Below are 140,454 nucleotides of genomic sequence, written 5' to 3'. Positions count from 1 at the left end.
CAGCTTCAGAGAAGGGAGGCGTCAGCCTGATCCCAGAGAGAAAGCCCACAGGAGCAGCTGGTGGTAAGGCCAGAGAGCCAGATGCCAGCAGGTGTCTCCGGGCCTGAGGGCTCCAGGTTGCAGCACTGCAAGGCTGACCTCTTCTGGCCAAGAAGACACTGCGCACAGCAGGCAAAGAGCCAGGTGCTGCTTCCTGGAAGTGGTTTCTGATTCCCAAGGTTTCGATGGCTCCTTCCTACAGGCAGGAGGCACAAACTAGGGCAGCTAGAATCTTTATTCTGTTGTTATGGGCAAAGCACCAGCCTGGCCATCTGTCTGGAGGGCCACAGTTCCGTCTGCCCCGAATCCAGTCCATCCAGTCTGAGAATTAAGCTTCCTCCAGCAGGGAGGCCTGCTCCACACTCCAGCCTGGGGAGAGCCTGGGAAGGCAGCCAAGGCTGCCTGAACAACCTCAGGAGAGTGCTGCTGTGGGTCTGCATTTCTCTCCTCTGTGCTTGAAGCTTCGCAGTGGGTTCTGTGTCTTTGCCTTCTGTGGGGGCAAAGTTACCAGTTGACTGTGGGGAGCAGACGTCTGTCTGCACATAACGAGACAGACTCGGAGAAGTGGGTGGTACTGCTACTTGGCAGGCCCTGCAGGCCATGAGCCAAGGACAGGTGCTGCTTCCAGCACCGCAGGCGCCCACCTTCCTCCTCCTGCAGCATGGAGGACGAGGAGGGCGGTGGGGCCAGGACAGCAGGTTCTCCTTTGCTCTGGAAGCTGCTCATGATGGCCAAGGGAAAGCCCCGGCCCCCGCAACTCTGGCCAGCGGCCAGGGGTCTGGGGCCGATTCTCCTTCCTCCCCTCTGAGGACAAGGGGCAAGCACACCAAGCACACCCTGGTGACAAGGAAACCAGATTGGGGAGGGGGGGGGCGCCTGCAGCCATCACCAAGGCCCCAGGGGACATACCTTGGCCTTCTTAGAGGCGAGGGGCTTCTTCCGCTTCTTGTGAGGGTGGACGAGGCCGCGCAGAGCAGGAGGAACTGGAAGAGACGGCGGGCTCAGCGGCTGCCCCCGCCGCCCTGTGTGCCTGCTCCCACCCCCTCTCCCGCCGGCTCCACCTCCAGTGGCTCCCAGCGTGCTCTCCCCTCCTGACCCAGGGCCTGGCACTCCGATCCTCACTGCAATCCTAAGAACACACGACTATCTAGGTTCACACTGCTGTCCCCAGGGATGTCCACTAAAACATGTCTCTACAGTATGTGTCACAGTAAGTATGAAACAACAGAAGGAAAATTAAGAAAGAAAATGCTGCTAAAATAGAAAAGCAGCCTTCATATAATTCCTTCCTCCATGGTCCTTCCTCCCATACCCCTCCTCACCTATCAGGTGCCCCCATCACTGCTCGGGACCTGCTACATGACCCCTGGCCTCTGGCCTCTCACCGACCCAGGGCATAGCTCAGGGTCCCCTCCAGCCAGGCCACACAGGTCCTGACAGGCCTCTGAGCACCACACCACCACACCCTCCCACGTCACCCCAACCCCTGAAGGCCAAAGGTTTGGGGCAATGACTGCTTCTGTGTGACAGAGAGGATGGGATTCCCTTCTAAGGCAGGAGACAGATGGGCCCCAGGTTAAACATTTACAACTAGTTTCCTGTTAACACTTTGAAAATAAAAATAACAACAGGAACAGTGTAACTAGCTGGACTTTGTCTCCTGCGGACACTTCAAGATAATGGGAACAGCAATAACAGAAAGGAGCTAAGCAAGCCCTGCCTAGGTAAAAAATTAAGGAGACCATGTACTCTTCATTCATGGGGTCAAGGAGACCTCCCAGACTATGCCAGCACAAAAAGGTTCCTCAGGGGAGGGGGCACTAGACCATAAGGTCTGCCAGCCTCCGAAAAGCCTGGCACTGGGATTCACCTTGTCTAAAAGACGCGCTTGCACATCCAGGAGGGCCCTGAGTCAGACCTGATATGGACTCGGGGCCACATAATGCAAGGTGACTGGCCAGATGAAAATCTGCCTCCACATAAGTGGTCTAAACCAGCCCGAAAGGGACTTCCCTGGTGGTCCAGTGGTTAAGAGTCCATCTGCCAATACAGGGGACACAGGTTTGATTCCTGGTTCTGAAAGATCCCATGGACCGTGAGGCAACTAAGTCCATGGTGCCCCACAAAAACAGAAGCCGTGGCAACAAGAAGCCCACACACTGAAATGAAGAGTAGCCCGCACTCGCCGCAACTAGAGAAAGCCCAAGAAAACGCAATGAAGACTCAGAGCAACCAAGAATAAATAAATTAAAAAAAAAAAAAAGCTCATGGCTACTTCTCTCGCAGTCCACCCATCCTTTCTCCACATCTCTCTTCTCTCCTAATAAACACTTCACTTGTCTTTTTTGTTGTTGTTTAACTTTTTCCCAAATTCTTTCTTCAAACCAGGCAAGAGCCAGCGCCCTGCTCCCAGCCAGAAGTCTCTGGGTGGTCTAGTATGGTCAGGATACAGCGCCTTCACCGCTGTGGTCTAAGTTCAATTCCCACTCAGGGAACTGGGATCCCACTTCAAGCTGCCACACAGACCACCCAAAAGCCACCCAAGATCACACCCCCTCCTCCCCTCTCCCCCTCCTCAGTCCTCACACCACGACCTTGGTTGGTATCCCTTACAGTTCACTTCCTGGGGAACCTGGCCCCATCTCTCTGGCATTTTCCCATCTCTCCTGGATCTTTCCCATCCACTTGCTTGAGGTTCTCCTTGCCATATCCACCAGCTTACGCTAATCCACAGGGGTACCAGGAAAATGGGCCTGCACTCACCTCTCTGCTTCCTTAATCCACTAAACATCTTCAGCATAAAACTCACACATACCCGTTACCAAAGACACAAGGAGTATCATTACCAGGTGCAAAGCGAGCAAGGCTCCTGAACACATCAGCTGGGTTTTGGCCTCATCTACACCATAGAAACCACTCTTGGGATCCATTCTTTTCTTGGCTGTGCCATGCAGCATAAAGGATGTGGGATCTTAGTTCCCTGGCCAGGGATTAAACATCAAACCCATGTTCCCTGTTCAGAGTCTTAACCACTGAACCACCAGGGAAGTCCCTCTTGGGGTCCATCCTTGACCTCATAACTGTGATCCCAATATCCCTCATCCCCACAAGGCTCAGGCAGGTCTATTCTCTATTTCCCACCCCCGGTGTCCCCGGTCAAACGTTCTGGACTCAGACACCCAAGCCCAGCTTGGCCTGGTCACTAACCCTAAGCCTCCTCCAGCACAAGTAGCACTGTCTCCTACTCGCGACTCCCACACCATACCCAGTCACTCCCTTCTACACACAGGAGGCTGCTTGGCCAGGTACTGGCTCGCTCTTTCACAGGACCAGGTTCTAGGTGTGAGACCCCTGGCCTTGAAGGGGCAGAGTGCTGTCTCCTTGAAGGCAGAGTGCTGGTTTCCTGTCTCCCCCACAGAGAGAGCAACACCTACCCAGGGGGACTGTGCAGAGTTATGTCTGTGTACATGCTCACTGCCCAGATCCCATGGTTGTGTCACCCCAGTGCACAGCAGCCCAGGGATGAATGCGCAGCCCGCCCCCAGCCCTGCTCACCCAGGTAGTCAGGGACGTTGCCCAGGTGAGGCTTTACCACAGCGGGGTGTAAGGGCAGGTCGTGCCGCAGCAACTGGAGGTCCCTGGGATTGTCTTCAAAGTATGTCTGGCAAGGGAGAAAAGCAGGCACTGCATAGTCGGTCCTCCTTTTGTAATTTCATGGGGTTGTTTTTTTTTTTATTACGGGGGAGTTTTTGAACAGGTAGCCTGTGTTCCAATTGTTAAGGCTGAGATTTCCCACTGCCTTGTCACTGGGGCCCCCTCCCAGAGGCAGCTCAGGCATGTGTCCCCGTTCTCACTCCCTATTCGGTGGGGGCAGTTAGGAGCACGCCACCCTCTCCTCACCGGGAATCACTCCATGGCCGTGCACCTTCTAACTGACACATAAACAGCTGCCTCCTCCTTTTCTGTGTAATGCATGCTGCATGAATGCACCTGACTCAGTTTACTGCATCCCCAGGGTGGACTCCCTAGTGTTTCCACCTTGGGAATCATAACGGAACACAGGCACCCATACAGTTGTGACCTTACACAACTCTTACTACTGTGTCAAGAGAATAAACCTCAGAAGCTGTGCTTCTGATGGACACAGCCACTGTCCACCTCAGAAACTCGGCCAGTTCACCTCCCAGCAGGACAGCTGGCGTCCTTACTCACTCTTGGCCTGTTTCCTCCCCATGACCTGCTAAAGGCACGGTCTGCTGCCCAACTCACTGCCTCTCACACTCACAGCTTTGCCGCTGGCCTCCAGGACGGGCGATGCCCTGAAGCCTCCTCTTTGCCCACCCACCCCGACCACAGTCCCTTACTTTGAGCTTCTCTGAGTGCAGGAGCTCCTCTTTGATCTCCTTCAGCCTTGCCTCACGGATGGCTTGTTTAGTCACTGAGCGCATGGCATCCTGGGGGCAGACATCAAAGGTCAACATGGCAGGGCTGCCTGAGCCCGCCCTCCTGCCAGGGTGCTGAGCAACAAGGGCCTGACTGTGGGTCCTAGAGGAGCCCCAAGTACCCACATCCCTACAGGGCCCCACTCACCCTGCAGCGGTAGCGGAAGCCCTCGATCTCCTCCATGTGGAACTGGTAAGGAAGCAGGACAGGGGCCCCACTGTCTGCAGAGAAGACTGCAGTGAGGGTCCTGCAGACTGAAGGCTTGGGCAGGGTCTATGCAGGCCTTCTGCTCAGAACCTCCCAGGTGTGCTCCCTGAGGTGAGGCAGCCGGGGATCTAGCCCACTCTTTCCCACAACGCAGACGTGCAGCAAAAAACCCTGGGTCTCATGGACAGTTCACGACAGGGGATCCACCCTGCTGCAGCCAGGGCAGCTTCCTGTCCCCACGTCCCGGGTCCTGTCATATCTCTCAGCCTTAGGACCTGCCCACTCACCTACTCTCCTACTCTGAGGCCACTCTAGCCACAAAGTATATGCAATGACAGCCACAGAGCACTAAGGAGCACCAGACCTTGAAGTTTAAAGTCTCACGACAGAAGCCTGGCCCTCTCTCAGGTCAGTGAGGGCGGGGCTCTTACCTCCACTGAGAAGCTCCTCGATCTTGCCCAGCTGAGACTGCTCTGTGGGCAGCACGAAGGTCAAGACTATGCCGGGGTTGTTGGCACGTGCCGTCCTGCAAGGAGAGACAACCCAGCCCGTGTCTCTGGCTGTGTGTCCCACAGTGTGCCCACAGTCCAGGTGCCCAGTCCACTACGCCTCAGTTCTCCTACCTTCCAGCCCTGTGTATGTAGGCCTCGGGGGTGGGGGGGAGATCAAAGTTGAGCACAGCACACACGTGGTGGAAGTCTATGCCCCGCGCCACGCCTGCCTCCGGATCAGAAGCCCTGTAAGAAAACATGCCAACCTCAAACTGAGCCCTCCTCTCCTCAGAGGCCATGTTCTCAAACTTATTTAATCAGCATGATCACTCAACAAAGCCTGGTATGGAATTACAAGACACTCCTCTGAGTAAGATTCTTAAACATAACTGGAGCTAGGGTAGTGGGGAAAGCCAAACCCCGGAACTCATTGCCCACAGGGCAACCTGAGAACCACTCCAAGCCAGCCCACCCAAGAGGCAGACAAAGACTGGTGGCTCCCTTTCTCCCGAAGAAAGATCCTTCCTGCAAGTCACAGCTAGTGGAGGCTGAGCCACCTTCCTCACAGGATGACAGCATGCCAACAAGTCAGGCAGTATGGCCGTTCATGCTGCCCATGAAGTACAGGCCTGTGCGCTCTTCACTCCCTGCCCCCACATGCTAGTTTCCCAGTCTTCTGAAAGGTGGCTCTCCCTAGCAAGGGCTGAGAGGAGATAAAAGTGGACTCACTTGTCCCGCTTGGGTCCTTTGCCCCGATGCTTGCCCTTGACTGGAGGCCCCAGGACTTCAGCATCTGTTGCTATGACGCAGTCGTAGAAGCCTTGGTTGAACTGCGAGATGATGTGGCACCTGTGGCCCAAGAGCAGACGAAAGTCAGACCTAAGAGGTCTGACTCCACCCTCCGCCTGGTCATAACGGTCATCTTTCTGACTCTTCCCTCTTCTTCAATCCTTCCCCAACTTAATCTTTGTGCCTCAATCTCGTCAAGTGAAGATGGAATTATAGTTGGTATTGCAGAGTTGTGAGAGATAGTCATTGAGGATCAGTCAAGCCCGGGGCCCTCAATCCACTAAGCACTTAAGAAACAGGAAGAGCGACTGTGTCTCCCCTTTTCCATCTTCACGTTCAACCGAGACATGGGAGTCGGCACACCTGGAGCGTAGTGGAAGCTCTCCATTGAGCACACAGGCGGGGATGCTGAATTGCTCCAGGAATAGGCGCAGCCGGTAACTCCGCTCCAGAGTGTTGACAAAGAGCAGAGACTTTCCCCGAATCAACGACAGCTTGAGCAGGGCATACAGCAACAGAAATTTGTCTTCCTCAGTCTCACAGACCACCTGAAACTGCTGTAACTGGTCTGGCCCTGGTAGCTGGGACTCCTGTAACTTGAGGGTAACCTAGGGGAGGACAGGCCTATGGTCAGGAAAAAAGAGAAGACAGAAATGCTACTGCAAGCCGCTGGCTTGCCAACCACAGCGTTGGTGTGTTAGTGGAGGGTGCCCTGGGTCCCTTCCAACTGTGTACTGTCAGAATTCAAAGTATACTAACTACTGCAGTTTACAAAAGACACAAAACTACACACAATTTGGGGCACAAATCAAAGTGAAACACACTGTAAATGACTAGAGTGAGAAGAAACCCCTACAGTAGCAACCTTTTTGAAGAGTAAAGTTCACATAAGGGGAGAATTTTGATCGTGTCACTCAGAGCACCCTTTCTGCCCTTTGGGGGTCCCTGATCAGGCCTTTAGGCAAAGCATGGTTTGAAACCAGCAGATACCTGGGACTACATAGTGACTTTAGGTTGGAGGATACAGGAGTGCCTAACAACATCAGACTTCTAGTGCCTCAGAACCAGGAATACTAAACGAGGAGTTTCCCACCCCAAATAACAAAGGGTTCCTTTGAGAAGGCAGGAGCGAGTCCTCTGAGTCTCCCGATGGTCCCACGGGGCCCTTACCGGGTTATGTAGTACCAGCTCCTTAAGTGCTTGCACATCCTCATTAAAAGTAGCTGACATCAGAAAAGCCTGGTAAATCCGGGGCAAGTGACTAAAATGAAACAGAGCCCCATCAAACTCCATTCTAAGGCCTCTAACAGGGGCAGCTGAACTGGCCCCCTCGCTCCAGGCCCTACTGTGTATTCACCACCCTTTCTCCTTACCAGAGAAGACTCTTCAGTTCCTCCTCAAAGCCAAAGGAGAAAAGAAGATCAGCCTCATCGACCACCAGCAGCTCCATGGAGTCTCGAAGCTTCAAGTTGTCTTGCTGCAAGTGGTTTAATATGCGGGATGGAGTCCCCACCACCACATCAGGCTTCTCCATCAGCACAGCTCTGTAGATAGGCAACACCTCAGTATTAAGTAGAAGGTAGCAGCTGGGACCTCACCCCAAATCAGATCTCGTTTTTGCTGCACACAAACCCCATCCCACATTCCAGTGCAGATTCATTCCCTCACAGCCCTGGTGTTCTAACCCACCTCTGAGAGGCTGAGTCTTCAGCAGCTGAGACATTGGCCACCCGGATGTCTCGAGCACAATAGGCAGCCAGTTGCTGAATCATGGATTGGGCCTGCCTCGCCAGCTCCTTAGTCGGCACAAGGACAAGGGCTCTCACAGCCTGCTCCACCACAGGGCCTGTCTGCAAGAATTAAAGACTTCAGCCAGTCAGTTATCATCATGGCCACCGGATGCTTTTCTCTACCTCTTCCAGGCAATCTGATCACGTACTATGACTTCAACACAACAATCTAGTTGTGTTTTGATCACCCCTTCACTTACTTCACCCATCTCTGAATGTAGATAACAAGGCCCTTTCCCCAGGCACTGAACTCAAAAAGGATAACTTACTTTATTGTTACAAAGTTACTTAAAACGTGCCAGTTACTGGTGAACCACCAGTTACTTCTCTGGTGGTCCAGTAGCTAAGACTCTGTGCTCCCAATAGGCTCAGGTTCAATCCCTGGTCAGGGAACTAGATCCTGCCCGCCACAACTAAGAGTCCACATGGCACTACTAAGGATTCCCACATGCCCTAAGGAAGAAGGAAGATGCCTCAACTAGGATCTGGAGCAGCCAGACAGGAGACCAAACTAGTCCATCCTAAAGGAAATCAGTCCTGAATGTTCATTGGAAGGACTGATACTGAAGCTGAAACTCCAATACTTCGGCCACCTGATGTGAAGAACTGACTCATTGGAAAAGACCCTGATGCCGGGAAAGACTGAAGGTGGGAGAAGGGGATGACAGAGGATGAAATGGTTGAATGGCATCACCGATTCCATGGACATGAGTTTGAGTAAGCTCCGGGAGTTGGTGATGGATAGGGAAGCTTGGCTTGCTGCAGTCCAGGTGTCGCGGAGTCAGACACGACCGAGAGACTGAACTGAGTACAAAGAATAATGGTCGCAAAGCCTGGACTAGAACCCAAGTAACCTGAATCCCAGTTCAGAGCGTTTACCAGAAAATCATTAGGTTCTCTTAGACCAGCCTTCATGTGTAAGAGATCCAAAGAAAACCCGGCTCTTGGGGAAGACGGGTGCGTGAGGGTGGCCGGCACAGCCTTCAAAGAGGGCACAACGGAACTCAAACGCCTGCATTTCCCTTTCTCGGCCTTTGGGGCCTCTCCCCCGACTCACCGCCTTCCTGTGGAGCAGCAGCTGTAGCATAGGAATGGCATAAGCGGCGGTCTTCCCGGAACCGGTGCGGGCGCGAGCCAGGAGGTCCTTCCCCTCCAGCGCCAGCGGGATGGCCTTCTCCTGGATCAACGTGGGTCGCGACCAGCCCAGATCAGTGACGGCCTAGGAGAGACAAGGGACGGCTCAGGCGGCATGCTGCCCTGCCACCGCTCCCATCCACCGTCGGTTCGGCTCCTCAGCCCTCCCCGGTACCTGTAGGAGCCGGTGGTCCAGGCCCATGTGTTCGAAGCCCAACGATTCTGGATCCTCCATGCTGCTGCTCTGTAGTGACAGCGCGCAGGCGCGACAGGAAGAGCACGACACGACGCGTGAGCCGGTCAAAGCAGCAGCCAATCCGTTTCAAAGGAGTTGGCCATGGCTTCCGGTGTTCCGGCTGGGCTCTGCGGCTGCTGCTGCGCTCTATCTGTGGGGTCTGGGAGAGGCGGCAGGCGGCGGAGAGCCCACGGGTCCTTGCCCGTCCCCTGACACTACCTCTAAATGGCGTTTTGGGTTAGGGTTACCTGCGGCAGAGGCGGGGCTCCGTGGAGGTGGGTGAGGTCCCCTCCGTGCCCGCCTTCGCCCACCGACACCGGCCACACAATCCTCCAGTTTCTCCACCAGGTTGCGTGTTTATGGCTTTACCTTCATCTAGCGCTTGATTTTTAACAGCCTCGCCCTAGCAATTATGCCAGTATTAGTTGTAGTTATATTGGCAAATACATCAATGTTTAGAATGCTCGTCTGTGTACTACCTAAGAAAAGGGATGCCGCGGGTGGTACCTTACCACGTTTGGGAAATACTGGTGAGTCCTGCGCCCTTTCCTGCCATTATGCATCTGGGGGATCTCTATCAGGTTTATGTGCAAGCATTAATTGCTCTGCCACCGACTATGCTTAGGAAAAGTGCACCAGCATATGTATTCCAGGGTTGTTTGCCTGTAGCAGTGGTGGGAACGTGGGAATCAAACGCAATGGCTTTCGGAGTAAAAAGCAAGCGACACTGGGTGTACCAGCATGGTTTAGGGTCACAGGCAGAAAAAGGACAAGCTATAACAATTGAACTGTCCAAGAATGAAGTTTGGAAGAATGAGTAGCATAAGAAAAGAGGAAGGTAGGTTGCTCTGGGGTTCCCAAAGGTAGCAACCTGTGTTGCCTGCACAGCTTGGTTAAAAATAATTCTTCGGCGTTCCCTGCAGGTCTGGTGGTTAGGATTCCAGGCTTTCACTGCTGTGGCCTGGATTCATTTCATTTTGGAGGACTGAGATTCCGCAAGCAGTAAGACTCAGCCAAAAAAAAGGGGCGGATTTTTGGTCCCCACTTGTATCTGTTCGCTATTGCTCCTGTAACAAATCATCATAAATTTGGTGGCTTAACACAGACTTACTATTTTACAGTTCTATAGGTCGTAAGTGTGACAAGGCCTCTCTAAGCTTAAATCAGGAGGTTGGTGGGGCTCCATTCCCTTCTGGAGGTTCTAAAGGAATCTTTTTTTTTTTTTTTTTTACCTTTTACAGCTTCACATGTGGCCCCCCTTGTTCTGTTTTCAAAGCTGTTAATGGAGGGTTGAGTCCTTGTGTCACATCATTACAACCTTCTTTTGCTTCCCTCTTGCATTTTTCAAGAACCTTTGTTATGACATTCGGCCCTCCCAGATAATTCAGGATAATCTCATTTTAAAAGCAGATGACAGCAACCTTAATTTCTCTTTGCCACGTTTGGTAACATATTCACAGGTTTCAGGAATTAGTACATTTAGTTGGACATTATTGGGAAGTTATTAGTCTGCCTACCATGTGTGTTAACGGGGATGCAGGATGTCCATCCTTTTGTGACCACATAGACTGTAGCCCACCAGGCTCCTCTGTCCGTGGAATTCTCCAGGCAAGAATACTGGTATGGGTTGCCATTCCCCTCTCCAGGGGATCTTCCCGACCCAGGGATTGAACCTGGGTCTCCTGCATTGTTGGCCGATTCTTTACCGTCTGAGCCACCAGGGATGCCCATTCTGCCTACCACACCACACCAAACATAAACTTAGTCAGACTGGACGTAAATGTTGCTCAGGAATCTATATGGATGAGTTTCTCAGGTGACCCTATGCATCTATTCTGACATGGGCCCAGCATGAGATCCAGAAGTCAGGCTCTGGGTGTTATTAGGGTGAGAACTGAGAGCACCACAGGTAAAGTGAGGCTGGAACCAAAACATGGAGATGGGGACTGGGCCAGGGATAATGGGGTGAGTAGAGACTCCTGTGCCCCCACAGCCTTTTTGTATAAGGATAGAAGGCTATTTGGTAAGGATGTTTTATAACCTAAGAAAGCAAGAACTTCAGAATGGAATCAGGGTAGTATTGGGGGAAAAGGTCCCCAGAATTCCTTGGATGTAGCTTGAATTATTTTTAAAAAATTTTCCTAGGCTCTATGGTGTCTGTGAATGCCACACACCAATGTGGAAACTCTTTTCCTCACATCTACCACCAATTAGCCTATCCTCTGGCAATCAAGCTTCCAACTGTCCCATCAGTGTAAAGGTGTGATATACTCCCACCTTTGTCTTCACACCATTCCCCTATCAAAAATTCACAAGAGGAGAAACCAAGTACGTATTGACCCATCAGCATAATTGAGATGCACAGATGGACAGACTACTTCCTGTATTCCTACAGCCTAGACGCCAGTGTGCTTTGCTGGGTAGATTCCTAGTAACAGCCACAGAGCAGACATGTGTTCCCTTCCTGACATGTCCCATGCTCCTAAAGAGCCTCAGGCCAGAGGTCTACACATGAACTAGTTTCAAGGCCACCTCATTTTCCATTAATTCTAACATGAAAAATATTATGGTAAATATCCAAATTATTTTGGATGAGTCATTTATGGTGTTTCACCACACTGAACCGTTAACGTGGTCACCCCAAATTGGAATTTCTTAAATATTTACAAAAATATTAAGTGAAAAGGTCTATAAAATTAAATTGCTTATACTTTTGTAAGGAAAAATAGATACACAGGTAGAATAGTATGGAAGATAAAAACAAGAAGGGAAGAATTTAGTTTTGTATGTCAGATAAATAATGTATTTTAAATAAATAAAACCATGAAATAAAATATCAAGAATGGGCACCTAATAGTATTAAGTTTTATATGGCAGAAAGGCATGAAGAAGTATGCTAAGAAGTGTTTACACTTATGATTCCAGGGAGCTAAGAAATAGATACTTAATCTCTTCACAGCATTCCTTGCTGACAGGCCTATGTGGTTGCCCTGTGGTTGCCACCACCCTGTCTGTTCCCGCACCCTAGCCTCACAAGCCCATATGCCGAGGTCCACTCCTGGTCAGCTGCAGAAGTACCCAGACCAAAAGCTTTTCTTCCATCTCCTTTTGTGCCTCCCCTCTGCCCACAGCCTCTTTATTTCATTTCAAACACAGCTACTACAACACGTTTTATTTCACTGGAAAAATCTGTATAAAGAACCAAATCTGGTTCCCGCGAAGAAAACATTTACCACAGCTTAAATAAAAGTTAAGGGAAACGGGAGGGTAAGAGTGTCCTGCCTTGTGTGAGCTGTCACTGCCTCACTCTTGAATTCAGGCCCTGTGTGATGGAAACCACAGGTGTCCTGGAGAATTCCCTGCCTGGCCCTCTGATTAGGCCTTGAGAGCAGCTGTGACATCTGCTCTCTGGCCTGAGAGCTGAAGTCCTGGGAGCTGCCATGGTAGGTAGTTATCAAGGATGTGTGCATAAACAATGCAGAAGGGACTGCACTGGTATCCAGCTAGTCACACAAAGGCAGTAACACTTCAACTAGGAAGGAAAATATATAATTTTATCAAAAAATAGTTCTAATATATAGAAAAACTTCTCAATCCTCTGGGGCCTTTGCCCCTATTTACATTCACAAAGCTGCTGAGTGAACCCAGGACTGACAGCAGAGCAGTGAGGCAGGCCTCCTCGGTGGAGCATTTCGGTCGCCTACTTCGTAAGTAGACGAAAGGTTAAAGAAGTAGGAGGGTTTTTCATTTGCTCATTTTATGAGAAAGAGGGGAATCACTGGAGGCGAAAGAAGCAAGACTTAGTCCTGGGTAAATTTCAACTCTGCACAAACCCCAAGACAGATCTTTGAAAGCCTGGACCAGTGTCCTGTGTCCTTGAAAACCAGTGTTAACAAGTGGCTGATCTGAATGCTTTGTTGCCATGGAACCAATGTGGCTTATATTCTTTTTTCACTTTTTTTTCCCTCAGAATCCAGGTGGATAAGATATTGGGTGGGGAAAGTACCAAATAACTGAGGTGACAGGAAAGGATCACGTGGTGAGGACATTACACCAGCTTCTTGGCCTCAAAGAAGCTCTTGAGGTGACGCATCTGCCAGATGCCAGTGAGGATGAGGATGACGGTCTGAGCGATGGACCACCACAGGACCCTCTGGTTGGTGCTCTCACTGATCAGACGGAAGCGCTCTTCACGATACTGCATAGGACAATGGACCCAGGATTAAATGTGCGGGAAAGACAGTCTCAGCTGTTGTGAGGTCCTTCCCTCCCATGCCACTGCTCAACTATGGGACCAAACACCTTTTGAAATATTGCCTCTGATTCCCCTGGGAGTGCCCCAAGGACGTAACATGCTGCCCCTCCATGAGCTTCTCTGCTAGGACAGAAATCACACTCTTAAACCATTTCAACCAAGATCCCAAAATAAGGAGGCAGGCAATGGCTATTGCTAGAGTGTGAACTGTCCTCTCTACACTTTATTCTACAGAGCTGAAAAATGGCTATCTGCACTGATACCCTCTGTTCCAGTCTTTGAACAGCCTGCTTCCCAAGTAGGGAAAGCCCCAAGAAGCAACTTCCAGGAGGTGTAATGGGTATAAAGGTCAACTGCCATGGCCAAGTACAGTGACATGCCCTTACCCTTTGGTAATCCTGCTCCTTCTGGATCTGCTCCACCTGATCAAGCAGCTGGCGGGCTCGGAGCTGTAGCTCCGTCAGCTTATCCTTGGCAGCAATCTCAGGGTAGTTGTTGGTATGCTCCCCAACCTGGATGTCTAGGTGCACACGCTAGGAGGAAATAAGGTTGAACCTCAAAGTCAGAGCCATTCTGAGGTTATGATGTCTAAGTGATGCAACCTCTGATGGTCTGTTGCAGGCTATGGAACATACTCTTGTCCCTGTGGGACAGAAGGGCAACTCTATTTCTTACTTGTAACTGTGCCACAAAGAGTTATAAATGATGTGCATGCTTGCTAAGTCGCTTCAGTTATGTCTCACTCTTTGTGACCTTGTGGACCACAGCCAGCTACGCTCCTCTGTCCATGGGTTCTCCAGGCAAGAATACTGGAGTGGGTTGCCATGCCCTTCTCCAGAGGATCTTCCTGACTCTTGGTCTCCTGCATCGGCAGGCAGGTTCTTTACTAAATCAAAACTTTGAAACCAAGTGACAGATTCTGAGCTCTGGCCAAAAGAAAACTGTTACCAGTCTGCCGCCAGCAAAGAGAGCCATCCTGGTAGAGTTGGAGTGCAGGCAAATCTGATGGTCACCAGGAGTGTGGGAAGTGAAGGTGAAGCGGCCCTCTGAGCCGTACTGCCGGGAGAGCACCACCTGCAACAGAGTAGTCAGTGAAAGCCCACACCTTTACTCTAACCTCACCAAGTGCAAGCTCGTGTCTTATGAGCTCTGTCCACCCCAAGAGCTCTAGTGAAGATGGCCCTACCTTGCCTTCAGGGTCCTTCACCTCCACGTGCATGCCCAGGCCGGGGGTCGAGGGCAGGAAGACCTCCTTCTGCTTATCCCACATTTGGGTGCGGTAGTTCCCTGCGGAATAGACAGAGCAGTCACAACCCGCCTAGTCCATCCAGCTCCCACACTCCGCGGCTCCCGGGACGCCAGACGGGGGCACTGCTCTCCAGGTCACCGTCCGGCGTCCTCAGAGTGCCGCTGCGAGCGGAGAGCCCGACGGCGTCTTGGGGACAACTCAGGGCCCGATCCACCCTCGCCCCGCCTGACCGATGACCATGGTCTCGTCGGGGATTTCTTCGATGAAGCAGCGCTTTTCGGTCTCGCCGATGTGGAAATAAAGCCCCCGGGCGCTTGCGGCGCACAGCGCAAGGAGCAGCAACGCCGGCAACCCCATTGCCCGCCGACGCCCAGCCCAGACACCTGCCAACGCGCGCCCTCTGCCCAGTGCGCATGCGCGCACCTGCGCCCCGCTCCCTGACGACGCAGAAAGACCAGGCGCAGGACGCGCTTGCGCGGTGACTCCCGCTTTGCGTCCGCTCCGCCCCGCCCCGCCCCGCCCGCGTCTTTTCGACCAAGTTACAGGGCCGAGGGGAGAGTGCGCACACGCAGGACGCCCGGAGACTGGCTGATCCCTCCCGCTCTCTGGAGGCGCAGTGGGCTCCGTCAACTGCCAACAAGCGGCTTCTGCTCAGTGCGCACGCGCGCGCCTGCGCGGTGCTCCCAGCAAGCGCGGCGTGGCAAAGCAAGAGTATGGAAACGTTGACACCTCCTTCGCCCCTGCTGCTTGCCCGTCAGCCTGCGCCGAGGTGTGGGTGCTGTATCCCGAAGATTGGGTCGACGTAGGCTTCCGAACTCGGGGTCCACCGAGGAAAGGAAAGTCGGAATCCAGGGACCGACAGACCGTTCCCAAGACCCCGACTAGGTGGATACCGGTGTGAGAAATCGTGTAGGAGCCTCAGGCGCATTCGGTGCCGCCTGTAGTAGCGGCTCACCGAGGCTTTGGAAGCCATGACCCCGGGGTGGAAGCCTCACCTGGGTGGGGCTCCAACAGACCTACAGGAAACGGTATTCCAAGCCCTGGGGCGCCAACAGGTTTAGGTGTTCCAGATTTTAGGAGTTCATCAGTTTTGTTACTTGAGATGACGGCGTGGCAATGATTATTTTCTGACGCTCCTCTGCTAGGGTTATACACGGGAGTGTTCACAGATAGTCACCCGAGGGTGCTTACCAGGAAGAGAAAGTGGAGATTGGACTAAAGGTGAGAGGTGTGTGGGAGGAGGGACGAATAGAGATGGTTCAGTGGTCACAAGACTGCACCCAAAGGGCGAGGCTTGGCGGCGTCTCCGCCTCTGTTTCCAGCCCTTATTGTTCTCTCTCAACTTGTCCAACTGCTCATTGTCTTCTAGGTGAAGATTTGGAACGTGCAGTCCTTTGGGCTGTGGGTCTGCTCCACTGTTTCACAGTGGTTTAGGGCTCAGAGTGGAGAGAGATGTGAAGCAGAACAAAATCCAGCCAGCCTTGTGGGTCTGATGGGCACGTGACAAGTGCAAGTGGGGGTCCAGAGCTTGTTCTGCTGCTTCCCATCCTTCCTAAACACAAATCCTGTAAAAATCGTTCATATCGTGCTTGGTATTGTGTTGGGTTAGTCACTAAGTCGTGTCCGGCTCTTGTGACCTCACGGACTGTAACTGCCAGGTTCTGTCCGTGGGATTCTCCAGGCAAGAATACTGGAGTGAATTGCCATTTTCTTCTCCAGGGGTCTTCCCCACCCAAGAATCTGCAGTGTTGGATACATTCCTATTTATCTCTTAAAAAGTAGGATTGAACCAAGGCAAATATCCTAGTGGCATTAAAGAAGTTTTACAAGGAAACCTTTCCTGAGCAGCAGCAGTTGTGCGGTGAGGACGGAAAATAAGCTCTCTTTTTTTAGAAGCTGGAAATTTTAAGTATGAAATCTGATTTTTAAATACTAGCATATGACTCAGCTTTAATGAAATGGACAAGTCACAGTCTGGCCACATTCAGCAGTCAGTCATGCGGACAACTTCTGATCTCATCCAAATTCAGTAGGGGACAGTCTACTTGTTTAAGTGACGACCTCTGTGCAGGTTCCTCCCTTTTCTGTGACCTTCACCTTCTTTGAACAAACTGGTGCAACTTGAGAATGAGTATCTGGGCTAAGAAAATTGAGGAAAAGTCTTGAGGAAAACTTAGAATGAGGAGGTCTATGAGGCATGTTTACATCTCCTAATGAGAGCATTCCTCTTGTGGGACAGAGGAAGGCAAAAAAGAAGCTAGAAAGGTCCTTACTGGGTGTGGAATTAGAGCAAAGGAAGGTTGAAAATTTGTCTTAAAATTTTTATTAAGAGAATTTCCAAACACATAGAATAGTTACAATGAGCTTTTATATACTAGCAACCAGTTTCAACAGGAATCAAAATTTTGCCTTATTTATCCATTTCTGCATTTTTTTCCCTGAAGTGTGTTAAAGATTCCCTGGACATCATATAATTTTACCTATAAATATTCCAGTGTATTTCTAGCCAATATGGACTGTTAATAACTATCACACCCAAAACAAAAATAATTCTTTAATAATTCTAGTACTTAGTATATTTTTAGTTCCCCCCACCCCCATCTCAATAAACTTTGGATTGTTAAAGGACTATTTACTACATTCATTGATACATCTTTTAAACCTCTTTTGATACATAGTAGTCACACCTTATCTAAGGGGGATATGGTCCAGGACTTCCAGTGAATGCCTGAAACCACATCTCTCCCTCTCTCCCTCCCGTGTGTTTTATTCTATACATACCCATGGTAATGTTTATAAGTTAGGCACAGTGAGAAATTAACAATAACTAATAGCAAAATAAAACATACTGTCATAAGAGTTATGTGAATATGGTATCAGAATGTTTTGTACAAATTTAATGCCTTTTCCATCTTAACTAAGCAGGAATCATGTTGTGGTTGTAACTTTTGCAGTTTGAGGTTCAACAGCAAAACCAGCAAGAATTTTTCTTTCTTTACAATTTCACAGAAGTTTCACCCTTTAATATAGATCTTAACAACTTTAGCATAAGATTTTTTTTTCTTAGTAAGTTGAGAATTTTCACCTTTTGACTTAAAGGAAGCACTTTGCAGCTTCTCTCTGGCTTACCTGAATTGCCAACCTAACTACTCTTGCACTTTGGGGTCATTGTTGATTAAACCTAAGCACTGTGATAGTGGTACAGCCAGTCTGATAACTAAGAGGGCCGCTATAAACAGGCAGGATATGCCTGGACAAAGAGATGATTCTTGTCCCAGGCAGGACAGAGCAAGATTTACCATACTACTCTGAATAGTGAGCAACTTAAAATTTATGAGTTGTTTCTGTAATTTTCTATTTAATATTTTCAGACTGCTGTGGACCACAGGAAGCCAAATCTGTGGATAAGCAATTCCCCTTCCCTTTCCATTGATGATGGTGATGCCATCTACTTATTGAAGCAACTTGATCATTGAACCCATAGAATTTTCCACATTCTGAATTTGGTTGATTGTTTCTTCATGTGATATTTAACATGTTTCTCTGCACTTGGTATATCCTTCAAACAAATCTAGAGCCAGTGAGGATTTATAGTAAGACAGTGTGTTTCAGTGCATTAAACCCATTACCCTTTATAATGCTCAAATTCTCCAATAAAACATTGTTTTGCTATACCCTTTTGACACAATTGTAGTAGTCTTTAGGGTCTTCCTTGTTTCCATTTTGTACATTTCCTGCCGTAGGCATAAAATCAGCCATTTATCCAAGGAATGCTAAATCACTTTAGCAAAAAATGGTATCTGTATTTTTTTTTCCTTAAAAAGAACCCTGGAATTTGTCCTAATTGATGGGTAATCTTGATATTATTGGGACTTTCCTGTCAGTCCAGTGGTTAAGACTCCGTGCCTCTGCTGTAGGAGGGTTAGAGATCAATCACTAGTCGGGGAACTAAAATCCTGCATGGCACAGCCAAAACAAAAAATTGCATTCCCCACAGGAAGAAACCTGTCTTAGGTAATCTAATTCCCCTGGTCCCAGACCTTTACCCTGCAAAGGTGGGAGGAAGAAATTCCTGCAAGCCTTGACCTAGGCTAGCTAGCCATTCATCAACCAGTATCTGCTGAGTAGACATTTGTACCAGACACTTTTAAACCCTGGGAACACACTGGTGAATGAAACAAAAATCCTTGTCCTTGCAGATTTATTTTAATTATTGTCTATCAATAAGATAAATGAGTAAATATATAGCATGTCAGATGGAGGAAAGTATCAGGGAGGAAAATAAAGGGAGTATGAATGATGGTCCCCCAAAGACGTCAATGTTTGAGTCCCCAGAACCTGTGAATGTCACCTTACTTGGAGAAAGGATCTTGCAAATATAATGAAGGATCTTGATGAGATAATCCTGGATTATCTATGTGGGCCCTAAGTCCAATGACAAGTGTCTTTATGAGAGACACAGATTAGGATGACTACTATTAACAAATAATAACAAGGCTTCCCTGGTGTTTCAGTGGTAAAGAATCTGCCTGCCAATGCAGGAAACACAGGTTTGATCCCTAGTCTGGGAAGATCCCACATGGCACACAGCAACTAAGCCTGTGTGCCACAAACACTGAGCCTGTGTTCTGCAACAAGAGAAGCCATCAAAATGAGAAGCCCGCATACTGCAATGAAGAGTAGCTTCTGCTTGCCACAACTAGAGGAAAGTCCATACAGCAACAAAGACCCAGCATAGCCAAAAATAATTTTTTAAATGTTCATTATTATAATAACAGAAAACAATAGGTGTTGATAAAGTGGAGAAACTGGAACCTTTGTGAACTATTGGTGGAAACATAAAATGGCTCAACCACTATGTAAAGTTGTATTGAGGTTCCTCAAAAAAATAAAAATAAAATTATATGCATGTATCCTCAGTCGCTGCAGTCATGTCCAACTGTTTGCAACCCTATAAACTGTAGCCCACCAGGCTCCTCTGTCTATGGGATTCTACAGGTAAGAATACTGTAGTGGATTACCATTTCCTCCTCCAGGAGATCTTCCCAACCCAGGGATCAAACCCAAGCTTCCCACATTGCAGGCAGATTGTTCACTGCTGAGCCACTGAGGAAGCCCAAAATTACCATATATCCCAGCAATCCCACTTCTGGATAGATCTGTAAAAGAATTCAAAGCGGGATTTTGGAAAGACATTTGCACATCCATATTCATAGCACTATTCACAATACTCAAGAGATAGAAGCAACTCAAATGTTCATCAGTGGGTGGATAAAGGATAAACAAAATGTGATATATACATACTATGGAGTAGTATCCAGCCTTAGAAAGGAAATTCTGCAATATGATAACACTATGGATGAACCTTGAGAATATTATGCTAAGTGAAATAAGCCAGTCACAAAGGACAAATATATATGACTCCATTTATATGAGGTATCTAGAGTAGTAAATTCAGAGACACAGAATGGTGGTTACAAGCAGGGAGGGGGAGAATGGGGAGTTGCCTATTGGGTAGTTCAGTCACTCAGTTGTGTCCGACTCTTTGTGACCCCATGAACCGCAGCAAACCAGGCCTCCCTATCCATCACCAACTGCTGGAGTTAACCTAAACCCATGTCCATTGAGTCGGTGATGCCATCCAACCATCTCATCCTCTGTCGTCCCGTTCTCCTCCTGCCCTTAATCTTTCCCAGCATCAGGTCTTCTCAAATGAGTCAGCTCTTCGCATCAGGTAGCCAAAGTACTGGATCTTAGTTTTATGAATGTTGAGCTTTAAGCCATGTGCAAAAAGGTGATGTTGGATTTCTACTGCACATCATATACAGTTCTTCAACATCAGTCCTTCCAATGAATATTCAGGACTGATTTCCTTAAGGATGGACTGGTTTGATTTCCTTGCAGTTCAAGGGACTCTCAAGAGTCTTCTCCAACACCACAGTTCAAAAGCATCAATTCTTCAGCGTTCAGCTTTCTTTCTTTATGGTCCAACTCCCACATCCATATGTGACTATTGGAAACACCATAGCCTTGACTAGACGGACCTTTGTTGGCAAAGTAATGTCTCTGCTTTTTAATATGCTGTCTATGTTGGTCATAACTTTCCTTCCAAGGAGTAAGCATCTTTTAATTTCATGGCTGCAATCGCCATCTGCAGTGATTTTGGAGCCCAGAAAAATAAAGTCAGCCACTGTTCCCACTGTTTGCCCATCTATTTGCCATGAAGTGATGGGACCAGATGCCATGATCTTTGTTTTCCGAATGTTGAGCTTTAAGCCAACTTTTTCACTCTCCACTTTCACTTTCATCAAGAGGCTTTTTAGTTCCTCTTCACTTTCTGCCATAATGGTGGTGTCATCTGCATATCTGAGGTTACTGATATTTCTTCCAGCAATCTTGATTCCAGCTTCTGCTTCTTCCAGCCCAGCATTTCTCATGATATACTCTGCATTTAAGTTAAATAAGCAGGGTGGCAATATATAGCCTTGATGTACTCCTTTTCTTATTTGGAACCAGTCTGTTGTTCCATGTCCAGTTCTAACTGTTGCTTCCTGACCTGCATACGGATTTCTCAAGAGGCAAGTCAGGTGGTCTGGTATTCCCATCTCCTTCAGAATTTTCCACAGTTTATTGTGATCCACACAAAGGCTTTGGCATAGTCAACAAAGCAGAAATAGATGTTTTCCTGAAACTCTCTTGCTTTTTTGATGATCCAGCAGATGTTGGCAATTTGATCTCTGGTTCCTCTGCCTTTTCTAAAACCAGCTTGAACATCTGGAAGTTCACGGTTCATGTATTGCTGAAGCCTGGCTTGGAGAATTTTGAGGATTCCTTTGCTAGCGTGTGAGATGAGTGCAATTGTGCAGTAGTTTGAGCATTCTTTGGCATTGCCTTTCTTTGGGATTGGAATGAAAACTGAGCTTTTCCAGTCCTGTGGCCACTGCTGAGTTTTCCAAATTTGTTGACATATTGAGTGCAGCACTTTCACAGCATCATCTTTCAGGATTTGAAATAGCTCAACTGGAATTCCATCACCTCCACTAGCTTTGTTCATAGTGATGCTTCCTAAGGCCCACTTGACTTCACATTCCAGGATGTCTGGCTCTAGGTCAGTGATCACACCATCGTGATTATCTGGGTCATGAAGATCTTTTTGTACAGCTCTTCTGTGTATTCTTGCCACCTCTTCTTAATATCTACTGCTTCTGTTAGGTCCACACCATTTCTGTCCTTTATTGTGCCCATCTTTGCATGAAAATTTCCCTTGGTATCTCTAATTTTCTTGAAGAGATCTCTAGTCTTTCCCAGTCTATTGTTTTCCTCTATTTCTTTGCATTGATCACTGAGGAAGGCTTTCTTATCTCTCCTTGCTATTCTTTGGAACTCTGCATTCAAATAGGTATATCTTTCCTTTTCTCCTTTGCTTTTTGCTTTGGGTAAAACTCTATTGGGTAGAGTTTCAGAATTGTAGGAGGAAGTTCTGGAGATCTGTTTCACAACCCTGTAAATGTACTCAATGCCACTCACCTGTACATGTAAAAAAGAGAGAAATACACAGAAAAAGAGGTGCCCATGTGATCACAGAGGCAGGCACTGGAGCAATGCAGCCACAAACTTAAGGAATGCCTGAAGCCACCAGAAATTAGACGATACAAGGAATGAAATCTCTTTCAAAGCCTCTGGAGAGAGCACAACCCAGCTGACACCTTGATTTTGGACTTCTGCAATCTCTAAATGTAATAGAATGAATTTCTGTTTTGTTTTTTTTTTTGGTCATGCCATGCAGCACATGGCATGCCAACCAGGGACTGAACCTTTACTGCATGCAGTGGAAGCACGGACTCTTAACCACTGGACTGCAAAGGGAGGTTCACATTTCTGTTGTTTTCAATGCACTTTATTTGTGGTAATTTGTTATGGCACCCTCAGGAAACTTCACACAGGAGTGAACGTGTGAATGTCTGGTCAGATGTGGGATGGGGTACAATAGAGTGGCCAAGGAAAGTTCACTGAGAAGGTGCCATGTGAGAGAGGCCCTCTAGATGCAAGTTAACATGGATACCCGAGGAAACAGTGAAAGTGCCAAGGATGGTGTGTGTCTTGTGAGTTGAGGAAGGGCAAGGAGGCCAGTATGGCAGGAGGAGAGGCTGTGAGGGGAAAAGTAGGAGGAAATGAGGTCATAGAGGGGAGTGGGAAGACTAGGTAGAGCTTTTAGACCATTTTAAGGACCTTGGCAAATAAATGAAATCCCCTTCAGGGATTCTGAGTAAGGAATGATTGATCTTAGATTTTTAACTGATCCTGTTCAAGCAAAAGATAATCATTGTAAAACATAATCAATGAATAAAAAATATTTTTATAAGTAATGTTTAATTTCAATTAGGTTTTTTACTCATCTTGCGGTTTATGGGAAATTCAGAAGTTAGAAGACATCATGAGGAAATAATAAGGTAAATCTAGAATATGAAACAATTGACTCCAACCTTTCAAAAATTAAAGCCAAACAAAAGGGGGGGGGAGTGGGAGAAATGTACTAATTTAAGAAACTAAAGATGCATAATATTAAATAAGACATGTGAACCATGACTGGGCCTTGATGTGGTAGAATGTTGGCTTCCCAGGTGGCGCTAGTGGTAATGAACCTGCCTGCCAATGTAGGAGAGGTAAGAGACGTGGGTTTGATCCCTGGGTCAGGAAGATCCCCTGGAGGAGGGCATGGCAACCCATTCCAGTATTCTTGACTGGAGAATCCCATGGAGACAGAGGAGCCTGGCAGGTTACAGTTCATAGGTCTCAAAGAGTTGGACACGACTGAAGCAACTAAGCACAACACAGCACAGCATAGCAACAAAGCACAGCACACAACTAAGCATACCAAGTGGTAGAATGTCTACAAAGGCCTTACCCAAACAATCCCTCCGATCCCCATGTCCACATGCTCTTCCCACTGAGGGCTGGCATCTATTTTCTTTCCCCTGGAATCTGGTTCTGGCCCCGTGACTTGCACTGACCCATTCAATACAATGGAAAAAAAGCTGTATGGCTCTGGTACCTGGGCCTTAAAAAGCCTTGTAGCTTCTCTTTTCGCTGTCTGGAATCCAGCTGATAAAAGGTCCAGCCTGAGCCTCCAATTAATAGAATGAGACCATTCAGTTCCAGAAGAACTGCCCCAGCCAATACAACACAGGACAAAGATGAACTATCAAGTAACTGGAAAAAATGAACACAGTCTTTATGGACTGATATATAAACTTTCCAGGAGTCTTTGCTAAAGTTAAAAAAGCAAGGTACAGAAGACAGTACCTAATATGTTATCTTTAGCGTCTGTATTTGCATGAAAAATGCTAGAAGACTATATAAGACTATAAGTGGTTATAGGTAACATGAATATTCAGCAAATATACACCAGCATGGTTGTGCCAATTAAAATATAGAAATACCTCTGTCCTAGTTGGTAAATTGCCACTCTCCAAGCCCCTGAATTCCCTCCACCTCTGCTCTCATCCTGGAATACTTGATTGCTCCGTGATTCAACAAATAGTTACCTCTGGCAGGAATGGGGTTTGAGAGGCCAGCAGACTATGATATGGATGGTAACAGGCATGCAAGGGAGACTCTGCAAACTAGACCTTTTAATATTGTTCTGATTTCTGAACCAAGTGAATATGGTACCTATTTAATAAAATATATTTCAAAAACAAAAGCAATGTAACTGCCATTCCCTATCACAGTACCTTGTTTTACAGATTTCAAATTAATTGCTACCTTGCTGGTTTACCATAAAATGTTAGCATATGACATTTTAGATATTGCCTGTGTTGTGTTCACTTCTATATTCCCAGCACTTAGAACCAACCCAGTAGAAATATTTGTTGAATGAATGCAGAATACATATTTTGGTGAAAAAACATACTGAACAAAAGACATTGACTATAGTGAAGGCAGTGCTCAGAGGAAATTTTATAGTTGTAAAAGTGTGCATTAATCAAGAAGAAAGGGAATTCCCTGGTGGTACAGTAGTTGAGACTCTGTGCTTCCAACGAAGGGGGCATGAGTTTAATTCCTGGTGAAGATCTTACATGCCATGTGGCAAAAACAAATGAACAAATAATAATCAATAACCTAACTTTACACTTTAATGAATTAAAAAAGAGAGGGAAAGAAAAAAGAGCAAACTAAAAGCTAGCAGAAGAAAGGAAATAATATAGATTAGAGGCAATAGGGGAATTCCCTGGTGTGCCCAGTGGTTAGGATTCCATGTTTTCACTGGCAAGAGTATGGGTTCAATCTCTCCCTGGTCAGTCAGTTCAGCCACTCAGTCATGTCTGACTCTTTTAGACTCCATGGACTGCAGCACGCCAGGCCTCCCTGTCCATCACCAACTCCCGAAGTTTACTCAAACTCTCGTCCATTGAGTCAGTGATGCCATCCAACCATCTCATCCTCTGTCATCCCCTTCTCCTCCCGCCATCAATCTTTCCCAGCATCAGGGCCTTTTCCAATGAGTCAGTTCTTCACATCAGGTGGCCAAAGTATTGGCTCTTAGTTTTATGAATGTTGAACTCTAAGCCATGTGCAAAAAGATGATGTTGGATTTCTACTACACATCATATACAGTTCTTCAACATCAATCCTTCCAATGAATAATCAGGACTGATTTCCTTTAGGATGGACTAGTTTGATCTCCTTGTAGTCCAAGGGACTCTCAAGAATCTTCTCCAACACCACAGTTCAAAAACATCAATTCTTCAGCGTTCAGCTTTCTTTCTTTATGGTCCAACTCCCACATCCATACATGACTACTGGAAAAACCATAGCCTTGACTAGACAGACCTTTTTTGGCAAAGTAATGTCTCCGCTTTTTAATATGTTGTCTATGTTCCTTCCAAGGAGTAAGCATCTTTTAATTTCATGGCTGCAATCGCCATCTGCAGTGATTTTGGAGCCCAAAAAAATAAAGTCTGTCACTGTTTCTACTGTTTCCCCATCTATTTTCCATGAAGTGATGGGACCAGATGCCATGATCTTAGTTTTATGAATGTTGAGCTTTAAGCCATGTGCAAAAAGATGATGTTGAATTCCTAATGCACATCATATACAAAAATTAACTCAAAATGCATAGACAACCTAAATAAAAAAGCTAAAACCATAAAATTCTTAGAAGAAGGATAAATCTTCATGATCTCAGATTTAGCAATGGATTCTTGGCTATGACAGATAATGAACTATGCAACAACAAACATGGATAAAAAAATGTACTTCAAAGTTTAAAACTGTTGTTCATTAAATAACGTTATAAATAAAGCAAAAAGACAACCTACAGAATGGGAGAAAATATTTGCAACTCATATACCTGATGAGGGGTTAATATATAAAGAACTCTTCCAACTCAACAATGAGACAAAAACCCCAATTCAAAAAAGGGCAAACGACTTAAACTTTTCTCCAAAGAAGATATACAAATGGCCAATAAACACATAAAAAATTTGATGTAATTAGTCATTAGGGAAATGCAAAACAAGACAACAATGATATCGCTTCACATACTAATATTGCTATAATAAAAAAAGTTTTTTAAGAAATTAAGTACTGAAGGATATGCGGAAGAGTTGAAACCATCATGCACTGCTAGTGTGAATGTAAAATGGTATGGGCCCTGTGGGAAACAGTTTAGCACTTGCTCAGAAAGCTGGAGATAGAATTACCATATGACCAACCACTTATGCTCCTAGGAAATACCCAATAAAATTGTAAACAAGTACTTGACAGACACTTGTAAGCCAATGATCATTGTAGTGAAACCAAGCAGGACCCTGTGGGACTTTCCAGGGACAGACTCCAGTATCCAGTATTTTTTTTTATGATTTTAATTTTATTTAATTTTGGCTGTGCTGGGTCTTCATTGCTGTTCAGGCTTTTCTCTAGTTGTGGTGAGCAGGCTTTTCTATAGTTGTAGTACATGGATTTCTCATTGCAGTGGCTTCTTTTGTTAGGAGCATGAGCTCTAAGGCGTGCAGGCTTCAGTAGTTGTAGCATGCGGGCTCAGTAGTCGTGGCTCACAGGCTCTAGAGCACATGTTCAGTAGTTGTGGCACATGGGTTTAGTTGCTCCCATGTGCCCATAGGCATGTGGGATATTAGTTGCACATAGGCATGTGGGATCTTCCTGGACCAGGAATCTAACCCATGTCTTCTGCACTGGCTGGTGGATTCTTTACCACTGAGCCACCAGGGAAGCCCTACCCTGTCTCTTGTTTGTAGATAAGCTTTAGCCCCTAAGCTTACCCTAAGTTCCAAAGAGCAAATTTAATCAGAGAAGTGAGAAAAAGCAAAAAGAAAGGAAAACAGTCAAGGCAAATTAATAATAATTTAGCCATAAAACAAAGTCAAGGACCTCCTCAAGAGTTGTAGATGGTATTCTGAACCATATCCTTGAGTTGTTTTGCAGATACAAAAACCCCCACTAGGGGGAGGACGTTAACTGCATACTGAACACAAGCTCATAGAGCCCAGGCCAGCTGGAACCAGAAGGCTGATGACTGCTGAAATAGCACCTAGTTACTTCACCAACCAATCAGAAGAATGTCCTCCAGGCACCCTGTGACCCTCTCCCCTAAAGTTGCCTTTCAAAACACTTCCCTGGGAATTCTCTGGCAGCCCAGTGATCAGGACTCTGTACTTTCATTACTGGGGTCATGGGTTCAATCCCTAGTCAGGGAACTAGGATCCTGCAAGCCACATGGTACAGCCAAAAATAAAGAATAAAAATTTAAAAAACAAACAAAACCTTTCTTGAAAGCCATTGAGGAGTTCTGATCTTTTGAGCACAAGCTGCCTTTTTTCCTTGCTTGGCCTTGCAATAAACACTGTATTTTCTTTCACCACAAACTGGTGTCAGTAGATTGGTCTTGCTGCCAGTCACGCAAGTAGACCCAAGTTTAGTTCAGTAACAGTAGCACTATTCACAAAAGCAGAAAGGTAGAAACAAAGCAAATGTCCATCAACTGATGAATGGATAGACAAGGCAGAGTATATCCATAAGACAGAATATTACTCTGCCATGAAAAGGAAAGAAATTTTGATTCATGCTATAGTATGGCTGAACATTGAAAACATGCTAAGTGAAATAAGCAAGACATAAAAGGACAAATACTATCTGTATGAGATATATACAGTACCTCATATGATACTGTATACGAGGTAGATGGAGTTATCAAGTTTATAGAGACAAAGTATAATAGAAGCTACTCAGAAGGAAGAAGGGAGGGGGTGGGAAGTTATTGTTAAACGGTTACAGAATTTCTCCTTTTATTATTATTTTTTTAATTGGAGCATAATTGCTTTACAATGTTGTGTTAGTTTCTGCCATACAATGACATGGATCAGCTGTATGCGTACCTATGTCCTCTCCCTCTTGGACCTCCCCCCACTCCCCACCCAGATCCCACCCATCTAGGCTGTCACAGAGCACCACGCTCAGCTTCCTGTGAATTTCTCTTTGGAATGGTAAAATAGATAGTGGTTATGGTTGCACAACATTGTAAAGTGACTAATGCCACTAAATTGTACTTTAAAAAGACAAATTTTTTCGTATATTTTACCACAATAAAAAGAGAAAGAAAAAAAAATACTGGTTTGTTCCTTGGTTCCTTCACTTTCTCCTAGTCTTCAAATCCTCAGAACACGTATCAGCCTAACTTTGTTCTCGCACGCACTGATGTGTGTGTGTGTGTGTGTGTGTTCAGTCACTCAGTTGTATCCATCTCTTTGCAACCCTCTGGAATGCAGCCCACCAGGCTTCTCTGTCTATGGGATTTTTCAGGCAAGAATACCAGAATGGGTTACCATTTCCTCCTCCAGCGGATCTTCCTGACCCAGGGATAGAACCAGAGGCTCCTGAACTGCAGGAGCAATAAGCTCATTCTTTACTAATGAGCCTCAGGGAAGCCCCTTACTCCCTACTTAAAAAACAAAAGAAAAAAAAAAAAGCCCACCTCTACTTTGCCTTTCTCTTTTAGAAATGTGGGCTTCCCTGGTGGCTCAGCTGGTAAAGAATCAGCGTGCAATGCCGCAGACCTGGGTTTGATCCCTGGGTTGGGAAGATCCCCTGGAGAAGGGAAAGGCTACCCACGCCAGTATTCTGGCCTGGAGAATTCCATGGATTGTATAGTCCATGGGGTCCCAAAGAGTCAGACAGGACTGAGCGACTTTCACTTACTTCACTGAAGAAATTTTGCTACAAGTCTGTATCATACTTGCCAGCAGGTGGCAAAATCTGTCTGAATTTCGGCCCAGATTCAGACACCTGTGTCCTCTATGGAGCTTTCAAGGTCAGATCCCTATGACCAGATGACTGCCCTTTGTCACCCCAGTATCCCCAGCTATGCCACATGACACAGTCCTTGCCTTTAAATTGTGGGGAATAAACACGGAGGAACAATTCAAGACAGTGTGGAACAGCCTTTCCCTCCTGTCAGTCATTTGGATGCCACCTTTCCATACTAGTATCTAGTTACTATAGTTTTAAAATGGACATTTTTATTACAAAAGAAAAATTTTAGCATTACAGTAAATCAGAAAACCTATTACTTGCCGTATATCTCAAAGATAACCTATCACAAATCAGGAAGACCAAGTAACTTCTACGTATATTATTGTCCACCAAAAGTTGTGAGCCTGTTTTATCTTGGTCAGAAAAGGGAAAGAAGAAAAAATGGAATTAAAGACACTTTAGCATTAAATGAGGCTTTTCCCTTGCTAATAAAGACTGAAGAACTGAAAGGACTTTCTCTGTATGTGATTGCTTACAACTTACCATATCTCAACAAAATTGAGATTTTTGTCCTCCACATTTTGAAAATAGTGCTCTATCTACGATTGAGGTGTCCTAGTAAAAGTGTTTTTGTTCTTTCCCTTTCTCAGCAGTAAGTAAAATAACATCTAAAAGCGGATGACCACTTGGTATTCGATGAAATGGCATAATAAACCATCCATGTACCAAGTGAAGACTCCCGCGAGCCCGTTGCCTACTTTGGGAAAACCTAGTGTCAGGGTTAGGACTTCCTGGTTCTCACTCCGTGGGTCACTGCCTGCGGCGCCTCAAGCGCGCACTGCCGACCAAGGTTTGTTTCTGACATCACATACCAGGTCAGTTCTCCATCAAAGGACTCCGGACAGCTTACTGCAGGAGACAGTACTTAGCAACATGCAGACCCCTTTCAGAACTGTCACGCAAGCCGGTCAGGACCCGACGTGCCAAAAGCAAGCTACAACCCCGGAGCTAACACTACCGCCCCAAGGCCGAGCCACCGGAGTTGTGGGCGCGACTCTGTGACGTCAAGACTCCGCTCACGAGGTTGGGGCGGCCCCTCTCGTCTTAGGGCGGGGCGGCGTGCTGACGCCACACGCTGAGGCGGGGCCGAGAGTTTGGTGCCCCGGAGTGGGGTGTCGGCGCCTCATTCGGGTGGAGCTGAGCCGGAGACAGGTAGGCTTGCGCGGCGGCTGGGTCCCGCCGGATTTGGGAGGCTCCGCGCCGGTCAGGCAGGCGGCGAGGGTCTTGGCATGGGGTAAGGCCGCCGCACCCTCGTTGTCGCCGCCGCCCCGGTGACAGGGAGTGGAGCTGGCTGGAGCGGGGCTGACGGGGGGAGGTGGGTGGGACGGAGCCTGACAGACGGACGTGGCAGCCAATGGTGCAGGGGGCGCCTCCTGGCGGGCGGAGATTGGCGGGTGCGGGCGAGCGCAGAGGTCGCGCGGGGCGCGGAGCGGCAAGCCATTGGCTGTGATGGGCAGAGGGGTGGGCTGCGCGGCGGATGTGAGGGAACGGGCGCAGCGGCAGGGGTGACCCCCAAGGTCGAGGAGGCGTCACGTGGGAGTCGTCAGGCTGTGTCCTCTCCCAGCCTGGACGGCTGGAAGGGTGGCGCGCCCTTGAAGAACCAGCTGTGAATTGTGGGCATTCGTTTTTCCCAGAGCGCGAAGACGCTGGTCGGTTTCTGTCCGGACTGACCCTTCGCCCCTGGGACGACCCTTTGAGGAACAGATTACTGTGCAGTACCCCTCTGTCTTGCAGTACTCCTCTGTCGTACTCATCCTTCCTGTGTTCCTTGGGGTGACGCCCTTGAGGAGCGGCTTAGCCCACAGTATCCTGTGTATTCAGTACCCCCATACCCATCCTCCCTGCGCTCTTCGGGGGTGAACCCTGAGTGAATTACCCTCCAGCACTTAGTACCTCCACTATCCTCAGTACCTTTACTGTACTCAGCACTCATCGTTTCTATTCTCTGTGCTCTTCAGGGTGACACTCTTAATGGACAGGTTTCTCTGCTGCATGCGCGCTCAGTGCCCAAATACTCAGGATCCCTCCACGCTTAGTACCCAGAGTACCCATCCTCCCTGTGAACTCTTTGGGGGCAACACCCTTAATGGGCAGACTAGCTTGCAGTACCCTACTGTAGTCAGTACGCTTCTTTCTTCCAGGGATATGGTAGTTCATGTTGAGATGAAGCGCGTTTCCTCGAGGAACACACTAGTGTACCCTTTTCCTTTCGCAAGGCTACCTGAGTCAGTGTGTGTAAGTTGTGTGACGAAGCTTGGTAGAAAACTGGTGGCGAGACACTGAGTATAGACAAGAACTTGCTCTCTCTGCCCTTCACCCATGACAGAGGAGAGGTGACTCAGACCTGAGGTGTGAACTCTCTTTTGTCCTGGGGTTTCTCTGCTTTGTTTTACCTGTACTTTGAAGCAGGAAGTAGAGGCTGACTCCCAGGTTTGGGCTCTGAGCAGCTTTAAAAGGATAAATGGCCTGGATGAAGTCTTGCTTGCACTGTAACAAGAGGTGCAGTAGTCAAACTGCAGTTTTTTTGTGCAAGATCCTCACGGTCTGAAAAATGTATAGTACTTATTCTAGCTTTGCAAATTAGCTGATTTTGAAAGTTGAAGAAAGATTAGAGTATCCTGATAAAATTTTGAAGAGCATTTTCCACATTTCAAGTACCTTTTTTTTCCCTTAAACAGCTTTATTGAGATATAATTCATGTACCATACTGTTCATTCTTTCAAGTATACAATTCACTAGTTTGTAGTGTATTCATAGTAAGCAGCCATCACCAAATTTTAGTTACTTTTAAAGACTAACTTTAATTTCAGAAATACATTAATTTCTGTTGATTTCATTTGAATTTGAACACACAGCTTATTAAAAGTGCAATATTTACCATGCTATATGTGTATCTTGCATATATATCTATGTATATCAGATCTGCTTTTAATTAGCCTTACTCCTTACTGCCCCATTTGAGAAAAGTACTGTACCATCTTCTTTAAAATTTTTATATAGTTTTACTTTGGAATAATTGTACAATTACTGAGAAATTTATTCTAGAATTTTGTAATTTTGAGAAATTGTACATGCAAATCAATTATATGCAATTGTAACAAAAGTGCAGAGAGATCCCACTGTCCCTTTACCCATTTTCTCAAATAACATTTTTACAAAAACTTCAGAACTATATCACAACCAGGTATTGACAGTCAAGATAGAGAACCTTTCCGTCATGCCAAGGGTCCCTCCTGTTATCTTGTTATGGCTGTACCCACTTCCATCCTGCCTGCAGTTCCTCAGCTCCTGGCAACCACTAATCTGTTTTCCATTTCTATAGTTTTGACATGTCAGGAATGTTACATAAGGAGAATCGTACAGTATGTAACCTTTTAGGGTTGGCTTTTTTCGCTAAGCATGATTCTCTGAAAATGCATGCAGGTGGTTGCCTATATCAGTAGTTTTGTTCATTTTTATGCTTTTGATGCTATTGATGTACGAGGCTATTGGTGTACCACAGTTGATTTAAGTCTCCAGTCATTGAAGGACATCTGGGTGGTTTCCATTCTTTGACTGTTAAGCTGTTGTAAACATTTATATACAGGTTTTTGGGGTTTCTTTTTCCTTCGAATTCTTGGTTTAATAAGGACTTTTTTATTTTGAGAAAAAAAGGTCCCAAACATCAGGCTGTTCACAAAAATAACTGACAGTATCAACTTTAGAAAACAAATCTTAATATTACACCAGTTATTTTTCTAGAGAATGCATTTGACATGCCAGCTCTCATTCACAAAAGTACATTATTATGTTTGTGTTGAACAGCCCCACATTGCACTCTTACATAGGATATATATATATATATACAGGTTTTTATGTGAACAGAAGTTTTCATTTCTCTGAGAAAAATTCCCAGGAGTGTAATCACTAGGTCATAGGGTGGTTTCATGTTTAGTTTTTTTAAAAGTAGACAGACTTTTCTGTTACATTCTATTACAGACTTTTCTTGTACATTCCCACCAATAATGTGTTTGTGACCCACTTACTCCATATTCTTGGTAGCATTTAATACCATTAAAAAATTTTTAGCCATTCTAATAGATGCGTAGTGATTGTGGTTTTAATTTGCATTTCCCTGATGGCTAGTGATACTGAATGTGTTTATTTGCCTCTTCCATGAAATACCTATTAATATCTTTTGCCCATTTTGTAATTGGATCATTTGCAGTTTTTAATGTTTCATTTTGAGAATTTCTTAAGCATTCTAGTCCTTTGTTGGATATGTGGTTTGCAGATATTTTCTCCTGTCTGTAGCTTGTCTTCATCTTCTTAATGGGATCTTTTGGAGAGCAAAAACTTTTTTAATTTTGGTCAAGTCCTGTTTATGAACTTTGTTTTTTCTGGGTTGTGCTTTTAGTAGCAAGTTAAAGACCACCTCGCTCTTGTTTCTGTTACATATTTCTCTATAAGTTTTATAGTTCTGTGTTGTACATTTAAATTTATAATCAACTTCAAGTTGATTTCTATATAAGGTGTGAATTCTAGCTTGAGTGATTTCTTTCTTTTCTTTTCCGTTTATTCTTTCTCTCTTTTTCCTTCCACTATAAATATCCAACTAGCAGCATTTGTTGAGAAGACTGTTCTTCCTCCATTGAATTGCTTTTACATTTTTGCCCGATATCACTTGGTTGTGCTTGTGCGGGTCTGTTTTAGAGTCCTCTGTTGTGTTTCATCAGTCTTTTTGTCTGTCTCACCATCAGTACCATACAATATGATTATTGAAGTTACATAATTTTGAAATTAAGTAAATCGGTTCTTCCCACTACTATTGTCTCAGCTAATCTAATTCCTTTGCCTTTGCCTATAAATTTTAGAGTAATCTTACCTCTATCTACAGAAATTCTAACTGAGATTTTGATAGGAATTGTGCTAGAGTTGTGTAACAATTTGGAGATAATCTTCCAGTCCACCAACAAGGTATGTCTCTCATTTATTTAGGTTTTTTTATTTTGTTCATTGGTATTTTGTAGTTTTTAGCATACAAGCCTTGTACACGTTTTGTTAGACTTACAGTTTCCTTTTTAAAAATTCTTTTTCATATGTCCTTTGATAGTTTGTAGAGATACAGTTGGTTTTTATATATTTATCTTGTATCCTATGACCTTGCAAATTCACTTATTCTATAAATGTTTTTGTAGGTTCCTTAAAGTTTTATACATAGATAATCAATTATGTGATCTGCAAATAGTAGTAGTTTTATTTCTTATTTTCTGATCTGTATGCCTTTTAATTCCTTTTTTTGGCTTATTGCACTGGCTACAGTTCTCAGTAGTATATTGAATAGTAGGGATGAAAGTAGACATCCTTACATTGCTCCCAGTTTTAAAAAGATGCAGTCACTCTTTCACAATTAAGTAGTATGTATTAGCTGTAGGCTTTTGTGGAGGCTTACTATCAAGTTCAAGTTCCCTTTTATTCCTAGTTTTCTGAGAGTTTTTATCCTGGTGGTTGAATTTTGTCAAGTGCCTTATCTGCATCTATTGATATGAGCATGCAGTTTTTCTTTTCAAGCCTGTCAGTATGGTAGATTGCATTGTTTTTTGTTTGTTTTGTTTTTGGCATTGCCACATGTGGATCTAAGTTTCCAACCAGGGATTAAACCCATGCCCCCAGCAGTGGAAGTAAAGAGTCCTGACCACTGGAGTGCCAGGAAATTTCCTAGAGTCTGTTTTCTCAGGAGCTTTTAAATTACACATGAAATTTCTTGAGTAGCTATTTCAAACTGGATAAGTTGTTGTAGTTTGTACTTTTGAGTTTCTTGGTTTCCTTGCTGACCTCATATCTAGCTTTTCTGTCTCTTGTTGAAAGAGGAGTTGAAGTTTCCAACTATAATTTAAATTTGTTTTTTTCTCCACTCACTTTTATTAGTTTGATTCACATATTTTGCAGTTATGTTGTTTGGTATGACATAGATTTAAGATTGCTATATTTTAAGATTTAAGATTGCTGTATTTTCTTGGTAGATTAATCTTTTGTCATTAGTATCTCTGGTAATTTTCTTTGCTCTGATGTCTATTTTGTCTGATAATAGTAGTAGTATTAGATGATGAAATAAACTCCTGCTTTCATTTGCTTAATGTTTGTATGATACATAATGTTTCATCCTTACACTTCCAAGCTTCCTGTATTGTTATATTTGAAATTTCTTATATTATCAGATCCTGTTGTTTTATCCATTCTGCCTGTCTCTAACTGGTATATTTAGATCATTTACATTTAGTGTAATAATTGATATGTTAGGAGTTATATCTGCTATTTTATTCTTTATTTTCTTTTTTGTTTTTTGTTCCTCTGCTTTCTTTTTCTTGCCCCCTTGTGGATTACTTGAACACATTTTTCTTTTTTTAACTTGAACACATTTTTAAATTCCACTTTTAATTACATGTAGTATTTTTTTAGTGTATCTGTGTAGCTTTTTTAGTGGATTTTTAGGTATTGCATTGTGTGTACATAATTTATCACAGTCTACTAGTGTCATCATTTTATCATTTTGAGTGAAATATTTAAACCATATCTCTGTTTACATCACTTTATCCTACTCCACTTAAAATTGTCTTAAATAATTCTTCTACAGACACAGCATTAGAACCATATCAGGTGTGTCGTAATTTTTGCTTCATCCATTACACATCATTTACAAGATTCTAGAGGAAGGGAAACCCACTCCAGTGTTCTTGCCTGGAGAATCCCAGGGACGGGGGAGCCTGGTGGGCTGCCATCTATGGGGTCGCAGAGTTGGACACGACTGAAGCGACTTAGCAGCAGCAGCAGAGGAAAGGAAATTATGTTTACCTATATTTTGTTTTTGTTCTTTCTTTCTTCATGATGTTACAAGTTTTCCTTTTATCATTTACTTTCTGTTTACAGGATTTCATTTAGCCATTCATTTAAGATAAATCTTCTGTCCATAAATTGTTTTAGTTTTTCTTCATCTAAGATCTTTATTTCCCCCCTTTTTCCTGAAGGATGTTTTTGCTGGCTATAGGGCTCTGGATTAACAGTTATTTTCTTTCAGCACTTGAAAAGTGTTGTGCCGCTTTCTCTTGGCCTTCATAGTTTCTGGTGAGAAATATACTATTTGAGTTGTTTGTAGTTTTCAAAAGCTCATGATGTATCGTGGAATGTATTTCTTCGGGTTTATTTTGTTTGGGGTTCTCTCAGGTTCTTGAATCTGTAAGTTTATGTCTTCTGCTAAATTTGGAAAGTTTGCAGCCATTATTTTTTTGAATACATTTTCAGCCCCTTCCCCTTTCTGCTCCTCATGAGATTCTGATGACATTTATATGCAGCATTAGGTCTTTTATTATAGTCCCACATGTCCCTGAGGCCCTGGTTTTTTTCCCCCAGTCTATTTTCTCTTGTTCAGAATGGGAAATTCCTTTTGTTCATGTTTATCAGGTTTTTTATGCTAGTTATTGTAATTTTCAGTTCTGAAGTTTCCATTTGGTTCATCTCTATATCTTCTTTTTCTTTACTGAGGCTATTTTCATTTGTTTCAAGCATGTTCATAGTTGCTTGTGGAAGCATATTGATGCTGGCTCTTCTACAGCTTTGCCACGTTATTCTAATGTGTGTCATCTTAGTGTTGGTGAGCGCAACAGAACAGGCTTCTGACACTGCTGGGGGGATAGGAGGTGCTGCCTGGTTATTACTGGGTGGAGGCAGAGGCTCCTCACCTGGCCTCCTTGGTATCTGTGGGTAGGGATTCCTTGTCACTGCTGTGTGGTAATTTCTCAGTTAGACCTTTGTGATTCCAGCCTGCCTTGTGCTGCTGGGCAGTAAAATCCAGGCTCCCTCCTGGCCTGTACTAATGTTGTTGGGGGGAGGGGGTCGTTGTCACTGGTGGGGATGAAAGTCGCTGATCTTCTCTGATACTACCAGGTGGAGTGGGAGCGGGCCACCATTTTTCTGTGGGGTTGGTTGCAGTAGAGTGGTTATTGTCTAAAAATATCCTGTCCTGCTAGACTGCCCCATTCTCAGTCCGCTGGCCTGAGAGGGCAGACTTACGTTGCAGCTTTTTTTGAGTCTACAGTAGTTGGTATTTCTGGGTTGCCAACTTCTTCAGCACCTAGCCTGGAATATATGAGGCAAAAAGAAAATGAGAACTCAATTCTGAGTCCTCTGGGCCCCAAGATCCCTTCCCAGTCTGTCTCCTCTCCACCTTTCAGAATCGTGATTTTTTTTTTTAATGAAACATCTCTTATTATTAGCTGCATGTAGTGGGAAACAGAAGTTCTGTATATACTTTTTAAGTTTTTAATAAATATTGACAACTGCCCTTTCTTTTCATAAAATTTTAATAATTTGTACTTTAACTAACACCTTTAAAAGATGCCAGCTTACCTATACCATGCATCACCACAGTCAGGGCACCTCTGCTAACAGTGTCAGTCTGGGGAAGGACAGCTCAGTCTTCAGGCCTGTGCACTGAAGCTTGTTTAGGGTTCCTGGTTCAGAGGTGGAAGTCCTTCCTTACAGTCTGGTCAGTTACCCGCTCCAAGTTTACTTCTGTTTAGGTTTACCTTGGAAACTTCAGCTTTTTTAAGAGATAGCATTAGCTGCAGGATTGCTTTTCTTGTTTTTTGTTTGTTTGTTTGGCTGGTTGGTTGGTTTTTTGTTTTTCTGGTAAATTGTCCTTTAGTCATAAAAGTATTTTTAAAGTGTGTAAAATTCTTTCATTTTTGTATCATAGTTACAAAAGACATTGAGAAAGCAGGACTGATTGTTCCCTTCACTTTATGTCAGAGGAAACTGACCATAGATCAAGTGGCACATTTAAGGCTCACATAGTGAGGATCATTCTGCTTTGTTTGCCCTGCAGGCTCAGCCACCACTCATCTAATGATGGCAAAATACCTTTGCAGTTTAAGAGTAACCTGCATTACCTCCCTCTCAGTTTATGGTTGATGAGGCATCACAGGTGAAAGATGTTGAATTCTCCTTAGATTCTCAGCCAGTAAAAGAGAATTGGTATTTGTGCTCTCTCTGTACCTAATGTCTTTGTATCACTGCTAAAGCTAGAATATTGGAGTAACAGCCGTGGGTATGTAGCAAGCATTGTTTTCTTGACTTGTTATGAGAATCTTGAGTCTGAAACGCGCCCCCCCCCCCCCCAAAAAAAAACACCGCCTTTCAAGGTAAGTTGTACTTTTAAAATGGTTCTCAGGCAACATACAGTGGTAACAACCATTTAACTATGCATGTGCTTTTCCCTCAAAGACTCATGTCCTGAGAAACTGTCCAAGCTGTTTTTACCTCTGATTACTCCTCTGCCTAGCCAGCATGACGGTCATAGACGTCAGGAGTCAGTTTATCTCCCCATCCTGTGAATGGGGAGGTGACCTTGGGTAAAGTGTGTGCTGCCTAACTGGGGAATGTTTAGGCGCAGATAAAGTTCTGTTTTATTTTCCTAAGGGCAGAGCACTTAACCCTTAAAAACAAATTTTGCTTTAGTTTTTGCTTTTTTTTTTTAATGTTATTTTTCTCAAATGTATAGATTTATATACTTGTGTATTGAAATTAACGGTTACAAAGAGTGTCACTTTGTGTACTTTATTGATATTGACAGATTCGTGTTTCTCCTTAGACTTTTTAAAAAACAACTTTATTGAGAGGTTTCCCTGGTGGTCCAGCAGTTGGGGCTCCACACTTCTATTGCATGGAGGTGGAGAGGGGCACTGGTTCAGTCCCTAGTCGGGGAACTAGGATCTCGCATGCCATTCTGTGTAGCCAAAAAAAGAATCAATGAAGTTTAGGGTTGGGCATATTTGTTGACAAAGATTTAAAAAAAAACTTTATTGAGGTATAATTCATATACCATATAATTCACCCATTTAAACTGTACAGTTTAATGTCTTACAGTATACCATAATGTCGTGAAGCCATCAGCATAATCTAGTTTTAGAATATTTTCATCTCCCCCTTCCCCCAAAAAACCCATACCTGGGCTTTCCTGATGGCTCAGTGGTAAAAAATCCACCTGTCAATGCAGAAAGCCCATACCCATCAGTCCTGTCTGATCCTTACTGCCCCCAACCCTGGGCTTTATGTCTGTATCAATTTGCTTGTTCTGAACATTTCATATACATGAAGTCATACAATATTGTGTTTTTTGTGTGTGAATGACTGTTTTCACTTAATATATTCAAAGGTCATCTGTGTTGCAGGATGTATTGGTATTTCATTCCTTTTTATTGCTTAGTTCTATTACATAGTATGGCTCTATCACATTCTGAATTTTTCCACTTTTTGGCTAGTATGAATAATGCTGCAGTGAACATCTGTGTACAAGGGCTTGTGTGGACATATGTTTTTGTTTTTCTTGGTTGTATACCTAGCAGTGGAGTTGCTGAGCCACATGGTAATTCTATGTTTAACTTTTTGAGAAACTGTTTTCCAAAGTGGCTGCACCAGTTTACACTCCCACTCGGATTGTATGAGGGTTCTAATTCTTCTGTTCTCTCCAACACTTGATTGTATTGATTATATCCAGTCTAGTGGGCCTGAAGTCCTATCTTGTTGTGATTTTGATTTGCAATTTTTTTTTTTTGCCTTATGACTAATGATATTGGGTATGTTTTAACATTCTTACTGATCGTTTGTGTGTCTTCTTTTGAAAAATGTCTATTTGTATCCTTTGGCAGTTTTTTTGATTGGGTTACTTTTCATTATAGAGTTATATTTACATTTTTGAGTCATGAGTTCTTAATATTCTGCATGCATGTGCCTTATTAGCTGTATAATTTGCATATATTCCTTTTTAGACTGCCTTTTTTGATGGTGTCCTTTGAAGCACTAGGCACTTCCCTTCTGGCTCAGCTGGTAGAGAATCCATCTGCAGTGCGGGAGACCTGTGTTTGATCTCTGGGTTGGGAATATCCCCTGGAGAAGGAAAAGGCTACCCACTCCACTATTTTGGCCTGGTCTATGGGGTCACAAAGAGTTGTACACGACTGAGCGACTTTCACTTTGAAACACTGAAGTTTTTATTTTGATGAAGTCCAATTTGTTGTTGTTGTTTGTACTTTTGGTGTCCTAAGGCACATTGTTTGACTCAAGGTTCTGGAGATTTACTCCATTTTGAAAGTTAGAAACCTTCTAAGAGTCTTACAGTGTCAGCTCTTGCATGTAGGTCTTTGATCCATTTTGAGTTAATTTTGTGTACGGTGTAAAACAGGGGTCCAAAATCATTTTTTCACATGTGGATTTCCGGTTCCCCTGGCATCATCTGTTGAAAAGACTGTTCTTTCCCCACTAAGAATATTTGGCACCCTATCAAGTAGAAATATTGTTCTCAACCACAAGTCAGAACACTTGGGCTTTTTTAACAACTCAAAGCTTTCATGAAAGTGTTTGAACGGTTCAGCATTCCTACCAGAAATGCACTATTCTTAATGTTGACTCTGGAATTGGAAGGATGGAATCCGAACCTTCCAGAATCTGAAATGTATACCTGATGTCTGCTCTGTGGGTCTCTCAGATTGCAGATAGGGAACAGCTGTTCCTGGTCATCCTGGAGTGGAGGCAGGGGGATGTTGAGCTGTCTGCTGAAGGCAAAGTTTTCCTATGACTCATATGAGTCATCTTAAGGGAAGTTTGAAGATTGTTAGTAATTATGCTGGGCAGCACTGAGCTGTTTGTCAGATTTTACGACTGTAGATAACTCAGTAACGTGGTTTGTTTACTGTATCATATTGGAAGGACTGCTTTAGGAAGAAGAGATGAACAGTTTCGTACTTGTCAGTGCGATGCCTGTTAATTGGGTATTGCAGCAACTGAATAATGACTGTTAATGGAGGTGATGATACTGCTGTGTTCTAGGAGAATACTTCAACTCAGAGTATTTCAAGCTGCCTAGATAATAGTGATTGGAGAAGGAAATGGCAACCCACTCCCAATCTTGCCTGGAGAATCCCAGGGATGGGGGAGCCTGGTTGGCTTCCATCTATGGGATCGCACAGAGTTGGACACGACTGAAGCAACTTAGCAGCAGCAGCAGCAGATAATAATGACGTTGGAGGAAACAGATGAGTGTCGGCCTGAGTTGTTTTTTTTTTAATTAATGTGAAAAGCAATGGTCATAGTATTTTTGCCATCAGTGTCTTTGATAGCTTTTTGTCAGCCTTAAACTTAATAGCTGAGAAAATTGGAATAGAGTTGGCAGTAGGAAGAAATACTGAAGTTACTTAAGGTTTTTTTTAAAAAAGGAGTTAAGATAGTATCCTAAAGATTGCATTTAATTTTTAAGGGGCAAGTTTTTGTTTGTTGTTTAGCTTTGAAATTCTACTTTTGCTGACCTGTCTTTTTCAAGCAGCCAAACAGGCCAGTGTCCTTTATGCATATCCTGATCATATTTGGGTCAAGAGAAGGGGTTCTTACAAACGATGTAGAGGATAGTTTATGTAACATTTATTTCTGGGTAATTCTCAACCTGTCTCAAAGCTTGGATTTCCTTCAGGCAGGAGTGGAGGTGAGGTGTGATTCCCACTTTACAGTCAGGGCACTTGCTTTAAGGCCAATCGTTTATTAGACCATCAGTCACCACTTCCCAGGGCAGAGGGCTATGGTGAGCCTCACTTCTGCCCAACGGCTCCCCTCCCCTTCCCCAGTCTGTTTTGCTATGACTGGAAGAGACCATTGGGCAGCTGGGATTTTTATGGGAAGAGAAGCAGCACAGTGTCCTTGTCCCCTTCCAGAGGCATCTGAATGCTTACACATGATTGGAAGTGGTTCAAGACCCTCCGCTGCAGCTGCTTAGTCACTTCATTCGTGTCCAACTCTGTGCGATGCTATGGACTGTAGCCCCGCCAGGCTCCTCTGCCCATGGGGATTCTCCAGGAAGAATACTGGAGTGGGTTCCATGCCCTCCTCCAGGGGATCTTCCCAACCCAGACAGTCTAAACTCTTTCATGGTCTAGTGGGTGCATCAGCTGCTTTTGTAAAGTGGATAGTGTAGTTAGAGTTATATATTATATTTAGTAAAATTACAACCATCAAACTCAAGATCCATTCAACCTTGGGGAAAGTGTAAACAAACTCAGAAAGGTGACCTATAAAGCAGAAGAGCTAATGCCCGCCTTGAGGGAGTTGGTGGGTTTGGAAGAGTCCTAACAGGTCAAGCTACTGACTGTAGAGTAGTGCGAGGTAGGTGGACTCTTCTGTGGTCACTGCTGTCCATACCTTTGTCTTTCAGAGCCCCCTGCCTCCCTTGTTGGCCCTCTCCTGGCTCCAGTTTTAGGAAATGTGGCATCCGGACCCTTGGCCATCCAGCTAGTCCATTCCTCCAGCCGGCCAAGACAATTCTTGCTCCTCCCCTGTGTTTTTCAGACTTTTCCATCTGTCTGATCTTTCTTCCTACTGATTCTTATAAATCCTTGCCTTCCCCTCCTCTTCAGAGCGAAGGCCTCCCTATTGTCTGTGCCCTTCCCCAAACTTTCCTGGCTGCTGGAAAGGAGCACTTAGGAGAAGTGGGTTCTCCCAGGGAGTTTTGTTGGTATTTTCTGTGCCTCTCAGGTGCTCAGTGCTTTTGCTGTAATTATTTTTAATATATTTTTTTCTTCTGCTCAAAGATAAATTATTTGAGGGTGAGCAAAATATTTCCCCAGTGTTTCTGTGTTCTCCAGAATACCAAGAGTCCATCAGGGCTCGGTAATCTCCGGATAGATTAGAAAGTATTTCTCCTTTTGCAATTAATACTAACCTAATCCTTAATTCATCCTTGTTGCCTTTTCCTATAGTTGTTTTACACAACATATAAATTTATATGTGCTCAGTCATGTCTTAATTCTTTGCAATCCCCATGGACTGTGGGGATCTACCAGTCTCCTCTGTCCATGGGATTTCCCAGGCAAAAATACTAGAGTGGGTTGCCATTTCCTGCTCCAAGGGATCTTCCTGACTTCCGGGATCGAACGTGCATCTCCTACATTGCAGGCAGGTTCTTTACTGCTGAGCCATCAGGGAAGCACCCCTGTCATGATATATCATAGCCCTCAACCTAGATCAAAACTTGCAAGTGAAGACCATGACCTCTGCAGCTGTGCTCTTGCCTCCCCATATTGAGTGCAGGCCCTGTATGTAGAAGGTTGGTCCACTTGACTACCTCGTGCTCTGCCGTGCTCTCTCAAGCAGAACACACAGCCACACGTGCATTTACAGACTCTTTCTCCTCCAGCCAGAGTCTGAGAGGTTTTCCCCCCAGTAGGCTTGTCTGCTAAAACGCGCTTTCTAACTTCTCTTTCTTTTTTTTGGTGCAGACAGTTGTGAGAGAGACATCAGGACAAGAATGTTTCACTTAAGGACTTGTGCTGCTAAGTTGAGGCCGTTAACGGCTTCCCAGACTGTGAAGACATTTTCACAAAACAGACCAGCAGCAGCTAGGACGTTTGGGCAGATACGGTGCTATACTGCCCCCGTTGCTGCAGAGCCTTTCCTCAGCGGGACTAGTTCGAACTATGTGGAGGAAATGTACTATGCTTGGTTGGAAAACCCCAAAAGTGTACACAAGGTAAGGCTCAAAGGAGCAGGTGTCTTCGTGTTTGGAGTCTTGGCCGGTGGTGGCTGGCCGTCCAGGTAAGTGCATGTGTTCTAAGGACCCTCAAGAAGAAAGTTAGGCAGGCGGCTAGAAGCCCCACCGACTCGAGTTCTTTGCATCAACCCAACTCGACCGTCAGCCCAGGCCCAACAGGAGCCACCTTCTCTGGAGGGGCATTTCCCTCTCTCCATGTGCGGCACGCTCAAGGCCTTGCTCCCTGGAACAGCCAACGTGTTAAACCCCCACGGAGGTGACGAACCACTTGCACCACTCCCAGGACGTCACCAAGGCTACTGCAGGACGGCGGAAGCGCACGGAAGGAAGGACCTTCAGGAAGCTTGTCCATCCCACTGTCCTCGGAACACCTGAAAACCATCTCATGAGATTTCTCTACAAATGACATTTTAGATCAGCATGTTTATGTCCCTCTCCTGTATTTAAAAGTAAATTCTGTGAAGGCTTCCTTCTAATTTCTCTGTGTTGACGTATGAGGCTGTTCCTTAGAACCTCTCCCTTCATGTGGTTACTTGATACAGAGCATGCTTGGTGGCAGAACTTCTTCAGAGCATTTTGGCCAGTGATATTTATGAGTTTTGATAACTGTTTCTTGGCTTTCAGGTCAGGAAGCTGGCCCAGTACAGGTGCTGAAGGGTGGGTCCCCAAGCTGCTTAGCTCCTTGTGGCCCATTTGCAGGGTGTGGGAAGATCTGAGGAGACAGTATATGCGAGGTGTTCAGGGTCTACGCAGAGGAAGTGCCCATCAGAGGCTGGCTGCCATCTCTGTTGATCTGGCCTCTTCCTTCCTTGTGAATTGTAGGGATTTGTCTTCAGAAAGCAGCCTGCTTCTGTCAGGCCTTCGAGTATAATCTTTACCCTTTACCCTAAAGTGTTAGTGACATTTAGGATTGGATATGTTTGTGTGACTGCGGGAGCCCCCAGCCCTGTTTTATCAGGGCTCTTGGTATGATAATGCCACCTCTTGGTCTGAACCTCCTTGCCTGGCAAAGGAGGACATCTAGCCAGGTCTTTTCCTTCCCTGTTTTCATGGCAACCTGGAAGCTGCATTGCTCCATGAGCAAGGTGAAATCTGGTTTCCTATGGGAGGAGATCTGGGGTGTGTCTCCCAAGATGGTAGACAAGTGGACTACCCAGAAAGAAGTGCCCTATAAAACTGGCCCTGCCAGTGACGTCAGATATTAGCAGTTTCTGAGGACAGTTGCTGCAAGGTTCTCTTTCAAATAAACTTAGCCCAGAGGTTTTAGAGTCAGACTTTCGTCTCATGTCCAGGCTGTCCCTCACCTTCCTTTTCTCAGATATAACCTCTTTGTAGAACCAAACAAGTTTTCTTAAGTTCTATTTAGTTTAGGGGGGAATAGCACTGGAATGAGCTCTTAGGAGATAATACGGATCTAGGCTTGGGGGTGTCCGTGTATGGATGCCCTGCGTCACAGGAATGGGTTGCAGAGAAGAAGCACACCACTCTGCGATGCAGAGCTCTGAAAAGTGGAGCAGCAACCATCACAGTGACTGTCACCATTATTAGTATTTGTGTTAATATCATTACTGTTATTATTGCTTAAAAGTTTTTTTTAAGATTTGCTCTTTAGAGGAGTTTTAGGTTTACAGCGAAATTGGGGGGTAGGTACAGAGATACGCCATATACTCACTCCTTGCCCCTATACATGGAACCTCCCACACCATCAACATTCCCCACCAGACTTATGTTTGATATAATTGATGAACCTGCACTGACATGTCATCATCACCGAAAGCCCATAGTCTACACCAGGGTTCACTCTTGGTGGTGTGCATTTGTGGTTTTGAACAAATACATAATGACATGTATTATGTATTACATCACCGTTACAATATATTATACAGAGTATTTTCACCACCCTAAAAATGCTCTTTGCTGCACTAATTCTTTTTTTCCCCCCCCTACCAATTCTTGAAAAGTATTTTTATCACATAGCATCAAGAAAGGTAGCATGTGATGACTGGGAAGCACTTGGGGGCTCTCAGGCTGGGTGGAATAGTCACGGAGTCCATCTGTCCTAGAGTGAGGACAGCACAGTGAGAGGACTACTGACGAAACTGAGGCAGCCTTCTGAGGAAGGGTCTAGAGTGAGGGTTGGTTCCTCGGGCTCCACTGGTCAGAGCAAGCACCTCTTTGAGACTCTCCAGGGGTGTGGGGAAAGGATCTCCAAAAAGGACTTTGTAATTTAATAAGAGAATACATGCAGGTTGGCATCTTTGGGCCGGATTTCATCTGCTGATTTCTGTTGTCAGGTTCTCTGGGGACTCAGCGTATCCTAGAGGGAGAGGGGCAGGATGGTGTAAATCAGTGGACATTCACAGCGGCAGTGCCCCTTCTCAGGCTTCCCAGCAAAGTGGACTTGATCACCTCTCCACATTGAATTAGGCCCAGTAACTGATGTGTGCTTACTTTTTGATGGAGATGTTCCAGAGCTTTGCTCAGATTTTCAGAGGCATCTATGACACACAGAAGATCTTGGAAATTGTTGACTTTGTTAAAAATGCTTTATTTTGGTCTGTGTTAGAAAAAAATAGGGAGATATAAAGAAAATTAGCTTTTAAGATTTGGGTTGATCATCTTTCTGATCTCTCATTTCTGCGTCAGATAGGGGATATCAGACTCCCTGCCTGAGAGCTGGTTCAGTTGCTGTGCTCTTCCCTCCATTTGCAGAGGGCTCACGGGGGAGCTGCTAGGACTGGACTTTTTTCAGCAGAAACAGAACACATTTAGCATCTCTGCCTCTCTGCTCTCCTGTTATTTCTTAAACTTTTTATGACCTGTCAAACATGTAGTAAGAGTGTCAACTGCAAATTCACACTTGCTATCTACCTTTCCAAAGATCAAATTATGAACCTCTGCAGCCGCTAACCTTTAACACCGCTTGAAAGGAGTTCAAGGAGGAGGTCAGAAAGCAGGCGCTCTGGGCTCTGGAAAAAACTGGCAGGACAGGTCTTCAGGTAGTTAGATTATTTTCCAGGGAAGATTTTATGAACCCAGTTCTTTCATCTCCTCATATCTAGAAAAGCACTAAATTCCTTCATAGTGACATCTACTCCTTGTGATTAGCAGTAACCTTCACAAGGTTAGATCAGCCTTCTGCAAAGAATAAGTGCTTGGTTGCATATACTCTCCCTTCACCAAAATTACGAATATCCTGACCACCCCCCAACCTCCTTGGAGCAGTTCCTCAGAGCTATATGAAATGCTGACTCCCTGGCTATAGTCCTCATTTTGCTCCAAATAAAATGTAACTCACAACTCTAACATTGTGCTTTCCCCCCCAGTTGACAGGAGTATAAGGTGAACCTCCACGAGGAGACCCAGTGCCCAGCTTCAGCATCTCTCTACAGTTTGCCAGACCTTAAAAATCTACTCCTTCCCTGCTTATTTCTCTGTTTGTTGGTTTGTTTTGTAAAATACTTCCCACTTGTGTTTATTAAGGCAAATCTCAAACCATTATTATTTCTGTCATAAATGTACCTGAGTGACTCTAACAAGGGAATGGTTTCTTAACCATATCTAACAAACTAGCAAGGTAATTCTCTAATACTGTAGTCTGATTCTCAGTGTGTATTTCATTTTTGACTTTATAATTTACTCTATAGTTTTGTCTTATCCCTCTTTTTAAAGAAGACTTTTGTTTCTAGATGTCTAATTATGAAAGTTATGTTTGTAGTAATCGAGCAGTTCAGGGGTGCAAAGCCCCCGGGCACTCCCTGCACCTCTGCGCCCAGTTACCTGATCGGCCCTGGATCTGCCTTTGTACTCTTGTCTTCCTGTCCTTTGGTGTGGTCCTTTCCTGGACAGCCATCTCTTCCCCATCGTTTTCTACAGTCCAGCCTCTGCACTTCAGTATTAAACACATTGTCAAGTAAATCTAACTACACGAACCTTTTAGGAACCTTCAGCCAGGCTTGGTCTGTCAGCATGCAAAACCCCCACTCATTAGGTCTTGGCCATGTTGGGGATAAGTCAGATTGTGACGTCTTATTTTTAATTACATCTAAAATACAGAATCAAAGCCATATTGTCCTTGTTAGTGTTTTAGACAAACAGGTAACTGAGAGCTGCTGAACCCTCAGAGGACCCCACCCACAGGCATCATGTGGTGTCAGCCCTGCCTGGGAGGACCCAGGCTCAGGCCCTGTGCCTTCTCCTCCCTGTGGTGCCCTCCCTGCCCCTTTTGATTGGGCTGGCACGTTGTCCTTTGTCCATTAGAGCTTGCTTCCCCTGCCTGGCCTTCTGAGTGACCTCTGCCCACTTCCTGAAAGCCTGTCTTCCTCCACTGCTAACTGAGTCCATTTCCTCTCCTGCCTTTTGCCAGCCTGCCGCCAAGAGTAATAACAGCTTTCTTGTCTCGCATGGTCACAACAGGACCTCTTAGGGACTTGAGGTGCGAATTCCAGGCTCTCGGTCCCACCTCTTTGAACTTGGCCACGCCGCCCTTCAGGCCCACGCTGTTCTTCTTTCTTCTCTGCTTATGAAACACAATCCTGTAATTTTCTGTAATTGAACCAGACAAGCAAAGCAGAAACAGATATGTGTCATCCACAGTATGCAGTGACACCATTCCTTTTCATCCTGCCGCTTGAAACTGCCTTGGCTGCACTTTAAAAACAGCCATGGTGCTCTCTAGTTCTCTGCTGGCCTTGGAGAAAAACACGCACATGGTATGCTTAATGGGCTTTCAGTGAACAAGGCTGTTCAATTGCATTTTGAAGTTTCTCCATACTGAGCTTCCTACATCAGGAGGAATCTCAACCCTGGTGACTTTTTGTGTTAAATCAACTAAACCGCTAAGAATATCTTCCCTAACTCCAGTAAAACTCCAGTATGGTGTTTTACTCTTAAAGGATTTGTGTTTATGCGATCAGGGAAATAAAATTTGCACCTTTGAAAAGTGTAGGGGTCATGAAGCAGCGCCTTCACTTTACGTGTGTGGCAGTTTGCAGCTCGTGACAGTGTTTTTTGGAGGACTGAGTTGCTGTCAGGAGGTGTGAGCATTCAGGGCCCTCTAGCTTGCAGGCCTGTAAAAATTCTATAAGCAAAGCACAGTTAGAGCACAGGGTAAACCCCACCGGCTTCTGAAGGGAAGTGCCAGTCATACTGAACTTTGAACGGTAAGGAATAGGCCTGACCAGGGACAGTGTGCCTGTGCCCAGGAAAGGCACTGCAGAGGGACAGAGGGTCGGGGGGCACTCAGTGAGCACTGGAGAGGGTCCTGCGGGGCTCAGTGCCTGGAGCCAAAGGCAGTACGTGAAAACCAAAAGTTTGGGCTGCGACATGTGTTGAGAGGCCCCAGGGGTCAAGCAGAGGAGTGTTTGCTTATTTTGTGAAGCGCTGTGGGGACGTGGACCCCTTGGCAGTTGGAAGAGGGTGAGGGCATCGGGCGCTGACAAAGCTGAGCCTGCAGCGAGAGGAGGGCAGACTTGGAATAAAAGCATGCTGCATCTTTGGGAGCATGACTTTTTAATGATTACCCTTTCATACTGTATGCTAAGCAAAAATAGTGGGTTTTTAAATGTCAGTGATAACTGCAGAGGGATCCAGAGTGACCGCAAGGGGAAGGAGAACATCAGAAGCAAGAAAGGAGCGTCATCCTTGGGGCTGGGTCTGCTCTTGAGAAGGGAGTGGCGAGCTCCACCCCAGCCACTCTCCTGGCACCTCCTTTCTGAGGAAGGAAGGAAGGAAACATTGTCAGAGGGAGGGATCCTTTGGGGCTTTTCCCAGAAAGGAGCTGTGGTGGTTGGTGATCAGCATCAGCTCAGAGCCTCTAGGCCACTGGCTCTTCCTGTTCCATCTGTGCCAGACCCCACTGAGGGTCTGCCAGGCTCTGGGTTCTGCTGTCTGCGAGCAGGTTGTAAGTTTAGGGCCTTCTCTCTAAGTGGTCATGACTCACAGACACACAATTCTCTCTGGGCCCGAGGCTTGGTTTGGCTGGACTGGGTCCTCCAGGTGGGATGCCCAGTAGGCGCACGGGGGATCAGATGTGCGTGTGGTCCCACATGGCTGCCCTTGGAAGTTGTGACGCTGAGTTGACAGAATGCACTGTTGGCTGCAGCCAGCCAGGCAGAGGGCATGGGCTCTCACTTGCTGAGGAATCCCAGGAAGACTGCTCATGAGAGTGGTCACAGATGTCCTGCATATAATATTTTCCTGCAATAAAAATCTAGTTCCTGTGAGTGTTCATGAAATAAATAACCCTAAAAGCTAGCAACTCAAAACACCACCAACGAAGTCTTTCTCCTGGTTCCCAGCTCCCGTGCAGCTGTGGTTCAGCTAGGCTGCAGCCCCACAAAGGACCTCCTCACATCTGGCATTTGGTGCTAACTATTCGCCAGGCCCTGCCGTCATCCAGGGACCAGAGTGACCGCCTCACAGGGCTCAGCGTATTTCTGAGAGGAGAGGGGAGGGGAGAAGAGCCTGCTGGCCTTGGATGCCCCACCCAGAACTTACACACTGCCACTCCTACCCATGGCTGTGATCAAAACAAATCTTGGGTCAGTCCCCAGGGACACGCCTCCAATGAAGGAGCCTCACAACCACTTCAGGGGGCCTTTGTGTGGACCTGGAAGGATGTGTGGCCGCTGAGCAGCTTACCACAGTGCTTTCTATAATGATATGATGGGGCCACCACCCTTAGTCTGGGTCAGAAACTCAGGAAGCATCATTCCCCATCAGCACTTAGGGCTAAGCCAGGACGGCTTTTCTTTGCTAATCCTGTGTGTTTATTGACATATTACCCACACACAGATACAGAGAGAAGATAGAAGAACTTGTCTGGAGATGTTCTCTCGCCTGTACAACACTGGTTTTAAAAACAAAGTGTTGCTCTAATCAAGCACAATTCACTTGACTTCTGTGGTTGAGGAATCCCCAAGCAGAGCCCCTGGTTTTAACTATAGAAATAGTTCTGTGGTGAAGGGTCTGGCAGGCCCAGATCCTGGTTCCTCCTAGACATGGTTGTAGGCAGTGAGCTGGGTCGGGGCATGGCTCTGCCCGTCCTCAGCTGGGGATGGTTTGAACAAGGCCCTGCCTTGGTCGGAGGGGTCTGAAGCCCAGCATTGTGCATGGCTTTTAAGACTGCTTAGCTCTGAAGCACAGACCTTTGGTGGAGGTCCTGTGGCTGTCCACCAAGGGCCTCCTCTTCCCCTCACCCTGGGCAGCGTCTCTTCAGGATGTTAGGACAGTCACACGTGGTGTTTTCAGAAAAGGCATGGAGCCCAGCAGTTAGCACAGATGGCGCACACCAGGAGGGTGGTAGACACTGCCCAGTGCAGAGACATGAATCATTTGGCTCCATACAGTAGTTGGGCTGGTGTGCACAGAAAGCTGGGTGCTTAGGAATTAATGTACACTTTCTAAGCTGGAGAAGCCCTGTGTGGGGTGACTAGGGAGACAGCCTCGGAGAGGTGCCCACACTCTCCAGGGCACTGGGATCCTTGAGCCGTATCTGTTGGCCAGCAAGTCATGGGTGACCATCTGTGGAGCCACTCAGTTCAGTTCAGTCGCTCAGTTGTGTCCCAACTCTGTGACCCCATGGACTGTAGCACGCCAGGCTTCCCTGTCCATCACCAACTTCCAGAGCTTACTCAAACTCATGTCCATCAAGTCAGTGATGCCATCCAACCATCTCCTCCTGTGTCGTCCCCTTCTTCTGCCTTCAGTCTTTCCCAGCATCGGGGTCTTTTCCAGTGAGTCAGGTCTCTGCATCAGGTGGCCAAAGTATCGGAGCCACTGCCTGTCCATTTATTTGACTGAATTAGCCTGAACCTGCCAAACCCTTGTTTGGCCATGCATGAGTTTTCCCTGGTCACTTGTTCCCCTGAATCTCATGTTTGTGGCAGTTAAAACACATCGTCAGCATCAGAACACAGTGAAACGGTTGTTTGTGACAGCGCTGGGGTCTGACGTCCAGACCTGGCCGTCATTCATTTATCAGTTGTGGTGGCCTTTGAGCCTGGGGTTTGGTCCATCCAAGAGGTGGCCAGAAGCTCCCGCACCCACTGCCCGGGGCGGTTTTACGTCAAGGTCCTTGGCAAAGAGCCCAGCATAGGGTGGTGGTGGCTATTAGGTGACATCATGTTCCGTACCAGGGCGCCTAGCGCGGGAGGGTGAGGATTGTTCCGTAGTGAGGGAGGGGGCGGCAGGGTGGCAGCAGGAGTTGCATCAGAAGGGGACTTTGGACAAGAGAAAGCAGTCTGTTCAGTCCAGCATGCAGAGTCACAGGATTGAGCAGCGAGAAGAAGCATCAGTAACACTAGGGTTAAGCTTTGATCATCAGTTTCTTGAACAAATATTAGTATACCCACAGTTTAAGGGTGTAAAATGCTACACAAATACAGGGCTGTCCTAAGTAGTCCATGCTCCATACTTTTATAGGCAAGGAATCAGGCAGACAGCTGAAGGGACTTGCACCCTTGCCCAGCCTGCAGGGGGCAGGACTGGGGCTCCCAGGCCCCCACGAGTGGGCAGGCAGCAGGCAGGCCCCCTCCGGTGGGCTCAACGTGTGTGTGGCCCTGTGAGGTCACACACTTGCGCTGGCCCACATATCTGACACACGTTGGAGGCCTTTGAAGTGGGGGAAAGGGCCCGTGGTAGTGTGTTTGCAAGCCCTCCAAAACCAAACCCTTCGTGAACAAGTCTCTATTGTGACCTTCACCGTCAGGAACTTGGCCCCGAGACTCTTGCAATCTGCTGACAATCAACAGGGTAAAGTCCGCTTGCCTCAGTGAACCGCTGACGCGCGTGTCCCCTGATTAGCACTGCCACCCTCACTGAGGTCAGCACCTTGTCTGAGATGAGGACTCTGGACGCGCCACGTCCTTAGAGCTGATGCCATGGCCACCACCGCACCTGATACCCCACCACGTGCAGCACTTAGCGTTATACCTGACACCATACCTAGTACCTCTCCAGACAGTGTGCCGGGCATCCCACGCAGCTGCATCTGAAACCGCCCCAGCACCACAGCTGACACCCCCAGCACCATTTTTGATAGCCCACTGAGCAGAGCGCCTCGCATCACACCAGCCCTACCAAGATGTGAAGGGGCCTGGTCCTGTCTGACCTTAACTTAGCAGGATGTTGAGCACCTCCTACGTGCCAGCCACCGGACCAACTTCCTTAGATGTTAGAGAAGTGTTTGGAGCTTTGACAAGCTCCCCTAATAGGGGAGAAGAGGACGGGTGACTTCAGGGGAAACCCATGAGGCCTGTGTAAGAAGTCTGGGAGGTTTTATGGAGCAGTATAGGAGTGAGGGCTTTTGAAAACAAAGCTTCATGTACTGCAGTTAAATGCCTTTAGTTATCTAAAAGTAAACATAAGAATTCTGGTTTCATTTCAACCAGAATGTTATCCTTATTTGTACTTGAAATCATGTTTTGGTTTAAGTTGTTTCAGCAACAAGTTGGTGGCTTTAAACCGACCCACGGGAGGTGAGTGGCCAGCCCACAGCTCCTCTGAGGGCCAGGACTGCTCACCTCCATGGTATCAAGGCTGCGAAGGTCTAGGTGCAGGGGGCACGTGAGACCACACAGGCATCCTCTTCTTGAAGCTTTCTCTTCATTTGGGAAGGGCACCCCACTGACCTGTCACTTCAGCCTCGTGGTCACCTGTTTCTTCATTTGGGAAGGGGCCTCGAACTAACCCATCACTTCAGCTTCATGGTCACCTGTCCCTGCAGCAGGTCTGCAGACACTTGGTTCTGGCAGCAGGGAAGCTGCAGAGAGATAAAACTGGCATCAGGTACGCACACAGGTAAATAAAGTATCAAGCTGAGGTGTGTACACATGAGGGCTGCGATTATCCAAAGGGAAATCCTCCAGATAGTGACAAAGCCATGCATCACATCAGGCATCACATCTCGGAGATGAGTGTCCTGGGCGGTGGGGCTGGGGTGGGGTGGGGTGTGCAGATGGCTGAATGAATGTAGAAGCCAGGTCAGGTGTGGGGGAGGTGGGTAGAAGGGGCACCTTGGGGAACAGTGCAGCAGGAAGAGGAAGCGTGGCTCAGAGTCCCAGGGCTGGTGAAACCTGCAAGCCAAAAAATGACTTTCACTGTCAAAGCCTTTTTTTTTTTTTTTTTTTTTTAATTGTAGTATAATTGCTTTACAGTGTTTCACAGCCTTTTTAAGAGGTCTGACTTCATTAAACTTTACCTGCTTTAAGTTGCAGTGAGAAGGTTTTGCAAACTGTGTGAACCAACAATTGTCTGTCACCAAGTGATCAGATCTGGTGAAGGGGGGCTTGCTGGTTGTTGGGGTGGGCTCCTTGGCTTGGCAGTCACCTGAGTGCAGGTGCCCGCCCCTCCTGCCTGGAACTCGTGGGGGAGGGCCTGGCCAAGCTGCAGGGGAGCAGAACTGCGCACCAGCTGCTGTGTGCTGGTGGTGCGGGCGGTGGGGGTGAATTACAGGAAAGGAGGACGCTGCATTCCTGGCATATTCTTTCCCAATGGTTCCCAGCTCTCTGCAATACCGGTATGAACCAGTTTTTTCTGACTGCCTCCAGCTTGAGCAGAATTTCCGTCGTTGTTGTCCTCAGCCAATTGAAAATCACCTGGAGTTTTATCCCAAGCACAAAAGAAGGTCAGAGAGAGGAGGCCCGATAACTGCGATTTCCCCCCCACCTCCCTGGTCCTGGACTGGAAGGTCCTATAGCCTTTGTCTGCCAGGCCTGTGCCCTCCAGGTGTCAGCCCTGGAAATTCTTTGATTTTTTTGTTTGCTGGCTTTGACAAGGGTCAGCCAGCCTGAGAGATAATGTTTATCCTTGGGTTGCCCTGCTCTGACTCACTTAGCCTGATCAGCATCTCTGCCTGGTGGCCGCTCTGTGTCAGTCCTGCCTGCCTGCACCTTTCCCAGGAGGGTGTGGTTGGCACGCCAGGTACTCAGATCATCAGTTTGATAACTTGCCCCCTCACCCAACCCCTGCAGCTGCCACCACTGTTCTTGTTAGTCAAAGCTGATTTTTCTGAAGCAAGATGAACTTGTGGTTTTTGCTGTGCCTTTTGGCTCTGGATCTTTTAGCAGCTGGTGCCCCTCAGGATGAGGGGTTGGCTTGCAGCCAGGGGACCCTCTCTATCCAAGGTCTTGTTGGGCAGTTGCCACTGCATTTCAGAGACGTCTTCATGTATTCTGTGAGGCAGAAGATGGTGTTTAAGGCTTGAAGAAAGTGTGCTGCTCTCCAGAGGCTCCTTGGTTTCAGGGTCATGCCCTGCCCCCCAGGGCACGGCCCCACCCCCACTTAGAGCCCAGGGTGTGTGTCCACAGCAGGACTTAGTGTGGACACAGGTAAGGGTAGGGACTCCAGTGCCAGAACCAGCTGGGGGCAAAGTAGAAACTAGATTGGGTTTTACAAGGCTGTTGGTTCTTGGCGTGCAAGGCTAGTCTGACTGTTGCCCTATTGCCTGCTATGTCAGCAAGGCTCCTTGTAGTCCAGGCCCTCGGTTACTGGAGGCATGGGTGGGAGCCAGAGAGAGCCCTGGGCCAGAGCCACTCCCAGAATGCATGGAGCTTGCATGGCCTGCTGTTCAAGCTCCACAAAGTTGGAAATATTTGGGGGTGTCCAGCATGTCTGCTCCTTAGGCCCTCCGAAGGAACTAGGTGGATGCCAAGCCCGGGGCAGCCTTACCTTGCCCTAGGCTGCTGATCCTGAGACATCCTCTCTTTTTCTCTCACAGGACTAAGTCAGTTGCTTTCTCTTGTGGACATACTGCTTTTACTCCTGTTAGAGAACTCAGAGGGAGAGATTGGTCTTGGGGTTCCATGCCCCAGATGAAGAATGTCCTTGGTTGTCAGGTTGCATGATGTGAGATTCTCTACAGTCAGTGTTAAGGCTGGCGCCACAAGAGAACCCCAGATCTCCCTTCTACCATCAACTGACAAACTAAAAAGTAACCAGAACGGTAAAAACAATAAAACTTTGAATAGTGAGATTTGTTAAAGCATTTTAAATGCTACTGAGATAGAATTCACGTAAAAAATATACAGTTCTGGTTTTTCATATATTTACCATGTTGTATAATCATCTCCCTAATAGTTGGAGTTTTTTTAATTAATTTTTTCTGAATACAAAAGGAATATGTTCTTATTGTAGAATGATATAAATGTTCTGGAGCACTCCCCTCAGAAACACTTTTAGTGAGAGGCCGGGCTGCCCTGTGTGATGTTCCAGGCCTGTGTCCATCCCAAGAGGGTTGTGACTGGTGGTGACACACAGCCGTCTCTTGGACCGTCCAAGTCATCTGTCTACGCGACATAAAGAACCTGCCTGAAAAAGCCAGACCTTCAGGACCAATCTCCAGGTTTCTGCCCAGACACAGACCCATTTGGTACCTGTGCAAGCTCCCAGACAGGCCCATCTGAACAACATCTTGGTCGCACTTACTAGGAAGGTGCACACAAATCTAGTGAAGTTTCTCCTCTCCAGGTTTTTCAAGGAGTCTCACCAGAGTTCACTGACAGAAGAATCTTAGAAACTGGAAAAACGCATGGCAGAGAAGAAAGACTGTTTTCACGTTTCTAAACTGCTTCTTGTTGTTTAGTCGCTAAATCGTGTCTGACTCTCTGTGACCCCATGGACTGCAGCCCACCAGGCTTCTCCATCCATGGGATCTTCCAGGCAGGAATATTGGAGTGGGTTGCCATTTCCTTCTCCAGGGTCTAAACTGCTTGAGTTTTACTATATTTATTTTGGCAATGAAGTTTTATTAAACCTTAGTTTTTCTGACCTCTACATTTTTTTAAAACCTCACATCTTCGTCTGAGATAAACTATTACAGTTCACAGTATCTGTGCAAATTATAAGTTGAATCAGGGAGTTCCCTGGTATTCCAGTAGTTAGGACCCCGAACTTCCACTGCAGGGGGCACAGTTTCAATCCCTGGTCAGGAACTAAGATCCCACAAGCCACACAGCATGGACCAAAAAAAAAAAAAAAAATATGAATCCTACACAAAATAGTCAAAAATAATAGGAAGAGGAGTTAGTTCACATTAGCACAAAGGAAATTGAAGCCAGCAGTATTTTCAGTTACTACCAGTAATATGAACTGCCTACCAGATTGTGTGCTGAATGCTGTTAGTCTTTATTTTAAAAAAAAACTATGAAGAATATAGATTTTATTTTTGTCCTCATCTTACAGATGAAAAAAACTGAGCACATAAATTTAGGTTATTTGCCAAGATCTCAGAGCTCAGAATTAAGGTTCTGCCCCTGACAACACAACCTGAGCTCTTAACTCCCAAGCAGCCTCCTCAATGAAGTACAGAAATGGCTATTTCTCTAGGGGTCAGTGAGGGGCCCTTGCGGCTTCACACATCTGAGCCCTGGACTGCCTCTCACATACAGCCCCTGATTCTGTTCTGTGTTCAGGAAGTGAGCATGAGCAGGTAGGCCTGGGCCCTGAAGGCTGTGCCAAGCCCCTGGGGTCTAGAAAGCCCCTGGCGTCTAAATACCTATTGTCCCCCTCAGGAGGTTCAATGGGGGTTTGAGGATCTGGGGCAGTTGTAGCCCTTCAGGCAGGAGTGCCAAGAGCATTGGTCTGCTAGATTACCAGGAGGGGACAGATGGAGCAGGAAGTCCTCCAGTCACCCCATCCTGGGCTGCCCGTGTAGAAGCATTTGGCACACGCAAGTGGGGCAGAGGTGCCTGGCGTTGGGGGTTTTGATGGGAGGGCATGTGCGTCATGGGGTTGGCGGGTGAGGAGGCCCATCAGGAGGGAATGATGAAAGCAGGGACCCAGCCCCTGAGAAACCCACCCTCAGAGTGTAGAAGCAGGCTGTCCAGAGTATGAAGATGTTGACCCAACCAGCCTACTGGTAGATGGACACAATCAAGACTTAACCTGCCAAAAAAAAAAAGACTTACCTGCCAAGAGAGGTTCTCTTTTTGACTAAAAATGCATCCTATGGGAGCAGTGGAGTGACAAGTGTATTCCTTCTTTGTCTTCAGTCATGGGACATTTTTTTCCGAAACACCAATGCTGGAGCGCCCCCAGGCACCGCCTACCAGAGCCCACTCCCCCTGAGCCCGGGCTCCCTGTCAGCTGTGGCCAGAGCAGGGCCCTTGGTGGAGGCCCAGCCCAACGTGGACAAGCTGGTGGAGGATCACCTGGCGGTGCAGTCGCTCATCAGGGCTTACCAGGTAAGGTGGTGGGCGGCCATCTGTGACAGCACCCTGCCGACCCAGTGAAGGTGGTCATTTAACTTTCACCCCCACCAAACACTAGGCACTTGCTCCCTGCTCTGGGGTGGAGGGAGGCAAAAATGAAATATGACAAGAGAAAAGGAGCCCAGACATGCTCTTGCCATGTGAGCAGATCCCCTGCCACCCATGGTGCCTGTCCATATTTCTTTCCATGAGTTGGCAGGAATGGTTTGTGGGCAGGGAAGCTCATTCCATGCCCGCGTGGCCAGGGAACTGCTGATCCCCAGGAGGGAGCGGTGACCCCGAGGGTATGCTGCTCCCTCAGGCACGGTCCCTTCTCAGTTGCTAACGCCCACATACAAAAAGAGAAGGTGAACCTGTAGGGTTTGGGGACAGAAGCAGAGCCCATGGAAGCAGGGAGAGGCAGCTGATCCTCCAGAGGGGCCATCTCTCCATGAGCATTCCTACTGGAGGAGGGTTGGGCAGAACCAGTGGATCCCATGGCCTTGCTCAGAGCCCAGAAGCCCCTTCCGGGATATCTGCCTGGCGTGGAGAGGAGCCTGGGATTCAGATCTTACCATCTGCTCTGTGAGTAGTTCTCAGGAGGAGAAGAGGAACCGTTGAGCCAAGAGCAGCCCTTCTGAGAGCCCCCAGAATTTGGGCTCCCCTGCTGCCTCTCCTGGCATCGCTGCAACCTGGCAAAGGAGCCCACTGTGGAGTCCTCATCCCTCCACTGTTCTCTTTCCTGGAAACGGCCATATGGACTGTTCTTCTCTGCCCACCTGGTCAGTTGCCACAAGTGTCAAGACAGGCAGCACAGAGTGGATCTGTCCTGCTGGGGGAGCCTGGCAAGTGAGGCTTTGTCCCCAGGGCAAGTGAGAATAGATAGCCATGTGCTCTCAGGTGCTGTTCACAGCAGGCGTTTCTACAGAAAAGGCACAGCTGGTGCGTGCTGACCACTGCTTGACTCATTCAGCCTCAGTCATTTCTGCGGTCTTCTAGTGACTTCATAAAAGCTGTTCCTCTTTGCAAATTGCTAGCAGGAAACTGAATAAAATGTCCAAGAATTAAAGACACAAATTTGGAAGCTGGGAGGGGTTTTCCGTCCTTCTGTTTGCAAACGGTGCCGATCAGACGCTGCAGTCCCTGGTGCCGCTGCCTGCTCTGGTGCTTACTGCCCTGACCCCACAGCGGTGCCAGTGCAGCTTCCTGAGGGACTTCAGGCTGTTCTCAGCTGAGTGGGTTTCACACTCGAGTCAGAGTCCCAAGCATTTCCCATTTCTGTTTATCCAGGAAGACTGTGTCAGGATGCCAGGAAATGGGTCCTTTTAGATTGCCAGGTTTATCATAACCTGAGGAGTTTATCCCTTTTTTATAGAACTGCTTTTATGCCCAATGCCTGTATGCTAAGTCACATCTGACTTTTTGCGACCCTGTGGACTGTGACCCTCCAGGCTGCTCTGTCCATGGGATTCTCCAGGCAAGAATACTGGAGTGGGTTGCTTGCCCTTCTCCAGGAGATCTTCCCAACCCAGGGATCGAACCTGCGTCTCTTATGTCTCCTGCACTGGCAGGCGGGTTGTTTGCCACTAGAGCCACCTGGGAAGCCTTAATGCCCGATAGTGCTTTAAAATAAACTATTCTAAGGCTTACTTTTGGGTTAATTGGTGCTCTCAGGGAAAGGTTAAATGTAACTTTTAACCCCCTCACAGCCCACAGGACCTGCTTAATGACTGCTTGTATTATTGCTTCCAGGTCAGGGGTCACCACATTGCAAAACTTGATCCTCTCGGAATTAGTTGTGTAAATTTTGATGATGCTCCGGTAACTGTTTCTTCAAACGTGGGTGAGAATGAATCTGTAAACACTAATTTTAATGTAATTTTACTTTTTTTTTACCCCTTCCCTCTTTTTTTTCTCCTGTCCTTTTGTGTGTGTCCTTCCCTCTCCATCGCTGGCCCATTCGTAGATACGAGGGCACCATGTAGCACAGCTGGACCCCCTGGGAATTTTGGATGCTGATCTGGACTCCTCCGTGCCCGCTGATATTATCTCATCCACAGACAAACTTGGTGAGGGTCTGAGAGCAGCCAGCACTGCGCTGTTTGGCTCCTCTCTGTGTGTCCCAGCTCGTGGCAGCCAGGACGTCCACAGGCCAAAGGGAAAGACTCTTAAGTTTCCTTCGTTCTGATCACTTGACATTTATAAGTCATATAGCCTTAGTGAGTTTTGGGCAAGTTATTTTTAATCTCAGCTTTCTAGCCAGATCATATGAGCTCAATTGTCTAAGCCTGAAAATTGGAAAGTGAAATTTGGGGGCAGAAAAGGTTAGTGGCACAGAAAGACGTGACCCACCCAGGCAGGCGGGTCCCCAAGATACTCCAGGGACTAGCACATCTGGCTTCAGTTTCCAAATCTCAGGGCAGTACAGCCTGTGCCCAGATGGGGTCTTGCTCAGAATCGTTGTCACACACCCTGAAGCACAGTGCAGCCTGCCTTTGACGGGGCGAATTCCAGAGCAAGGGGTGCAGTTGAGGTGTCTCGATTCTCAAATGCCGGTGATCACACTGAGGAAACTTTGGAAGGCATCCCGCGCGCAGGGAGGCGCATGTGGCACACAGGCGGTTGTAGCCACGACCCCAGCACCCGCTCTGTCGTGAGCACAGGGGCCGGGCAGGGCTCACACCTGTGGTCGCTTTCAGAAGTTAACCTGCTCTAAGTCACCGTGCTGCTAACCTGTACTACAGAAATGATGACGTGACTAATTTTTAAATGGCCAGGTTGTTTAGGAGGAACACTGTGCATGCTAATACAACTGATTATTACCTACCTGCCTAACACTGCTCTGGGAGGGGACACAATTTGCCTCCTCTGAATAATAGTCTCTAACGCCCCCGAGAGGCGGGTCTGGGTTGTGAGTTGAGAGGTCAGGCGCTAGTCAGGTAATACTGGAGTTCAAATAGCATTAACCCCAGGATGGCTGTTAGAGGTTTGTCTCTGCTTTGTCTTCATTTCGGAAACAATCCTAGGGGATACAGGGTTTCCTCTACTTTGTAACTGCACAAAGGTTTTGGAAGAAAGATTAGATCAACTCTTCTGAATATAAAATAGGACCAGTCCAGATTGTTGGCAGGATGTGAGTTGAATACTGCTGCTTTATTGAGTAGTGACAGCTTTGTGCACCCCAGAGGTGGGCTTTTCTCTCCACTGTCCCCCAGGATACTTGGATCCTCTCTCCTCCTCCTTACCACGTAGCCCCCAAAGCACCCAGACCCCACCCAACCGGGACTCACTCGTGCTGAAGCCCATCGGCACCGCGAGTCCCCTCCAGGTGCTTGGGCCAGGGCAGACCTCCCACCCTCACCCCACCTGGGAGGCCTGTGAGCCCCCAAGCACTGGTTGCCTGAAGAATAGCTCAAGGTCCTGTGCCCTGGGGCTGTCTCTCCAGAGAAGGACTCTGACTGTGGGGCCTGGCGGGGCATGGGCCACAGAGGCTGGTGTTCCTATGCACAGTCAAGCGTTTAAACAAGAAAAGCATGGGGTGGGGGTGGGGGTGTCTAACGCTGCATCTCCCCTGTTCTTGTGCCATCCCTGATTGCCAGGTTCTTGATATCTAAACGGACCTTTCCCAGTGGTTCCCAACTCACAGGAACTGCCTGGGGAGCCTAGAGCTCCTGTCTGTCCTGCCTGAGGCTGGTCAGGGTGGGATGCACCATGGCGACAAGCTCTGGCAAGGGTTTCTTGGAAGCCCCCAGGCCATCCCAGCCCAGGAGTCTGAAGCCTGAGAGCCCCCAGCCCTGTTGATGCTGCCCACCTCCTCAGGTCACAGCTGTCATGGGGTAGGCGCAGAGGTAGGGCCTCTGTCGTTCTTTCGGGTCCTTTCTAGGCCATCTTGATCTCCCCTTACAGTCAGCTCTGAAACAGTGCCCCAAGTATCTGTGCTTCCGTTAAGGTGCAGCGTCAACACAGCGAGGGTGAACCAGCAGGAGGATGTTATAAACCAGAGACACACAGAGGTGGCCCCAGAGCTTCCTGAGCTCATCCTCTGGCTGGGAGCCTGTCAGAAACGTTAGGAGAAAGTTGAGGAGCAGCCCCCTCCTTTGCAGGAGGAAAAATGCACTTCATCCTCAGAATTCAAAATAGTGTGATAGAAAAGTCATGGAAATAAGTGTAAATCTAGTATGTATTGATATTTGAATCTGTAGGAAAATAAGTCTTGAATTATCTCACGCTTGATGTATGTAGGTCTTTACAAAAACAACTGGATCAACAGGAGCGCTCTGTTCGGGGACAATGGACAGTCCCTAGAGTGCTTTCCTGTCCATCATCTCATCCGACCCTCAGGCCTGGGCTCAAGCCAGCTTTCTACGTGGAAAGCCGGGCTCTGCCAGGACTAGCTCTGTCTTCTCACCTGTAAGGTTGTTGCAGTATTAAATAAACTCCTTAAAATAGTGCCTGGAGCTTACTAAGTTCCATGAAGGTGTGAGCTACTGTGATTGTTAACAGTCTTTTGAGATAAATAGCTGCTGATGTCTGGAAAAAATGGATATTTAGAAATTGAGCAATGGAGCAAATAACCCATAGTTGGTGCCATAGTTAGTAGTAAGGACTGGGGTGACGCCTGAGTGACAACAAAGCAGGCTAGCTCACGTGGCATGGTGCGCGTGGCCCGTGTGTTGGTCTGGGTGGCTGAGTGACACACAGCACTGTCCTCAAGCTTGCATCCCTCTGACAACACTTCCAGCTGTCTTTCCTCTCTCTGGTAGATGCGGCACAATTTCTCCATTCCCTTGTGGGGAAACCAAGGCCCAGGCGGTAACTACTCCCCGTCCATCTGAGAGCACTTCATAGTGCGACTGGGGCAGCACAGGGGTAGAGGAGTAGCTTCCAGCCCCGGCTGAAGGCAGGAAGCCGTTCCCAAGGGCAGTGCTGGCCAGCACGGATATGCAGGGCGAGCGGGGCTGATGTCCCCTCAGAGTTTTTTAAATAAAGTGGAAAATGTGAAAAGTTTCTACTGAGTTCTTACCCAAATACTCAGAACCCTTGCAGTGACAGGTGGAGAGAAGAGAGAATTAACGGTAGACAGCAGACCCAGCCGCCATGCAGAGCTCCAAGGTGATCCCAGCCTGTCAGGGTTACCATCAGACGTGTGCACACAGACTGTGCTGTGAATGCAGCACAGATACAGTCGAGATGGTGGGGTTAGTGATTATTTATTACAAAAATTTAAAAACATTAGAACAGTTTGGGTTTTTTTAGGTGTGGGTTATGCTCTAGAATTGTGCGGTGACTGCTAGGAGCAGGAGACCTCTGCCAGGATGTGTTATGTTAGGGGCTGGGTTCCAGGTCCCCAGAAGTGCATCTTAACTTAAACCAGGCTGAGTCAACCACACATCCAGTCGAGGAGGGTTGGGAGCTCCAGCTTGAGATGCCTGGTAACATGATCCACATTCCTCCCTAGGGAGGTGCTGGAAGTCTCCAAGCCGGATCAGGTTTCCTAGCAAGGTTGGTTGCTAAGGTTGACCCTAAGGAAGGGTTGACCTGGTTGACCCTAAGGAAGGACCAAGAGTGTGGCTTTTGACAGGGGTCCAAGTTCTTGCCACCTTAAGTAGAAACCAGTCAATTGCAGGCGGCCTGTGCACTCTCACCTCCGGGCCTCCAGTCCTGTGCTGGCATCTGGTACTTGCTTCACTGGGGTGGGGAAGGGGCATCGGGAAGTCTTATCTCTGGGCCAAACGAGACTGCCCTGGGCAGGATGAGGATGTGGAGAAAGTTCTTGTTAACACTCACCCTCAATTTGCTCTCTTCCAAGTACAGCATTTGAGTTAGATTCCAGCTTTAAAATGCCATGAAGTGGTTTCTCTTTGGATTCTATAGTATAACTATTCATAGTGAACAACAACAAAAACAGATTGAAATGTACTTAAATGTCAGATTGAAACATATTTAAAGGAGAACTCAAAACAAATTCTATAAATAAAATTAAAGAAGGCATGAAACTTCTGTTTCCCATTCGTGTTTGCAAATTGTCAATCTTAGGAAATGAACTTGAGTTACATAGTTAAAAGGGCAATTCAGAAGTCCAAATTATGGCAGCATTTTTGCTACTCTAAGTGGATTAGTTCATCCGCAGCACAGCAGGACATGAAGTCTCCCCACCCTTCTGACCTTCCACAGTGCTCTTTCTGGTTGAATGTTGTCCCCTTGATGGCTTGGAAGAATGAGCTAAAAATAGGGTTGAATTTTAATCTACTTGAGTAATTTCAGAGCCGTGGCGAGCAATTTACATAGCATTTATTGGTTGCTGTGTGCAGCCTGTGGTGCCACCAGACCTCCGAGTGAAGAGTTGGAATCAGATCGCCCAAATGACTCAGGTGGGCAGGCCAAGCTAAGGTCATGGTGGGCACATGCACATCCTCCTGCAGGGGTGTCCTTCCTGTATGCCCAGGAGCTGGCAGACCAAGACACACCCGGACCTAGCATCACATCCCTGCTTCTTGCCAACTATGTTTCCCTTGGAAACACCTCGGCCAAATCCCAGCCACTCTGTCTCTCCAGCAGAGTGTCTTGTGCTCATCAAGAAGAAGTTTTTAAAAATGTTTTAAGTGCTCAGGTGCAGGGAATCCCATGTGCTGTCTGTAAATGACAACCAGAATATTTACTGTTAACACTTTCCTTTGGTTTGTGTCTTTTGTTCACATTTTATTTTAAAAATACTCAAGAAGTGCAGATAAAACTACATGCCCAGTACCCAGAGTGAACAGTTATAAACTTTCGATCCTATTGCCTTTAGATTTCTTTAACAGATAAGCATTCACATTTCATTTTGAGGCTGGGGGGAGTCCTGTAGGCAGCACTGATGGCTGCTTGGGATGGTCCTATGTCTTGATTCTGAGGATTAAAAGGAATAAATGAGGAGTCTTCATCCTTGCCTTAAGCAGCGCATCCTTGCTTTTGTGCAGAACCCAGGTGTTCCATTGTCTTAAGAGCCATTGGCTCTGAGGTGTTTGGTGGTCTTCCACTGTCCTCGAGGGCGAGGAGAGCTTTACGCACTCAGAGCTGGCGACCCTGCGTCCTCTCTGAGTCAGAGTTCTTGCCATCAGCATCCAAGGATGCATTGACTGGCCTTCTGCTGCACTGCCAAGGCGGGGAGCAGCCACAGTGCTGGTGACCATGCTCTGACCCCTCGGTCATCAGGCCCATGTACCCAGGAAAGCAGGGTCAGCAAGTGTTTTGCGTGTCCAGATCAACATCTTGAGTTTAACCAGTGTAGGCAAGCCTCCAGGTGTGGGCAGGAGTGTGTGCATCTGTGCAGGCCTGTGGCTCTTAGCCTGCGTTCTCAGCAGCCGAGTTCCTCCATCCTGGTTCAGCCTTCTCGAGAAGGGAGTCCAAGGACCCATCTTCCACCCTATAGAGTCCAGAAGGAGCTTGAGCTTTAGGGTTTAGTCTGCCACCTGATGCTCCAGTTCTGAGGAATGGGCCTTAGAAACTAGGCTTCTCCATTTCTTTTCCCCAGTTGTTTCATCTCGAATCAGCCTAGGCTGGGTGGATTCAGCTTCCCAGGAGAGCTCTGTATCAGCGCTTGTTCAGGGTGGGGACGTGAGGAGGTCCCAGCCACCACCACACAGTGGCTTCTCAGTGTCAGGAAGTGGCCTCTCCCTCCTTCAGATTCACTGATCCCAGCTGCTCATGAACCGTTTCCACATTTACCGAAGTCACTTTCAGACCATAGCCACCCACCCCTCTGTTCTCCTTCAGTGTCTGTGTCTGTGACAGTGTTTGTGCTACCCGTTACTGCAGTGGTGTAGGGTTTGGGTGTTTGGGGGTTTTGTGTTTTTTTTTTCTCTCAAAACTAACTCTCACCTGTCTTTTTCCCTCTGCGCTCACCCATGCTATCCCACTCTGCCTCTCAGATCTTGCAGTTTTCAAGGAACGACTTCGAATGCTAACAGTAGGAGGTATGAAAATAAAGAGCCTTTCACTTTTCTGGAGCTGAGGACTTCATTTGAACAGGACATGCAACTTTCCCCAGCATGCAATTTGGGGAAAGTTGACACAACTCTGTCGAGTGTTTTGAAGTTTGTTCATTATTTTGAGATATGTTTTTCCTATCATTTAGCTGTTACCCAGCAGGTAGAGCTACTTACCGTGTCATTTTTGCTTCTGTCCATTTGTGTTCTGAAGAGCATTTTCACCTCCACATGTGTCTCACCGTTGCTTCGCTGAGCTTCCATCTTTAGCGTAGGCTGTCTCTAGCTCCTGCTGTCGCCAGCGGGGACCTGAGGCCACACTACGTTCTGCATGTGGGCACATCCTTTCCTCCACGTTCTGCGCTGTGCCTTTGACTGGACTCTGGATTCTTTCAGATTCTGCTTCCTGGGCATTTTTGACACAGTTTCTCTTTTGATCTTCCCACGTTTAAAGAGCTGATAAAAAGTTACTTAATGAAGTAAGGAATTCTTAATGACCCCTGGTTCTGGGCAGAGCACCTTTGAAGAATCCAGAGTTGGGTGCCCAGGGGTCCTGCCTGCTGTCACTCACCCCAGTGGCCAGTCTTCCTTCCATGCCAGGCGTCACTCAGAAGTTCTCATTTTCTTCCATTTTACTGATAATATTTGTGAGACTCCAGTTTTAATTAAACTTTTCATTTTGAGATAATCGTAGATTCATATACAGATATGAAAAATAAGAGAGACATTCTCACATGCCCTTCAGCCAGTTCCCCCACTGGTACCATCTTGTTCTCACACCAGGATGCTGACGCTGACAGCAGTCAAGCCACAAATGTCTGCATCAGCTCAGCTGCCCCTTTGCAGCCATACTCACTCTCCTTCCATCCGCTCCCCCCACGTTTGACCCCTGGCAACCACTGTCCTGTTTTCCATTGCTATAGTTTTGTCTTTTTCAATCAGCATGATTTTCTAACACTAGTTTTTTCTTATTTGCTGAGTAACATTCCTTGCCATAGGTGTCCCACAGTTGTTTTAACCAATTTCTCATTGAAGGACCTTTGTGTCGTTTCTGTTCTTTGGCTAATAGGGTCTTTTACAGAGCAAAAGTTTTAAACTCTGAAGTCCAGTGTATCAATGTTTCCTTTTATGGATCATGCTTTTTGTATCAAGTTTAAGAACTCTTTTCTTAGCTCTAGATCCTGAAGATGTTCTCCTTTGTATTTTTCTAAAGGTTTTATAGTTTTGCATTTAGCATTTAAGTCTGTGATCCATTTTGAGTTCATTTCTTGAATGAGATAAGAAGTTTAGATCAAGGTTGGTTTGTTTTTGGCCTGTGAATGTCAACCGCTCCAGCACCATTAACTGAAAAGTTTGTCTTTCTTATCATTGAATTGCTTTCACACTTTTGTCAAAAATCAGTTGGACTTATTTGGTAAGTTTGTTTCTGGGTTCTCTGTTCTTTCCCTTAATAAGTGTCTTTCTCCACGAGTGCCACATCATCTTAATTACTATAGCTGCTGAACTTTATTTTCCTTTTTTCAGAATTGCCTTGGCTGCTCTTAAGGCCTATCTCTTTCCTTGTAAATTTTAGAATAAGCTTGTCTATGTTTATGAAAACTCTTACTCACATTTTAGTAAGAATTGTGTTAAACCTATAGATCAATTTTAGAGAGAATTAGCATCTTTACTATGTTGTGTTCCAATCCATGAACATAGTATGTCTTATTTATTTAGATCATCTTTGATTTCTTTCATCAACTTTTTGTAGTTTTCAGCATACAGGTTCTGTACATGTTTTGTTAGATTTACCTGTCAGTATTTCCTTTTTAAAAGAAAATTTTAAGGTCCACCTGTTTGTTACTAATATATTGAAATGCTATTGATTGTGTTTATGTAGTACCCTATGACCTTGCTAAGCTCACTTATTCTAGGACTTTTATTTTTTTGGTAGATTCTTTAGGATTTTCTGGATAGATGATCATCTCATTTTTATTTCCTTTTCTTGCCTAATGCCCTGGTTGGATCTTCCAGTACTGTGTTGAACAATAGTCATGGGAATGAATATCCTTGCTTTGTTCCTGATCAGTGGTAGATTATATTGATTGTTTTTTCAAATGTTGAACCAAACTCTGCTGGAATAAACCTCAGTTGGTCATAGTATATAATTATCTGCATCTATATTCATAAGGGATATTGGTCTATAATTTTTTTTTTTTTTCTGACTGTCTTTGTTCTTAGTATCAGGGTAATTCTAACTTCATAAAGTAAGTTGAGAAGTTTTCTTCCTACACTCATTTCTGAAAGAAATTGTGTAGAATTGGTATTAATTCTTCTTTAAACGTTCAGTAGAATTCCCCAGCAAAACCATCTGGGTTTAGAGTTTTCTTTTTCAGAAGCTTTTTATATTTATGAATTCAGTTTCTTTAATAATTACAGAGTCATTCAAATTGTCTGTTTCATACTGTTTCATAACAGCAGTTTGTGCTGTTCTAAGAATGACTTGTTTATATCTGAGTTGTCAAATGTGTCTGTTGTTCATAGTATTCCCTTAGTATCTTTTTTTGTATCTGGAGGGTCTATAGTGATACCCTGTTTTATTTCTGATATTGGTAATTTGTGTCTTCTCTCTTTGTTAGTCCTGTTACAAGTTTGTCAGTGTGACTGATCTTTCCAAAGAACCAATCACCAGTTTCATTGATTTTTCTGTTTTGCTCTTTTCAATTTCATTGATTTCTGCTCTTATCTTGATTATTTCTTTACTTCTGCTTTCTTTGTGTTGGTTTTCTTTCTTTTTTCTTCTTTCTCTAAGTCCTTATGGTAAGACCTTATAGATTAAGATTAAGACTTTATAGATTACTGATTAAAGAGAAGTCAGTTTCTTGTAGACAAGCGTATGTTTTTTTAATTCACTCTGTCAATCTTTGTCAGCTAAGTAGTGTATTTAGATCATTTATATTTAACTATTGATACGTTAGGGCTCAAGTCTACCATTTTATCCTTCATTTTGTTTGTCCCTTTACCTTTCTTTGTTTTCTTTTTCCTGACTTCCTCTGGGTTTTTAAACCTATACTTTAAAATTCCATTTTTATTTGTATAAAGTCCTTTTGATTTATCTCTTTGTGTTTTTAGTGTCTTTTAGGCTTTTTAGTGGTTGTGTAGGTATATGATATTTCATATACATAACTTGTCACAATTTAATGATGTCATCATTTTACCAGTTCATGTAAAGTGTACTTGACTCCCTTTATATCCCTTCATTCTCTCCACATATAATATGTAATTGTCTTAAATATTTCCTCTACATGTGTTCAGAACAGCATCAGATAGTATTACAAATTTTGCTTCAATTGTCAAACATAATTAAGAAGACCCAGGAGGAGAAGGAAAGTCTGTTTTGTTTACCTGTACTTTTTAGTTCCACATTCTTTCTTCCTTCCTCCTGTCTCATTCCTTCATTTTTATTTATTTATTTGGCTGTGTTGGGTCTTAGTTGTGACGCTTGGAATCTTTAGTTGCAGCACATGGGATCTAGTTCCCTGACCAGGGATCAAACCCAAGCCCCCTGCACTGGAAGCACAGTCTTAGCCACTGGACCACCAGGGAAGTCCCCTGTCTCATTCCTTCTGATAATCATTTCATTTCTGTTTACAACTTCTTTTAGTCATTCATTTAGGATGACAGATTCTCTTAGTTTTTTTTTCATTTGAAAATATTTTGATTTCGCCTTCATTTCTATAGGATATTATCACTATATATGGGATTCTGGGGAACCAGTTCTTTTTTTCAGCTCTTTATATGTGGTGCCACTTCCTTCTGGCTTCCATGACTTCTGTAGAGAAATCCAGTGTTACTTAAGTTGTTTTGCCCTCTAGGCAAAGTGTCACTATATTCTGGCTGCTTTCAAGATTTTTTCTATCTTTAAATTCAGAGGTTTAATTGTAACATATTTCAACATGGATTTCGTTGGCTTTATTCTGTGAGTTCACTGAGCTTCTTAAGTCTGCGGATTAAAAAGTCTTTTGCCATATTTGAAAAGTTTTCAGCCTCCCTCTTTTTCTTCTCCTTCTGAGATTCATCAACACAACTTTGAAATCTTTTGTCACAGCATCACATGTCCCCAGGAGTTTGTTCCCTTTTTTCTTCCTGGTCTGTTTTCTCTGTATTCTTCAGATTGATTCATTTCTATTGTTCTGCCTTTAAGTTCATTGATCCTCTGTCCCTTGCTAATGCCATACTGAGTTTTCATTTGGTTTATTATATTTTGCAATTTCAGAATTTCCCATTTGGTTCTTCTTTGTATCTTCAATTTTTGAAGAGACTTTCTTCACTGAGACTTAATTTTTATCATGTCTGTCATGTTTTAATTGCTCACTGAAATAATTTGATAATGACTCCTTGAGAAGGAGATAATTCTAATTAGATAATTTTAACATCTGTGTCATTTTGGTGTTAGTGCCTGTTGATTATTTTTTCTCGTTCAATCTGATATATTCCTGGTCCTTGTTATAAGTGATTTTTTAAAATATTGAAACCAGGACATTTTGGGTATTACAAGACTTGGGATCTTGTTTAAATGTTTGTTATATCAGGGCTCCTCCAAACACTGCTGTGGTAGGGAGGGGCCCAGCTAGTTACTCCCCAGTGGGAATGGATGTTTTGGGCCCCAAAGTCTCTGTTGACTTTGGGGTAGGGGAATGGATTAGTGCATTCCCTCCCAGAGAGAATGAAAATGTGGGCTTCCTCTTGGGCCTTCTTTGAAAGCTTTAAGTAGGGTCAGAGGTCAGAGTACATTGTAGCCTGGCATGGGTGTCAATGGAGCTGCAGTGTGTTATGTGTGTTTGGGTGGAATAGAGCAGTTAACAATCTAGAAGTTTTCTGTTCTGCTAGGCTGCCCGTTTCCTGGTTCTTTAAAGAGAGCAGCTTTTGTTGGGGCTTTTTTAAAATCTACACTGGTAGAAGTTTCCATGTTCTTTGCTCCAGGTCTGGGATATGGGAGCCCAAAAGGAAACCCAAGGGACCTCCTTGGCTGGTTGGCCTTTTACTCCACCCTTTGGAATCATCTTACATTTGTTTTGTATGCAATATCTGCAGTTTTTAGTTGCACTTAGTGGGATATGAATAGGATATGTCTATGCTACCTTTCCAGAAGCCGACATCTGTAGATTTAAGTTATCAAATGACTGAGGAACTCAGAAGCAGGGCTAGCAGCTTTGAAGTTCAGTAATGATCCAAGTAACTGAGTCCAAGAATGATCAGTTCAGGGTGGGGGAAGTGAAGCATCACACATACGGTGAGGCTGAGGGCTCTACAACAAGCGCACGTTCTTCTCTGGGACACACAGGTCACCTGGTTAATTCCACAATCTAAGTGTTCCCAACAGAGTACGCTCTCTTTGGATACTCTGGTTCCCTGAGTCCCCACTGCTGAGCGTTTCTACCAGCTAGGAAAAGTGCCCCCACCCAAGTAACTCGGGTTTTCCTCCTAAACGCTGAGAGCAGGGCTATGAATGGCCAGGGCCATGCTTTATCAGACCCATGTGATGGCCCATCCTCATTCTTGATAGAATAACAGCAGGAAACAGGTGCAGAGCATAACCAAGCCCCTCAACCATCACTACCACCACCCCAAGGTGAAAAGGCCAGGTTGTTTTTGTTTTAATTTTTAAAAGGGGGAGGAGCAATTGAAAAACAGAATTTGATTTTGCTTTTAAAATTTAAAAAAAAAATAGGATCCTAGGGCATTAGACTGGAAAAGGCAATGGCACCCTACTCCAGTACTCTTGCCTGGAAAATACCATGGACGGAGGAACCTGGTGGGCTGCAGTCCATGGGGTCGCTAAGAGTCAGACACGACTGAGTGACTTCATTTTCACTTTTCACTTTCCTGCACTGGAAAAGAAAATGGCAACCCACTCCAGTGTTCTTGCCTGGAGAATCCCAGGGACGGGGAAGCCTGGTGAGCTGCCGTCTATGGGGTCGCACAAAGTCAGACATGACTGAAGCGACTTAGCAGCAGAGCAGCAGCAGCAGGGCATTAGATGAATCAAGGTAGTCATTCCCAAGAGCATTAGATGAATAAAGGTTGTCATTCCCAAGCCAGCTTGGGAAAGGGAACTTCATGGCCCACCCATGACCAGTCAAGGTCTGGCGTTAGAGCCTGGAAATGTGCATTTTTACAACTCTCCCAGATTCCCCAGAGATTTGGATGCACAGCTGTGTTTACAAGCAACTGCTTGAGTCCCTTTCTGGGCCTGTGTGTTATTTACACTTAATTAGATCAAGAAATGGGAGAATGTCTGATCTTGAACAGTCAGGTGTTGGAGACAGTGGGTACTCGGTTAGAGTTTCATGTTTCATGAAGTCTGGGATTGTGAACTGCAGCTTCCCTCATTCCAGCCAGTGTCCTGAGGGTAAGGTGCCTAACGTAGTGTCCCCTGACAGTTTTCCTCCATGTCTCTTCCCCTTTGATAATTACTGCAACATGAAACAAGCGTGTGATGCCTAGGAAAAAGCCCGTGCACCACGTGTTTATCAGCTTGAAATATGCTTTCAGATGGAGAGGCACCATGCTCGTGGTGCTCAGCAGATAGCAATGATGATTCGGTGATAGTGATACAGTAAATTCCTTAGCGATTAGTCAGTAGATATGTGTCAGTATTGGACTGGGGAGAGCGGGCATCAGATCTGTGAATGCCAAGTGCTGTTTGGAGGATGGTTCTTTATGTGCAGTTGGGAGTTCTTCCGGGAGAAGGCGCCATCCTTCATCAGATGGCTGTGGGAGCCTCTGCCCTGCTGCCTGGCAGCTCTCCCTGCAGGCCCCTTGGCTGTCCCTCACTTCTCAGTCTCCTAGCTTCCTGTCACTCACCACCAACAAATGTTGCCATTAAGACATAGGTGACCTAGTTCTAATCCAGTTCCTCGTTTTCTACTTGAATTTTCTCCTTAACTATTTTTCATTTGCTTTCTGATTGACTTACCTAATGCCTTTTCAAACCTAAACTGCTTTGTGTCTTTGGGACCTTGAAATACATTTTTTTCTAAATTATGAATAATTGGTGCACTGGACTAATATATGCATAATATTAATTTTATTCTAATTTTCCTATGATGCCAGTAATATACTCAGCTTGGTTTGTTGCTGAAGTTCATGTCTCTGGCTATAAGATAGTATTTATTTTCACATATAACAGAGGTTTTATGATTTTTCTATTCTCTTTTCTCTCCTCTGGGGAGTCCCTTCCCCTTTTCCTAAACTGTGGCCCCCGTGTGGTTGTGCCCCTCTCTCCTCCCCACCGCAGGATTCTACGGTCTGGACGAGTCTGACCTGGACAAGGTCTTCCACCTGCCCACCACCACATTCATTGGAGGGCAGGAGTCGGCTCTTCCTCTGCGGGAAATCATCCGACGCCTGGAGGTGAGAAAACTGGGCTGTTTCCTGAAAGTTCCAGGGAACTTTCGAGAACTTATGGAAGCCTCCAGACTAGGTGGTTTTCTTTCCCTTGATCCTATAAATTTTTTTAATGTAAAGGAAGAAACTTTTGTTTTTTGCTATTTTATTGATGAAAATCCATGTTTTTGTATTTTTACAATCAACCATAAAAAAAAAAAAGGCAGAATTTGCTTCTAAGACTTAAAAAAAAAATGTATCCTAAAGCATTAGGTAAACAAAGACTGCTGTCTGCAAGCCTGCTTGAATAGGAACAGCTGGGGAAAGCCCTTGCCCACCCACAACCAATTGAGTCAGTTCCGATTTTGGAGCCTGGAAATATGCATTTTTACAAATCTCCTGGAGATTGGGATACATAACTGTGTTTGCAGGCGACTGCTTGAGTCCCCATTTGTCCTGATCCCAGCATTTGAAAGGGGCAGAGAGCCCTGCGCGGCTCTTGTTTCAGTCAGTGCCAGAGCCCAGGAGTTGGGCTCTTGTGGGACAGTTGGGCCTGTACTCCAGGGGTCCCAGCCGTAGCGCCCCTGTCCCCAGAGGGCCCCACATCCAGGGCTCTTCCAAGAGAGCCTCCCATTCCAACTTGTCCTAGCATGGAATACCTCATTCTCATGGTTTACAGATACTGTGTAAAGCTGCCTGACTGTGGTGCATTAGGTATGTTTACACGTGATAATGTGCATGCACTAGGCTGCTGTGTGACCTGACAGAACTTAGTGTGCTCTTGGTCCTGTGACATAATAGTCAACTTGTAGCTCTTTGAAAATTTAGAACAAGTGCAATTTCTTGTCTTCTTAACGTAGAGAACCTAAGAGTCAGCACCTAAAACTCCCTGCCCTGCCCTTCTGGGGACTGAGCCAAGACAAGAAAGACAAAACATGATCCAGGAGCCCAGTAACTATGTGTTCCAAGTTAATAGCTGAATTCATGTTGGTAATGTTGGAAACATACTGTTTTTGACCTAATAGTTTCCTTTGAGCTTTTAATTGTTCAGTAATGGAAATATTGCCCCATCAGGCGTTAAGTCAGGCATAAGGAGCCATGGGTGGGGTTCTCCTGCCTGGGTGTGTAAAAATGAGGAGGGAGCCCCCCTTCCCTCTGCCTTGCCCTTCCTTCTCCCTCTTCCCCTCCCCTCCCCTCTTCTTCCACCTCTTCCTTTCCTCTCTACTAGGTTTGCAACTCAAACTTGGGTCCCAAGGAAAACTCATCCATTTTAAGCTCATAGAGGAAGGTTCTAGGTTCATGTTTACAAACTTTGTGTCTGGTCTGTGTTTTCTCAAGTGTGTTTGTGCAGAAATATGCCATCTTCGGCAGCTCAGTAGATCAGGGAGCTGTACAGCTCAGGTGGAAGTGGTGACCCTCCCTGGCTCTGAAGTCAGGGTAGGCAAGCCCTCATACCCCATCCCTTGGCTTCTTGTACATTCAGTTTAGAAGTTCCCAGTTTATCATGTGAAGAATCATCAGGGAAATAGGGTTTGGGGTTAGTGAAAATACCTTAAACATCAAGGTCTTTCCCAACTCCATTTCCTCTTCTTATCTCTTGGCTAGGGTGATAGGGAGAGTGTTGTGGTTGGCCTTTATTTGAGTCCAGGCAAATGTCCCTTTGTTTCATTATCACAGAGCTAATGTGCAGAGGTGCTCACCTCTGCTCTGGAAGGCGGGAGTAAGAGAGCAGGGGCCTGGTGCCAGGTCTGGGCCCACCACTGGGATCCCAGGCTCATCTTTGCCCTACACCGTGCCAGCCAGTTTCCGTGTTAGTTGTGAAAACCAAAGAGGGTCACAGACAGAACCACCAAGTAGAACGCAGCATGCTTGGTTGGCATGGCTGCTGCAAAGGCATGTAAGGGCATTTGTGGGCCCTAAAACTCACTGTTGGGAGTTTCCTGGTGGCTTAGTGGTTAAGCTTCAGCACTGCCACTACCATGGCCACGGTTTGATCCCTGGTTGGAGAACTGAGATACCACAAGCTGTGTGGCATGGCCAAAATATTAATTAAGATTTAGTGGTACATCAGGGCATATCTTCTTTAATTCCAACACTGACTAGGGTTTGCTGTTGGCCCCTCATTCTGACCCCAGGACAGCCAGCAGGTGATAAGGGGAGAGAAGTGCTGATCACTTGGCTGAGGAAGGCTGTGTGGGCCCCTCCAGATGGCTCCCCAGCAGGCAACTCTGATCAGCGTCAGGAGAGATGAGAGGGGGCCCCCAGTTCAGCCCAGTACCCTGCCAGAGACTGCTCAGCACAGTCCCCATGACGGATTCCCAGAGGGCTGCCTCTCTGACTCTCGGTTCTTCCATGCCTTTCCTGTTTTCTCTCACTCTGATTTCCTGGCGTGCATCCTGCTCAGGTCACCCTAGGCTTTCAACAGGACGCACGGCCTCCTTCCCAGCTGTGACATGTGAATGGTGTCACGAAGTGCCTGCTCTGTTCAGGACCCTTCCTTTTGTATATGTGCAGTCATGCTTCTGTAGAACCTGATATCCCCAAGAGGAGTCAATTGTTAAAAGAAGAATGTAGAATTTGAAAGCCCGCTACAGTTAAGTGGCCTTTGAGCTATGATATCCACCAGTGGCACAGGGCCTTTTTTTCTCACAGTGCTAGGCACAGTCTGACCTGGAGGTCAGAGGAGCTGCCTTGCCCAGCAACTTCCTTGTCCCCAGGCTGGTGATTCTATCCTCCCGCCATGAAAGGAGCATACCTTGACCCAGGGGTTCTCACTCTCCCTCCCTGCCCACTAGGCTCCATGCTACGTGGAAGAAGCATTTCATGGCCAAGTTCAGAGTGAGAGGAGGTCGCGGGCCCAGGCCTGGTGCCCCAGGTCACAGCTAGCTCTGCTGCATCTGAAGTGGAGGCCACCTGTTCCTCCCAGCCTTCTGGCTAAGTGGGCAGTCAACATACCTGGGTGAACATCCCCTTTATTGTGTGTTTGTGTGTGTGTGCATTAAATATAGATGGCCTACTGCCAGCACATTGGGGTAGAATTCATGTTCATCAATGACCTGGAGCAGTGCCAGTGGATCCGGCAGAAATTTGAGACACCCGGGGTCATGCAGTTCACCAACGAGGAGAAGCGGACCCTGCTGGCCCGGCTCGTGCGCTCCACCAGGTACAGGGCTGCACTGGCCCCGTCTGTGTGGTACATACAGTCTGTTGACGGGGTTGGGTGGGTTTGGGGCATGGCCACAGCTCTACGAGAGCAAGGTTGTCCCTGCTGACATGCCTCTTCAGGGTGGCTTAGTTTCTGTCCAGGTTTGAGGAGTTCCTGCAGCGGAAGTGGTCATCTGAGAAGCGCTTTGGTCTGGAAGGCTGCGAAGTACTGATTCCTGCCCTCAAGACCATCATTGACAAGTCCAGTGAGAACGGAGTGGACTACGTGATCATGGGAATGCCACACAGGTACCTGGCCACCCTGTGAGCATCCGGAGCACAGAGGCAGGGCACTGGGCAAGCCTGGTATACAGTAACCCTAGTCCCTGCCCCCAGATGACCATCGTCACAGCAGCCCCTCCCTGGGCAGTCACTGTCACACTCGAGGTGGTTGTAGACAGACATTGGCCTCATGACCGTGTTGGGATCCCAGGTGAGGGAGGTTAATCTAGAGGGAAGGTGGCTGGGTACACGAAGCAGAGACCTCAGCTTGAGAAGGCCCAGGAGGCCGAGGATGGAGCGCGCACTGCAGGCTGGCAGCATTCTCCGTTTTCTGCTTTTCTTCCTCCTGCCTCGTCATGGCCTTGGATGCCAGGCAAGCAGAGGCCAAGTGTCCCCCATCAGTTCTGGTCTCAGCTCCTCTTGGGCTGCAGACTGAGGCACTGCCTGTCCCTCAGGGGAGAAAGGGGATAAAACAGCATTGCCTGCTGCCCAGGGCCCAGCTCAGACCCTGCTCACTCCTGTGTGTCCAGGGGGAGACTGAATGTGCTTGCAAACGTCATCAGGAAGGAGCTGGAGCAAATTTTCTGTCAGTTCGACTCAAAGCTGGAGGCAGCTGATGAGGTAAGACATCTTATTTCTTTTAGAAACTAGCATAGCTCCAACCTATGCCAGATCCTGGCTTCATTTATTTCTCCAGAAGGACTTATGGGGTCCAGGATCCTCTATACCACTCACAAAAAAAGAAAGTGGCCAGTGGCTGACCTCCCAGAGAAAAGAGAGACAAGAGGCCTGGCAGCCCCCACAGGGGTTTTCCCCGCCAGGGGTAGGGATGTGGTCCTCTAGTTGAGGGACCTGCTTGTACCGTGGGTGGAGCCATTCTGGAAAAAGCCTTTCCATCCTTCTAGGAATGAGCGTTCTGGGTGTAGAAATAACACAAGACAGGGCTGTCACAGAGAGTAAGTGTCTCCCTGCCTAGGTAAAAGCCTAACTGTTTGTGCCGGCAGGGTTCTGGAGATGTGAAGTACCACCTGGGCATGTATCACCGGCGGATCAACCGTGTGACCGACAGGAATATTACCCTGTCGCTGGTGGCAAACCCTTCCCACCTGGAGGCTGCCGATCCCGTGGTGATGGGCAAGACCAAAGCTGAGCAGTTTTACTGCGGGGACACCGAGGGGAAGAAGGTGAGACCATGTGGACTGGCCAGGGGCAGTCCTGAGGCCAGACAGTCCAGGACAGGCTCACAGCCACAGGCACGCCCCAGACCTTACATTTCCGGAATTGAACAAAATGTTCTGAGTGGACTTCCAAAGAGTAGCAATAGTAAACCAGTCCCAGTTACAGATACGCCTCCTCCCAAGTTGTGACCACCAGGGCTAGGTGGGGAGTAGTTTGCTTTTGTTGTCACCACACCTGTGGAGAAGCTAGTCTTGCAAGATAATCATGATGGTCAAAGAGGTTTCGTCATTGAACAAGAGGACAGGGTCTTAAGGAAGAGGTGTGGGTGAGCCTAAAGGAGGAATTGTGAAGCTGACAGATAGAAGAGATGGCCCAGTCAGTATTAGGGTGGCACCATTTAGAGATGGAGGACAGCTCGAGGTATGGATAGTCCTAGTACAGAGGTGGAGAATAGCTCGAGGTCTGGATGGCCCTAGTACCAGTATTTTCCAGATATGTGATGGTGAATGCTTAATGTTGATTAGCCAGCCTGCTGGTATATATAAATCCTCAATGGGTTGTAACTGTTTGTTCTTGTTTGATCTCAAAGTGTAAGTCTGTCTTTTACAAATTATATAGTTCTTACTAAAGACAACCTCAAAGCCAAGCAATCAGGAAAACCAACTTTTTGTAGTGTCTGTGTGAGCATTCTGGGGCGTGTTTGAAGTCAGCATCTCCGCCGTGCTCTCAAGCGTCTATTCCTCCTAGAAACAGGGTCACGTGTGAGAAAGCAATAGAACATACACATTGAGGCGTAAAGCTGCAGGCTAACTGGTAAAGAGCTTCGGAGGGGTGCGTGGGCATGGAGGGAGTGGGATGAAAGGCAGTCGGGTCTTCTCATTGATAGAGCACATAGTTGTCATATTTAGTTAAACAGCAGGACTTAGGTAGATGGGAAAAAAAGAATGTTCCCTGGAGATTGTGGTGGGTGGGGGGTGGCGGGTAGGAGAGGTGCTACGGGCAGAACAGGGCTGAAGTGGGTGGGAGGCAGCCTGGCCGAAGGATGCCCTGGTGAGCCTCAGACTTTAGAGGTGGAGCCAGTTATTAGTTGACTAGGTTCTTTAAATCAAGACACTGTAACTCTATTCATACTGTATTTGGATTGTTTGAGGGTAATGGGGTCCCAGCCAGAGGTGGCATTTGGAATAGGAAGTGGTTCCTGCATCACAGAGAAAGAGTATAGCTGTGGGGAGGATGTTGGGACATGAGAGTTACTTCCCTGGGCTTGGGAGCCTGGACGGTGCCACAGAAACTCCAGACAGGCACAAAGTGGCTTCCTGCGCAGCCCCCGAGGCCACCAGTGCCACTGTGGCAGGGGAGGGATGGGGAGGAGAGCAATACCAATGACTGGTACCTCCAGCATTTCTGCTCTCTGTGGCTAGGACACTTTGCCAGGCATTTGTGGCCAGGGAGGGGAACAAGATCGCAGAAAACATTATGTGATATTCACATTCATAAATTATAGACACAGCCATGCAGGCATTGCTTGCTCAGAATACTGGAAACACCCTCAAAAGTAATGAAATAACTAGAGAAAAGCGATGGAGCATATCTAACATGCTTCAGATGATAACAGCAATCAATCCTGTGAGGCCAGGAGAGGCTGGTTAGCCCCATATGGTCGCCAGGTGCTTGTCTGAGGGAGTGCCCGGTCCACGGGGGTGCCCTGCCCAGTGTGAATGGCCCGTGCCCACAGGCCCCCAGCCTTACCCCTCTCTCTGAGCCCACGCTTGCCCTGCTCAGTGGACGGGTCAGACCCCACCAGTCTGCCACACTTGCCGTCCTTGCTACTCATCCCAAACCTCTAGGCAATTATCTGATTTCTGTTAAACCCAGAATCCAGGAAGCTGGAGTATTTGTTACATAACCTTCAGTGTTTCAGAAAAAAAATATGTAATTTCTACAAAAAGAATCTAGATTTTGTCTCTGAAGAGCACATGGACCTTCCCTTCCTGGCGTGAGGACCAGGTAGGTGAGAGGAGCTGAGGACACATGGCAAGAGGGCGTCAACGAATAGGTGTGGCAGGGTCATGGGGGTAGCAAGCCAGCAAGTACTGAGGACAGTGGGTATGGTGTCTGACGGTGCAGGAGGTGTTTATAAACGTGGAAGGAGGGAGGCACAGAAAAAGGATCGGAACTGGAGGTGTTGTAGTTATGCAGTGTGTAAACTGAGAAATCTCTGTATGTGAACTTAGTATCCATTTTTTGGCTCTGGGCTGAAAGAGCCTAGAAGTGATGATGTTCTAGTAGTGATGAGCACACAAATTGTCTTAAAGGCGATCTTGCACTGAAGGAACCAGGCTCCTTAGAGAAATGTCCGATTCCAGGGCTGGGCAGGAGGCTGAGAGCTCTTGTGCCGGAAAGCGGGGAGGGCCCCCCGCACCATGAACCCAGGGGCATGTTCCGACGGCATGGGGCTCCCACACCAAGTCTGTCCCAGGACGATGTGAACATCAAAGTTACTATTGATAGTAGTCAGTTAGAGCCCATTGAATACAACAGGAATCCGTGAGCACATATTAATACAAATAAAAGTCGAGAGAACACTGTTACGTAACACGAGTGCATAAAGGTAGGGGTGACACCTGGCAGCATCCAGGAGGTGCCATGGAGGCTGCTGGGTGGGTGGGGGTGTGGTGAGGAGCAGGATGTAAAGGTTCTCCTCACTGTGCTCCTTACCGAGGAGAAATGGTGAGTTTAAAGGGAGAAACCTGGACAACTACCTGTCTGCATTCACATGGGGCAGGCCACCTCGGGTGTCCCAGGTATGGCACGCACCATTCCTGAGTCTGTTCACGAAGGACTGTTGGGGCCCAAGGCCTGTCCAGAATGTGGAGACAGGAGAGACAAGGGGCTGTTCCGGGTCAGAGAAGCCGAAGAGGCGTGGCCCTGAGAGCGCGTCTGCATGGGATCTGGGGAGGATGGGCTCTGGGCCAGCATTGCTTTCCTTTGAAAGGGTCCTGCATGGTGGGTTCAGGGGCAGTGGGCATTGGCTTTGCAGCAGATGGTGGTTGGGTGGCAGGTGTGCGGACGTGGAGCACACCACCTGGAGCACATCACAGGGGAGGGCTGGGAGGGGCCTGGGGGTCTGTGCTTTCCTGCCACTTTCTTTCTAAGTTTGAAATGATCTCAAAATACATCATTTGGGGCTTCCCTTGTGGCTCAGTGGTAAAGAATCCACTTGCAGTGCAGGAGACATGGGTTCAGTCCCTGGGCTGGGAATATCCCACATGCTGCAGAACATTTAAGCCTGCGTGCCAGAACTACTGAGCCTATGCTCTAGAGGCCAGGAGCCGCGACCGCTGAGCCCTTGTGCCATAGAATCCGTGTTTTGCAACAAGAGAAGCCACCGCAGTGAAAAGCCCGTGCACCACAACTAGAAAGTAACTCCCACTCTCTGCAACTGGAGAAAAGCCCACACAGCAGCAACGACCAGCACAGCCAAAAATAAATAAATACTACATTTTTTGAAAAGTGGATCATGACGTACTCTCCCACGTGCCCTGTGGACATGTGGCCAGGACCGCGTCAGATTTGGGTTCTCCTTTGCCTGTCTGTAGGTCATGTCCATCCTTCTGCATGGGGACGCCGCATTTGCTGGCCAGGGCATCGTTTATGAGACCTTCCACCTGAGTGACCTGCCATCTTACACGACTCATGGCACTGTCCACGTGGTCGTCAACAACCAGGTAACGGGTGGCTCTGGGGTCTTTGCAGCAGAGCAGGCTAAGGAGGCCACATCAGCAATTAGACTTTGTCCTGAGGCTTCTTTGCTCACGTCAGTCTTACTTAGAGGGACATGTTCTTATCATTTAGTACATTTGTTGTTTTCTGATTAATAAACTTGGACAAACAGGATACTTTCTTTAAAGTAGAGAGGTTTTAATTATGCTATTTTAAGAGCATGATATTATTTTGGAATATTTTCTACTAGACCCACAAGCATTTAGATGGCTTTTCTTTCTTAAGAAACTGGGGTTCTATATACACAGTTTTACATCCACTTCTTACTTACCACAGTGTTGTCTCATGTCATTATATATTCTTAAAATATTAATTTTGATAACAATATACATTATAGGTTGTTTCATAAAACATATTGCTGTGTTGTTAGACTTTTAACTAAGATTCTTATTTTTCAGTTTCAAATAACACTTGTTGAACATTCTTATAAGTAAATATCTCTGCCCAACTCTAAAACATTTAACATGGTTATATCTGTTATTTACTGTGCCGTGCATCCGAGAGTTCATCCCACCAACATGGGTGAGCTCTCATATAATAGATATTTGAGTTCCTTTAAGTACTGGTGCTGTGTCAGGTAACAAGCAGAGAAAGGGCACACTGCCTGTCATTATAGAGCTTATAGTTCTGGGTGAGGGGGCAGGGGACCTACCAGGCATTGGGTTAGCCTGCAGATGTTTCTCTGAGGATTTGACCTTTAGGTGGAAATGCAGGGTCAAGTAGGCAAATGTTAGGGGGCAGCGGAGCAAGTCAGGGAAGGGTCCCCTCTGTCCAAGGGAGGTGATAAGGCTGTCACATCTAAGGTTTGAGGGGTTTTTTTGAGAGAAAGCAGCCATCAGCTGCTTCTGCATGGCCCCCAAGAAACAGGGTCTTACTCCAGATGTGTTGAGAGACCCTTGGAGGACCGAAACCAGGAAGTGACGAGACAGTTTGATTTATGAAGATGGTTTGTTGATACATGTGGAATGAGTTAGAGGAAGACACACAGTTGCAACTGTCCCAGCAAGAAATAGAGAGGAAGAAGGGAAAATTTAAACATGAAAGTAAATGTAGTCAGTACATAGAGAAGGCCCCAGAACTTAAAATGTACAGTATCAAACACAAGACGAGGAGCATTAGAATGAGTGTAACACACAGTATATAACAGCTACTGCTTATGGAGTGCCTCCTGTGTGCCAGACTAAATTAGTGACTTCACATCCTCCAACTTAAAGCGTGATCCCTGTCTTACCCATGTGGTAGGTGTGATCATTTCCATTTTACACAGGAGAAAATTGAGCAGAGAGTTGAATAGCTTGCTTGAGAGTTGATATTTGAATTGCTTCTTTTAGAAAACAGTATTAGAAAAACACCAAAGAAAGAGAAAGGTCTAAAAAGCAGTGCATCACTGAACTGTGTTTTATACAGATGACCAAGCACAGATAGTCTTTAGTGCTTGTTGGGTAGGAGCTGAGTTGCCAGCAGCATGGTCTTCAGTCTGGAAACAGTACAGCAAAGATCATTCAAAGGGATTGGAAGCCCAAGACACGGGGAGGTTTTTTGTTTTTTTTTTTTTTAAGAGAAAAGTTTTTCTATACGTAGTCTCCAGAGTCAGATGAATTTCATCCCAGGAGATTTTTTTTTTTTTTTTTTTTTTTGAAAATATATTCTGATGGCAGAATCTATTTTGTAATCTCTTATGGATCCTGGCACACAGGAGAGGTGCCAAAGTCTTTTAAAATTTTGTTTAGGGGATTCCCCTGGCAATCCAGTGGTTGAGACCCCATGCTTCCACCCCAGGGGGGCACGAGTTCAGTCCCAGGTTGGGGAACTAAGATCCCGTAAGCCATACAGTTCAGTCACAGTATATATGTGTGTGTGTGTGTGTGTGTGTGTGTGTGTATCACTGCTGCACAATTAATATCTTAATGAAACTGGAAGAAAGATGTAAGTATATAAAGCTGAAATATATAATCATGTGGGGGGGCATTGTGGAGATGTCCCACAGTGCTGCAGCAAGACTGGAAACCAAAACTTGTACCACTGCATCAGTAGGGAGCTGGTAAGTAATTTATGATAGATCTATACATGTGTTACCAAGCTTTAATGAACTAATACATATAAATCATATACATATACAGCCCTGGCACCCCACTCCAGTACTCTTGCCTGGGAACTCCCTTGGACGGAGGAGCCTGGTGGGCTGCAGTCCATGGGGTCGCTAGGAGTCGGACACAACTGAGCAACTTCACTTTCACTTTTCACTTTCATGCATTGGAGAAGGAAATGGCAACTCTACTCCAGTGTTCTTGCCTGAATCCCAGGGACGGCAGAGCCTGGTGGGCTGCTGTCTATGAGGTCGCACAGAGTCGGACACGACTGAAGTGACTTAGCAGCAGCAGCAGCAGAGTGTTTAGAATAGAGCCTGGTGACGCTAGTGGTAATGAACCTGCCTGCCGATGCAGGAGACATAAGAGACCACAGGTTCCATCCTTGGGTCGGGAAGATCCCCTGGAGGAGGGCATGGCAACCCACTCCAGTATTCTTGCCTGGACAATCCCATAGATAGAGGAGCTTGGTGGGCCACAGTCTGTGGGGTCGCAAAGAGTCAGACATGACTGAAGTGACTTAGCACACACGCGTAAATAAGCACTAATGTTAAGTTAACAGCAACCACAGTGTAATAAAGCCATGTGAAAGAATGGATCTATATATACTGTGGAGTACAGCTCTCTATCTGTGAGTGTGTGTGTCAGTGGGTGCACATATACCCACCATATACGCTTAAAGATACAGAAGTCAGTAACAGTGGCAGATATTGGGGAGGGCGTCTGGGGGACTGAGACCTCAAAACTTCAAAGCAGTTCAGTTTCTGTGAGATTCTAGTTGTAACGTGCATGTTATGATTCCTATCTTACCTGGTGCCTACCCACATCTCCCTGTGGGGAGTCCCAGATAGGCCATGGGATTGTGCATGGTCTCTGTAAGTGTTCATCAGAATTCTCGCTGGTACATCATTTTTTAATGTTCTCATCAGTGTCTGACTAGTTCTAATCTTTTCTTTAGTCAATGTGATAAAGGAGTTTATGTAAAAGCAATTCATCATAAATAAAGAACTCTCAGACTTCTGTAAAGACCTACAGTTTTTCTAATGTTTTTTTCAGTCTTTCTGCTGGTTTTGGTACCATCTATCGTGATGTGGGGTCAGTTAAGAAGATCTGTAGCAGGAAAAGAGAGGCCTGCTTGGCTGAGGCTCTCATTTCTAAGAACACACCTAGGATTTCCCCTTCTACATTTTTCTCCTAAGGAAGCCATCAGATGCAAACTATTTTTGTATAAGAATGTTTATCAAAACCAACAAGTCTTTGTATAAATTTTGGCAAAACTGTAGGAGACAGTATTATATAATCATTAAAATATTTAATATCCTGGTGAAACAGTCACAGTATGGTGAGTGAAAATGCAGGGCACCCTTGCTGCTGGGGAAGGGTGCGTGGCCCAGCCACTTTGGAGAGCGCTTGCGGGTATTCGAGTGTAGAGCTCAGACCCTGTGGCTTAGTTTTCCCTTCCTAGGAGGACTCAAGTGTTTGCACATAACTCAAGTGTTTGCTGGAGAAAACCGGTGTAGGACTGTGTACAGTAACAGTGTATTAATCATAAGTTGGAAACAACATCCACAGACAGGAGAATGGATAAATGAACTGTGGTACCATTTAGTACTTAGATTTCACCACTACTGCTAGGAAAGTAGAGGTCCATGTTTCATCCTGGATGAACCATGAATGTAAATTTGAACAGAAAGCAAGTTGAAAAGAATCTGTACAGCATATAGAGTATGCTACCATATGTAAGGTACATAAAAAGTATATCTCTGTAGTTTAAAAGACATGGAAATACTCTTCCAAAATGTTAGTGTTATGAAAACCAAAAAGAGTAAGGAGCCTTCCAGATTAAGGGCGACCACAGAGAGGTGGTAACTAATGCACAGTGAAGTGCTGGATTGAGTACCGGGCTGAGGCAGGAAAGGCTGGATATCATTAGGACTATTGAAATGTGTATACTGAGGAGTCTTGTAACAGTATTCTGTAATGTTAAACTGAGTGAACTGAGAACTGCACTATGGCTGGTAAGGCTTTGTCCATGTTTTAAGGACTAGGGACAGTCTTTTGGTCTACAACTTACCTGAAAATGGTTCAGAAAAAATGTGTGTGTGTCTAACGGAAAGAGTCTGTATAATAAAAGGGGCAAAATAGGAACCGTTGTTGAATCTGAATAAAGAATCTGGGAGTTCTCTGTAGCTCCAACTTTTTCGTGAGCCTGAAATGATACCAGTAAGCCTTTTTAATTTTAATAATCAGGACTTCCCTGGTGGCTCCGACAGTAAAGCGTCTGCCTACAATGCGGGAGACCCAGTTTCAATCCCTGGGTGGGGAAGATCCCCTGGAGAAGGAAATGGCAACCCACTCCAGTATTGTTGCCTGGAAAATCCCATGGACAGAGGAGCCTGGTAACCTGCAGTCCATGGGGTTGCAGAGTCAGACATGACTGAGCGACTTCACTAAGCCTAAGAAGGGGCTTCCCTGGTGACTCAGTGGTAAAGAATCCACCTGCAATGCAGGAGACTCGAGTTACAGTTCTGGGTCAGGAAGATCCCCTGGAGAAGGAAATGGCAATCCACTTCTGTTATTCTTGCCTGGAGAATTCCATGGACAGAGGAGCCTAGTGGGCTACTGTCCTGGGGTTGCAAAGAGTTGGACATGACAGCTATCGATGTACTGTTTATGGACATATGGGATACATATAGCAACATGTGGAAACCGTGTCATCAACTTTCAGGGCCATGTAGTATCATACTTTTTGGATGTTTGAAGTAGTTCATAAAAATAAATTTTAAATGCAAATTATAAAATTACAAATATATGATACAGTTTTAATGTATCTAAGTGATGAGACCTTTAAATTTTCTTTTCAAAGAAAAAATACTCATGTTAGTGAACAGAGTGCAAAATTATAGAAATAGTAGGATCTGAAATTTTATATTTATATTGGCATGTGTGTTCATGCAAAGAAAATCATCTAGAAAGGAAAGCATCAAGATATTTACACTGAAACCGGTAGAATATAGATGATTTTAATTTTTCATACTCTCTTCCAAACTGTTCAACATGTATGAATTTTGTTACCAGAATAGGAAAAAAAAAACTTTTTTTTTAAATAGCCCTTTAGGGACTGTCTCAAGCGTAGGCTACACACAGCCAGGTGACCTCCAGCAGGTGACCTTCAGCTCTGCCCTGCCTGCCATTAGCCCCACCCTCACCCTCAGACATATCCACTCTCACCCCAGCCCTGTCCCCACCATGCCATTGGCCTGGGGGTGGGCTTGCCCTGGCCCACCCTCCTTCTGTCCTGCTAATGCTTAGCAGTGTGCCCAATCCCCCTGGCCAAGCTGCCTGTCCCTTGCAGATCGGCTTCACCACAGACCCGCGCATGGCCCGCTCCTCGCCCTACCCCACTGATGTGGCCCGAGTGGTGAATGCCCCTATCTTCCACGTGAACTCGGATGACCCGGAGGCAGTCATGTATGTGTGCAAAGTTGCAGCCGAGTGGAGGAGCACCTTCCACAAGGATGTGGTGGTGGACCTGGTGAGTGACCTTAGCTTGTGTCCTGGAGAGAGGGGTTAGGGCTCCCTAGGGCCAGGGCACACCTCCCTTCCCCTCCCAAGAGCTCCTGTGTCTTTGGGTGACCCGATCTGGGCAAGAAGGTAACTGGGGTCCTGTCCCAAGATAGTCCCAGGTCACTCTTGTTTCATCTTGGGGGACAGTCAAAGCAATTCTAGTGTGTGAAGGAGCAGGAGATAGGACCATATTTCTAGAGGTCAACTGAGGTGTCAACCAGGAGAAATGGGATAGCTCCTCATAGGTCCTGGGTCCCGACCGACATGGGCCCTGATGCTGGGGTCTCCCGGTGTGCCCAGGTGTGTTACCGGCGCAATGGCCACAACGAGATGGATGAGCCCATGTTCACCCAGCCGCTGATGTACAAGCAGATCCGCAAACAGAAGCCCGTGCTGCAGAAGTACGCAGAGTTGCTGGTGTCGCAGGGCGTGGTCAACCAGCCTGAGTACGAGGTGCGTCCCTGGCCCTGTCCTGGTGGCTCTTTCCGGAGCCAAGGAGGGATGGAAAAGACCCGCCACAGGGCCAGTGCTCACTTCTGCAGAGCACTTAGGGTCCAAGTGAGAACGTGTGAAATACTTACAACTACAGCATTTCAGCACATAACCTGGAAGGTCCAGGCTACTGAGGGGTTAGTTACATGAGGGAGGTGGGACCTGAGAGGACTTCACCGTGGCCTCTGAGGCCCGTGGAACCCAGTGCAGAGGGGTGAGAGGGAGAGAGGGTGGTGAGGGACCCACTTGTGAGCTGGTCTCTCTGGCTGGTCATGAGGGGGAAGGCCCATGCAGGGTGATGGAGAGAGACGAGCGGTGTGGGTCATGAGCATGCAGAGTCAGGGGCCTGTGAATGAGGGTGGTGCTGGGATCAGGGCAGGTGCCGAGATGGCACTCAGGTTCAGTCCTCCTGAGGCTATGCTTGGAGCCCGAGAACTGGACCAGTTCATCAGGAAGACTGGAGGGAGGGTAAGTAGGACCCACAGTCTGCAGTGGAGAAGAAGCCGTTGGGACGGAAACACTGTACTAGGCTTCCCACAGATCTCCCAGAGGTGATGCGTGTTGGGAGGAGAACCCAGGAGCCCGTGGGGTCTGAGGGACTCCGCACTGGGAAAGTGCCAGTGTGTGCTGGCTCGGTGTGTGCTGGCTGGGTGCCCGGCATGCCCTATGCACAGCAGCCCTGACGGCTGCGTTGTGCCCAATCCTCTAGGAGGAGATCTCCAAATATGACAAGATCTGTGAGGAGGCCTTCGCCAGGTCCAAGGACGAAAAGATCTTGCACATCAAGCACTGGCTGGACTCCCCCTGGCCTGGTGAGTGAGGCATGCCACCGGTGAACCTCTTCCGCCCACACCCCATGGGTCCCAGAATTGGACTCCCGACTGCCATTCTCAAGGGAAGAAGATCTCGGCCACCTCTCAGCAGCATTTCACATGTCCACAGTTCCTATGTCAGCCTGCCCTTTCTGTCCCAGGCTTCTTCACCCTGGACGGGCAGCCGAGGAGCATGACCTGCCCCTCCACGGGCCTGACGGAGGACATTCTCACACACATTGGGAACGTGGCCAGCTCCGTGCCTGTGGAGGATTTCACCATTCACGGAGGTGAGGGTGCCCTGCCCCACCTCTGCCACCACCCGGGCCTTCCGAAGTAGTGCCGACTCCCCTCTGGCCTAAGACTGGTCCCCACCTGGCTCAGGTTCCTGCCTCGTTCAAGGCCGAGCAAGGTGGTGGGATGAGAGTAGCCCTGTCACCTCACCCCTGCCCCGGCGCGGTCCTCAGCCAGCAGAGCGGTGGATGAAGGCACAGGATGTCACAGCCTCCCTGGTCCAGACGCCACTCCTCTGGCAACTCTGGACCCCAGAAGCTGGGGCTGTAGGGAGCTCTTGTCCTAAGAGAGTGTTCGGGGCGGCTGGTGAACACCGTCTGCCTCTGCAGGGCTGAGCCGGATCCTGAAGACCCGTGGGGAGCTGGTGAAGAACAGGACTGTGGACTGGGCTCTGGCGGAGTACATGGCTTTTGGCTCCCTACTGAAGGAGGGCATCCATATCCGGCTGAGCGGCCAGGATGTGGAGCGGGGCACTTTTAGGTAATGGCCTTGGTGTTCTTGTGGCCCTTCAGAGTGGAGGAGACACAAAAGAAGGGCTGTGGTGTTTGTCTTCCAGAAGAAAATCACTGCCAGGAAGCAGTCGTTAGATCCCATTGTCTCAGGCCCAGAAGCACCCTATTCCTGCTCTGATCAGATGCTTCTGTTAAGAACCAGGCTCTGTGCCCCCAGCAGCGGCTGTGCATGGAGTCTAGTCTGAGCTGCGTGCAGGGCTGGGTCCTGCCTGCTAATCTATGCTGTTCTGCCGCAGCCATCGCCACCACGTCCTGCATGACCAGAACGTGGACAAGAGAACCTGCATCCCCATGAACCACCTCTGGCCCAACCAGGCCCCCTACACCGTGTGCAACAGCTCACTGTCCGAGTACGGGGTCCTGGGTGAGCACTGGGGCCTGCAAGGCCCACCTCCCTTTCCTCCCCAGCCACCCTCTCCCCACTGCTTCCCCGACCACCCCTTCTTCCCTTTTCACCCCCTCCTCCCCACCTCCCCTTCCCACCCACCAGCTGACTGCTGTCTGGTCTCCTCCCTTTCTCCTACTCTGCAGGCTTCGAGCTGGGTTTTGCAATGGCCAGTCCTAACGCCCTGGTCCTCTGGGAGGCCCAGTTTGGTGACTTCCATAACACGGCCCAGTGCATCATCGACCAGTTCATCTGCCCAGGACAAGCCAAGTGGGTGCGGCAGAACGGCATTGTGCTGCTGCTGCCCCATGGCATGGAGGGCATGGTGAGCCCCCTACCCCTTCCCTGGCAGACCTAGGAAGGGCCTGCCTGGGACCCTGGTCCCGAGACTGGCAGGTGCAGGCTCTGCTGGTGTTTCCCACCTGCCTTGGAGGCAAGAGGCAGGCCCTGCTCTGTTCTGGGTAAGAAGTGGGGGTGTGGCTGGGCCTCTTGGGTTCAGGCAGTCCCTGTGCTCTCCCTCCCTCCTCCCCCAGGCCCTGTGAGGGGTTTTCTTAACACTCCAATTTGGAAGCCATGAGGAGCCAGGAGTACTGGGCCCTGTCCTGATGTGGAAACTTCCCCTCCACTCCATAGGCAGAAGAAGGAATTAAACTATTGGCAGGAAAGAGATAACTTGGTGTTTTTCAGACCAGAAATGAGAAAGTTGGTTAAGGAAGAGAAGTACTGAATGCAGCTGTCAGAATGGGGGAAGCTCCTCATCTGTAACTTGTGTATCTGGTTCCAGGGCCCAGAACATTCCTCCGCCAGGCCAGAGAGGTTCCTGCAGATGTGCAATGATGATCCAGACGTCCTGCCGGTAAGTAGCCACCACCTGGGCGTCTGTGGGCGCCTCTGAAGGTACCAGTGCTCTGTCCCTCTCAGGAGTCACAGGTGGGCCCAAGCCTGCTTGTGTCCTGGAAATGAGAGGCCTCTTCAGAGCATAGAAGATACTACCAGACTGCTTCCTGCAGCAGAAGCTTTTAGGAGTAGTACTGTCTGTGTTTTGATTCAGGCAAGTTATTTATTGCAGCTTTCAGGATCTTAGTTCCCTGGCCTGGGATTGAACCTGTGCGCTCAGGAGTGACAGCTCAGAGTCCTAACCACTAGACCGCCAGGGAGTTCCCTAGGCAAACATTTTAGAGGAAAGAACTCTGGGGTGATTTTAGTGAAACTCCAAGAGCTGAGAGGAAATTACTGGGAGTCAGTTTCTAAGGAAAGTCTGAATTGGTTTTAGCTAGACCCTGTGTCTGTCCTAGGCCAGGCAGTAGTTTTCAGAGACATAGGGATAAATGTGGGACTGAGAATTCCATTCAGAGCTTAGAGCTGGCTGGCTGAGCTCCGTCAGTGTCCCCTTTGTGTGCATCTCATAGGGAGCTGAGGTGCCTGAGGCTGGGACCCGGGGCCTTCTGAAGCTGTCTGCCTCAGTGCCTCCCACAGCAGGGTGCTTAGAGCCACTGGGCCTCTGGCCTTTTCCCTCTTTGCTATAGGACCTTAAGGAAGCCAACTTTGACATAAATCAGCTGTATGATTGCAACTGGGTTGTTGTCAACTGCTCCACCCCTGGCAACTTCTTCCACGTGCTACGTCGCCAGATTCTCCTGCCCTTCCGGAAGCCGGTCAGTTGAGGGTATCCCTGCTCAGAGAGGCCTGGCCTGAGGACTCCAGGGCCCCAGCCCAATGGGAGGATGGACATGTGAGCGGGGGGTTGTAGGTGGTGTGTTGAGCTTGGAGGAGAGGTGAGCCCCCTCGGGGGCCGAAGGAACAGAGGGTCCTCAGGAGGCAAGCTCCTTGGCAGGGTGTTGAAGGGTGAGTGGGAGTGTGTGTGAAGAGTCCAAGGGGAGAATGCCTCCTGCTGCTGCCAGTCACCGTGCAGGGCCAGGCAGGCCCATGGAGCAGGGCAGCCCTGGCCACAGGCAGGGATGCCCAGGAAAGGCTCAGGTGTCCTTCCCAGGTAGAGGGTAGTGGTGCCAAGGGTTCTGAGCAGACTAGGGCGGGCCCTGGAGGAGAGGGTGCCTAGCTGAGCAGAGCCCAGCATCTCAGGGCAGAGGAAGAGAGCCCGGGGGCAAACAGAATCATCCTGTTTGCTCTTTTCACCTCAGACCTGTGCTCCTCCTGATTATAGAGCCAGGAGGGCAGCAGGAGGGCCTGTTCTGAAGACAGGCCTGGGCAGCCCCTTACTGCCCTCCTTCTGGAATACTTAGAACCTGGTCTGTCATGAGCCTGTGCTTCTGTCTTTCAGTTAATCATCTTCACCCCAAAGTCCCTGCTGCGGCATCCCGAAGCCAGGTCCAACTTTGACGAGATGCTTCCAGGTAGGCGTCAGGGGGCTGGGCATTTGGAGGGGGTCTTAACTGCTGCTGTGTAGGGGGCTTGTCAGTCTCACTGTGGTCCTTGCCACATTTTTGGTTATTGGGTAAAGACCAATAACCAGGGTGTTATTGGTCAGACGACCAATACGACAGCCAGGACAGAACACGACAGCCAGGGTGTCAGAGCTTGTGTGCAGATTGGTCCAACAGCGTGACTTCTCTTGTCCCACCAGGGTCCACAGCCTTTGCTGGGTGCATCCCTAGGACTCTCTTAGAGGCAGTGAAATGAGTCCGAGGTTAGAGTGCACCCTGCTGCCCGAGCACTGCTCCTGGGGGCTGACAGCAGCCAGGGACAGAGGAAAGGCACTAGGTGGGTAGGGCCTGCCGCATAACACCCAGCTCAGTGGTGTGAGGTGAGGCCCACAGCATTGCAATTTCTTTCACCTGGACAGCAGACAGAGGCGGCTGGCAGCACGCAGCAGCCCTGCACATCCCCACTTGCTGCCAGCCGTGGAGCCCCCTTTAGTTTTCTTTCATGGTAAATCCTGTCTTTGTTTTTTTTCCCTTTTATTATTATTATGGTGAAATATGCATTATATAAAATTTACCATCTTAGCCACTTTTAAGTGTACAGTTCAGTGGCATTAATAAACACATTCACCGGACTTCCTTGGTAGTCCAGTGGTTAAGATGCAGCACTTCCACTGCACGAGGCACGGGTTTGATCCCTGGTTGAAGAAAGGCAACTCCCCCATCACCCCTTCTCCCCCAGCTGCTGGCGCCCACCATCCTGCCTTCTCTCTCTATAGGTTTGACTCCTCTAGGAACTGCATATAAGTGGAATTGTATAATATTTGTCTTTATGTGACTAGCTTATGATATCCTCAGGGTTCATCCATGTTGTAACATGTGTCAGAATTTCCTTCTTTTTTAAAGCTGACTAGTATTCTGCTGTATGCATATGGTATATACACTTTTTGTTTGTTCATCTGTCAGTGGACACCTGGGTTGCCTCCACATTTTAGCCATTGGGAATGATGCTGCTATGAACATGGGTGTACCAGTCTCTCTTCAAGACCTTGGATGTATACCAAGAGGCAGAATTGCTGGGTCACATGGTGACTCTTTAGTGTAACGTGCTGTTTTCCATAGCGGTTCCCAAGAGCGCACAAGGTTCCAGTTTCTCCACATGGCTTGCCAGCAGTAGTACTGTTTTCTGTTTCTTTGTTTTGCAATAGCCATCCTCATGACCGTGAAGTAATATCTCACTGCAATTTTGATTTTCATTTCCCTAATGATTAGTGATGTTGAGCATCTTTTCATGTGCTTGCTGGCCATCTGTATGTTGTCTTTGGAGAAATGTCATACGTCCTTGCCCATTTTTTAATTGGGTTGCTTATTTTGTTGTTGAGTTGTGTGATTTCTCTCCATTTACTGAATATAGATGCCTTATCAGATATATGACTTGCAACTATTTTCTTCCATCTGTGTTGTCTTCTGATGTACAAATTTTTTTAATTTTCATAAAGTCCACTTTTTCTATTTTTTTCTTATGCTGCCTGTGCCTTTGAAGTCACATCTAAGAAATCCTTGTCAAATTCAGTGTTTATGTTTTGTAATTTCAGCTCTTGGTCTGCCTTTAATCCATTTTGAGTCAGTGTTCTGTGTGGTGTAAGGGCCTACCTTCATTTGCATATGGGTATCCAGTTTTCCCAGCACCATTTGTTGAAGAGACTGTCCTTTCCCCATTGGATGTTACTGCTTCTCTTGGCAAAATCATCTGACCACAGACGTGAAGCTTTATTTCTGATCTCTGTTCTCTTCCACTGGTCTGTATATCTGTCTTTGTGCCAATACCATGCTCTGATATTGTAGCTTTGTAATAAGTTTTGAAATCAGGAAACATGAGTCCTCCAACTTTGTTTTTCTTTTTCAAGATAGTTTTGACTATTTAGAATCCTTTGGGATACCATGAATCTTAGGATGGATTTTATTTCTGCAAAAAAAATGTCCATGTCCTTGGGATTTTGATAAGGATTGTGAATCTGTAGATTGCTTTGGTCGAATTAACATCGTGACAGTGTTAAGTCTCCCAGTCCATGAACACAAATGACTTTACATTTATTGGTATCTTTAATTTCTTTCAGTAATGTTCTATAGTTTTCAGTGTACAAGTTTTTCATTTTCTTGGTTAAGTTTATTTCTAAGTGATTTTACTTATTTGATGCTGTTTCAAATAGGATTTTTTTTTTACTTTCAGATTGTTCATAGAAATAAAACTAAATTCTGAGTGTTAATTTTCTATCCTGTAATTTTGCTGAATTCATTTACTAGTTTTAACAAGTTTGTGTGTGTGTGTGTGTGTAATCTTTAGGGGTTTCTACATATAAAACAAACAGATGATTTTACTTATTCCTTTACAATTTAGATACCTTTTATTTCTTTTCCTTGCCTAATTGCCCTGGCTAGAATTCCAGTGTTATGTTGAAGAGAAGTGGTGAGAACGGACATTCTTGGCTTGTTTTGATCTTAGAGCAAATGCTTTCAATCTTTTGCAGATGGGTATGATGTTCACAGTGGGTGTCTCATGTCTGGCCTTTTTGTGTGTGAAGGTAGTTTCCTTCTAATCCTAGCGTTTGCGTGTGTGGCGTGAATGTGAGCATGTCGTGTGCTGCGTATGTGTCACTCAGTGAACCCCTCATTTTGAATGCAGCTTTCTGAAGTCAGCCTTGTTCCCAGAGGGATGGTTCAGGCCATGAGTATCTGAATATTTGTTCGGAAAGTTTTGGTATTTGCAAACTCAGGAGTCTGAGCAGAGCGGTCGTGGGGTGCTCTACCAGTCCTAGCTGTCCCCCATGTCTGAGGCAGATCGTTCTGAAGAATGAACCGATGTCACTTGCTCTCCAAGGCTGTTAGGCTACCGTGCCTGTTAGGCTCTCTCAGTGTGGATTAATTCAAGGACATCACAGGCTGGTGGGAGGAGCAGTGTCCTAACCCTCAGAAACCGTGTGTTCTGGTGTCAGCCATGGTACAGCCCCACCTCACAGAGGGAAGGCCCTAGACACCCTCCGCCAAGTCCTGAGCAAACCCCCTGGCCATGGGGATTCTCTTGTAGGAACCCACTTCCAGCGGGTGATCCCAGAAGATGGCCCTGCAGCACAGAACCCAGGAAACGTCAAGAGACTTCTCTTCTGTACTGGCAAGGTGTACTATGACCTCACCCGAGAGCGCAAAGCGCGGGACATGGTGGAGCAGGTGGCCATCACCAGGATCGAGCAGGTGAGGGCGTGTGGTTCCCAGACCAGTGCTGGCAGTCCTCCTCCCGGTGATTGGGCCCTCAAGCTTTCCCAGAGTTTCTGGCACGGACGTCTTTTAGGGGTCACTGAGCTCCCTGCTGGGGACACCAGCCTTGCCCATTACTCTGAGCATCTTCTCCTGACAGTAGCTTCTCTCTCTCCCCCCAGCTGTCGCCTTTCCCCTTCGACCTCCTGCTGCAGGAGGTCCAGAAGTACCCCAACGCTGAGCTGGCCTGGTGCCAGGAGGAGCACAAGAACCAAGGCTACTACGACTACGTGAAGCCCAGGCTGCGAACCACCATCAGCCGCGCCAAGCCTGTGTGGTAAGGGCGCGGGCAGTCAGCTGGGGCCGGGGAGGGTAACGAGCCCCGGTCCCCTCAGTGGCCCTCAACGCTCACTGTCACCGCCCTCAGGTATGCTGGCCGGGACCCAGCAGCAGCTCCAGCCACCGGCAACAAGAAGACCCACCTCACGGAGCTGCAGCGCCTCCTGGACACAGCCTTCGACCTGGACGCCTTCAAGAACTTCTCGTAGATGCCGCCTGGGCTGCTTGGGCCGCCCTGCACCTCACGACTGCCCCTCGCTTCCAACTAAAGCATCGTGCCTCCGCACTGCCCGCACCTCTGCCCGTCCATACCGCACGCACCCCGTGCTCACTTAGGAACTAGGCTGTTTGCCCCTCCTGTGCTTGGCTGCCCCCCAAGCCAGATGCCCCCCCGGGCGCTACAGCTTCTGTCCAGCTGAACAGCCTTCATGGAGACAGTGGGGAGCGGGAGGAGGAGAGGGAGCCCCTGCAGGTGTCCTGGGAGGGAAGATCTGCCCCCACCCCGTCCCCCCAGCTCACCCCACAGGACCGGCCTCATGCGGCATCCCCCTGTGCCAGCAGTCCTGGTCACCCAGCAAGGGGTTCCCACACCTGGACAAGGGTGGCCTCCTCTCCCCAAGCTGAGCCCCCAACGCCTCGCAGGAGTCGTCGGTGTCTGAGGGTTTGTGGGGTGGGTGGGCTCCGGCAGGACCCTCACCATGCGGTGGACCAAGGGCACTGCTGCAGGACGGCTGCTGGGAGATGGCCCGAGACTGACCTGGCACAGAGCGGGAGGGTCCACTCTGCAGCGACCACTTCCACCGCTCCAGAGGGTCCCGGCCCTGTGCGGGGCCGTGCACACTCCACCACCTGGGGCTGGGTGTGGCCAGGAAGTGCCGCTCAGGGCCGGGGCGCCGGCTGCTCCTCTGGTCCTTCCCTTCACTTCCAAGCCACCTCCTTTCCTCTTCCCTTCAACGCGATGGAGACTCCGAAGCATTCTTCTCTCTGCTGTGCCAAAGCTGGTCAGAGGGGGAGAGGAGGGGCAGGAGTGAGGGGCAGCACAAGGCCAAGGGGCCAGCTCCCCTGACCCGTCACAGGGACAAATCTGATTTATTTATTTTGGTTAAAAAAAGTAACCGAACAATTTTGCATTGCATTTGGCTTGACCCATAAAATCTGAGTTCTCCCTGAGCCTGTGTATGGTGTCATTCTTTCTGCTTCGCCGTCTCCTCCAAAGAAAAGGCTACCGCAGCATCTCTGCCCTGCCTGGGAAGCGGCTCTCCTCCCTGCCGGGCTCAGGTGGACCTCCCCCCTCCTGACCACCTCCCTCTGGTTGCCAGCAGCACCAGGTGATTGGCCACCATCCTCCTCCTCACCTGGCCTCTCCATCCTTATTGTTGCAGATAGTGTCTGATGCATCCTTATTTCTGAGTGTGCCCTGCTCCTAGTCCCCCAGCAGACTCCACCTAAAAAAAGTACTCAGCCATCTGAGCCAGCGTGCATGGTGGGCTCACCCTAGGACACTGTTAGCACCCTTCAGGAGCCCAAGCCACTCATTGGACCTTGGGAGGGGAGCCATCATTCCAGCTGAGCCTTCACAAGGCCCTGTCCCCTTTTGACAAGAGCCCCGCTGCCTTGAACCCACACCATGCCGGTCTTGGTTCCCTGGAGGGTAGACAGGTCTCAACACTGAAGGAAGGCTCAGGGGAAGGCCTGGGTGTGGACATAAGGGTAACTTCCATCATGGGGCCCCCTGACGTTCACCCAGTCTTCTGGACCACATCAGGGTCCCTTGTCCTTGAAGCCTTTTCAGAATGTCTTCATTTTGTCCAGGGGTTGCCCAAGGGTCCTCCCAACCTGCCATTGTCTCAGACGGGTGGTGGGGAGGGAGTGGGAGATGGGACAGCTGTCCCTGTGGGCTTCAAAACCAGCACCCCATCCATCTGATGTGGTCAGCCAGGCAGGTTAGAGCTAAAAGAGACAAAAACAAATAGCTCAGGAGCCCCTTTCCTGGAGAGACTCCCAGCGCTCTGAGGGGGCAGCTGTCCTGAACTCTGGGGAGTTAGAGTCCAGTCCAGAGCACATAGAGCTAAGACACAAGATGGAAGCTGGGCCCTCACATCTTGCTGCTTCCAGTCTGGTCAGGGGGTGCAGGGGAGCCAAGAGCCCAAGGGGTCTGGTTACTTCCGGTAGGGGGGCTTCTGAGGGAGCCACCACCATGGGCCCTTCTTTCAGGGCTGGGGCCACAGGAATGGGGAAAGGGACTCAGCAGGTCTCTCCCACTCCCATGGTCCTAGGGGGTCTGCAGCCCTGCCCACATCCAGGGAGAGCAGACCTGAGGCTCTGAAAGATGAGGCATAATCAGACCATGCTGGGCCACACGCTGGGCAGAGACTACTCTGGTCAGCTCTGTTCTGCTTCAGTCACCAGTTGCCTCTTTCCTAAAATCAGAGCAATGGTGGAAAGGAAGGAACCTCACAGTCTAGGAGAGCAGCCTGTGACCTTACACAGGATTTTGAGGGGACCTGGACCAGTGTGCAGGTGCATGCACAAGTGTGCATGTCAGTGTGTGCACACGTGTATGTGTCTGACGTGCCTCTATGTGTGTGTGTGTGTGCATAAGCGTGTGTGTGCCTGAGAGTGTGCCTGGGCCACTTGATGCAGATTCCTGGCCTTTCTGGATATAAAGGCCCATCTCCCATCTGCACCTGTGAAAGTATCGGAAGAGGGTCAGCATGCCTGGCAGGAGGGGCTGTCCCTGGGAGGGGCACCCAGGACAGGTGGGCCTGAGCCAAGGAGGAGCCAAGGGGTTCAAGTCCCAGCCATGTGGGTTAGAGTCTCAAGGTGAGGTGAACGGTTTCATTGGGAGGTGCTGATGGACCTTTCAAGAACCAGAGAAGCCGTGCAGGACCATCTGAGTTTCCAGTGACTGTCATAACAAATCACAGTACCACAAACCGGAGGTGGGGGTGGGGGACCATAGGAACTCACGCTGTCAGTCTGGAGGCCAGTCTCTGAAAGTGAGGTGTTGACAGGGCCATGCTCCCTCTGCAGGCTCCAAGGAATCTTCCCATTCCCAGGCTGGTGGCCTCACGACTGCTATCTCAGCTCTGTGGTCACATTTCTGTCTGTGTCTCCATCTCTAAGCTCACCTAGCCTTTCTCTGATGTTTTCAGTGTCCACCTGAAGAATGCAGGATAAACTCATCCTCTCATAACTCACACCCTTTGCCATATGAGGTGATAGATATTCAAGGGACTAGGATGTGGACGTGTTTTGGGGGGGCTTCCATTTTGCCTACCGTATGGAGCTACATCCAAGGACAAGAAGCAGGTACTACTGTCAGCAGATAAGATAGGGGGTCCCCAGAGAAAAATGAACCAGGCATAGGTTTCTTGGCATAAGAGAAGCTATTTTTTTTAAAACCGGTTTTCTTTGGCTACACCGAGTCTTAGTATCAGCACACAGATCTTTTAGTCACAGCATGCTAATTCTTAGTTCTAGCATGTGGGATCTAGTTCCCTGACCAGGGATCAAACCCAGGCCCCCTGTATTGGGAGAGTGGAACGTTTGCCTCTGGACCACCAGAGAAATCCCTAAGAGAAGCCATTTTGTGACGTAAGCTTGGTTACGGTGCTTGCCCTTGAACAACCCACTCCAGTATTCTTGCCTGGAAAATCCCATGGACGGAAGAGCCTGGTAGGCTACAGTCCGTGGGGTCGCAAGGAATCGGACACGACTGAGCGACTTCACTTCACTTCAAGGGGGAAAAAGATCGATGGTTATCAGGCAAGAGAAGTAACAATAGCTAAGATAACAGGTCACTTGTAAAGACTTCCAGTTCTAGTTCTTTGGTAAAGACTGGGAAGCACTTTCCTGAGCTGTTTTGCAGAATTTAAGCCCGCCTCAGGCATTCAACTATCAGATCAACTGGAACCTGCGGTTGATGATAATGATGATAATGTTAACCTTTTCTGACTCCATGTGTGTGTGTTAATTCTTCAGTCCTGTCTGACTCTTTGTGACCTCGTGGACTGTGTAGCCATGGGATTTTCCAGGCAAGAATACTGGAGTGGATTGCCACTCCCTTCTCCAGGGGATCTTTCCACCCAAGGATTGAATGGGCTCTGACCCCCATGCGTTCAACCAACTAAAGCCTGGACTCTGTCCACTGCCCAAGCCCTTTTATGGACATGCATGTTGTTGTTGTTCAGTCGCTTAGTGTCCAACTCTTTGCCACCCCATGGACTGGAGCACGCCAGGCTTCCCTGTCCATCACCAACTCCCAGAGTTTACTCAAACTCATGTCCATCGAGTTGGTGATGCCATCCAACCATCTCATCCTCTGTCATCCCCTTATCTTCCGGCCTTCAATCTTTCCCAGCATTAGTCTTTTCTAAGGAGTCAGCACTTCACATTAGGTGGCCAAAGCATTGGAACTTTAACTTCAGCATCAGTCCTTTCAATGAATATTCAGGACTGATTTCCTTTAGGATTGACTGATTTGATCTCCTTGCAGTCCAAGGGATTCTCAAGAGTCTTCTCTAATACCACAGTTCAAAAGCATCAATTCCTCAGCGCTCAGCTTTCTTTATGGTCCAACTCTCACATCTATACATGACCACTGGAAAAACCATAGCTTTGACTAGATGGATCTTTGTTGGCAAAGTAATGTCTCTGTTTTTTAATATGCTGTCTAGGTTGGTCATAGCTTTTCTTCCAAGGAGCAAGTGTCTTTTAATCTCATGGGTGCAATCACCATTGGCAGTGATTTTGGAGCCCCCCAAAAATAAAGTCTGTCATGGTTTCCATTGTTTCCTCATCTATCTGCCATGAAGTGATGTGACCAGATTCCATGATCTTCATTTTTTGAATGTTGAGTTTAAAAGCAGCTTTTTCACTCCCCTCTTCCACTTTGATCAAGAGGCTCTTTAGCTCTTCTTCGCTTTCTGCCATAAGGTTGATGTCATCTGCATATCTGAGGTTATTGATATTTCTCCCAGCAATCTTGATTCCAGCTTGTGCTTCATCCAGCCCAGCATTTCTTATGATGTACTCTGCATATAAATTAAGTAAGCAGGGTGACAATATACAGCCTTGACGTACTCCTTTCCCAATTTGGAACCAGTCTGTTGTTCCATGTCTGGTTCTAACTGTGGCTTCGTGACCTGCATACAGCTTTCTCAGGAGGCAGTTAAGGTGGTCTAGTATTCCCATCTCTTTAAGAATTTTCCATTTTGTTGTTATCCACACAGTCAAAGGCCTTAGCCTAGTCAATAAAACAGAAGTAGATGTTTTTCTGGAACTCTCTTGCTTTTTCAATGATCCAACAGATGTTGGCAATTTGATCTCTGCTTCCTCTGCCTTCTCTAAATCCAGCTTGAACATTTGGAAGTTCATGGTTCACGTTGAAGCCTGGCTTGGAGAATTTTGAGCATTACTTTTCTCAAGACCAGGAGCTGACTATGGCTCAGATCTTGAACTCCTTATTGCCAAATTCAGACTTACATTGAAGAAAGTAGGGAAAACCACTTCCTGTACAATGTTACAAACCTCCATTGATAGTTCTTCAGGCACTCTGTCTATCAGATCTAATCCCTTGAATTTATTTGTCACTTTCAGTGTATAATCATAAAGGATTTGATTTAGGTCATACATGAATGGTCTAGTGGTTTTCCCCACTTTCTTCAATTTAAGTCTGAATTTGGCAATAAGGAATTCATGATCTGAGCCACAGTTAGCTCCCCATCTTGTTTTTGCTGACTGTATAGAGCTTCTCCATCTTTGGCTGCAAAGAATATAATCAATCTGATTTCAGTATTGACCATCTGGTGATGTCCATGTGTAGAGTCTTCTCTTGTGTTGTTGGAAGAGGGTGTTTGCTATGACCAGTGCATTCTGTTGACAAAACTCTGTTAACCTTTGCCCTGCTTCATTTTGTACTCCAAGGCCAAATTTGCCTGTTATTCCAGGTATCTCTTGACTTACTACTTTTGCATTCCAGTCTGCTATGATGAAGAGGACACCTTTTCTGGGTGTTAGTTCTAGAAGGTCTTGTAGGTCTTCATGGAACTGTTCAGCTTCTTCAGCATTAGTGATTGGGGCATAGACTTCAATTACTGTGATATTGACTGGTTTGCCTTGGAAACGAACAGAGATCATTCTATCCTTTTTGAGATTGCACGCCAAGTACTTCATTTCAAGTGCTTTTGTTGACAATGAGGGCTACTCCATTTCTTCTAAGGGATTCTTGCCCACAGTAATGATCATCTGAACTGAATTTGCCCTTTCCTGTCCATTTTAGTTCACTGAATCCTAAAATGTTGATGTTCACTCTTGGCATCTCCTGTTTGACCTCTTCCAATTTAACTTGATTCGTGGACCTAACATTCCAGGTTCCTATGCAATATTGCTCTTTACAGCATTAGACATTACTTCCATTGCCAGTCACATCCACAACTAGGCATTGTTTTTGCTTTGGCTCTGTCTCTTCACTCTTTCTGGAGTTATTTCTCCACTCTTCTCTGGTAGTATATTGGGCACCTACCAACCTGGGGAGTTCATCTTTCAGTGTCATATCTATTTGCCTTTTTATACTGTTCATGGGGTTCTCAAGGCAAGAATACTGAAGTGACCCTGCAAGAGACTGACCCAGACTTGCCCGTGAGTGTCCAGGAGTCTCTGGTGGAGGCATGGGTCAGCAGTCATCCACTACAGGGTTGGGGGCACTGAGTACGGCAGTGTGTGCACGGGACCTTTGAAGGAGGTCGCCATTATCTTCATTACCTCCACCATAGTTGGGTCTCAGGTCAAACAACAGGGAGGGAACACAGCCCCGCCCATCTACAGAAAAGTTGATTAAAGATTTACTGAGGATGGCCATCAGAACAAGACCCAGTTTCCCCCACAGTCAGTCTCTTCCATCAAGAAACTTCCATAAGCCTCTTATCCTTATCCTTCAGAGGGCAGACAAAATGAAAACCACAGTCACAGAAAACCAGTCAAACTGATCACATGAACCACAGCCTTGTCTAATCAATGAAACTATGAGCCATGCCATGTAGGGCCACCCAAGACGGATGGGTCATGGTGGCAAGTTCTGACAAAACATGGTCCAGTGGAGAAGGGAATGGCAAACCGTTTCAGTATTCTTGCCTGGAGAACCCCATGAACGGTATGAAAAGGCAAAAAGATATAACACTGAAAGATGAACTCCCCAGTTTGGTAAGCTCCCAATATGGAAGTTCCAGTTCAGTTCAGTTCAGTTGCTCAGTCAAGTCTGACTCTTTGTGACCTCATGAACCACAGCATGCCAGGCCTCCCTGTCCATCACCAACTCCTGGAGTTTACCCCAACTCATGTCCATTGAGTCGATGATGCCATCCAACCATCTCATCCTCTGTCGTCCCCTTTTCCTCCTGCCCTTAATCTTTCCCAGCATCAGGGTCTTTTCAAATGAGTCAGCTCTTCGCATCAGGTGGCCAAAGTATTGGAGTTTCAGCTTCAACATCAGTCCGTCCAATGAACACCCAGGACTGATTTCCTTTAGGATGGACTGGTTGGATCTCCTTGCAGTCCAAGGGACTCTCAATAGTCTTCTCCAACACCACAGTTCAAAAGCATCAATTCTTCTTTGCTCAGCTTTCTTTATAGTCCAACTCTCACATCCATACATGACCACTGGAAAAACCATAGCCTTGACTAGATGGCAGCTGTGCTGCACAGGAGCAGCCAAGAGGAGCTACCCCATGTCCAAGGTCAGGACCAGCAGCTATGCTTTGCTGGAGCAGCCGTGAAGAGATACCCCATGTCCAAGGTAAGAGGAACCAAAGTAAAATGGTAGGCACTGAGGGGAGGGCATCAGAGGGCAGACAGACTGAAACCACAATCACAGACAACTAGCCAATCTGATCATATGGACCACAGCCTTGTTTAACTCAATGAAACTAAGCCATGCCATGTGAGGCCACCCAGATGGACAGGTCATGGTGGAGAGGTCTGACAGAATGTGATCCACTGGAGAAGGGAATGGCAAACCACTTCAGTATTCTTTCCTTGAGAACCCCATGAACAGTATGAAAAGGTAAAAAGTTAGGACACTGAAAGATGAACTCCCCAGGTCAGTAGGTGCCCAATATGCTACAGGAGATCAGTGGAGAAATAACTCCAGAAAGAATGAAGAGACGGAGCCAAAGCAAAAACAACACCCAGTTGTGGATGTGACTGGTGATAGAAGCAGGGTCCAATGCTGTAAAGAGCAATATTGCATAGGAACCTGGAATGTTAGGTCCATGAATCAAGGCAAATTGGAAGTGGTCCAACAGGAGATGGCAAGAGTGAACGTCGACATTCTAGGAATCAGTGAACTAAGGACTGGAATTGGTGAATTTAACTCAGATGACCATTATAGATACTACTGTGGGCAGGAATCCCTTAGAAGAAATGGAGTTAGCCATCATGGTCAACAAGATAGTTCAAAATGCAGTACTTGGATGCAATCTCAAAAATGACAGAATGATCTCTGTTCGTTTCCAAGGCAAACCAGTCAATATCACGGTAATCCAAGTCTATGCTCTGACCAGAAATGCTGAAGAACCTGAAGTTGAATGGTTCTATGAAGACCTACAAGACCTTTTAGAACTAACACCCAAAAAAGATGTCCTTTTCATTATAGGGGACTGGAATGCAAAAGTAGGAAGTCAAGAAACACCTGGAGTAGCAGGCAAATTTGGCCTTGGAGTATGGAATGAAGCAGAGCAAAGGCTAATAGAGTTTTGCCAAGAGAATGCACTGGTCATAGCAAACGCCCTCTTCCAACAACACAAGAGAAGATTCTACACACGGACATCACCAGATGGCCAACATCGAAATCAGATTGATTGTATTCTTTGCGGCCAAAGATGGAGAAGCTGTATACAGTCAGCAAAAACAAGATGGGGAGCTAACTGTGGCTCAGATCATGAATTCCTTATTGCCAAATCAGACTTAAATTGACGAAAGTGGGGAAAACCACTACATCATTCAGGTATGACCTAAATCATGGCAGTTCCAAGGCACTGTCAAAAGACCAAGGAGTGGGTGGTGACCCAGTTCCTGGAAATTCCCACCCCTTTCCCAAAATAGTTGGAATAATCCTCCCACTCATTAGCATATGAAATTACCCAGCGCATAAAACTAACCATGCCACATTTTGCAGCAGCACGTGCCCTCTGCAATGGCCCACAAACTCTGTCTGTCTAGTGTGCTTCTCTCTGAATCTGAATAAATCCACTTCTTACCTATCATTTTGTCTCTCACTGGATTCTTTCTGCAATGAGACATCAAGAACCTGAGCTTCATTAGGTCCTGAAATCAGGTTCCATGGGTTTTGGCTGGGTTCTAATTCCATGCAGGGTTTTGGCTGGGTTCAAATACTGGCCACGTGGGTTCGAGCCCCAAATGGGTTTTTGCTGGGTTTGAGTTCCAGCACATAGGTTCAAGTCCCACTCTTGAACCTATGGTTTCAAGGGAACTAGATCCCACATGCTACAACTAAGAGTTCCTATGCTGCAAATAAAGATCCTGCATTTCACAACAAAGATGGAAGACTCCTTGTGCCTCAACTGAGACCCAGCACAGTCAAATAAATACTTTTAAAAAGAAAAGAACTGGGCATGTTTATCTTCCAACAGAAGATTCCAAGGCAAAATTCTCATTTTATACAGTTGTAGATGGAAGACCTTAGGGAGGCAGATGTTTCCCAGTAAATAAGGGAGGGTCTTCTAACAATCTGTATAGTCAAACATGAAAACACTATCCAGAAGGGAACCAGCATCAAACAGCATCTCCTAGGCCTGTTACACTGGGGAGGTAACAGACCTGCCTGCAGAGTTCAAATTCAGGACCCTACTGTGGCCATTTCTGGCCTCTTCCCGGAACTTGCCAGCAACTCCCCCAAACTCACAGCCTCCTGGAGGCAGAAGCAGGTCATATTCCATGGTGCCTGCCTCCCTCATCATGTGGGTCTCTTCTGGGGCCAGCTCTCCAGAGAATCTGCCTCTGCTCTTTAACCTATTTCCCAGCAGTCCCCATCTTCCAGTTTTCTTTTATTTTTCTTCCTAACCCTCACATTGATGGACAGATTGCTACCTGGTGAGTCATTTCTTTCTTTTTGTCCCTTCTAGTGGGAGCAGGGAGGAGAGGAGTTACTATCATGGTCACTGGGGTGTTCAGAGCCCAGTGCCTGGTACAGCAGGCCACCATATTTGTTCAATGAAGTAATGGTTCTCAAAAGATACAGAGTTCAGGTAGCCTTGAGGGAAGAAATTTCAGCATTATTACAAGTTAATTATGAGGCATCCATCAATGGAGGAATGGATAGACAAAAGGTGGTATACACACAAAAATGAAATACTGTTCAGCCTTTAAAAGGAGAGAAATTATGCAAGCTGTAATGTGAATGAACCTTCAAGACATTCAGTTCAGTTCAGCTGAGTCGCTCAGTCGTGTTCAACTCTTTGCGACCCCATGGACTGCAGTACGCCTGGCCTCCCTGTCCATCACCAACTCCCGGATCTTGCTCAAACTCATGTCCATCGAGTCAGTGATGCCATCCAACCATCTCATCCTCTGTCCTCCCCTTCTCCTCCTGCCTTCAATCTTTCCCAGCATCAGGGTCTTTTCCATGAGTCAGTTCTTTGCACCAGGTGGCCAGAGTATTGGAGCTTCAGCTTCAGCATCAGTCCTTCCAATGAATATTCAGGACTGATTTCCTTTAGGATTGACTGGTTTGATCACCTTGCTGTCCAAGGGATAGGCTACCCACTCCAGTATTCTTGGGCTTCCCTTTTGGCCCAGCAGGTACAGAATCCACCTGCAGTATGGGAGACCTGTGTTCGATCCCTGGGTTGGGAAGATCCCCTGGAGAAGGGAAAGGCTACCCACTACAGTATTCTGGCTTAGAGAGTATGGGGTCACAGTTGGACATGACTGAGTGACTTTCAAGACATCAGTCACAAATGGACAAATACTGTATGATTCCACTTCTATCAGGTTCCTAGAGGAGTCAGATTCAGAGACAGAAAGTAGAATGGTGGGTGGGAGGCGGATGGGGAACTATTGTTTGATGAGTACAAAGTGTCACTTTTAGGAGATGAAAAAGCTATGGGTGGTGATGGATATGTGATAGTGGGGAATGTGCTTAACACCACTGTACACTTAAAACTGGTAAGGATGGTAAACTTTGTTGCTGTATTTTACTACAATAAAAAAAAAAAAGTGGGTAATCAGGAGAATGTGGTCTTCCTAAAGGAAAGGTAGATAATAGTCGAGAATAACTTAAAGACTGATAATAGCATATAGAGATGCCAACCCACCAGAGAGGTTGCTTCATCTGGCTAGAAGTCGAGTGACTAACAATGTTTCAACAGGACGCACTCTAGGAAGATGAGAGAACAGTGAGGAGAATGCGTTGTGTGATTCCGCGTGGTTTTTCCTACAAGACACTTCCCAGAAGTGGCCCATTGACAAGGGGTCACCTCCGCAGACCCGGCCTCCGACAAGACTCCGCCCTCTTCCAGGCCCCGCCTCCCACCCGCCCGGTTCCACCCCTCCTCCTGGATCCGCCCTCTTTCAGGCCCCGCCTCCTCTGCTCCGCCCCGGCAGAGAGCGGAGAGCAAGCGCTGGTGACTCCGCAGACGCTGCGCCTGGAAAGGTGTGGAAGGGGCGGGGAGCGCAGGTCATCCCCAAGCCGTCCTCCCTCCCTGCCCCGCTCCTGGCCGGCCAGCCGCCCTAGCTTGCGCAGGCCCGCGGCCACCCGCGCCCGAACGCTGTCTCGGGGCTCCACTGCTCTGGCCTGGGGGCGGGGCCGGCGCGCGGCGTCATGCATATGCATGAGCGACTCGGCGGCTCCATTGTGCCCTCGGAGCGGGCGGCGGCGCGATGGCGCGGGCGGCGGCAGCCCCGGGGCGGCGGGCGGCGCTGAGGGCGGGCTGAGCGCATGGAGCAGCACGGACCGGGGGCCGCAGCGGCGAGGGGCCGGGCCGGGCGGCGAGGAGGTGAGCGGACCAGGCGGGCAGGTGCGGGCGGCGGGGGCGGCAGGTGCGGCAGGTGCGGGAGGCGGCAGGTGCGGCGTCCCCGGGCCCGGCGCTGCATCGCCTCGGCGGGGCCCCGACGGGGCTGGAGCCGGCCCTGCCGCCCACCTGCCGCACCTGCGGCGCGTGCGTCGTGGTCCTGGGCCGACTGGCCCGCTGCGCGCCGAGGCGACCCCTCACCTGAGCCTTTGTTGCGGCTGGCCGGAATCCGTCCAAGCGCCCAAGGTGTCTGGGCAGGAGCCTCACACGGGCCCTCACCCAAACTGGCCCCGCTCCCTCCTTTCTGCGCTGTGGCCTGAAGGCTCACCTTTAGGGCCCCTCCGGGCCGTGCGTGCCGTTGGCACGCGATGTGAGACCCGCGAAGGTGTGCTCTGGGGCTGGCGACCCTAACATTTCAGCCCCCAGCCGAGATTTTGGTGGAAATACTGTTTTCCCAACAGGACATACTGAAGCTCAGGCGGGACCGTGTCCAGCCTTCCCTCCTAGGGGTGTCCTACCCTAGCCTCCCCCATCTGCTCCCCGCTGCCCTGTACCCCCCTACCCTGCTCCTCCGAACGTTCCTTGCCTCCCCTAGACCTGCTCCCCTACGTCGTGTTCCCTGTACTCTCTTCCTGATAGTTGCGGAATATCCATGGTGATGTATTTAAGTCATTTGTATTATCTCAGAAGATTTCACAGGGAAATACACAGAACATGTGACTCAATCTGTAAGACAGTTGATAGGGCGATCACAGACTCACCCACCAAATCCTGTCACACTGGAACCAGAGGGCTTCCCTTGAAGAAGCTAGACAGAGGTAACAGGATAGGTGAAGGATTCCTAACCTCACCCAGTGAGTACTGGCCTTGGGGACTTGTCACACCCAGAGGGTGGCTCCTGGCTGGAAAGAGAAAGGTGAGATAATGAGAGACAGATTCAGAAGGACTGGTAGGATGTACCTGGGGAGGACTCCCGATCATAGGATTGATCTCCAGAGGCAGCCAGGCCTCCGCATGGAGTGTCCGCTAGCCCTTGGATCCAGGATGGGAGCCGGGGCTGATGATTTAAAGGGGGTCATGTGTCCTCCCCTCTCTTGGTCCTAGAGTGGCCACCACATACCCATTTTCCACATTGTAAACTGAGGCTCAGGGCAGGGCAGCTCTTCAGCTGTTCTCTGGAATTTCCCACACCTGGGCCGTTGAGCAGAGCTCCTTCCTGGGCAATTTGAATGAACTCTGAACACTTCAGCCAGTCAGTGTGTGGCCTTCCAAGTCGAGGGGCAGGACTTCAGCCACTTGAGCATGTGAGCCCCCCACTTATATGTCCTCCCGGGACTCTTGAGCTGTTAGTTTCCCTTCTCTGAGTCTGTTTGACTCCAGTGTTCCTCTGTTTGGGGCCTGTCACCGGTAACTGTGGATTCCCTGTTCTGGAGGAGGCAGCGAGTCCCGGCTCTATGACTGTGTTGGCACTGCCCTCCTGGGGTCTGGTGGGTGGTTGTGAGGCGTGCTGCTGCTGGGTGCCTATGCTCCATGGCATAGGAGCATGGAGTGAGGGCAGAAGAGGTTGACCCATGGTAACATCTGCCTTTGGAGACAGCAGTGCGGATGCTCTGAGGTCCTGGGAAAGGGGGGTGTGAGAAGTGAGTTGTCTGTAGCTCTTTTACTGGAGAAAAATGTGATCTGACCCCCCGAAAGCCATGTGGCCTTCTAGACTGACATCACACCAGGGCTTTCTGCCAAGGTCCTGGCTTCCAGTGAGAGCTGATGTACAGGGAAAGCCCCCCACCAGCAGGAAGCCACCAGAGGCTGGCCCTGGCCTTGCACACACCCAGACTCCTTCTTAACTCTTCCTCTGACGGCCAGGAGGTGGGAGGAGGGTCTGCACTCACACCACATCTCTCTCCCTTTGTCAGGAGCAGAGGGTCCCCCAGTCCCCAACCTGGAGAGTTTGGGGCTTGTCAGGGAAGAGAGCTGACTTGGTTCAGGAGCTTGGCAGGAAGTCACTGCCCCCGCTCAGTAAGCTCGGGGGCGGGGGGAACTGGAAATGTCTGTGGTCTTGTCCACAGCAGAGAAGTCATAGGGGTGGAATTCCCCAGACTCACGTGATATAGGAAGCTGCACTGGGCCCCAGACCAGCAGCCTCCACAGGGGCCCCCGCCCTGCACCTGCCCTGTCCCCCCTCCTCCCCAGCTCTCCGGGGCTTTCAAACTGTGGTACCAGCAGCAGCACCTGCAAACTTACTGGAAATGCAAGTCTTTGGCCTCACTCCACCCTCTGAACTCAAAGTGGGGCTGAGTTCTGGTGAGCTGCCGTTGGAGAAGCTGCAGTTGTGAACTAACACAGCCTGCCCTGGGACTCTGACCCGGGCCAGGGGGCCCTGTCTTCTTCCTGCTCTTCCCTTTGGGACAGCAAAGTGGGCCTGGCCAATCCAGCCAGCTTTAGTGTGGGAAATGATGGCCCAGAGCATCTCTGTGGAGAGATAGAGCTGGTGGTGTTTGTACATTAACTAAATTTGTAGTTTGAGAGAATTATAGATTCTTAAAATGTTACAAGAAATAACACAGAGAGCTCTGTATCTTTTACTGGGTTTCCCTAGTGGTAACATCTTGTAAAAGTGTAGCACAACATCACTGGAGAGTACAACTCCATCAATACAGTTGATACAGATATTCCATGCCCACCTTCTATATTCCCATTGGCTTCGCTTCCCTGCTCCCCATGTTTAACCCCTGGCCGCCACCCGTGTGCTCTCCATTTGTGTAATTCCGTCATTTCAAGGATGTTATGTAAAGGGAATCATAAAATGTGTAACCTTTGGGGACTGGCTTTTTCCACGCAGCATGGTTCTCTGGAGATTCCTGCAGGTTGGTGCCTGTATCAGTAGCCCTACCTTTTTATGCCTCCAGGCTCACAGTTGGTTAACTCTTCACCATTGAAGGATATCTGCGTTTCCATTCTTTGGCTATTAGGAATAAAACTGTATAAATATTCACATACAGATTTTTGTGTGAACCTAGGTTTACTCTTCTCTGAGATAAATGTTCAGGAATACAGTTGCTAAGTTGTATAGTGTGCTATGTGCTTAGTCACTCAGTCGTGTCTGACTCTTTGCGACCCCATTGACTGTAGCCCACCAGGCTTCTCTGTCCGTGGGGATTCTCCAGGCAAGAATACTGGTTGCCATGCCTTCCTCCAGAGGATCTTCCCAACCCAGGGATCAAACCCAAGTCTCCTTCATTGCAGGAGGAGTCTTACCATCTGAGCTACCAGGGAAGCCCTGGTTGTCTAGTAGCTGCATGCTTTGTTTTATAAGAAACTACCAAATCATTTTTCAGAGTGGCTGTACCATTTTATATTCCTACCACCCATGCATGAGAGACCCAATTTCTCCTAGCCAGCATTTGATGGTGTCACTTTTTTTGTTGTTGGCTGTGACAGGTCTTAATTGTGGCATGTGGGATCTTTGCAGCATGTGGGATCTAGTTCCCTGACCAGGGATCCAACCCAGGCCCCCTGCATTGGGAATGCAGAGTCTTAGCCACTGAACCACCAGGGAAATCACACTGTTTTTTTTGTTTTAGCCATCGTGGTAGGTGTGTAGCGATACCTCGGTGTGGTTTTAATTTGCATTTCTCTGATGGCCAGTGGTGGTGAACATCTTTTCGGATGTTTATTTGCCATCTGTACATCCTCTTTGGTGAAATGTCTCCATATCTTTTGCCTGTCTTCTAATTTTAACTTTTGTGTTTTGAGAGTTCTTTATACATTCTAGATACTTGTCCTTTGTCAGATGTGTGGCTTGCAGATATTTCTTCCAGTCTGTAACTTATCTCTTCATCCTCTTTGTGGGGTCTTTCACAGAACAGAAATATTCAATTTTTCCTTTTATGAATCATGCTTTTGGTGTCAAACCTAAGAAAGTTCTTATGATTTTGTGCTATATGTTTAAAATCTATGACCCACTTCAAGTTAATTTCTAAGTTTAGGGGGTTTTTTTGGTTTATGTTTGTCTTTTGCATTTGCATGTCCAGTAGGTCCGGCACCATTTGTTGAAAATACTGTCTTTTCTCCTTTTTGCATCTTTGTCAAAAACTTTGTCCATTGGGTATGTTTGCGTGGGTCTCTATTGAGTTGCCTAGTTTGTTCTGTTAACCTCTGAGTCAATCCCCCTGCCAACACCACAGTCTAGAGTAGCCTGCCTATGTTCTAAGTCCTGAAAACCCCATATATTGCTCCAGGCCCCACTCAGCAGGTCTGGGGGGAGTTTCTGTCTTTTGGCAGCTCCCCCCATCCCTCATTACAGTGTCACCATCCTGGTGGTTGCCCCCACTGGGGACCACCAGCCTTCCCCTGCCTGGCTGGGTGATTCTGGCTCCCAGACCCAAGTCCAGCGACCCCTGAGCCTTCTGGAGCCACCAGCCCCTTGCTTTTTTGGCCTCTGCTTCCTGGTTGTCACATGGTCTGGAGCTTGACTCCTCTGGGGAGGACCATAGGGAAGGGGGGCAGGGTCAGGTATGAGGTGGACAAGCCCACCAGATGCCTCTTTCCTCTGCTTGTCTAATCCATCACCTCCCCTCCCAGTTCCGGGACCTGCTTACCCCAGTGCTCTGTGGGGGGCCTGGACGGAGTGTGAGCTCTGGGCTTGAGTGAGTCCCAGGGCTGCCCGCTCGCTTCTGTATGAGTTCTGAGGAGGCCAGACTGAACCTCTGCAAGTGTAGTGTGTGTGTGTGTGTGTGTGTGTGTGTGTGTGTGTGTGTGTGTGTGTAAGTGGCCCTGGGAGTGCCAGCAAGGGCCCTCAGCCTGGTAGGTGAAGGGTTTGCTTGTGGTGGTGTCTGAAGGCGTTGGCAGCCTGGAGGAGAAGCCAACCACTGCTTCGCTGGTTTTCTGAGGTGCTAAGTGGAAGAGAGCTGGCCCCACATGGTGGGGGGAAGCATCCCCCCTTTCCAGCATTGGCACACAAGTTCCATGAGTGTCCACTGGGTCACCACCAGCCCTCTGTCCACTGTGCTGTGTGTGCGTCCCTGCTTTGTTGCATCATCACCCAGGATGTCAGGCAATCTGTAGGGGTCAGGTCTGCCCCAGGCAGCCCCCTTGGCCTCAGAATGAGGGAGTGGGCACATGTCACCCTTCTTCTGCCCTGGGGTAGGGGCGCTGCCAGCCAAGGATGAGCTGCTGACCCCACACCAAGTTCCAGCAGGCGTCCCCCACACACACACCCCCAGCCCCCAATCTGGCTGGAGGATAGCTGACCCTGTGACTCTGGCATCTGGAGGGCCTGCCCACCATGGGGCGGGGTAGTGCCTCATGTTGGCCCCCTGTGTGCTTCTGGCCTTGCCCTCCACCCTGGGGCCTTGTGTGTGGTTGGAGCAGAGGAGCCGGGGTGGATTCTGACAGTTGGGTCCTGAATGCTCCCTGGCTTTTATGTGTATCCACGCCTTCAGGTAGGGAGGGGGAATGTGGAAGGTTTTGGGGATCAGAAAGCCTTCTTCCATCTTCCAAAGGTATTCCAGGGGCTCGTGGTGGCAGGGCCTGACCAGCAAGGGCTAATGCTAGCTTCTGGGCTAGATGTAGAGGGGTGGTGCGAGCAGAGGTTTGCCAGGGTGGGCAGTGTAAGGTCGGGCCAATGCCAGGGTGGCCTGACTGCTCCCCCCGCATGCCGAGTGGGCCCCCAGGTCCCCGTCACCCTCCCTACCTTCCAGAGCAGAGGCAGGACAGGGCTTGGTTCTCCCAGGTGCGTCTCCACGCACTTCCGTCCCCCTTGTCCCTGCAGCCAGAGCAGCCAAGTCTCACGTGAGCACCGGTGAGGGCCGCTTCCTGCCTCCTGCAGACCTGGCCTTCAGGCTGTTCCCAAGCCAATGAACCCCATGAACCCCATGAAACCTGCCCTGCCCCCCGCACCACACAGGTGAGTGGGGGCTCCGGCTGCCCTCCCCTCTTAGGCCTCAGAACGTGGGAAGGTGGTGGTAGAGTGGGACCCTGCTGCTCTCAGCCTTCAGATCCTCCCCGGTGGGGTTCTTGGCACCTGAGGCCTCCTGACCCAGGCTCTCCACCTGTGCCTCTCTGTGCAGTGATGGTCCATTCGCATATGAGGCGGTGCCTTGGCAACAGAGTGCCACTCAGCCAGCAGGATCACTGTCTGTGGTCACAACCGTGTGGGGAGTTGGCAACGCAGCACAGAGCCAGGTGAGCCCAGCCCTGGCCCCACCCTGGGAGGCGTCAGTGCCCAGCTTAGGTCTTGGAGGCGTGGAGCTAGGACTTCTTGAGTCTCCCACGTCCTCAGAGACTAGCTCTTTCATGCATGGCATGGGATCCTGGCCTCCACACCCGGACGTGTGCACAGCTCCCCATGACCCCTCTGGACCACCCCTCCCCTCTGCCCCCACCTCCACCTCCTCACCTGCCAGGCCTCTTCTTTCCACCACTTTAGAACCACTGCACGAAGCAGGTTGTTTGCATGGTCTCCTTTAGTGATTCTTGGTTCCTTGTAGGTTTTGGGGAACCCCATGGGCCCTGCAGGGAGCCCCCCCGGCAGCTCCGTGATGCCCGGCATGGCAGGCGGCAGCTCCGCCCTGAGCTCCCCACAGTGCCTCGGACAGCAGGCATTCGGTGAGGGTGGTGCCAACAAGGGCTACGTGCCACAAGGGGTGTATGGCCGTGGGGTCTACCCCGGGGGCCCTGGCTTCACTACCGGGTAAGCAGGGCCCTCCTCCCCTGGCAGGTGTGCCAGGAGCCCTCTGGGGGGCGATGCTTCTTGCTTGGTGGGCACCAGGGAACTGTGTGGTCAGGAGTTACTATGACTCTGCTGCTTCTGCCAGCTCCCGAGCTAATGATGGGGTGTCTGGGAAAAAATGGGGCTCCCCATAGGTGCCATGTGCCCCCAAGGAGAGGCCAGGGAAGTGCCTCTGAGCTGAGCCGTCTGTCTCTTGCAGGTATGCAGGTGGCCCAGGGGGTCCGGGGGGCCTGGGCCTCCCCTCACACGCCACACGGCCATCCACCGACTTCACTCAAGCAGCGGCGGCTGCTGCAGTGGCTGCTGCCGCCGCCACGGCCACCGCCACAGCCACGGCCACCGTGGCCGCCCTCCAGGAGAAGCAGAGTCAGGAGCTGAGCCAGTACGGAGCGGTGAGGCCCCGCAGCTTCTCCTGTGTGGCCCATGTGTGCTGGCCCAGAAGACGGGCGCCTGTCAGGCAACCAGGGTGGAGGGCTTGGGGACGTGCAGGCTGTATTCCAGGAGTGATGAAGATGAGACAGGAAAGGAGTGGGGAGCTGAGGGGAGAGGACCCGGGCTGGGGACAGCCTGCCTGCAAGGGGTGGGCTTGGGGGTGGCGCCCACACTGGTGGATAAGGTCTGGATGGTTCTTGTCTTCTTTTCCCAGATGGGGGCTGGACAGTCTTTTAACAGCCAGTTCTTGCAGCACGGTGGTCCCCGAGGGCCCAGCGTGCCCAGCAGCATGAACCCAGCCAGCGTGGGAGGGCTGATGGGCCCCTCCAGCATGAGCTCCATGGGCATGAACTCCACCCGGGCAGTGGGCATGGCGCCCCTCTATGCAGGGCAGCGCCTGCCCCAGCAAGGGTACCCGGGCCCCCCCCAGGCCCAGCCGCTGCCCCGACAGGGTGTCAAGAGAGCCTACTCGGGCGAGGTGAGTAGCTGGGCTTCCCTCCCCACGAGGGCCATCAGAGCCATTGTATGTGAGAGAACTGGCCATGCTTGATGAGGGACACCATCGTCCCTTGTGGGAACCGGCTTCCCCGACACCTCTTCTTGGCATTTTGCCTCTTCCTTCTTCAGGTGTACCCTGGGCAGCAGTACCTGCCAGGAGGCCAGTATACGCCTGGTGCCACCCAGTATGTACCTGGCCCTGGGCAGCCCCCTGCCCCATCCTCCTACCCCGGGCACAGGCTGCCCCTGCAGCAGGGCGCGAGCCCATCCCTGTCCACCGCCAGCCCTGCGGGACCACACTACAAGGTAGGGCCGGTTCACCCCCGCCTCTGTGACCCTGGCTGGCCCCACGCCCAGCACTGTGGGACACAGACAGACCTTGAGGCAGCCAGGGCCAGCTAGGGAGTGGGCCCCAGAGTGCTCAGGTGACCAGGCAGCCACGAGCTTCACAGGGGTCCTGACCAGTGTAGGGCAGCTCCCAGGACAGGCGTTCAGGTTTGAAAGGAGCCTCTCTGAGAGGCTCCTACACCGTGAGATATGGTATAGGGAATAGCACGGAGCATCAGGCAAGTACCAAGCCACTTTAGGGAAAAGTGTCCCCATTCCCTCAGCTTGCTGCCAAGTAGCCCAGCGAGGGGACAGGCAGAGGGGTCAGGAAGGGCCTGAGTGACAGAGGTGCTGCTGGAGAAGGGCGAGGAGATGTGAGTACCTATGTCCTTTCAGCCTCTGTGGCTTCCCTGTAAATCCCTCTGATGTGTGGGGTCAGCTCTTTTTCTGTAGTGGTAATTCTGTAAATTATGACGTCTGTGTGTGCTCCCTGTAGATTATTTGGAAAACCCAAAAAGTGTATAAAGAAGAAAAAAGGCCAACACCCACCCATGCATGTGCCGAGTTCCCTTGTCCCCAGCCCTCTCCTAGGGTCAGTTCCAGGCCCTGCTCAGAGGCAGGCGGCAGCCCCAGGCTCACGCGGTTTTCTCTCCTGCAGCCTGCAGAACAGTTCAACGGGCAGGGTGCCAGCTTCAACGGGGGCAGCATCAGCTACAGCCAGCCTGGCCTGAATGGGGTATGGCCAGATGGGCAAGCGGGCGGGAGGCTCACGGGGTGGGTGCAGGGAGAGAGGGCACTCAAGCAGGAGGACGTGTGGAGGCCCAACCAAGCCCCCCTGGGGCTGCCCCCATCCCTGACCGTTCCCGGCGGGTGCTCCAGGAATAAGCACCCCCTTACTAGTCCACCTCTGCTGTTTGCTCTACCCCACAGCCGGCTCGTTCCATCCCTGGCTACCCCAGCTCCCCACTGCCCGGGAGCCCCACACCACCCATGACCCCCGGCAGCACCATCCCCTACATGTCTACCAGCCAGGAGGTCAAGTCTCCCTTCCTGCCTGACCTCAAGCCCAGTGTGAGCAACTTACATCCATCGCCACCTGGTGAGTGAGGTCTGCTCTCAGGACAGGTGGGCAGGAGGCTCTGGAGAGTCCTGCAGAGAACTTGAGGGGTGAGGGGAGGGCTTCACCTTTATTTTCTGTTAATGGAGCTCTTTGCAAATCCATTTGAGGTGTAGATCACCTCTCTAGAAAAATAGCCATGTACCCAAAGTTTTGGGTGTGGTTCCAGGGTATGTATGGGCCCCCAGAAGCCCACTCCTGATATCTGGGAGACCACTGCAGCAGCAGCAACGGGGGTCTTAAAACCCCGACTTGAGCACCGGGGTGGTGGCAGGTGGCCCGTTCATACCTCTTCTGCCTCCTGCTCCCTCTGAAAGCACCAGAAGCGCCACCTTTTTGGGTGGGGAGCGTGTTCTCCGAGAGTCATGATGCAGGGATCACTGGGCCAGGTGACTGAGGCAGGGAAGAATGGCAGGACACCAAGATCCTGTTTCGTTGGAGGTGAAGGCTGAGCCCAGAGTCCTAGGAGAGATGCTGTCCTAAGCCCCAGCCCCATGGGAGGGGACGAGGGGCCACACTCCCCTCCACCATGGGCCCCATGATGGGGGCAGGGGCAGGCTACCTGGCCTGGTGGCCATCAAGGGCCGGTGGCCTGCTCACACCTGCGTGGCCTGCTTCCAGGCAGCGGCCCCTGTGACGAGCTGCGGCTGACCTTCCCTGTGCGGGATGGGGTTGTCCTGGAGCCCTTCCGCCTGCAGCACAATCTGGCGGTGAGCAACCATGCCTTCCAGCTCCGAGACTCCGTCTACAAGACCCTGATGCTGAGGTGAGCGGACGCCTGCCCCACGGCTTGCGGCCCCACCTGCCGCCCTCTGACTCTCAGCGTCCGTCCTCCCCATGCAGGCCTGACTTGGAGCTGCAGTTCAAGTGCTACCACCACGAGGACCGGCAGATGAACACCAACTGGCCAGCCTCTGTGCAGGTCAGCGTCAACGCCACCCCGCTCACCATCGAGCGCGGCGACAACAAGACCTCCCACAAGCCCCTTTACCTGAAGCACGTGTGCCAGCCGGGCCGCAACACCATCCAGATCACTGTCACCGCCTGCTGCTGCGTGAGTGCCCGTAGCAGGGCAGGGTGGGGCCGTCATCACTGAAGAAGATGGCACTGGCTCTCCTCCTTCCCGTGATGGGCCTTTGAGAAAAGGGTCTCAGTTAAAAATGTCCTGGCAGCTTTCCGGTTAGGTTCAGTAACTAGATTTGATGCTCGTGTAAGCTTCAAATGTTAATTATGTAAGAGAAGCAAGCTAAGCTTGCCTCTTTCCTGGAAGAAGCTCACAAAGTCCCGAGTCCCAGCTGACCCTGAAGGAGTCATCTGGGTTCCGGCAGCTCCAGATGCAGCACTAGAAGAGGCACTTAGATGCGCAGCTCTGATCAGCTTAGGTGGGAGGGAGCAGAGGCAAGGCAGCCCTAATGCAGCCCTGTGGGCCTAGGGTGTTATCACGTGGACCCAGCATAGGATACCAATGGATGCTGTAGGCAGGGTGCACTCGGGGGCCTCTCGAATAATTGTGTTTCAACAGAGAGGCCCTGGTTGAACACTGGTGCAGACACACAGTGAGCTTCACCGATAGCTGTGGGTGTGGGCTCCTGACTGCCCGGGAGGCGCGGCAGTAGCCTGCCTGTGCATTAGCTGTGAGAGAGAGTGGGCCAGCACATAGCCTCCCCGGGCCGCACCCCGCCGACCACATCCTCCCGTTGCAGTCCCACCTCTTCGTGCTGCAGCTGGTGCATCGGCCGTCCGTCCGCTCAGTGCTGCAGGGCCTACTCAAGAAGCGCCTCCTGCCCGCGGAGCACTGCATCACCAAGAGTGAGTGGCCCTCGTGCTCCTCAGCCCTGCTGGGGCCACTGCCACACCTGGCACGTCCACATGTTAGACAAGGCTGTCTCCTCTGGGTCGGGGGCTCCGTGCAGAGGGTAGCGGTCAGTCCCAGAATGGCCCTCAGAGGTGCTGAGCTAGCAGTGGCCTAGTCCTGCTTGGCTGCCCCTGCTCACATCCTGCTTTCCCCTGTTGGTGTCAGTAAAGCGGAATTTCAGCAGCGGAACCATCCCTGGCACCCCAGGGCCCAACGGAGAGGATGGGGTGGAGCAGACAGCCATCAAGGTGGCCCTCAAGTGCCCCATCACCTTCCGCAGGATCCAGCTCCCTGCCCGGGGCCACGACTGTCGCCACATACAGGTGGGTGGTCACCACAGCGCTTTTCCAAAGATTTTGCTGCCGTTTAACTGTTTTTGGCAGATGTGGCCTCTGAGCACCTCAGCTAGTGGGCGGCAGGGCAGGCCAGCCAGTGGACAGGCGGCCTGGCTCCCCTGCCCTCTTCCCTCAGGCTGGGCTTTTGTTTCTTCTAATATTATCCTAAGGATAACAGCCGTTTTACTGGGTTCTTGGGGCTCATTTTACTCATTTACTCTTTTATTTACTTACTTGGGTGCACTGCGTCTTAGTTGTGGCGTGCAGGTCTTCAGTCTTTGTTGCGGCCATGTGGGATCTTTCAGTTACTATGGGCAGAATCTTTAGTTGCAGCACGTGAACTCTGAGTTGCAACATGTGAGATAGAGTGCCCTGACTGGGAATCAAACCCAGGCCCCCTGTATTGAGAGCATGGCCCCACCTGGACCACCAGGGAAGTCCTGGGGCTCCAATTTCAAACAGCATTGGGGATGCAGGGCACAGTCTGCTCCCTGCCTTGCCCCCAGGAGCAGCACCTCAGATTCTTTCTGCAGAAACACTGTGGGTAGACAAGTACCCGCACCCTCCCCCTCACTCCCCACCTTTTGGTTACATAAGCAGTATACCCATCGCTGTACGTCATGGAGGTTGTTCCCTATCAGCACGGTTGGCCAATTCTTGCTTTGGCCACACGTCATTCCCATGAAGGCTCCGTAGGCATCCTATCTCTTACATGAGGATGGTGCCATGGTGAAAGCCTGGCACATGCACCTTCTCAAACATGCAGTAAATAAGCCCCACGTCCCTGGAACTGCAGGGCTGGCTCGCAGGGCATGGCTGGGTTACCCCCAGCCCCAGTGTGAGTAACTGTCTCCCCTTTCTCTGCAGTGCTTTGACCTGGAGTCCTATTTACAGCTTAACTGTGAGCGAGGGACCTGGAGGTGCCCCGTGTGCAAGTGAGTGTGTCAGAGATGGTCCCCGTGGCTCTGGGGGTGGGTGGCACGTCCTTAGGGACTATTAACAGTCATTTCCTTCCATCAGCACTGAGAAGTGCCTGCCCCAGATGTGGGGCTCACAGTACAGGCCTGGAAGGAAGGTGCTGCTCGAGGCAGTGACCTCACGCAGGGTCATCTCACACGGGGGGTGGAGATGTGATGGGTCCCGTGCCCCAGGTGAGATCGGGCCAGCCTTCTGAGCTGTGTCCCCTTGGTTTTCTACAGCAAGACGGCGTTGCTGGAGGGCCTGGAGGTGGACCAGTACATGCTGGGCATTCTCATTTACATTCAGAAGTAAGTCTTTCCTACAGCCCCAGAGGGCAGCCCTGGGACAGGCGGGGAGACACCCCGTGCTGATTCAGCATGGAGCAGCCTCGGCTCCAGGCCGTGGACGGAATCCACGTCCAACTTGGGTGCCACAGGCACGTGGAGCGTGCTGGGCGGCCACAAGCATTTGAGTGGAAGGTTGGCCTAGGAACAGTGCAGGTCCGGGAGAGACGGCACGGCAGCTGGTAACCAGCCCCGCTGTGCCCGCCCAGCTCTGACTTCGAGGAGATCACCATCGACCCCACGTGCAGCTGGAAGCCGGTGCCGGTGAAGCCTGACTTACACGTCAAGGAAGAGCCAGATGGGCCAGTGCTGAAGCGCTGCCGCACTGTGAGCCCTGCCCACATGCTCATGCCCAGCGTGATGGAGATGATCGCTGCCCTGGGCCCGGGTGCCACGCCCTTCACCCCCCTGCAACCCCCCTCAGCCCCGGCCCCTGGCGACTACCCTGGCCAGGGTGAGTACAGGGGACTCGCCCTGGAAAATTAGGCCCCTGGGTGATGATCCAGCCTCTCCCACCAGTCTGCCGCCTGTGAATGCATTGCTCTGAGGGCCACAAGCCTGGGGGCCTGGTTGGGGACTTGGGGGTACAGATGCCCAGCTGGGTGTGGGGGATGGGCGGCAGCAGGGCCCGGGCTGTGGCTGTGCCCACCTCTCCAGAGGTTTGGAACAGAGGTCTGTGTTGGCACACTTCCAGACCAGCCCCATCCAGGCCTGCGGGTGGGAGTATCTGGGTGTGGTGGGTCCCATTCCTGTCCCCTCACAGCCTCCTGGCAGTGTCATGACCACTTCCCCCAGCAGCAACGAGAAGAAATGCCCTTGCCCAAGTAGCAACTTCCATAAAGGCCAACATCCTCTGGGCGAGCGCAGTGAGTCCCACCCGTGCTGTGGCCAGTCTGCCCTTGTGGCTTGGCCAGCGTGAGCCCCCTGCCCTCACCTGGACCTGGCTCTCCTCTCTCAGGTTCCAGCTTCTTGGGACCCGGGACCTTCCCCGAATCCTTCCCACCCACCACACCCAGCACCCCAACCCTGACTGAGTTCACCCCAGGGCCTCCGCCTGTCTCCTATCAACCCGACATCCCCAGCAACCTCCTGACGCCAGAGAAGTCCGGCCCCTGCCTCCCAGGCCAGGTCAGTGTCAAGTCGAGGGGCTGTGCAGGTGTCCCCCCAGGGAGCCCTCAAGCCGTTTTACTAGGTTATTCTCTCCTCCTCAGATGGCACCAGCAGGTCACCTGGACCCAGCCCATAACCCCGGGCCCCCAGGGCTGCACGCCCCTAACCTTGGAGGCCCCCCAGGGCCCCAGCTGCATCATCCAAACCCTCCCCCAGCATCCCGGCCAGCTCTGGGCCCAGTGAACTCGGGGCCTCTCAGCGAGCTGGCCTTCAGTGCTGCCACAGGCATGATGGGGCCCCCCGTGTCTGGGGCAGGGGAGGCCCCGGAACCGGCTCTGGAGGTGAGTACTGGGTCCTGTGCTGGGGAGCACTTGGAGCTGGGGATCGGGGGTGCTTATCTGTTGTCCCCAGGGTCCGTGCACTTCACAGAAGGAAAGACAGTGACTCCTCCATGGCTTCCAGACGGGGAGAGCTGGCTGGGTGATGCCAGCATTGTTGTTGAGTGTCAGGTGTCCAGAGTAGCTGTGGGGTGATTGTGTCCAGGCATCTGGTTCTCGGGACCTGCGCGCCAACATGGCACATGCAGAGTCCCCGGGAAGACTTGGCTTGTGGCCAGTGATACAAGGGTCTGACTTGACTTGTCTGACTCACAGGTGGTGTGCGAGCCAGAACCAGTGCATAAAAGACAGGTGATTGTCCCTCCATCCTGATAAATGAATACAAAGTTCAGTGTGAAAAAATGTGGAAAGCACAGCTCAAAGCAGAAAATTCTACCTTCTGCATTCATGCTGTTCGTGTTCAGGACCCCTCACGGGCCGGGGTGTTCCATGTTGCCCTTGGACAGCTTAACAAAAGTGATTCCCGGTTGCAGAGCAGTCTTCGGCAGGAAGAGGCCCTGTGAGGAGCAGACTGAGGGGCTCTGGTGCTAGCCTGTGTTGGAGGCTAGCGGGGGGGCACCCCACTTCCCGGCTGGGCCTGGGGACCCGGTTGGGATGATGTGGCAGGTCTGAGGCCAGAGCTGCTATCAGGTTTGCTTTGTCCCCAGCTGCTTCCAGAACTGACTAACCCTGATGAGCTGCTGTCCTACCTGGGCCCACCTGACCTCCCCACGAACAGCAACGATGACCTGCTTTCTCTCTTCGAGAACAACTGACCCTATCCGTCGACCACCTGGCTGGCAGAGACATGCCCACCGATGTCTCGCACCCTTCTTTCCAGCCCAGCCCCACCTGACACCAGCGGCCCTCCCAACGTGTACACCTGGAGCTGGGACCCGCCCCTGACACCTGGCTGCTGGAGGCCGCACTGCACTGGCTGGGAGCGGAGCCCTGGGGCAGGGTTCTCACTGGCCCAGTTTGCAGCTGCAGAACTGTTTTTGAGGAGATGCCCAGCCCTGCCCCCATCTGTACCAGCCCATGCTTGTCCAGCCCTGCCTGGTTCATGCATACCCACCACCCCTGAACTCCAGCCTCACCCAGGCCCCCCACCCCACTTGCTCCCACCAGCCTGCATCTTGTCCAGCGTTGACCTTTCTGTTTCAATGACCCGTTTGGCCCTAGGCCAGCAAGGAGGGGGTTACTCTGTCCTGGGGCCTAGTCTCGCCCAACCTGCTATGGCAGGGGCTTCAGGCTGAGGCTGGGGGTGGGGGGCTCTAAAGCACAATAGTGTACATAGTGTAGAAACACTAATAGATGTAGGGTGGCTGGTCCCTCTGTGCAGCGTGGGTCTCCATGGGCTCCTGCCCTCACCCATGTGCAGGCTGGGAGGGGTGGGGGGCAGCAGGCTCCCTCCTACTGGCGGTCGGGCTCAGACTCAGCTCCATGTGCAGATTCTCCAGCAGCCTGTTCCCCCCAAGTTGCCCTTTTCTGTACGAGTGAAGAATTGGTCCCACAGTGTTTTTTAAATCCACCTGTCCTCCCACGTCCACCCTGGGGCCACGCCAGGTGGGGGAGGAGGGGCCACCACACTCTAGGTGCAGGGCCAAGTCGTGTCCCCTGTCTGCCTGTCTCTATTAAAGGACTCCCTCGTGGTGGGCCTGCCAAGTCCCTCCTTCCTGCTCAACCTGCTTACCACACATGGGCGGGGCTCCCTGCTTAAGGCAAGGCCCAGCTATTTGCAACCCGCGGTAAATTTCCTTGTCCCTGGAATTTTCCAAGTTGGCTCTGGCTAGAGAGCTATTTATGAAGTGTCACCAGGGCTGGGAGACACATCTGCCACCACGTCACCGTGTGGGCTTGCCTCAGGCGTGGAGCAGCTGTGGGGCCAAGGAGCAGGGTCTGAGTGCCTGACCAGCTGGACACTGGTTCATCTGTGTGCTCACTGCCCAAGTGGCCCCATGGGCCTTCCAGTCCAGCAGAAAAGGCTTATGAGCCCTGTCAGGGAGAGGGGGTAGCACACCCAGAGACCGGCCCCAATGGACGAGGGGCAGTGTCCAGGACGGGGGGGCTCCAAGTTGCCCACTGACATCTTGAAACCCCAGGTGTGCGCCTTCCTATCCCTCTGCAGCCATGTTCCTGCCCAAGGGTACAAAAGGAGAGAAAGACTTAGGGAGGAACAGTGCCCCCAGGGTTTGCCCAGAAGCCCACCCTAAGGACAGGTAGGCAGCGGGATCAGGGACAGGCCCAGCAGAGCCCACCCCTAGGGGTGGGGGGGCGTGCTCCCCTACCTGTTCTGGGGGACATTAGGCATAGTTGGGAATGTTGTCCCACCTTGTGGTCTCACCGGGCCTCTGCACCGTCAGCCTGTAACATTCTGGATGTTGGGTGGAGTGGAGAGACCAGGAGGTGGGGATGAGCCAAGATGCTTCTAGCTACTCAAACTCCACCCAGGGCGGGGGGTGGCAGTGGAGGATCTGAGGGGCAAGTGCACACCATCAGGGCCGAGCTCCGGTGTCACTGCAGCGTCTCCTCAAACAGAGCAGGATGAAATTAAGTTGTGGGAGCTGATGAAATATGATGGCGTTCTACAAAACATGACACCAAATATATACATTTCATGGATTCACACACATGAGGCAGTGATGAAGGGAAGCAAGATGGTCGACATGTTGGCCACAGTGCTCCCTGTCGGAACAGCATGGGTGTGTCCAGGGAGGGTGGTAGTATCAATGGGGTCCTGATCCTCAAGGGGAGTGGCGGTTGCATGAGTTTCACATGCTTCATGTATTGTATATCCCAGTAAGTCCTTGATGGCTCAGCAGGTGAAGAATGTGCCTACAGTGTTGAAGACAGGAGATGTAGGTTTCTGTTCCTAGATCAGGAAGATCCCCTGCCTGGAGAATCCCACAGACAGGAGCTTGGAGGGCTACAGTCCAAAGGGTCACAGAGTTGGACACAAATGAGCGACTAAGCACAATGTACATACCAAATACACATCTTAAAAAAAAAAAAAAGCCAACTAGGCCTAACAGAACGGTTCACCCAACAGAAGCAGAGTACCTGTTATTTTTAAGTGCATGTGGAACATTCTCCAGGAGAGACCACGTGTTAGACTGTAAAACAAGTCTCAATAAAAAAAAGGTTGAAATCATACAAAGAATGTAGTCTGACCACAGTGAAATGTAGGTAACAGAACAGAAGACTGTTATCTGCTGGAAAACTCAAATATGTGGAAATGGACACTTCAAAAACTGAAGGATCAAAGGAGAAACCACAAATGAACTACAGGATAAAACACTACACAAATTGGTTTTTGTAAGCAAATTTTTTTTTTTGGCTGTGCTGGGTCCTTGTTGCAGCACAGGCTTTCCTCTAGTTGCGGCAAGAGGGGTCTATTCCTTGTTGCAGTGTGCAGGCTTTTTATCGTGGCTTCTCATTTTGTGGAGCACGGGCTCTACGGTGCTTGGACTTCAGTAGCTGTGGCGTACGGGTTCAGTGGTTGTGCTTCCTGGGCTCTGGAACATGGGCTCAGTAGTTGTGGCTCATGGGCTTAGTTACTCTGCGGTATGTGGGATATAACCCGTTGTCTCCTGCATTGGCAGATGATCCTTTACCACTGAGCCACCAGGGTAGCCCTACACACCAAAATCTAATATGCAATTAAGCAGGAAGAGAAGGGGACGACAGAGGATGAGATGGCTGGATGGCATCACTGACTCAATGCACATGAGTTTGGGTAAACTCCAGGAGTTGGTGATGGACAGGGAGGCCTGGCATGCTGCAATTCATGGGGTCGCAAAGAGTTGGACACGAGCGATTGAACTTAAAGCGGTTTAAGTAGGGAAATTTATAGATGTAAATGTCTACAAATAGAGAGCTCAGTCAACCTAACTACAACTAAAGGCAGTAGAAAAAACTAAATCCAGAGCTCATGGAAGGAAATAACAGAAGAGCGAGTAGGAAAGCAATAGAGAACCATTGTCAGCAAAGTTGTTTTCTTTGAAAAGCAACAGAATGAACAAACCTTCAGCTAGACTGACTAAAGGAAAAGAAACAAATGACCAAAATACGAAATGAAATCCAGGGAAATTACTAATGAGCTCATCTTAGGAGGATCAGTCAGTCAGTTCAGTTGTTCAGCTGTGTCTGACTCTTTGTGACCCCATGGACTGCAGCACCTCAGTCCTCCCTGTCCATCACTTACTCTGAAGCCTACTCAAACTCATGCCCACTGAGTCGGTGATGTCATACAACCATCTCATCCTCAGTCATCCCCTTTTCCTCCCACCTTCAATCTTTCCCAGCATCAAGGCCTTTTCAAATGAGTCTGTTCTTTGTATCAAGTGGCCAAAGTATTGGGAGTTTCAGCTTCAACATCAGTCCTTCCAATGATTATTCAGGACTGATCTCATTTAGGATGGACTGCTTGGATCTCCTTGCAGTCAAAGGGACTCTGAAGAGTCTTTTCCAACACCACAGTTCAAAAACATCAATTCTTCGGCGCTCAGCTTTCTTTGTAGTCCAACTCTCACATCCATACATGACCACTGGAAAAACCATAGCCTTGACTAGATGGACCATTTTTGGCAAAGTAACATCTCTGCTTTTTAATATGCTATCTAGGTTGGTCATAACTTTTCTTCCAAGGAGTAAGCGTCTTTTAATTTCATGGCTGCAGTCACCATTTGCAGTGATTTGAGGGCCTCCAGAAATAAAGTCAGCCACTGTTTCCACTGTTTCCCTACCTATTTTCCACGAAGGGATGGGGCTAGATGCCATGATCTTCGTTTTCTGAATGTTGAGCTTTAAGCAAACTTTTTCACTCTCTTCTTTCACTTTCATCAAGAAGCTCTTTAGTTCTCTGTCTGCCATAAGGGTGGTGTCATCTGCATATCTGAGGTTATTGATATTTCTTCTGGCAATCTTGATTCCAGCTTGTGCTTCTTCCAGCCCAGCATTTCTCATGATGTACTCTGCATATAAGTTAAATAAGCAGGGTGACAATATACATACTCCTTTTCCTATTTGGAACCAGTCTGTTGTTCCATGTCCAGTTCTAACTGTTGCTTCCTGACCTGCATACAGATTTCTCAGGAGGCAGGTCAGGTGATGTGGTATTCCCATCTCTTTCAGAATTTTCCAGTTTATTGTGATCCACACAGTCAAAAGCTCTGGCGTAGTCAATAAAGCAGAAGTAGATTTTTTTGGAACTCTTGCTTTTTCGATGACCCAGCGGATGTTGGCAATTTGATCTCTGGTTCCTCTGCCTTTTCTAAAACCAGCTTGAACATCTGGAAGTTCATGGTTCACATATTGTTGAACCCTGGCTTGGAGAATTTTGAGCATTACTAGCGTGTGAGATGAGTGCAATTGTGCAGTAGTTTGGACATTTTTTGGCATTGTCTTTCTTTGGAATTGGGATGAAAACTGACCTCCAGTCCTGTGGCCACTGCTGAGTTTTCCAAATTTGCTGGCATATTGAGTGCAGCACTTTCACAGGATCATCTTTTAGGATTTGAAATAGCTCAGCTGGAATTCCATCACCTCCATTAGCTTTGTTCATAGTGATGCTTTCTAAGGCCCACTTGACTTCACACTCCAGTATGTCTGCCTCTAGGTGAGTGATCATACCTTCATGATTATTTCGGTCATGAAGATCTCTTATCCTTAGGAAGGTAAGAGAATATTATAAACAGTCATGCACCAACAAATTATATAACTTAGGTGAAATGGTCTAATTCCTAGAAACACAAATAACCAAAACTGACCCAACAAGAAACAAAATAGGAGCAGACTTACCAGTACAGAGATTGAAACAATAGTTAAACCTCCTCCAACACAGAACTAAGTTCTGGGGGCACATGGCTTGAAGGGTGAATCCTACCATGTAAAGGATTACACCAACCTTCCTCCCACTTCTGTAAACATTGACAAGGAGGGAATACTTACTGTTCCTTAGAGGCGGCTCCCTACGTTGCCAGCCTTGTCTCCCTCTAGGTTTGGCGGTCTGTGTCCTCTCCCTGGGGCTTCCAAAGTGGTGCTAGTGTAAAGAACCTGCCTGCTGAAGCAGGAGAAAAGAAATGAGAGTTCAATCCCTAGATCAGGAAGATCCCCTGGTAGAGGGCATGGCAACCCACTGCCGTATTCTTGCTGAATCCAATAGACAGAGGAGACTGGTAGGCTACAGTCCATAGTATCAAACAGAGTTGGAACCACTGAAGTGACTTAGCACGCACAGCCCACACACGTCCTCTCCTTGCAGTAGGGGGCTGCCGTGCCACCTCGTTCCTCTTAGCTCCACTCACTGCAGCCCCAGCCTCTCTGCCTTTCCAAGCTTGGATGGCCGTTGAGAGTGTCCTTACCTGCCACAGGTTCAACGAGAGAAGGCAGGGATGGTAGGGCAGTGGTTGGAGGGAGAAGTCTAGACAGCATTAAGCAAGTGTTTCATCAGCCCAGGGACTGTGGAAGATTTTTTTCTTTTTTTTGCTGTTTACTTTTTGTGTTGGAAGTCATTGGCCTAATCCATTTGTTTAACTTGACATACAGAAGTGAGTTCTCTAAGGCCATGCACCTGTGAATCCACTGTCGCAGTGACGACAGAATTTTCCACCACTCCCCCCACCCCCTCAGCTATCGCCGATCTGGCCTCTTTCACCAGAGATTAATTCAGCCTGGACTTGAGCCTGATATAAGTGAATCATCCCTTGGTTAGCTGCCCCTTCCGTAAAGTTCATGTTTTTATTTCCATGTAAGTTGCTCCTGTTTCCTCATTCTTAGCTGTGACTAGCAGTGATTGACACTGCTCCCCCAGTGAGACACTCAGCTCTTTCTGGCCAGGGCGCTCCTCTATTAAAACCATCTCCATGGGGTGTTAGCCACCACCCAGCTGCAGGTGACTGTGACCCACCCAGAACCAGCTTGCAAAAGAAGGGTTCAAAACTACCATCCTGAAAGGGCCACCAAGGACCTTGGGGTGAGACAGGCTGGGACCCTGGGCCCTTTGCTGCAATGCTGGTACCTGGACAAATGTCTCTTTGAGCAACAAAATACAAAGATACTATATGGGACTAAAAACAACTGGGTGTATGTGCAGCTGGAGCAAATTATGGACAAAAAGATACAAAGAGCCTCAAAACCCAACTGCCACTTTTGAAGAGCTGGGAGGAAAAAGTGGGTGTTGGGAGTGAAAGCAGGGTACTGCGTATACCCCCTGCACTCAACACCATCCAAGGGATATGCAAACCACCTAAGCCACGCCTCCAGCTCAACCCCTGAACATACCCCTACCCTCACTCCGTATAAGGAACCAACTCACGCCTCCAAACATTTCATCTCTACATACTCCAACATGCACCTTGGAGAAACAAAAATGTTCTCTGCTACCAGTATCACACCTAAGAAAATGAACAGTAATTCCGCAGCCTCATCTATTACATTCAAATTTCCCATTTGTCCTAAAATGCAGCCCCCAGTTTTTTGGTTACACTGGGTCTTTGTTGTGGCTTACACAACGAAGACACATGTACCCCAATGTTCAATGCAGCACTATTTACAATAGCTAGAACATGAAAGCAACCTACATGTCCATCAACAGATGAATGAATAAAGAAGCTGTGGTACACATATATGATGGAATACTACTCAGCCATGAAAAGGAACGCATTTGAATCTGTTCTAATGAGGTGGACGAAACTAGAGCCTATTATACAGAGTGAAGTAAGTCAGAAAGAGACATGTAAATATCATACACTGACACATATATATGGAATCTGAAGAGATGGCACTGATGAATTTATTTTCAGGGCAGCAGTGGAGAAACAGACATAGAAAACAGACCTATGGACATGGTGGGAGGAGAGGAGGGAGAAGAGATGTATAGAGAGAGCAACATAGAAATTTACAATACCGTTTGTAAAATAGATGGCCAATGGGAATTTGCTGTGTGACTCAGGGAACTCAAACAGGGGCTCTGCAACAGGCTGAAGGGTTGGATGGAGAGGGAGTTCCAGGAGAGAGGGGACATGGGTGTCCCCTATCTATGGCTGATTCTTGTTGATGTATGACAAAAACTCTGTAAAGCAATTATCCTTCAATTTAAAAATTAAAAAAAGACACCCCCCCCAAATGCACCCCCTCTTTTGGTTGCACTGGGTCTTTGTTGTGCTTACAGGCTTTCTCTAGCTGTAGTGCACAGGGGCTTCTTTAGTTATGGAGCACAGGGTCTAGAGCACACAGGCTCAGCAGTTGCGGTGCGCAGGCTCTCTGGTTGAGGCACGTGGGCTTAGTCGCACTGTGGTGTGTGGGGTCTTAGTTCCCCAACCAGAGATCGAGCCTGCATCCCCTGCATTGGAAGGCAGATTCTCAACCGCTGGACCACCAGGAAAGTCCCCTGAAATGCATTTTATCACTTTTCTTTTTCAATCTGGGATCCAATCAAGGTTTACTTTTGCAACTGGTTATTGTATCTCTTTAGTCTCCTTTAGTCTACAACAGTCTTTGGCCTTTTTTCCCCTTGCATTGAATTTTTTTTAACGGTTCAGATAAGTCACATTGTAGAATGTCCCACACTCACCTGGCTGATCCCTCCTAGCATTGCTCAGTTTTCTCCTTTATCTCCCATGTGTCCTGTCCCTACCAGGGAAGTCTAGAGCTTGATTAAACATTCCTGAGCAGAGAAGATCATAATTTTTATCTGTTCTTCCCCACAAGACTGTGAACTCCGTGAGGGCAGGGACCAGATATCTCCTGTATCCCGATTTATTCCGACGCCCAGAACATTTGTCAAAGAGATTAAGGCAGAAACAAATAGGGTGGATGCAAAGCTGCCTGTGGGAGGTGCTGTGGCCTGGCCCACACTCCCCAAGGGCTGTCACATCTGCCCATTGCTAAGCATCTCACAAGCACACTGCGCTCTTGTTGGCATCTTCTCCATTTAGGTGTCCAGGGGGCATTTGCAGGTTTGATTGAGGAAGAGTTCTGCCCTCTGCTTTGATGCTTGATAGCAGAGCAAGACTTAGACGTGGTAACCTTGCCCTCCCCTGGAGAAGCAGCTTCCTTCCTGGCTCCCCTGAAGCTCCTTATGGCCCCTTTCGGTGCTGAGACCCTGGCTGGCTTCAAGGGGCTGTCTCCTCTGTCCTGCTCTTCCCTCCTGCTGCTGGATGTGGGCGGGGGTCAGGACTGGACCAGGAGGTGAAGGACGGTGGAGCAAGCTCCGCCAGATGGACTGGCCAACCGACCCTGCTGACATCAAAAGAGACCATGTGACCTGAGCTGGTGTTGTTTGGTGTTTCCAGTCTGTAGCCAAAATCCCTCCTGACTGCGATGGAGTGGGACCACAGAGCCCAAGTTCTCCAGAGGTTGGGGTCTGCTCTTTTTCCCCAGGAGCCCATATAAGAAGAGTCTGAAGTGGAGCTGCTGCCTACTCCCAACAGTGTCACTTGACTTTCTTCTGCTTGACTTTCTTGCAACCCGAGCAGGAAATGCTGCTTTTGTATAGAAAATACACACTCATGATAAAAAATAAAACACCAAGGCAACAGGAACCCTCATTCACAGCTGGTGGGAATGCAAAATAGTCCGTCCACCTTGGAAAACAGTTTGATGGTTTCTTATAAAACTCAACACGCTCCTACTACACAATCCAGCAGTCAGACTCTTTGGTATTTATGCAAAGGAGTGGAAAACATGTCCACACAAACTTGCAGAGATGTTTATAGCACCTTTATTCACAATTGCCAAAATCTGGAAGCCACCAAGATGTCTTTCAATAGATGAATGGATAAATAAACTGTGGAACAATCAGACAATGGAATATTATTCAGCACTAAAAAATAAGCCATCTGTTGTACACCTGCAACTTTTATAATATTGTGCATCAACTACACTTCAATAAAATTTTTTAAAAAAGAAATAAGCAGTTGAACTACATAGAGGAAACTTAAACACATATTACTAAGTGAAAGAGTCAACCTGAAAAGAATACATACTGTGTGATTTTCACTATATGACATTCTGGAAAAGACAAAACTATGGAGACAGTAAGAAGATCAGTGGTTGCCAGGGGTTGGGGGCTGGGAGATGAACAGGTGAAGCACAGGGGATTTTTAGAGCAATAAAAATGTTCTGTGTAATCCTTAACAGTTCAGTTCAGTCACTCAGTCATGTCCGACTCTTTGCAACCCCATGAACCGCAGCACACCAGGCCTCCCTGTCCATCACCAACTCCCGGAGTTTACCCAAACTCATGTCCATTGTGTCGGTGATGCCATCCAACCATCTCATCCTCTGTCGTCCCCTTCTCCTCCTGCCCTCAATCTTTCCCAGCATCAGGGTCCTTTCAAACGAGTCAGCTCTCTGCATCAGGTAGCCAAAGTACTGGAGTTTCAGCTTCAACATCAGTCCTTCCAATGAACACCCAGGACTGATCTCCTTTAGGATGGACTGGTTGGATTTCCTTGAAGTCCAAGGGACTCTCAAGAGTCTTCTCCAACACCACAGTTCAAAAGCATCAATTCTTCGGTGCTCAGCTTTCCTTATAGTCCAACTCTCACATCCATACATAACTACTAGAAACACCATAGCCTTGATTAGACGGACCTTTGCTGGCAAAGTAATGTCTCTGCTTTTTAATATGCTGTCTAGATTGGTCATAACTTTCCTTCCAAGGAGCAAGTGTCTTTTAATTTCATGGCTGCAGTCACCATCCACAGTGATTTTGGAGCCCAGAAAAATAAAGTCTGACACTGTTTCCACTGTTTCCCCATCTATTGCCCATGAAGTGATGGGACCGGATGCCATGATCTTTGTTTTCTGAATATTGAGCTTTAAGCCAACTTTTTCACTCTCTTCTTTCACTTTCATCCAGAGGCTCTTTAGTTCTTCTTCACTTTCTGCCATAAGAGTGGTGTCATCTACATATCTGAGGTTATTGATATTTCTCCTGGCAATCTTGATTCCAGCTTGTGCTTCTTCCAGCCCAGCGTTTCTCATGATGTACTCTGCATATAAGTTAAATAACGAGGGTGACAATATACAGCCTTGACGTACTCCTTTTCCTATTTGGAACCAGTCTGTTGTTCCATGTCCAGTTCTAACTGTTGCTTCCTGACCTGTATACAGGTTTCTCAAGAGGCAGGTCAGGTGTGGACACTTGTATTTATATGTTTGTTAAAACCCATAGAAGGGACTTCTCTGCTAGTCTGGTGGTTAAGACTCTGTACTTCCAAAGCAGACGGAACAGACGGTTCCATCCTTGGTCAGGGAACAAAGATTCCACAAGACATCAGGCATGGCCAAAAAAATCCCCAAATCCCATAGAATATACAACACCAAGAGAGAACCCTAATGTAAACTGTTTGGGTCAGTACAAGGTGTTGATGCAGTTTCATCAGCTGTAACACATGCACTGTTCTGGTAAGCGATGTTGATAATGGGGGAGGCTGGCAGGGCAGGGGATGGGTGGGTGGGGACAGGGAATGCACAGGAAATGTCTGTACTTTCCCCTCAATTTTGCTATGAGTCTAAAACTGCTTTTAAAAATAGTTTCTTTTTAGAAAGTCTGTTAAAAAATTGACGTCTTATGTATTATTTGTAAATACAATTCTTAGTTATTGTTACTGACTTAAAAACAAAGCAGAACAAGGACTTCCCTGGTCATCCAGTGGCTAAGACTCCAGAGCAGAGGGCCTGGGTTCGGTCCCTAGTCATAGAACCAGATCCCATAAAGCTGAAAATAAGACCTGGAGCAGCCAAATAAGTAAATAAATAAATGCCTTTAAATAAATCAAGTCTCTGCCTTATGACACAGGCCGTCACTGGGTCTGGCTCCACTGACTGTTGTCTTTCTAGATGATGGGTCACTTTATCTAGTGTTTTTTTTTTTTTTCCTTTTCCTTCTTTTTTGTGTCTATATTTAGAGTTCTCCAGAGAAACCGAACCAACAGGAGATACGTATATTTGTTTGTTTATTATGAGGAATTAGCTCACATGATTATGGAGGCTGACAAGCCCCAAGATCTGTGGGGTGAGTTAGCAAGCTAGACATCCAGGAGAACCAAAAGCGCAAGTTCCAGTCCAATGGCAGGAAAAAGTCAATGCCCCACTTCAAAGGCAGTCAGGCACGAGGCATTCAATACTGAATTCCAGACACAGTGTGTAAAGAGCAGCAGCGGCTGAAGTAAAGGGTCAGGACACCCAGGAAATGGAACATCCTTGCTTGTCAGCTGTTGGGCTCAGCCTGCCTGGCCTGTGGGTGAGCTCTGTTGCGGCGTTAGATTCAGTTCAGCACAGACAGCCGGACTGGGCCTTCCTTTGCTGGAATCGGCATCTGAGTGTGTGAGCGTCTCTTGCAGCGGGCGCTGGGCCCCTGCACTGTGGGGGGTGGTCTCACTCTGCTCTTTCACCTCCTGGTGCAGCTGGCCACGTCCTGCTGTCAGGACATAGAGGCCCCACATGCCTGTCCTTTAGGAGGTCTTGGCTCTCCTACCACCTCCCCAGTGGCACATGGTGTCAGGGCTGGCATGGTTACTCTCAGGCTCCAGGAGCCCCACATGCTTGAGCCTCAGACCCAGGTCTCACTCGTTGTCCCCTCAGGGGCAGACAGTCACTGCCGGGTGCTTACTGCCAAGCCTCTGTCATTGGAGGGTCCCTCAGGCCCCTGTTCCTCCCCCAGAGCCTCAGGTAGTCTCCATCTCCTGGACCAGCCTCCACTCTTCCTCATGAGCACTTGGTGATGGCCTTGGAAAACAGGGGGTGTGTGTAAAGTTCCCTGTGCCCAGGGCTGCCAGGCACCTGATGCTTTGCCACCAAAAGCAGTGGCAGAGCTGACTTCAGGAGCTGCTTGTAACCCCCATACCACCACCCAACCCCTGAACTTGGTTTAATATTCTGCTGTCTCTGTCCTGGAACCCTTGATAATTTTTTAACAAGGGGCCTCACATTTCATTTTGCTCTGCGCTCTGTACTTGATGGGCTTCCCTGATGGCTCAGATGGTAAAGAATCTGCTTGCAATGCAGGAGACCTGGGTTCGATCTGTGAGTCAGGAAGATCCCCTGGAGAAGGGAATGGCAACCCACTCCAGGATTCTTGCCTGGAGAATCCCCATGGGCAGAGGAGCCTGGTGGGCTACAGTTCATGGGTCGCAAAGACTCGGGCACGACTGAGCAACTAAAACAACAACACAACCGTATGTGCTGTAGCTGCTCCTGGGCAGTGGGCTGAATGGTCCTTGCCTCAGTTTCCTCTGCTGGCTCTGCCTTCACCTGCTGCAGTTCTGCCTTCAGCATTAGAGAAAGAGGCCTGGATGGTCACCACAGGGACTTGGCAGAAATCACCCCAGGAACCTGGAGAACTGGGCTGTGGGTAAAGTGACCTTCCCTTTCTGGTAGGACTCAAATACAAACCCAAACTGAGTGTGACTTATCACACAGCCAGAGATGAGATCAAGATAATGGCTACCGCCTGGGAACTCAAAAAAAATTCATGACACTATCAACAGAATGAAAAGGCAACCTACAGAATGGGAGAACATATTTGTAAATTATATATATGGTAAGGGATTAATATCCAGAATATGTAAAGTCTTCCTAAAACTCAACAACAAAAAGCCAGACAACTCACTTAAAGAATAGATTAGGCTTGAACAGATATTTCTCTGTTCAAGGAAGACATATAAATGGCCAAAAGCACAAGAAAAGATGCTCAACAGCACTAATCATTAGGGAAATGCAAGTCAAAACCACAACAAGGCACTGCCTCACACCCATTAGGATGGCTCTTGTAAAAACAAACAGAAAATAACACGTTGGTGAGGATGTGGAGAAATTGGAACTGTTGTGCATGGCTGGAGTGAATGAAAAATGGTGTAGCTGTGGAAATGGTGCAGTATGGAAGTTCCTCAAAAAATTAAAGCAGTATTATTGTCTGATTCAGAAATTCTACTTCATAGAATATGCACGAAGAGATTGAAAGAAAGGACTCACCAATGTTCATAGCAGCGTTATCCACAATAGCCAAAAGATGGAAGCAACCTAAGTGTTCATGGATAGAAGGATGGATAAACAAAGGAATATTATGCAGCTACAAAAAAGAAGGAAATTCTGACACAACCTGAATAGAGCTAGAGGACATTATGCTAAGTGAAATAAGCCAGTCACGGAAGGACAAATACTGTATGACTCCACTTATGTGAAGTTTCTAGAATAAGCAAATTCATAGAGGCAGAAAGCAGATCTATGGGTGCCAGGAGCTGGGAGTGGAAGATGGGTAGTTAGTGTTTAATGGGGACAGTTTCAGTTTGGGAAGATGAAAAAGTTCTGGAGATGGATGGTGGTGATAGCTGCATAGTAATAGGAATGCACTTTATGCCTATAAACTGTACACTTATTAGTTAAAATGGCAAACTTTATGTTACATATATTTAACAGGATTTAAAAAAATTTTAGGATGTGGCATGACAGTGAGTAGCACAGGACCCAGAGCCAGGTAGAATGGGCATCAACCCTGGCTCTCTCTCTCCAAGGAAGTTACTCAACTTCTCTGAGCTTGTCTCCTCTTGTGAAAAATAGCAAAAATAATAGTACCTACTTCAAAGGACTGCTGTGAGAATTAAATAATGATCTTAATAATGGCACCCAATTCCTCCTGGAATCCTGACTTAACTATCGTAAGCCATATTTATCCTTGTTTGGTTACTGTGCCCTTTTCTGTTTTAGGGAAATGCCCCACCTTCTGAGTGGGAAATACATGAGAACACCAGACACCACTTTTCCCAGCCTCCTGTGATCCGGGGTGATTGGGGAGATTGGAATGATCAGGGCTCCACTAAGCAGATGCAATCCCCACTGTGCCATCAGATCCAACATTTCTGGTGGGGGTGGGGCGTGGTCCTCCCCAGCCAGGCTGAGTGGGGTTTCTCCCTGTGCCCTATTGTGCAGGTTTTCTGAGGACTGAGAACACCCCCATCCCTCCCAGTCTATCCCTTTTCTGCTGGGTGACAATAATTGGTGCCTTGGATGCTGCCTGTTATCTCCCAAAGCATCCATTTTGCCTTCCTTCTTACTAACAGAAGCCGGGTGGCTCGGTTGGCAATGTGCCCAGATCAAAATATTCATCTTCCTGGATTCCTGCAGCCAAGGGTGAAAGCCACTGGGCGGGGCTCCTGGGAAAGCTTAGCCAACAGGACTGTGCTGGCGTAATTCTCGGGCTTCTTCCCCTTTCCCTTTCTCCCTCTTCCTTAGTCTTCGCAGCAACCAGACTATCTTGAACATGAACTTGGGGCGATGCAGGAGGGGAGGGGAGGGGAGGTGGTGGCACCATTCGGAACTGTGAAGTGACAGTCCTGAGGACAGAAAACCAAAGGCCCTAGGGCCCTTGACATGTAGACTGGAGTCCTGCAGCTTCTTTTTTATGTAAAAAAGCCACTCAGTGTTTGTTACATTTTATATTTGTTTTATTATATTTTCACAACTGATATTTAACTTATTAAACTATCATTTTAAAACCTAGTTCTTTAGCTTGTACATCATATTAGTCTCTTTATAAACATGGCAGATTTGAATTCTTTTACTACATCTTCCAACATTTAAACTGCATTTATAGGTGTAATACATTTGGTTTCCTTTTGAAGTACTTAATTGTCCAAATTAGCAAAGAAAAAAACCACCTTGAGCAATAAATAGTTCTAATAGACTTTCGGATATGTTGAAGCTAAAGTTCTCTTAAATGTTTAAACACCATATATAAACTTTATAGTATTTCCATTTCAAACCACAAGTCTAAATCACTTTTTAACTACAGAATTTTAAAAGCAGTTGCTGGGTGGAAACAAGGAATTACTAAAAAAGGGTACAAGGTACTTGGGGTAAGGGACATGTTCTAAAATTAGACTGTGGGGATATTTGCACTGCTCCGAATTTGCTAAAAAATTACTGAATTGTATGATTAAAACAAGTAAATGTCATGGTATGTAAACTACATCTCAATAAAACTTACACACCATGAAATTCACTTGTTAAAAGCTGTTAAAAAAGAAATGCAGGGACTTCCCTGGCAGTTTCTGAACCAGTTAAGACTCTGAGCTCCCAATGCACTGGGCCTGAGTTTGATGCCTGGTTAGGGAACAAGATCCCACATGCCCTAACTAAAAATCCTGCATACCACAACTAAGACCTGGCGCAGCCAAAGAAATTTAAAAAAAAAAAAAAAGGAAATGCAAGGAATCCCCTGGCAGTCAAGTGGTTAGAGCTTTGAGCATTAACTGCGGAGGGAATGGGTTCGATTCCTGGTCAGGGAACTAAGATCCCTGCATGCTGGGCAGTGCAGCAAGGAAAAAAAAAATTGCATATCTAAGTCAAAGAGAGAGAAACCTACTGCATGTTTTAACACCTGACTCAGATCAATAATGGCCAGGCTGGCCTGGCTGCAGACAGACTCCTTTTGGCCTGCCGCAGAGGCCCCCATCTTGGTCCTGCACAGAAAAGTCGGCCTTCCTTTCAATTTGAATGAATCCTCAGCTAAATAAACATCTTTTCTGTCCGCATCTGATCATCTCTGTATGTGGTAGGCATTCTGAACTCCTGTATAGACTTCCCAGGCCCACATAACTCTCAGGGGTGGGAAAGTGGTCCTGCTGGAATTTCGACCATTCCATGCAGCTTTCCTAACTTCTAACCACAGCTCAGTAGGCCCATCTACTCAGCGCCACTCTGATCAGCGCCCTGCCCTGGATTTCTATTGTTGAAACTGGCTCCTGCCTGAGGTTTCTCCTGCTTGCCACTGAACACATTCTGAACAGCAGGATGGGTACCTGGGGCTGAGAGCTCAGAACCCTGCAGCATGATGGGGTCAAATGCCAGCGATCATAAAGCAAATGAATCTCAAGTTTATAAATGCGAGGTCCCTGGAGGCCTTGGCTAGGGCAGCTTGGGGTTAAGGGTGGGAGCAGGAGTCTGATGACATGTATGGAGTGGGGAGTGATTGGACAGATCACAGAAGCGTGGACTACTCTTGCGAGTGAATTAGGAGGGAAGAGGAGGGTGGCAAGGATGTGGTCTTCAGGGACTGGTGGATAAGGAAGATCCAGGCAGCCAGAAGAGTGCAGGAAGCTCTTTTCCTCTAAGGGGGAAAGGAAGAGCAGCCATGGAGCTAGACAGCCTGGATGGGCCTGGATAGATGTGGACAGGAGCGAGGATGGAACCAGCAAGGAGTGAGGGTGCGGGCAGGCATCCTCCGCAAATGGGTGGACAGTATGATGGGGCTGAAGTGAACGTCTTCAGCTCCTGAACGATGATTTTCAGTGAGGAGCTGCTTGTCAAGTGGCTGGATGATTACTGATGCCTGAGTGGGATGCAGAGTCATTAGCTCTGAGCAGTGTGTGCAAATTAATTAACAACCCCACTGACGAGTCGCACTCCAGGGCCTGCTTTTGTTTTTGTTTAAGCAGTGTGGCATGTGAGATCTTAGCTTGTCCACCAGGGACTGAACCCTTGCCTCCTGCCGTGGAAGACCTGAGGACCACCAGGGGAGTCCCCAGGGCCAGGTTTTGGTTGGCCCTTTCTTCATGGATTTATGCATTCATTCAATACATGTCTTCTGAGTTTTGAAGCTGCAGAGCAGACCCAGTACCTCTGGGAGACCTAAGGAAGATTTCCCATGGGGACCACAGGGTGAGGTTTGGTGGCACAGGCCACAGGCAAAGAAGGAGTACTGGAAAGGCAGGGTGGGGGTGGCAGTGAGAAACTCAACGTGGCAGGAAAAATCCCAGTCAGGAGGCTGAAGAGCAAGTTAAGACCAGACTATGAAGGGGCTGCCTGGTCACTATGGGTGACCAAGAGGTTGTACAACTTGGGAGTTACAAAAGCAGATTACTTTGCGAATGACCATTCTAGAAATAACAAGAAAACCTGGGCCAAGTAACCAGTTAGGAGGCTACTGCAAAAGGCCAAGCCAGAGTTGTTGCGGTGGGGAGGGAGAGCAGGCCTAGGGGACGGGGAGGCCTGGGGAAGAGGGGTAGGTGGCAGAGCTCTGTCTGAGGGTTTATTCTTGAGGAGAGACCCAGTGGGCAGGGAGGAGCCACCTGCAGCTCTGGAGTAAATGTGGGCCTGGAGCTTGGTTGAGAAGTTACCTGAGAATCTGAGCCATGAGAGTGAATAACGTTGACCATAGCCAATGTGTAAGGAAGAAAACAAGATCATATATATGACTATGACAGGACAAATGTGTGGAACAGTTCAAGAGGAAAAGGTCAGGGTTGGAGAAATGGGAGAGAAAAGTCCAGCCCATCAAGGAAGCAGGAGGTTGTGCCTGATGGAGAGTCGTATCAGGGAAGATGAGGCCTGGAGAAAGCCATGGGTATGTGGGTTGTGATGTCACTGCGGGTCTCAGCAGAAGCCACGTGGCAGAAGCACAAATGAGGCCCTGGGCAAGAAGTGCATATGAGACAAGTTACCATCTTCCGTCATCTACCATGAAAAAAAAGTAGCCTGTTTTTATAATTTTGAATAACCTGACCTTTCCCTGTTACATTCTCTCTAGAGATATTTTTGAAGTAAGCATTTGTTTATAATATGCTCCATGGACAAAGTCACAGACTTCTGCTTACCAGTTGGTGGTTGGTATAGTACACCTCCAGCTAACCAGATCAGGGCTCTGTTGAATTCAGTTGGATTTGCTTTTGGTCAGAATCATCCAAATAAGGCACTGGACGGCCTCACATTCCTGAGGTTCTATGTCTGCTCAAATTTTACTTGGTAAGGAAGTCCTATTCAAGAGATAATGCTAATA

At 48.3% G+C, this 140,454-nt stretch overlaps 4 protein-coding genes and 1 long non-coding RNA gene across 12 annotated transcripts in view; 3 read left to right on the top strand and 2 right to left on the bottom strand.

Annotated features, from left to right (window-relative positions):
* DDX56 (DEAD-box helicase 56) overlaps positions 1-9,178 on the bottom strand; it is a 9,372-nt gene extending 194 nt beyond the window's left edge. The window contains exons 1-14 of one of the 2 annotated variants that reach the window (XM_061414438.1): positions 9,069-9,178; positions 8,817-8,978; positions 7,659-7,819; positions 7,343-7,513; positions 7,140-7,230; positions 6,333-6,577; positions 5,910-6,029; positions 5,313-5,426; positions 5,121-5,215; positions 4,630-4,703; positions 4,404-4,493; positions 3,595-3,700; positions 949-1,022; positions 1-529 (exon numbers count right to left, since the gene is read on the bottom strand). The exon at positions 1-529 is cut by the window's left edge and continues 194 nt beyond it. In XM_061414438.1, the coding sequence (XP_061270422.1) occupies positions 452-529; positions 949-1,022; positions 3,595-3,700; positions 4,404-4,493; positions 4,630-4,703; positions 5,121-5,215; positions 5,313-5,426; positions 5,910-6,029; positions 6,333-6,577; positions 7,140-7,230; positions 7,343-7,513; positions 7,659-7,819; positions 8,817-8,978; positions 9,069-9,128 (1,641 nt within the window). In that variant the 5' untranslated portion in view covers positions 9,129-9,178 and the 3' untranslated portion in view covers positions 1-451. The remainder of the gene's footprint in view (positions 530-948; positions 1,023-3,594; positions 3,701-4,403; positions 4,494-4,629; positions 4,704-5,120; positions 5,216-5,312; positions 5,427-5,909; positions 6,030-6,332; positions 6,578-7,139; positions 7,231-7,342; positions 7,514-7,658; positions 7,820-8,816; positions 8,979-9,068) is intronic. The other variant, XM_061414439.1, reaches the window with a different exon arrangement.
* Positions 9,179-12,285: 3,107 nt separating this feature from the next.
* On the bottom strand, positions 12,286-15,605 carry TMED4 (transmembrane p24 trafficking protein 4). Its single transcript, XM_061415463.1, has 6 exons — positions 15,497-15,605; positions 14,863-15,282; positions 14,570-14,670; positions 14,332-14,457; positions 13,770-13,916; positions 12,286-13,326 (listed from the first exon to the last, which is right to left on the bottom strand). The coding sequence occupies exons 1-6, from the start codon at positions 15,603-15,605 to the stop codon at positions 13,177-13,179; spliced, it is 1,053 nt and encodes a 350-aa protein (XP_061271447.1). The 3' UTR covers positions 12,286-13,176.
* Positions 15,606-30,018: 14,413 nt separating this feature from the next.
* OGDH (oxoglutarate dehydrogenase) lies at positions 30,019-96,729 on the top strand. Of its 4 annotated transcripts, none has more exons than XM_061414429.1 (24): positions 30,019-30,115; positions 43,258-43,508; positions 57,521-57,712; positions 59,685-59,787; positions 65,629-65,673; positions 72,965-73,080; positions 76,062-76,216; positions 76,360-76,506; positions 77,010-77,100; positions 77,484-77,663; positions 81,258-81,386; positions 86,884-87,063; positions 87,396-87,548; positions 88,297-88,399; positions 88,561-88,689; positions 89,023-89,173; positions 89,442-89,569; positions 89,737-89,915; positions 90,375-90,446; positions 91,117-91,245; positions 91,869-91,941; positions 95,054-95,217; positions 95,403-95,557; positions 95,648-96,729. In XM_061414429.1, exons 2-24 carry the CDS (start codon positions 43,287-43,289, stop codon positions 95,766-95,768), a joined length of 3,117 nt encoding a protein of 1,038 aa, XP_061270413.1. In that variant the 5' UTR covers positions 30,019-30,115; positions 43,258-43,286; the 3' UTR covers positions 95,769-96,729. The 4 variants fall into 4 exon arrangements, with proteins under 4 accessions (XP_061270413.1, XP_061270414.1, XP_061270415.1 ...); XM_061414430.1 differs by lacking the exon at positions 59,685-59,787 and adding an exon at positions 59,471-59,561; XM_061414431.1 differs by lacking the exon at positions 65,629-65,673.
* On the top strand, positions 43,515-56,297 carry LOC133246294 (uncharacterized). Its single transcript, XR_009735999.1, has 2 exons — positions 43,515-50,620; positions 50,663-56,297. It is a non-coding gene; the product is annotated as an uncharacterized LOC133246294 (long non-coding RNA).
* Positions 96,730-107,153: 10,424 nt separating the features above from the next.
* ZMIZ2 (zinc finger MIZ-type containing 2) lies at positions 107,154-123,325 on the top strand. Of its 4 annotated transcripts, none has more exons than XM_061414435.1 (20): positions 107,154-107,230; positions 113,359-113,493; positions 113,657-113,771; positions 114,077-114,279; positions 114,518-114,710; positions 114,965-115,228; positions 115,378-115,554; positions 116,234-116,311; positions 116,506-116,674; positions 117,314-117,458; positions 117,536-117,746; positions 118,396-118,501; positions 118,713-118,870; positions 119,750-119,817; positions 120,082-120,150; positions 120,396-120,640; positions 121,145-121,314; positions 121,398-121,637; positions 121,950-121,985; positions 122,342-123,325. In XM_061414435.1, the coding sequence occupies exons 2-20, from the start codon at positions 113,444-113,446 to the stop codon at positions 122,447-122,449; spliced, it is 2,805 nt and encodes a 934-aa protein (XP_061270419.1). In that variant the 5' UTR covers positions 107,154-107,230; positions 113,359-113,443; the 3' UTR covers positions 122,450-123,325. The 4 variants fall into 4 exon arrangements, with proteins under 4 accessions (XP_061270419.1, XP_061270418.1, XP_061270421.1 ...); XM_061414434.1 differs by lacking the exon at positions 107,154-107,230 and adding an exon at positions 107,485-107,573; XM_061414436.1 differs by lacking the exon at positions 107,154-107,230 and adding an exon at positions 112,342-113,029.
* The last annotated feature ends 17,129 nt before the right edge of the window (positions 123,326-140,454 follow it).

Source organism: Bos javanicus, chromosome 4, assembly GCF_032452875.1.
Source record: "Bos javanicus breed banteng chromosome 4, ARS-OSU_banteng_1.0, whole genome shotgun sequence".
Taxonomy (NCBI): domain Eukaryota; kingdom Metazoa; phylum Chordata; class Mammalia; order Artiodactyla; family Bovidae; genus Bos; species Bos javanicus.
This window is presented reverse-complemented; position numbering and strand designations above follow the sequence as displayed.

Excerpts from the sequence above, each read along its gene's own strand:
- TMED4 (XM_061415463.1), bottom strand. The coding sequence starts at position 15,605 with ATGGCTTCCAAAGCCTCGGTGAGCCGCTACTACAGGCGGCACCGAATG. Across the intron at positions 14,458-14,569 it reads TGAAGGACCCTGAAGGCAAG|GTGGTGCTCTCCCGGCAGTA; the intron begins GTAGGGCCATCT and ends ACTCTGTTGCAG. Across the intron at positions 13,917-14,331 it reads TCTTTGCTGGCGGCAGACTG|CGTGTGCACCTAGACATCCA; the intron begins GTAACAGTTTTC and ends ATTTCCTCCTAG.
- OGDH (XM_061414429.1), top strand. The coding sequence starts at position 43,287 with ATGTTTCACTTAAGGACTTGTGCTGCTAAGTTGAGGCCGTTAACGGCT. Across the intron at positions 77,664-81,257 it reads GGGACACCGAGGGGAAGAAG|GTCATGTCCATCCTTCTGCA; the intron begins GTGAGACCATGT and ends GCCTGTCTGTAG. Across the intron at positions 87,064-87,395 it reads AGGATGTGGTGGTGGACCTG|GTGTGTTACCGGCGCAATGG; the intron begins GTGAGTGACCTT and ends CGGTGTGCCCAG.
- ZMIZ2 (XM_061414435.1), top strand. The coding sequence starts at position 113,444 with ATGAACCCCATGAACCCCATGAAACCTGCCCTGCCCCCCGCACCACAC. Across the intron at positions 118,871-119,749 it reads ACGACTGTCGCCACATACAG|TGCTTTGACCTGGAGTCCTA; the intron begins GTGGGTGGTCAC and ends CTTTCTCTGCAG. Across the intron at positions 121,315-121,397 it reads GCCCCTGCCTCCCAGGCCAG|ATGGCACCAGCAGGTCACCT; the intron begins GTCAGTGTCAAG and ends TCTCCTCCTCAG.